General features: G+C 41.3%; 2 protein-coding genes across 3 annotated transcripts; both read left to right on the plus strand.

Moving 5' to 3' along the window:
- The first annotated feature begins 30,950 nt into the window (after positions 1 to 30,950).
- On the plus strand, positions 30,951 to 106,696 carry TRPM8 (transient receptor potential cation channel subfamily M member 8). The gene is made up of 25 exons (XM_089693152.1): positions 30,951 to 31,071; positions 31,154 to 31,227; positions 32,547 to 32,703; positions 33,755 to 33,932; positions 38,097 to 38,269; positions 38,549 to 38,723; positions 40,074 to 40,141; positions 44,580 to 44,780; positions 49,239 to 49,341; positions 54,556 to 54,674; positions 55,279 to 55,560; positions 56,375 to 56,470; positions 66,520 to 66,649; positions 72,071 to 72,216; positions 76,086 to 76,198; positions 77,595 to 77,811; positions 81,963 to 82,054; positions 83,032 to 83,173; positions 91,988 to 92,159; positions 93,377 to 93,554; positions 95,578 to 95,768; positions 98,201 to 98,297; positions 103,095 to 103,128; positions 103,227 to 103,301; positions 105,872 to 106,696. The coding sequence occupies exons 1-24, from the start codon at positions 30,982 to 30,984 to the stop codon at positions 103,275 to 103,277; spliced, it is 3,279 nt and encodes a 1,092-aa protein (XP_089549278.1). The 5' UTR covers positions 30,951 to 30,981; the 3' UTR covers positions 103,278 to 103,301; positions 105,872 to 106,696.
- A 7,590-nt stretch (positions 106,697 to 114,286) lies between these two features.
- Positions 114,287 to 136,610, plus strand: SPP2 (secreted phosphoprotein 2). 2 transcript variants are annotated; one of them, XM_089693154.1, is made up of 6 exons: positions 114,287 to 114,433; positions 126,784 to 126,926; positions 127,044 to 127,172; positions 127,867 to 127,977; positions 134,525 to 134,579; positions 135,720 to 136,610. In XM_089693154.1, the coding sequence occupies exons 1-6, from the start codon at positions 114,382 to 114,384 to the stop codon at positions 135,821 to 135,823; spliced, it is 594 nt and encodes a 197-aa protein (XP_089549280.1). In that variant the 5' UTR covers positions 114,287 to 114,381; the 3' UTR covers positions 135,824 to 136,610. The 2 variants fall into 2 exon arrangements, with proteins under 2 accessions (XP_089549280.1, XP_089549279.1); XM_089693153.1 differs by lacking the exon at positions 114,287 to 114,433 and adding an exon at positions 124,512 to 124,643.
- Positions 136,611 to 144,179: the final 7,569 nt, after the last annotated feature.

The following is a 144,179-nucleotide window of genomic DNA, read 5'->3' on the forward strand; positions in this document are numbered from 1 at the left end:
GAGAGTGCAGTGTTTATTGGATCCCAGAACAGGTGACAAGTCCTAGAGAATGTACAAAATAATACAATAATCAGAAGGCTCCGGAGTCCGGTTGTTCTGATAAACATATAGACACTCCACCCATCCATCATATATGTCCAGTCTATATAAACACCCAGGTGGCTTTCATGCATGCAGTAGTGTATACTGTACTCATTCCTTTCATAATACTGTCCCAGCAATCAAAATCTTTTCTTGATATACAGTTTCTTTCCTTACTTTCCTCATTTACTAAGGTATAACAATAGCTGATTGGTTGATCAAACACCTTGGAGTGATTATGACCCTTGGACAGTAAACAATTGCCTGTTTGACCAATTAACATAATGCTAGAAAGTGGGGAAAGCACTTACTAGTGCTCCCAGAGGCGGGCTGGGGCTGTTACCTAACACAAATGGCCTTTTAGGTTCACATCTGTGTGGGTGGCGCCGCTGCGAATCCACATGAAAATCCATGCAGCCGCACCACCCATACAGAGGAATGTGGACCCGCGGGCGGGTGCCATTAGTTCTAATGGCACGCCGCCAGCACTGGAAAACGCAACTGTACTGGGAACCGAGGTTCCCATGCGGGCTGTGTTTTCAGAAGAAGAGTAGAGACTTCTTCCCTGTGTGTCCTGGGGCACGGGAGTCCATTCAAATGAATGGGCTCTCGTGCCCGTGCAAAACACGGCCCGCATATATGTGAACCGGGGGTAAGGCAATACTTCATCTTAAAAGCTGCACTTCTCCATACAGACATAATGAACTCCTTGTAATCCATGGGCTAACTTCTGTAACACTTTAGCCCTCATGCACACGGGACGTTTTTACAGCGGCTGTTTTTGGCCTTTGACGTTTTTTTCTACAGTTAGTAAACCCCCCAGCATGTTATCCTATGTGTCCATGCACACCTAGACTGTAATCAACGTTTTTGGCAGGGACATTTTTTGGCTGGAAAAAACCCCAGGACTAGTGGTTTTCTAGAGGAGTTTTTTAGCTGTAAAAATGCTCTAACGCTGATAAACGCAGTAAAATGTGGTAAACCATGGTAAAACGGCGCAAACCGGAATTTTTTGATTTTTTTGACCCAAAAATATTTTTTTTATCAAAAAACGCAAATGCGGAAAAATGTCGCTAAACGCGACCAAATGCAGCTAAACGCTACCAAATGCCGCTAAACGCTAATGCAAAAACACTAAAAAGAACTTGCATGTTTAATGTGACTTTACACAGCTACCATTGCCAGCGTTATCAAAACACCCAGTGTGCATGGAGCCTTATGTTGTATCTATCCACGTTTACACACTATCACCTTCACAAATGTCCTCTTGCACAACAATGCAGCACTCCCAGCATTCCTGCCACTGCTAGGATGTGTCCTGGAAATCTTCTTTTCGAAGCATGTCAAGCACCTTCTGCTGTTCCCACTGGATCTCCTCAATGTTGCCAAAACAGTGTTCTTTGAGCTGGACCCTCATCTTCGGGAAGAAGGAGAAGTCCACAGGAGCCAAATCTGGCAAGTAGGTTGGATGCAGCCTGGGGACGAACATGATGATTGCCTGGACTGTTCCGTACAGGGGCGGACTGACAACTCATGGGGCCCCTGGGCAATAGGGGATCATGGGGCCCCTGTGTCCTTGCCCATACTCAAAAACGCCTATGAAAAAGGTACCAGGGGCATCTCATGGGGCCCCCTACTGACCCCGGGCCCTCGGGCAGTGCCCGAGTTTCCAAATGGTCAGTCCGCCCCTGGTTCCGTATGACACACCGACAATGGCAGCAATGTCATGGATTGTTCTCCGACAATCATCATGCACAATTTGACGAATGGTTGCAACATTTTTTGGGGTTGAGCTCGTTGAAGGTCTTCCTGATCTCTGGTCATGTTCCAGTGATATTCTTCCACTCTTCAATCACGTGTGCCACTCAGAACACCTTGAACAACTCATTGCAGCATCGCCATAAACTGCAGAATCATGTCAAAGATCCCTGTGGCAGATTTGCCCAGTTTCACGTAGAATTTCACATTTGTTTTTTGTGTTAACCTGCTGTCTATGATGAAATAGGAGACATGGTAACGCATGTGGTCAGAATAGCAGCAGTTGCACAGCTTTCGATGTGCACAGGACGATTTCTTTTGGCACACTGACTTATGAAGGTTGGTGTATTACAAAACTAGTCTTGAAACGTTTTGACACCACCTCATACACTACGGATAACAGTTCCTCATTACACTTCATAACTCTTCTCTCTCTTTTTAATTGTTCAGAATTTCTTGAATAATAGGAAGCTCACTTTGTACATAACCCAAACTTTAGCCAGTGCTCTGCTAACACTGATAGACATCACATGACTGCTATTTACTGCTGATGAGAAAAGGTATTTAACAGTTTATATTTACTAAAATAATTTATAGGTAAAGTTGATCCAGGGAATATCCAATTGCCTCCTGGGGGGGTCAGGAAGGAATTTTTTTCCCAGCGGAAGCAAATTGGATCATGCTTTGCTGGGTTTTTTTGCCTTCCTCTGGATCAACTGTGGGTATAGGATTATAACTTTTTTCTTTTTTTATGGTTGAACTGGATGGACTTTTGTCTTTTTCAGCCAGACTATGTAATTGCATTTCTGCATCTTCTGTGTACCGTGGGAGGTCAGATATAGTGAATGCAGGGTCCTTGGTTGACCGGACCCTGCTTGTCGGAGGAGCTTTTATTCTTCCCTGATTGTTATATGAGGCTGCAGGACTCCTGAGCCTCTGTCTGATCACATGCATTCTCCCAAGAAAAAAAAAACTGTCTAGCAATACACACCAAACTGAGCATGTACAGCTTGCCCCCAAGGCTTTGCTTTATTAGCAGATGGATTGGGAACTGTTAAAGAAGGGGAGGATCAGAGAAGACAGGATCAAGCATCCTTTTTACAGAGTGCAGAGGATTAACCCCTTAGGATCCACAGTGAGTATAACAAGAATGCTTTACTGCATATACAGACTGATTTTACTGTTGTGGGCTCAGTAAAACTTTAAGGCTCATCATTTTTTAAATGTCCTACAGGACAACTTCATGTTTCAATTAGTGGAGGCCCCGACTAGAAAGAATGCATTGTTAAACCTATTAATTAGAAATAGCTCAGATGTGACCGCAGATGTGGAAATACAGGACAACGTGGGAACCAGTGATCACAGGATAATTACATTCAGCATTAATCATAGGAAGAGAAGACACATGGGTACTACAAGAACACTTTTCTAAACTGCGCTCAGTACTACAAGATATTAAATGGGACCAAATCCTAGAAACATTGAACCCTGAAGAAAAATGGGAGTACTTTAGGAATATATTAAGAGGTATCATCCAGTGTATCCCAATGGGCAACAAATATAAAAGATTAAACCTGGATGGCTAAACTTTAATGTAAAAAGACATAATAAAGAGAAAAAAATGGCCTTTAAAAAATATAAGGCAGAGGGGTCATTGTAAGCATTCCAACATTACAAGGAATGCAAGAAGAATGTAATCAGGACAGCTAAGATAGACCAAAAAAGATACATAGCAGAGGAGAGTAAAAAAAATAAAAAAATAAATAAATATTAATAGTAAAAAAGCGAGGTCAGAACATGTTGGCCTCATAAAAGATACTGAAGTTTTTAGTTTTTACTAAGGATGAGGAGGGGTATAGTAATCATGACTGTGTCATTAGTAGCGCATTACAGAGTGCATCTTTGTGGCTTACAGAAGCCAGTGTCCGAAAAAGACTTAAAAAAGATTAACACAAATAAATGTCCAGGACCAGATGGCTTACACCTGAGAGTTCTCAAAGAAATCAGTTTGGTTATAGCTAGATCGCTATTCCTAATTTTTAAGGACAAGATACTGACAGGAAGGGTACCAGCTGATTGTCGAAGGGCCAACGTGGCACCAATATTTAAAAGAGAGCAGAGATATATTCCTGGAGACTATAGGCCAGTCAGTCTATATCAGTATGTAAACTATTGAAGGGGATAATAAGGCAATATATCCAAGATTTTGGTGATGAAAAAAGTATCTTTAGTAGTAATCATCATGGCTTTATGAAAGGTCGTTCTTGCCAAACCAACCTATTAACATTCCATGAAGGTGTGAGCTGCCATCTAGATAAAGGAAGGCCTGTGTATGTGGTGTACCTGGATTTTACTAAAGCATTCAATACAGTTCCCCATAAACGCTTAATTTACAAACTCAGGGCTGTAGGCATTGACCATAGGGTTTGTTCATGGATAGAATATTGGTTACAGGGGCGCATCCAAATGGTGGTGGTAAATAGCGTGTATTCAGACTGGTCTGGAGTGGTAAGTGTCCTGTCCTGGGACCAATTCTATTTAATTTTATTTACTCTAATTCTATTCTATTTAAAGTGTTACTAAACACAGGACCCTGTATTCACTATATCTGGTCTCCCACAGTACACACAGCATGGAAATGCAATTATTTTAGTAAATATAAACTGCTAAATACCTTTTCTCATCAGCAGTTAGAGCAGTCTTGTGAGTTCAGCAGAGCACTGGTTAAAGCTTGTAGCAGGAGTTTTCTTTCTGCTCTAGGAGGATGCAAAACCCCTGACCCTCTGTCTGCACAGTGCTGATTGGCCCTGTGCTGATCACATGCACTCTCCCATGAAAGAAAAAAACATCTCTAGCAATACACACTAAACTGAGCATGTGCATGTGACTATAGTTTAGTTGTCTTATCAGGTGGACATTTGAACAAGGGGAGGGACAGAGAAAACAGGACCAAACAGCCTTTTTACACAATGCAGAGGATTAACCCCTTAGGTTCCACAGTGAGTATAACAAGCATATTTTACTGCATATACAGACTGATTTTACTGTTGTGGGTTTGGTAACACTTTAATTCTATTCTATTTAATTTATTCATAAATTATATAGAGGTTGGTATAAATAGCTCAATCTCAGTTTTGCTGATGATACAAAGCTAAGTAGGGCAATATCTTCACAGCAGGATATAGAAACTTTACAAGAAGACTTCAATAAAATAAAGGAGTGGGAAATACATTGCAAATGAGGTTTAAAATTGAAAAATGTAAAGTAATGCTAAAAATACAAACACAAGGTACTCACTAGGGGAAGAACCTCTGGGGGAATCCAAGATGGAAAAAGATCTGGGGGTCCTAGTGGATGACAGGCTCAGCAGTGGCATGCAATGCCAAGCTGGAGCAAGCAAAGCTAGTAGAATGTTAGCATGCATAAAAAAGGGTATTTTCTCAAGAGATAAAACGATAATCCTGCCACTTTACAAAACTCTGGTTCGGCCACATCTGGAGTATGCTGTCCAGTTCAGGTCACCAGTTCTCAGAAAAAGATGTGCTAGAACTGGTGTCCAGAAGGGCAACAAAGTTAATAAGGGACCTGGGGGACCACAGTTATGAGGAACAACTACAAACATTAAACTTATTCTCCCTGGAGAAGAGACGCTTGAGCAGAGATATGATACCAATATACAAATACCTCAGTGGTGATTCTAGCATAAGGAATAAACTATCCTGTCTTGGGGTGTTTAAGAAGACACTGAGCCACTCAATGAATCTGGAGGAAAAATGGTTTAGCCTTTTTTCACTGTTAGGGCAGTAAGGATGTAGAACTCACTTCCACAATCAGTGGTGTCAGCGGGGAGTATTGATAGTTTAAAAAAAAAAAACTCTTGGATGGGAATCTTAGTGAACACAATATACAGAGATATGGGGTATGGGTTTTTGACATGAGCACACACTCCCACCCACACAGGTTGACCTGGATGGAATTGTGTCTTTATTCAACCCTTTCTAACAGTTTTTTTCTTTTCATGTACTGTAAAAACGTTAATAAAACTCTAATGCTCCTAAATGCTTCTAATTGGTACTAAACTGCTACTACAAGCCGGCACAAAAGTGCTATTTTCAGCATATTTAATCCAGCGTTTTTTGAGCATGGAGCCTTAACAATGACTATACCTGAAATCACAGGATGGTACCCTAAGAAAATATTCTTATATGTTTTAACTAAAGACCTATTTAACAAAAGTAACCCACACAGTGGACAAATTAAGTAAATATGACAGTGAAACCGCTTTTCCTGCATAAAGCTCTTTATGGGCTGTGGCTTTCCCGACAAAAGGGAAATGCAGCGGGGCAGTGGATGAAACACAACCTCAATATCATCCATGTATCAATTAAGGACACTTTAAAAAACAAATTTGATCTGTGACCACAATTTAACTTGCTGCATGATATCATTCTTGGCTTTAAACATCTTACTAAAGTAAGCAATGGTTTGCATGAGCTACATTTGTATGTTCAGTGTCAGATTTGGGAGGTAATTATATTTTAGACCTTAAGACTGGATGTGGTTGACATCTTTATAGAGGCCCCTGATAATAGTAACTTGTTAAGGTTTTCTGTATCTATGTATTACAAGTTTCAGATGGATCCAGTGTTTAAATGGTGCCTCTTAATATGTTATGCCATTTGACCATACGTCATAATTTCATTATGTTTATGATAAAGCCACCATTTTGTAAGATACACTAATGCTAAAAGCCAACTTCAATAGTGGATAAAAAAAGAAAAGTGTTAGAACCTTTGTCAGCTTGTAATTGCTGACTGTATACCTGTTGGAAGACTTTCTCCCTCTTTTCTATTTCTTGCCATTGTTAGTAACCTCATAGGATGTAAAGGAAATTTGCACATCAAGGACAGGCAGCATAAAACAATACTCTACAAAACAAATGTGCTTTTTACTGTTGTTTATGATGGAGATTCCCTTCGCTTTCTGCCTCATAGGAAGTGAGATCTCCCCCAGCATTGTCACAAACAACAACAAAGACCTGATGGAAAGAATTTGTAACCTGGAGCAACCACACTTACCTGGTTCAGCAGTAGAAATGTGCTTATAATAAATGTATTGCCCAGATTGTTATACCTTCTACAAATCATACCAGTGCACTTCCTCTAATACTTCCTTATAGTTGAAAGACATTCTGTTACTTCCTAAAACTAAAGGCAGGATTGGCTTTCCAGATCTGGTCTTGTACCATAATGTTGCCACTTAATACACATAGATGACTGGTATTGTTATCAAGAGAACAAGCTCTGGGTCTCACTAGAACACAGGTGCTTGCCCTTCCCCTCACAGTCGCACTGTGAATGGGAGATGATGTTCACTCCCTTCTTAGAAACCACTCTCTTACTGGATCCACCTTGAAAGAATTTGCCCGTGTCTCTCACAACTGGAATATTTCAGCCTACCCTTCCCCTATGTTCCTTTTTATTGGACATCCTAAATTCACACCAAGTTAGTTTTCCAGTCATGGATACAGCACCATAGGTTCCAAGAAAACAGGCTGCTGGATTTCTGATCCTCAATAACCAGACAAAGGGATTCGTGATTTGGGCATCTGGAGAGGTATACAACAATCACATTTCCTATGCTCTCTACAAGATCCCAAGACTTTCTGTAGACCTGTGCCCTTTAATACGGAAATTTGCATCAAACACAAACCCTTAAATGACACCCTATCAGAGATACACCTACTGCTTCTTTCTAACCTCCAGTTACCCCTTTTCTACAGAAACGGCAGAAGGCATTCTATTTTTTTCTCATAAAGCCGCTGTCTGCAACCAATATCAGGGACTTGATCACACCTCACACCAATTCCTAAATTGAGCTTCCTTACTTATCCATCTCCTCAGCGCAGCCAAGGTCTGTATCCTATGTAACTGCAAACAATCCCAGCCCCTGTCCATAGCTCAATGGTACTCTAAGGGCAATGACATTATGCTAATGAAGATCTGACTGCCTCCCTTAAAGACAAGACAGAAACCTTTAAGAAAACATGGTTTTATTAGGTACAATACAAATTATCTGTGGAATACACAAATCTCTTTCAAAACACCAATGAAACCCTCCCTTCACAAAATAATGAAAAGGAAATGTTTTTTTAACTCCCTCCCAGCAAAGCAAACTAGTCCACACATCACTTTGAACCTTCTGGTAGCAACATCAATCCCCTACCTCCATTTTCCCCTGTTACCCCCCCCCCCCCTTGAATTAAATACAGCTTTCCCATAACCGGAGCAAGTCACTCTCCCCAGCTCACATGACCAACCCTGCCTTCCCTGCCTCTTTTCTTCACATCCATCTTTTCTGCACTATAATATCACCAACCTATACAGTCATGGCCAAAAATATTGGCATCCCTGCATTTCTGTCAGATAATGCACCACTTCACCCAGAAAATTGTTGCAATTACAAATGTTCAGGCATTCTCATGTTTATTCCTTTTGTGTGTATTGGTATGACACAAAAAAGTGGAGAAACAAAAAGCCAAATCTGACACACGTCATGCAAAACTCCAAAAATGGACTGGACAAAACTATGGGCACCTTGGCAAATTCTAAGAAAAAATTGCATTCCAAGTTTGTGATGCTCCTGTAATTTGTAATTAAACACACCTGTATCAATTAACAGAATCCTAATGTTCCTGTGTCCACTGTGCACAACATTGTCAAGAAGTTTACAGCCCATGACACTGTAGCCAGTAATCTCCCAAGACGTGGATGAAAAAGAAAACTTGATCAAAGATTGCAACTAAGGATTGTTCAAATGGTGGCTAAAGAACCGATCAACTTCCTGATAAATTCCAGCTGACCTTCTGGCACAGGGTCCAACTGTGTCAGCTTTGCACTATACGTAGCCATCTGAATGAAAAGGGATGCTATGGTAGGGTCTCCGTCAGAGGTCATGGGTCTTACAGCCAGACAATGACCCAAAGCACACATCAGAAAGCACCCAGAATTTGTTTAAGACAAAGCACGGGAGAGCACTGAACTGACCAGCAACAAGTCCAAATCTCAATCCCATAGAGCACCTGTGGATAGATCTCAAAACAGCAGTTGGGAAAAGTAACCCTTACCTGGAGCAGATGGCAAAAGAAGAGTGGTCCAAAATTCCAGTAGAGAGGTGTAAGAAACTAATTTGTGGTTACAGAATGTGACTGAGTTCAGTTATTTTTTTCAAGGGGTGTGCTACCAAATATTAAATTGAGGGTGCCAATAATTTTGTCCAGTCCATTTTTGGGTTTTGAATGGAAATTGGCCTTCCCCTCCAGCCCTGCACCATCTGTCCGGAAGAAGTCAGCCAGTGAGGACAGCCATTCCTCAAGTGAACCAGAGGACAGTCTCAGTGGTTTGGAGGTGGATTGGGGGTCACCTAGGACTCTTGCCAGATTCGGGCACTTAGAGATGGAAGAGCAGGAGGACTGGTCCTCAGAGGAGTCTGAAGTGAAGTGGGACAGGGGGGATACTTGGAAGGACTATGAGTCCTTGGCAGGGCCGCCAGGGAGCTTGCAAACCTCAGAACCAGCTGGACCTTCTAAAGGGGCTGAACCGGTCTGCATACCTCCATGGCCAGGGCCTTAATTCCCTGTCCCCCGGCCCAGAACCAAGAACTGGGAACTTCAAATGCTGGTTCGCAGGGCTCCTAACCCTGGTGTCTATCCAGGACTGGGGAACAAGGACAAGTTGCCTCGGTTCTTGAGGTTTCAGAGGCTAATACAGCAGTGAGAGGCTCTGGAGTGGGGATGGAACTACCCCTATATTCCCCAGAGGGTTATGGACATCATTGAGGATTCCAGGCAAGCACAGGAGGACAATCTTGTTTGGGACTATTTGCATGTCCACAAGCTTTTCAGGTGTCCTTACATCACTGCTGGGTGGGATCGGTTTCAGGAAATTAAGGAGGAATAGAGCAGAGGTTGGGCCATATATACGGAGGTAGAATGGTGGTTGTGAAAGCAGGAAGGCCTAAGGTGACCTACTCTATCTCAGCTCATAGGCCTGATAAGCTACCCAACCCCAAGCACTAATTTTAAAAGAGGAGTCCTATTGCTGTTGTTTTCATTGCAATTTATCAAATGGACTGAGCCGGACTTTATGGGTGTTAACCCCAGATGGGCTGGTCTGTTTTGAGAAACCACTCAGTCCGTGGTGACTTTTGGGAGCGGCTCCTCCTTAACTAATGTTGCTATATGATGTAGTTAGCCAGCTAGTGCTAGGACTGCATTTCTTTACCCTCATCTACTGTTCTGCAGGTTCCAGGATAGCTGTTTCCCGGATACAGGACACAGAAGAAGATTTCTGCGCACCATGATGCATTTCCCTCGAGGGGGAGGTACTGTTTGCTACCATTTTGGGTATATATTGGTGTACATATATTAATTGTTCATTTCTATGCTAACGGTCAGCTAGGATTAGTCAGGGTGTATATATGTTCCTCATTGAAAATTGTACATATGCAATACATTTATTTTTGATACAAATATATATTTGTATAGGTAGCTAGGGGGAGCTAGACTCCACTGGTTAGATAGGGGCTGAGCAGCAGCCCAGGTGTAATAGCCACAGTAGGGTCGAATTGTGGTCGGGGCTTAGAGGCTCTGCAGGCCAGCCCCTGTGGAATTTCCCCCTGCTCTAGAGCTTTAGAGGAAGGCCTAGAGGCAGTGGGTGGATCTAATGAGTGGTTGGCCTGTACTCTTGAGGGAACCTGGACAATCCTCAACAGGAGGTTGGAAAGGGGCCAGGACAACTCTTAAATGTAAGAGAGCCTGCTCAGTGGCAGGAGACTGCAGGTGGAAGATGGAGAAGTGAGGCAGAGATGCAGGAGCCCAGGCTGAAAGGGGCTCACCTCCAGGAAGACAGACCTTGAAGGGAAGAAAGCTGTGGACTTCACTGCCCCCCCTGGAGGAGGACAACCTATCAGCATGGAAGGAGCAGCCCAGCTGATAGGCCTGGTAGCAGCAACCTACCCAACAGCAGCACAGGGGAAGGACTCAGTGAGTACTCCTACACCCCCTGGGTCAGAGAAGGGAGAGAGCATTTGGGAGGGGAACCTGACTAGCTCTACATCTGGGACTGTTACATTTCAGGTGGCAGCTTTGGACTCCCTTGCCCAGGGATTCCTCCAGATAGCTGGGTAAAGAAGAGGATTTATCTGGGGTCTGGGGTGGTGCACCGGCAGAGGCTGGAGAGCTCTCCTAGAGGAACATTTCTGACTTTGGGTGGGACTTGTAATATAGTTCAGGAAGTTTGTCCTCAGTTTCCATTCCTTTGGGCATCCCATACTACACCCCTTACCCCATCCAAGTTTTACATCCCTAATAAAACTTCAAAACAAAGCTCACGTACTGGTTTTCTATCTCCTGATGCAAGTCTGAATGGAAAATGTGTGATTCCTGGTTGTGCAGTACTATATGGGGACCCAATTCTTCAGCAACTCCTAATGAATTAGTGCTACATATATCATATCTAGATAGATATATCACCAGTGTAGATGAGGTATCGTGACACTGTTAAATAATACAAGAGAAAATGTAATGTTCTGTTGCTGTTTTTTGCTTTCAGTCCACCTACAACACTTTGGGTTTCCTTTGGAAGGGTAAGTCTCTATTTTTATTTTGGGTAGGTACCAGCAAGTTGAATCACGCTCAAAAACACCATAGCTGAGGTTTCTACTCTAGAGTTCCTAGGTACATAGCTATTATGACACAATTACACTATTTCTGTTGAAATTTTTGCTCAATGAGCATTACACAGAAGGCAATGGGGTGAATAAGTAAACTTCAAAATTTAAATTAACTACATCCCTGGCGGGAAAATACATTCACTTACAAAAATATTGCAGGTATATGAAATGCAACTAGGCCTAGGATGGCAAATTTGGATGGAGACAAAAGAGCAAGTTGTCAAAAGTGAAGACTAGCATTAGAAGGGTTGGAGGCCCTCCTTCATCCCGGAAGCTAGTCAATGAAAGAGTGCATGATCAAGATACATAATAATTAGATAGCAGGGCTTTTTCCATCACTCAGGCCTGTAGGCATAAAACCTTTGCACCAAAAGTCACACCACTCTGCTATGATCACCTCCATTATACAGAGCATTTTATTGGTCTTAACCTGGTTAATAATATGGTGACAGTGTGTTATAGGACATGATTGAAGATTTAGAAAAATGTGTTGGCAATAACTGTACAGAGAAAAGCCTCCTTGATGCCTTTGCACAGTACAGAAAAACCTACTGTGACCAATAATAATGTTCAGGGAGGAAATAGTAACATCTATAAGTACTCAGTGTGGTAAAGATGCTGAATCATCAAGGTTAGCTATTTCTGTATTCTCTCCCATAATCCTCGCCCATTATGACTTGTGATGATGATGATTATGTAACTGGTCTGGCAATAATGTGGACCAAAGGAAAAAAACAGAGAAAGTCCCCTGCGCTCAAGAGTTGTAGGATGATGTGAACAGTACAGGTATTTAAGCGTCCATCTCCCGCACAGGCCTTGCTACCTTCTAAGGGTCCTAAGGGTCGGGGTGGGGGACCCAAATGTAAACTGCAAAAACAATGGAAGAAAGCGTTCACCAGCCTAGTGCATTACCTGAGAATAAAACTTTAACAGAAACACTAAAATATATATACTCACAAACAATTATGTATCAAAAGCATCATAATCTCAAAAACGACCAGGTCAACTCCCAAACCTTGAAGACCCTCCGATTGCTGATGCGTTTCTCAGCTGGCACTGAGGAAGAGGGAACTGTCCCTTGACAGTCATCTGAGGGTCTTCTTGAAGTTTGGGAGTTGACCCGGTGACCTGGTCGCTTTGAGATTATGATACTTTTGATACATAATTGTATATATATTTTGGTGTTTCTATTAAAGTTTTATTCTCAGGTAATGCACTAGGTTGGTGTGCCCTTTCCTCCATTGTTTTTGCAGAAATATGGACCACTCAGATTTAAACTGCCCCTGGACCCCATGCATTCATAATTGACAATGAGTTTATAAAGTGTTATAAGCATAAATCTGAAAGAGAAATGCATTAATAATTGACATTTTTCTTTTTAAATGTGTTTATTTGCTGTTTTCTTTACATTGCTTCCAGAAACTGCATTCTGTGTGTATCACAGGGTATTGTGCCTGAGGCAGTGCCAACACTGTCTATCTGCCAACGAGAGAGATGGGGCCATAGGGAGTATAAGGAGCCAGGAAGGAAGGAAGGAAGGAAGAAGTGCAGAGTGATATAGGGAAGCTGGTTGGATCACATCAGTAAAGCTTTGATGGAACAGGTTCCCTGAGTTTACAGCAAGGCTGGATTGATCATAATTGAAGAAAAGTTCATCATGATTCAGTGACGGTTGCTGCTATGGGGTTGCATTACTGCTGATTAAAGGGTGAGTGTCCTTTTTTTATTACTTTAAAGACCACTGTAACATATTATATGATTTTCAATCTGTTTTCTATGGCTTTCATGGCAGGTGTTCACAATGTTTACCTAAAAACAGAATATTTCCTGTCAGCAAACAAAATGTTACGCTTCATTTCTAGGAATAGAATTTAATTATATTGCTGGAAGAGTGATGAATACATGGTTTATCCTTAGAAGAAAGGTGATTACAGTTACATGATGTGGCTGAAGGTTTTCCATGTCACATGGCAGGGGATCTATGGATATACAGTATATTTCTGAAACTTACAGGTTTTGCTGTCCTCACTGACATTTCGTAAAATGATAAAAGGGTTAATTAATTAGAAGTGTTAAGATGTAAGAAGCAATATTAAGTGTTGTATTAGCTTTTTATGCCTAACAATAAGATGCTAAAAACATTTAAATCCCCTTTAGCCATTTTTTCCAGAGCCCTCACATAATGTCCATCTTTCATTGGTTTTTCTTAGGCTACACTATTTTATTTGCCTTCAGCTTTGTAATGACCGTCAGGCCAAGCACTAGAAGATGGAGTCGGGAGTTTGTGCCACATACAGAGGTCCGGTCTGGTTCCAGCTCCCGGGAGAGGTCTCACTCCAGGGAAAGACCCAGGCAAAGGCAAGTATTCCCTGTTCCTATGTGGTCTAGAGGGACCATATAATGTACTAGACATTTGCATAAATGATTTGGTTTAAAGTTTTTCAGATGCAATTGCTGATTTATCTGTTAAGCAAATGTTGCACTAGACATTGTGATTTCCAAAAAATGCTTAAATGTTAATGTTAAATGAAATAGGATTATGAAGACTTGTGGTGCGATACAGTACATGTTTAGGAGTACACAGATATAACAGGAGAAATAGTAGCTGTTTACAGACTTCACTTTGTTATTGTTTCTGTATTTTATGTATGTTAATTGCACAATGCAGAAATCCCAATGTGAATTTTATTGGCTTAGCAGTATGCAGTTAATTCAAATACATTCATAGTAAATAAAACGTAGAGGAAGAAGCAGACACCAACATTTTTAAGTAGCGCTGTGACACAAGAGTCCATCTGTTAAAATGTAAACTAAAGTCCACAGAAATTCTATATAGTCCAAAAACTGTGATGCAAAAAACTCTTGGTTACCGTGCACCAACAAAATAATAATTGTGTTGTTACCATGTGGGTACATCCCTCCCCACAGACTCACCAAAACTCATATGTCTCAATCACATGATCAAGCATATAGCGCTTGTAACTACAGGCGTACCTCGGTTTACAAACACCTCTGTTAACGTAATTTTTGGTTTACAAATGAAAATCATTAGAAAATAATGCCTCAGTTTACAATTTTTTTTCGCAATAGGAAGCATTTATAGCGCCGGCCCTGTGCCTTTAAAGTGCACTTCATAAAGAGTTTTGAACAGATAACACTTTTTTCTGATTTTCTGACCTCCGGAACAGATTAATTGGTTTTCATTGCATTTACGAATTCATTTTTAATCATGTCCCTGTACAGTATTTATGCCTTTAAAGTGCACTTTAAAAGAGTTTTGAACAGATTAAAGACTTTATTTTTTTACTTTTTTCTGACCTCCGGAACGGATTAATTGGTTTTCAATGTATTCCTATGGGATGATTACGAATTTTTCGCAATATGAAACGTCCCTCAGAACGCATTAAATTTGTAAACCGTCAATCCATCATCTTTTCCTTTACACCACAGGCTCACCCAAACCAAATACAAGGAAGAAAAGCTCAGATAGTGTAATTCCATAAAACTACCTCTTTATAAAACTACCTCTTTATTAAAAGAATATAAAGCCACTTACAAACAACAAATAATAAACAACCCTTCAGGAATCTACATCCATATAGTAATGGTGTGGTCAGACCTCCAGTAATGAGCTTACACCACAAGGCTTACACCTTCTCACCCACTCTATTGGATCATCTGCTTCTGATGTGTCACTTCCAGTTCCAGCTTTGGCCTCACATCCACTTGTCGCATAGCCATGTTCTGACGCATTTTGTCCTTCTGACATCAACCCCCTGTGTTTTTTGCATTTAGACACAATTGGGTTAATATCCTCTGAAGCTTCTTGGAGGTCCCACATGTAAAGATGCACCCATATTAATTAAAATTAATATGTGTGTGTATAATATATTTATATATATATAGTTATTTTGTGAAGGGGACAGGCTCAACTGATAGTGACAGTGGCACTGATAGTAGTAAGCCATGCACAAGACAGGGACACCCAGGAACATTCTAAGCAGGTCTGTCCTACACTTTTATTCAGCGGGCAGTAAACACGTCCATAGCATAAAACAAATGAAACATCTGTTCATCTAAGCAGCTAATGAAAATAACTAAAATAAGGTCAGTTCCTATAAGCTAGGATGCCCTCTAACGGGTTCTGTCAGAAGTCAGCGTTTGCACCCAGCAGCAGGCTCCCACAGCAGAGAGCATGAGAGAGAGCCCTGACTGTGGACATAATAACGAGGTATGGCTACCAGATATGAACCTAGGATTGGAGGCTTTATCAAACTCAAAGCTCTATAAAGCCTTCAGTCTCCAGGACCTAAGAGCAGAACTTAAGATTCTGAGAAAAACGTTTTGGTGGTATCAACCCACACCAGCCAGGAGGGGTGCTTTAGGAGGGTTACTCCTCTCAAAGCAGTAGTGTCCAGTGCTAAAATTCACCAGAATATTTAACAAACCTAGTCCCCAGTAGGGGGTAGCTTCATTTAGATGCAACCTACCTGCATCTCCAGCACAGGAAAGAAATGGCTGCCAACCTCTCCCAGGTAACGTGTGTCCCAGTATGTAAGAGTAGGTAAGAACTGTATAGAGGGCAGGATTACCAATTAGGTTGACAAGTTTTTAAATGTCAACCTAAAATAAGTGATATTAAAAGGCTGGTGCTTGTAGAGATAATCATTAATGAAGGGGTTAACTTAAGTACTCTGTAGCAGCAGCATGAGATGTTGTGGGCTTGCAAATTGAATACATATGAGCTAATGGGCTTAAGTTAGGTTCAGCTTTCAATGCTTTTTGTAGTCCTATGTACTGCATTTTGCGGGGCCAGTGCTAGACTATTTTACGCCCTAGGCAAGACTAGCTACTTGCGACCCCCCCCCAAAAAAAAAACAGAAAATATCAAAATAAGTGCCATAAGATGCCACCAGCACCAATATTAAGGACAAAATCAGTGTCATGGATGGACTGTATCTGTGGCTGGCAGTGGCAGGATGACAGTTGCAGTGAGTGAAAAAGATGATGGATCCATACTCTGACAGATCCCAGGCTGGAATTCCCCAGGCAATGGGCGGAGATAAAAAGCTGTGACAGTTGACAGCTACATTGAGTGATCCCACACAGTGACAGATCCGACACAACACACCACCACCAACACTGACACAGATCAGCAGGCCCAGCAGGCACTAGAAGAGCAGGCTGTGAGATTGTGATGATATCATCACTCACTGATACACTGCACATGTAATGATGTGCTGCTGGCCAGGTCACACTCAAACAGATATGAGACATTAGAGTCAGACATTACCTTTCTCCACAGGTGTAGCTCTACCTCTGCTGATGAATGGGAAGAGAAGGGCTGGAACTCCACAGTGATTAGCCCTCCCTGGACCACAATGACCCAAACAACCTCAGACCCATCTCCCTGCTCCCATTTACATCTAAACTCCTCGAGCGCCTAGTCTACACCCGCCTATGCTCTCACCTCAATGACAACAACCTCCTCGATCCCCTACAGTCCGTCTTCTGTCCCCTACACTCCACCGAAACTGCCTTACTCAAACTCTCCATCGACCTGCTAACCGCCAAAGCTAATGGCCACTATTCAGTGCTCCTACTCCTTGACCTCTCTGCGGCCTTCGAAACAGTGGACCACCCCCTCCTCCTCAAAAAACGACACTCCTTCGGCCTCAGAGATTCTGCTCTCTCCTGGCTCTCATCCTACCTGTCACAACGCTCTTTCAGCGTTACCTATAATGCTACCACCTCCCTCTCACTCCCCCTCTCTGTTGGGGTCCCTCAAGGCTCTGTCCTCGGCCCCTTTTCTTCTCCATCTACACCTCCTCCCTTGGCCAACTCATACACTCTCACGGTTACAACTACCACCTCTATGCCGACGACACACAAATTTATCTCTCAACCCCCCACCTCACCCCCTCGGTCTCCGCCCGAATCACACACCTGCTGAGCGACATATCAGACTGGATGTCGCTCCACTTCCTTAAACTGAACCTCTCCAAAACCGAGTTTCTTGTCTTCCCCCCAGCCAGGACAACCCCCATTGACTTCTCTATCACATCGAACAACGCTACCATCAAACCCGCCCCGCAGGCCAGAGTACTTGGTGTCATTCTGGACTCCAACCTATCCTTCCTTCCTTCGAAAGAGCAGGGCCCTCGATCCCCTCATGTTTTGCATTGTATTGGTATTGTTCTGTCACATGTTCTGTCCCCCTTTGTAATGTACAGCGCTGAGCGAACTATTGGCGCTTTATAAATACTGTATAATAATAATAATAATTAGCAGCCGCCAGCCAGCTTGCGGTAAGGGACTGAGTCTGAGAGGAACACTGGAAGGAGCAGCAGCTCAGCTGCTAGACTGGCCCCAGACACCCGGCATCTTCTTCCTCTCTGCCGCGTCTCCTCTCAGCTGAAGGTTCATTCATGACGTGGTGGCACCCCACACAGAGAGAGTGCCAGCCTGTGCTGCACCCAGGCACCCCGAGTGGAAGTGCTCCCTAGGCAGCCGCCTACTTTGCCTAGTGGAAACAAAGTCACCTAATAGCTGACTTTCTTCAGTTCTGACTGGTTTGCAGGTTTTTCTCCCATAAGGCACCACCTTAAGGTACAAAGGAATATAACAGAAACAAATACTGCACACATCTACCAGTAGAGGGAGCATATTTGCTGATTGTGCACATCCTCAGAAGCTAGTGGTTGCTGGTCTTTTAAATCGCACAGTAGCTTACTTCCTGATATCGAACATTTTACAGGTATTTTTCTAATATATATATATAAATATAATGTTATCATGAAGAGGAATACATTTCTCCAAGCTGTTAGGTTTCAAGGAATAAAAGATACATTCAATAACATAACAAAATTACTTTCAGCAATCAGTAGGCCAAGAAGAAGTCACTGCACATTCTGTACATGCAAAACATCAAGTAAAGGAACATTCCCAACCCTGTAGAAGTCAATAGAGTCACAAGCCCAGGGCTTGAATTGTTGAATTGTTGTTTTGCACCCATGTCTCATTGCCGGTCAGATGAGTTGTTGGAGCTGCCCATACTGTGGTTATCAACCAATCCCCTGGAACCTCATTGCACTTGGTGTTTGCATATCTTTCTAGTTTGCACATACGTAAAGGAAACTCCATGCACTTCAAAACCTTTGGGAACAAGGTTTGGGTCCACTTCCACCTCTCCTTTTACAGGGACTGAGAGGAAGAGCAAATTACATCAGTTGGGAATGTGTGGTGAATCCAGGCCTTGCTATCAATAAGGTTTTTGAACTGCATAGAGATTTCTGGATGTGCGATGATGATCATGGTATCAGATGGTCCATAAAAATTGGCTTTATTTCTTTTAGATATATAGCCTTATTCATCTACATGTGTGTATTTTAATATTTTGTAGGATTTGTGGAAGCAACTAATATAGTTGTTTCCCATATTAGTGTAATGTTTAGCTGTAAATTAGTCTAGAAATTGTATATTTTTGTGGTAATGAGTAGTTAAAGCAGAAATCCAGGGGAAAAATGTTTGGCCCCTGCAGTGGGGCTGTGCTGGCACTGCACGGGTCAAATGCTTGTTTTGTTCTAAGGAAGAGAACATCGAATATATACTCACCTGACCCGCCGATTCACATTGCACAAGACCGGTCCTTTCGGCTCCTGACCCCTTTTTTTTAGCAAAGACATGTAGCAGAATACATTTTTGCCTAAATTTATGATGAGGTTTGATTTTTTAAATTTTTTTTGACTGCACATGTTTAATAGCAAAGAGTCAAAAATATTGTGTTTTTCTCAAAATTGTTGGTCTTATTTTTTTATTATAGCGCAAAAAATAAAAACATACAGGCAATTAAATACCACAGAAAGAAAGCTTCATTCGTGGGAAAAAAAGGCCATAAATTTCATTTGGGAGCAGTGTAGCATGACCGCACAATTGTCAGTTAAAGTAATTCAGCGCCATACCGCAAAAATTGGCCTGGTCAGGGGGGGGGGGGGGTTGGGGGTAAATCCTCTGGAGGGCAAGTGGTTGAACCAATCACTTTCTATAACCATCAATGAGTTTCTTACACCTCTCTACTGGAATTTTGGACCACTCTTCTTTTGCCAACTGCTCCAGGTCTCTCAGATTGGAAGGGTTCCTTTTCCAAACTACTGTTTTGAGATTCATCCACAGGTGCTCTATGGGATTGAGATCTGGACTCATTGCTTGCCAGTTCAGTACTCTCCAGCGCTTTGGCTGAAACCGTTTCTGGGTGCTTTTTGACGCGTGTTTTAGGTGTGCATTGTCCTGCTGTAAGACCCATGATCTCTGACGGAGACCCAACTTTCTGACACTGGGCATTACATCGCACCCCAGAGGTAGTCTTCAGATTTCATAATGCCATGCACACAGTCAAGACATCAAGTGCCTGAAGCAGCAAAGCAAGCCAAAACATCAGTGAACCTCCACCATGTTTGACTGTAGGGACTGTGTTCATTTCTTTAACGGCCTCATTGCTTTTTCTGAAAACAGTAGAATGATGGGCTTTACCAAAAGCTTTAATTTTGCTTTGTCTGCCCACAGCACGTTTTCCCAAAAGGGATTGGCTTCCTCAGGTAAGTTTTGGCAAACTCCAATCTGGATTTTGTAAGTTTTTTGGTCAGCAGTGGGGTCCTCCTGGGTCTTCTATCATTCAGATGCGACATATAGTATCAGCTGGCACAATTGTACCCTGTGTATGAAGGTCAGCTTGAGTTTGTGTGGAAGTTCATCGAGGTTCTTTAGCCACCATTCGAACATCCCTTTGTTGTAATCTTTGAGCAATTTTTCACTTTTGTCCACGTCCAGGGAGATTAGCTTCAGTACCATGGACTGTAAACCTCTTGACAATGTTGCGCACAGTGGACACAGGAACATTAAGATCATTAAGAGATGGACTTGTAACCTTGAGATTGTCCATGCTTTTCCACAATTTTTGTTCTCAAATCCTCAGACAATTCTTAGCTGCTCCTTCTTTTCTCCATGCTCCAAGCTCCCCCTTGCTACTGTACAGCGCTGAGCATACCCTTTGGCGCTATATAAATACTGTATAATAATAATAATGTGGCACACAGAGACACACAACAGAAAGGTTGAGTCAATTTTTTCACCATTTTAACTGGTTGGCGGTGTGATTTCTATATTGTCAGCACCTGGTAATTTATACAGGTGAGTTTAATTACAAATGATAGGAGCATCACAAACTTGGAATGCAATTATTTCTTACAATTTGGAGAAGGTGCCAATAATTTTGTCCAGTCCATTTTTGGAGTTTTATGTGGAATGTGTCGGAATTTGTAATTTCTCCACTTTTTTGTGCTATACCGATACAAACAAAAGAAAAAAACACGAGAATGCCTAAAACCCTTTAATTGCAACAATTTTCTGGGCGAAGTGGTGCATTATCAATATGTTTGGCCATTACAATAAAGTTACTGAAACAGCACAATAATCAAATTGTTCTTCAGTTAGTTATATTGGCCATATAGCAATACATTTAATGCAAGTTTTTACACAAGCTAACCCTTCTGACTGTATAGCCAGTTCTGAGACTACTACTCTGCTGACCAACACAGCAATTAATGCATTTGGAAAATTAATTCACAAGAGTTACTTTAATGACCCTGCATGTGCTGTGATTCCTGCCTACCAAAAGAAGGTCTTCAGTGGGTGCTGTTCTATCTCACAAAACAAACTAGGGGAGGACTGGACCATCGCCAGAGGGAAATTTGCTCCTTGGGTTTTTTTTAACTGGTGGCCCTGAGTGAAGACATGTCAACATTCAGATATTGATCAGAATGAGATCCACAGTCATTGACACATAGTGGACATCATATTACTACCTGCTCCCCATTCAGACCTGTGATCATAGCATCTGGAAAAAGGAAGTCTCCTAGTTCCAACAGCTCTGAGTTGTCATGTGACCAATTGCAGAGAGCACAAAGAAAGCTAGTACTGGTAGATATGGAATAAACCATGTCCTTTTAAGAACACCTATCTTTCCCATGTTCACCAGTCACCATGGCACTCTGGAAACCAAATATGCAAAACGAACTCTTCTGTAACTTCTTCCAACGTCACAACTCAAAAGGGCCCATTTTACAATCTTGTTGGTTCTGAGCATATCTACCAGCAAGCTGCTGAGAATCCCAATAAATTTCTCTGTTGCAAATGTAGCAAAAGTTCCTAGTTTACAGTATAAAGGGGAAAAGTTTTAGTGTAAAATAAACTATGGGAAGAGTTCATGGCTCTAGCAGGTTCATGGCTTTACCAGGTTCTTAGTGATGTCTGTGACTCTAGGAAATTTCTTGAGCGGCCACTAGGCTAGAAATAAAGGAAAACTAAAAACTAAGAGGCTATTTTTCTTGATATTTGTTTTTTTTCAAAATGGCAATTCAGATCCTGCAGAACTGCAAGAATGATTATTATCCCCACACTCATCATTTATTGCTGTCGAAATTAGATGTCGTTTTTATTTTGAACATTGCTCAAAACAAGGCCAGATTTATACTTTCTGATGCGTAGGCAAACTTCCATTATACCCCAGTTGACTGGAAAGCCTTATTATTATAATAAGATCAGACATTGTACTCTGAGGCTGTGCTGGAAGCAGAGATGTTGAAAGTGCCCACAAGCTGTTACCAGGTGATAAGATCAGCAAAGGTACAAACTGTGCAGGGGTTGAAACAAAGAGGACTCAACTGGATTGCCCTAACAAGTAGGGCAGACTTCTAGAACCTCTCATTATACAAGAGAAATTGTTCCTGATAGTGTGATTTGTAAGAAATTGAGCCCTGTGTCCCCAGTTACCATGTCTACCTGCCTTAATCTCTAACTATGAACTAACTGTCCTCAAACATAGCTTTTTGGTGTACAATATAATTTCTGTTTGCAAATATTTTGTTGAATCACCTTTTAAAAAGTAGCTTGTGTGTTTGTGTCTGAGCATCATTTTATTTCTGAGCACGTTCACTTTCTCACAGTCTTTAGCTTCAAAGTGGAACTTCACTCTCTCAATCGTCATTTACTATTTTTAATCTTTATGCTGCTAGCATTAGTAAACAGATAGGAAAGAATATCATATTTACTTGTGTTAAACTTTTTTTTTTTTACATTTCTTCAGTTACTTACTGATTTCCATGGCTAAGCAAATTATGTCATATATCCCAGGTGTCTTCAGGAGAGGAGGGAGGGTTCACAGCTCAGCCAAAGCCTGAGCGAAGGGCAGATGGATTCCAGGAAGTAAATGCTACATGAATCATTTGGTCACTGCCAGAAATACCAGGGGGTGTTTTTAAAAATGATTTCTTAGCAAAATAAAGCATGGAGACATGGATGGATGGGGGAGTTTGCTTTGAATAATAACAATGAAATAAATAGCATTTTTGGTTTGTGATGCTGAGATACAGTGCAGTTCCACTTTAAGTTTCAGCTCATACAGATTTGTGTCTTATGTATTTGCATTATATATTGATATACAGTGTGGTTAACCGCTTCTGCACTGCCCCATAGTAGAAATACTGCTACAGGGTGGCACGGGTGCGCAAAATCACATATATATATATATATATATATATATATATATATATACGTGATTTTGCATCTCCGGGTAGGGGGTGCGCGTGTGCCGCGCACAGCCCTACCCGCACCGCCATTCGCGGCCGCGGCTCTCAATCATCGGGTCCCAGCCGCTGATTACCCACCAGCACCCAGTGATTAACGACAATCACCAACGGGGAGGAGGGCTGCTTTGTTAACTAACAGTCCTTCTCCCTGTCAGTTTGGGCACACTGCTCGGGATGGCTGTGTTGTACAGATTTTTTGCTGATCACTGTATTAGTGTTGCTGGCGACTTCAGATAGCGTTAGCGTCAGTTAGCATCAGTTAGCGCCCCTCCCAGATAGCGTCAGATTGCCTGTCATTACACCAGTAATCACAATTAACTCCTTGATTGCCAGGGACATGCTCACATACACAATAAACCTCCATTGCTAGTATAGTGTCTGAACGGATCAACATCTTTGATCAGATCAGCATCATACCAGCGTTCACATTAATATAGTGTCCCCAAAAACGTAGCGTTAGCGGCATCAACCCCGGCACCTGCCAGCACCTGCTTTTAGCCCCTATGCTTACCCCCTCCTTCTCCCTCAGCAAGTGCAGCGTCAGTAGATCACTTGATACACACAAAACTGCAGTGTTCGCAGAATCAGGCCTGATCTCTGTTAGCACTTGTCGGTAAAGCCTGACAGATAGCTCAGAGGATGGAGAAGAGGTCCCTGCTAAGATCCAGAGTATCCGACCCCGTTCCCAGGTTGCTGAGATGTTACAATCCAGTGTTTCTCTTCTCCCTCAGTTTTCTCCATCACTGAGATAATGTGACTCCAGCACTGATGGAGAGGGGCAGGGGACGGGCAAATTAGGATGTTGTGCAGGCAGCTAATATCCTCCTTATCAACTGATGATATCAATGGTTGTCAGCATGCAAGTGGCTAGAAGTTCGTAATGATGCACAATGAAAACCTGTGGCTTGTGTGACTAAAAGGCAGGTGTGCTCCACCCACTGGCTTGTATACACGTTTTGGGCAATTTTTAGACATTTTGCCAAGGCACCCCTGAAGAAACCTCAAGGCACCCCAGGGTGCTGGGCATCCTGGTTGAGAAAGTCTGCTGTAGACAAGCAGCCAAAAAGGTTTCATGTTGAGAAGGGGCCAGCAATAGTAGGCACCATGTTTCTCCCATGACATGCTTGATAGTAGGGGATTTTCACTTGCTTCTACTCACTCACTCACTCATTGACTAGATCTGCTGCTGAGGCTGGTACAAATCTTGGTACTTTCAAATATTGGGAGAACACATGACACTCAGCCATCCTTGCTTCCCATAATGTAATCTTCCAATAGCCATGCTCAAGTGCTATCTGAATGGTGACGGGGTAACATAAAGAGCAGAGAGTGGTTATCTAAGTCAAAACTTGCCCATTAACCTTTGTGGGCTGCAGAAACAGATCTAAAAGGCAATGAAGCTTGAGAAAGGTAAGTTAGAACTCTCTGTGGAGCGTGCTAGGAAAGGAACCTAATAGAGGCAAAGTACACACTCATTTTACGCTAAATATGACCCTAACTGAGCTGCAAATATGCACAACCATTTTCCCTGTGCCTTTTATACTAAGTGATCCCATTGCAGTCATTCATAGTGATGCAGCCAGTGAATAATTAGAGGTTTCTGGAGCTAATATCTTTCTGTGGGTTTTATATGGTGATGTACATCTGTAGGTCTCTCTCCATCATACCACACTATCTAATGAGTGGAGGCTGGGCTGGAGGTGGAGATTGTACTCAAGTTATAACTTCCTACCTGAGCACACAGCACAGAACTTATACACATACAGAAAAGAGACCACTTGCATTTCTCAGGTAACTGCTGTGACAGTGTTTTGTAACCTTTGGGTTTTGCATGCACAATGCAATGTTCCTTTACAAAGTTATGTCTTAGCTTACATAGGTGTTGGCATGTTTGTGATAAAATGTATAGTATTTGTTATTGTAGGTATATTCCCAGGGTTTAGGAATATGTGCTTACTCTGATAATATTAAAAAACTACATATAAAAAAGCACTATATTATTCCTGGTACAGAACTAGGGTTTTGTTGTATTTTAGTGATATGTTTAATTAATTTTATATATTTTTAAATTGTTTAATTAAAATTCAATTAATCTTTATTCTTCCAGTGACTGATCTTTCCCTTGCCTGTGTTGTTGAGAAATAAAAGGCCATTAACTTGTCTTTGGAACAATAGCCCAGAGACAATAAGCTGTCTGGAACCATATATAAAGTACTTTCTATAGTGAAAATTAGTTTCATAACTAAAGTGGCATATTATATTGTATAGGCAGGTATATTTATAACAGAAATAGAGCACAACAATGATATTATTACTACTAAATATTATGTAAGCTGTATTACCTGTTTGTTATATAGATGCACTTTACATTGTTTGTTAATAAAACAAAACAATCAAATTTTTTTTACATAAAATTGACATTCCCAAGATATTCTGTTATTGTAGTGAAGGAACTTAGTATCACTACAGCTTTCTGCCAGCAGTATTCAGTGCAGTTACTGATCTTATCCTAGGTCTATATTGAAGACACAGTATGGGGTTTATTTACTAAAGTTGGAGAGTGCAAAATCATGTTCACTTCTGCATAGAAACCAATTAGCTTCCAGGTTTTATTGCCAAAGCTTAATTGAACAAGCTGAGGTTAGTAGCTGAATGGATTCTAGTGAGCCTGATTTTGCACTTTCCGGCTTAAACCCCCAATAACATCAACAAAAGTGCAGTGCTAAATAATAAAGTCTGAAAAATGTCCACTATAAGTCTAATTCATAAAAACGTGCCAGATGACAAGTAACAATCAATGGTGGTGATCCATGAAGAAAAGCAGAAATGCGCACTCACCAGAAGACAGATATAAGTAAGCGGTATGCATCAAAGCCCATGGATCCTCAATCAAGGAGAAAACTGGTCTGGTCAAAATGGGTTGATCTTCCCTCAAGGATGCAGAGCTTATCCAAAACAGATCCAGGTAGCCAGAGGTCTCCTACAGCTGGATGGACGGAAGGGGTCACCTGCTTACAGGGGGTCTTCCTCCTCCTGGTAAATGCCTGAATTCTTAGTAAAGGACTCTGCAAAAAGGTACTCCTATTTTTAATCCACTCCAGTCACGTGATCCTGCAGCTCCAGCTCCCCTATGTCAGTGACTGCCTGCTGCAGGAGAGAAGGCAGGACCAACAACCCCCAATAACATTGCACAAACAAAATGTAACATTGAAACTGCTAAACTGTCATAAATATCACTATAGTATTACCAAGTTTTAGTTATTAAAAATTGAACTCCATTCATGACTTCTGTCACTGTTGTCTGTGTTCCCCTTTGCGATTTTCCTACACATCCCATCCTTGTGACATGATGTCAGAGAGTAATGGGAAATCTTTATAATCGAGACAGGGTGTTTTTTTTTTTTTTTTTTTTTTTAAATTGAGAAGGGTTAGAAACTCTGTCAGGTTTTTATTGCTGTCTGGGCCTTCCTGTTTCAATTACCTATGTTCCCCTTTCTACATGTCCTATTGTCAAAAGAATAAACGTAAGGGAAGATTTACCCAGTGGGGTCCCACAATGCCAAGAAAACCTGAAAGTAGTTGTAACCTTTCCCTTTTATTCTATATTTTAAAAAAAACAACACTTGGCTGCAGCTGTGCTTTGACACGTTTTAAAATTTTACTTTGTTCAAGTTTTTTTCTTCTGCATTTTTATTTTTTTCAGGCTTGTGAGGGTATGAGAAGAATCTGACTATAGTAACCTTCATAATTTATAGGACAGGAATTCAGCAATGTATAAAATGACTTAAATCAAGGAATGCGCTAAAACCACAAACTATTCCTAATTTAGTGTAGAAACATTAGTGCAAAAGATATATATATCTATTATCAATTAATATCAAAAAATATCAAAATTATGTGCAAAACATAAGTAATTTAAATAATTAAATTTGTGAATATAAAAAAAAAAACAAAAATGTCCAATTCTGAATTTCTTCAAATGTCCAAATAAATCCTTTCCAAATTCAGGTGCTCTCAAAGAAATTGTGCCAAAATCCACCACCAAAAGTAAAGTTGGGTAACTCACCAGAGCTCCATGCTGATCAATCTCTAGATCAGCAAAAAACGCTTTTTGCTCTGGGAGCAGATGCAATGAATCAACTTCTCAGGTGTGATGATCAATAGCTACACATTCATCCATAAGGTAGGTATCCACCACTCAATATAATGGTTCCAGGAGCATTATATCACTCTCTCTTTTTATATCTCTCCACCGAGGTCATGTTTGGGAATGAAAGAGAAAAATCATGGTGCAGCCAGTTTTTTTATAAAAGTATCCAACAATTTAATAAAGATTTACACTCACAAAAAGGGTGTCTTCACCGACACCAGTATAACAGCATAAAACAGCAAATGGTATAACAGTCTCCTGTTCCCCGTACACTCACTACAGCGCTCGTGACTTAATTTTCTCCACAAACGTCAGCATCCAGTAAGCCCTGTTGTATAAAATGAAGCAGTTAATATTCATATATCTTAATTTCTTCTTTGTTGCTTATGTTTTAGCTTCCTATTAATCAAATCAGCCAAGTTCTGAATCTGCCTGCTTGATTTGACTGTTTAAAATTGGGGCTTCAAAGAGAGTCTGTGAGGTTGGAAACAATACATTCACTGATATATTATTATATATTAAAGTGGTATTGAACCAAAAATTTAATATATTGCAGCTTATCAATCATTAGATGTGCTGGCTGCATTAGCTCCCTTTTTTTTCCCTTTTCCCCTTTGTTTTCTCCTGGTGATCTGGCCATTAACACACCCCACTCTGGATGAAGGAGCACATGTGAACAGCTTGGGGGAGTGTTAGATGTACTGGCAGATTTAGATACGCTAACAAATTGAGGCTGAACTCCAGCTGAGACTGAATAAATAAACACTGACCATTGTAAGTACCCTTTGTTCTTTGGAAAAATAACAGTCCTATTGGCTGGATCAACAGATGAAATTAGATGAAAGAAAGCCTTAAAAAGAAAACTAATGCAGCCAACATATCTAACTATTGGTAGGCTGCAATATAATAAATATTTGCTTTTGGGTTTAATACTGCTTTAAAGATTAAAAAAAAATACTTCTTTTAACAAAGTGAACATCCCTTAACCATAAAGTCACTTAAAAAAACACAAAAATTTCAGAATATCACAAATTCAGAAGTATATCTAGATAGCACATAATCTCAATATGAGATCCAGTAATAACCAAATGTGAAAATATGGGTATATTGCAACTCTCTACTTAGTTTAACAATTAATAAGCATTGAGAGAAAGCATATAACAACCAGAGATTCTATAAGCATGTGCTAGTGGAAAAGAAAGACTCACTGCAGATGAAATATATAGCCTTGTCTAGGACACACCTGAGGCTGTTACCTGAAAAGCACAGAGCACGCTGGTGAAGTCATCTCATTCTGTCAGTGGCTTTTAGCTAAAGGCAAATACAGGCGTACCTCGGTTTACGACCGCCTCCGTTAACGTAATTTTTGGTTTATGAATGAAAATCCATTGAAAATAATGACTCGGTTTACAAATTTCTTTTTCAATACGAATGGATTAATTGGTTTTCAATGCATTTACAAATTTATTTTTAATCATGTCCCTGTACAGTACTATGACTTTAAAGTGCACTTTATAAAGAGTTTTGAACAGATAAGACTTTTTTTTTACTTTTTTCTGATCTCCAAAATGGAATAATTGGGTTTCAATGCATTTACAAATTACTTTTTAATCATGTCCCTGTACAATATTTATGCCTTTAAAGTGCAATTTATAAAGAGTTTTGAACAGATAAAAGACTTTAAAACTTTTTTCTGACCTCTGGAATGGAATAATTGGTTTTCAATGCATTCCTATGGGAAACCACGTTTCGGTTTACGATTTTTTTGCAATACGAAAAGTCACACAGAACGAATTAAATTCGTAAACCGGGGTACACCTGTAGGCTGTTCACTTTGAAAGGAAATTTTAACTTTTGCATATTTAATGAGATGATGTTCTGTTGAATTCCATCATCCAATCATGTACAAGAAAAAATACTTTTCTTTTTTACTTTCCATGCACATGATTGGGTAATCTTTTATAAGTAAAGTTTTTCCTTATTCACTAAGCTTAGGAAAAAATTATAATGTGAAGTGAAAATTCCCTTGCAAAGTAAAGAGCTTATTTGCCTAATCAACCCCAGTATGTTCCTTGTCAGAATGATGCAGGGTAGCAGAGTGAAAGCACTGACCCTTCTTCTCCCAGTCTGCTTTCTGCTGTACATTGGGTTACAGAAACCTAATATCCAGACAGATTCAGGTACATATGAAATCTGTTTGTAGAAACATTATTTTAAATGAACTGATAACTAAATTGAACTGTGTTTTTAATATCTGTCTGCTCAGCTTTAAAGGAAATCTATGGTCACATCACACACTTTCATTTTAAACCATCAGCACTGTAATACCAATACAAACAATAGTTGTATTTGAAAATCCAATATAAGCTTACTTATATTCAGGGGCGTCCCTAGGGTTGGTGTCACCTGCTGCGGTAACACTTGGTGTCACCCCTCCGACGATCCACACAGGATGGATCAGATCTGCAGATTGAGCATAATGGATTGGAGTCCGATCCATTATTCTCCCCAATCCACAGATCCGATCCATCCTGCGGGAATTGTCGGCTTGCAACCTATACGGGGTTAACTGATCTCTCCACGAGCTGTACGAATAGGGAAGTTTTAAAGCAAGTCGACTATCCCTGCAAGATGTATCGGATCTGCAGATTGGGGAGAATAATGGATCAGACTCTGATCCATTATGCTCAATCCACAGATCCGATCCATCTTGCAGGGATCGTCGGCTTGCTTTAAACTTACCTTTTTGTGGAGCGGGTCCGGTGTCACCCCGTGTGATAGGTGTCATCCGGTGCAGCGCGCACCCCCCACACCTGCCTAGGGACACCACTGCTTATATTACTCCTTTCATTTTGTAAGATCTGCCTGTCTGCTGTACTTCTCTTTCCACAACATTTTGGATTCCATGCGATAGGTGTCATCCGGTGCAGCGTGCACCCCCCGCACCTGCCTAGGGACACCACTGCTTATATTAGTCCTTTCATTTTGTAAGATCTGCCTGTCTGCTGTACTTCTCTTTCCACAACATTCTGGATTCCGTGCGATAGGTGTCATCCGGTGCAGCGTGCACCCCCCGCACCTGCCTAGGGACACCACTGCTTATATTACTCCTTTCATTTTGTAAGATCTGCCTGTCTGCTGTACTTCTCTTTCCACAACATTCTGGATTCCCTGTTTGCTTTGTAGCTTTTCCTGAAACCCCTCATCTGAGCACCTCTGTAGTTCAGAAAGCAGGCTCTGTGAAATGTGTGACCCGGCAGTGCCTATCAACAGGGCATAATGAATGGTGTCAAAGAATTCAAGAATGTAATTGTGTGTGAATCTTCACAAACGTTTACCATGTTCAAGATCATTCAAATTAATAATCATATGCTAGAAATAATTGGAATAAAATGTGGAATTGAATATATCATTTCACATACTGACTCACAGATATGCTTTAGAGATAAACTTTGTTTTTGTTTTATAGGCACTTTGCACATTTAGTACATTGTTGCTCTTTGTACTGGTTATATGAAAAACCCTGAATACACTAAAAAAAGAGAAAAAAAAATCTGTTCTAAATTTCTGTTTTTTTCTCTCCCTAGATTAGTGGAAAATTCCACAGATTTGGCCAGGATGAAGAGTCGGAGGAGCGGGCTGCTAGAGAGCTCCCGCACGTTGTACTCCAGCATGTCCCGCAGTATTGAGTTGTCACTGGATGAGTTAGTAAGTTCACTCCTGAACACCTACCTGTTAGCCTAAAAAAGGGTTCCTTTCGTTGATGCTACATTTGATTTTCTCTTTACAGGATGCTGTCAAATTTATTCAGGAGAACTTCAAGAAGAGGGAGTGCATAACATACACCAAGGATTCAAAATCACAGTAAGTACTCGAGAAAACAACATGCTGACATGCTGATACATTGTGTTCCTTAATGTCCTCCAGGGGTACTTCATATCCCCCCAACTCCTGTGTCCCACGTAGTGCTAAATCCAACTCCAAAATTCAGAAATCTTGCAATCTTCTGTGGGCACTACTGTATACTAAAGCTGCACCGATACCTGTATCCATATCAGTGCCAATACTAAGCCTTTGCACAAGTACTTGTATTCATGCAAATTTCTGTTACTAAAAGCAATACTTTTCTGTGCGGTGCAGTTTGAGCCTATACAAAATGAATGGGCTCAAATGGCACTGCAAAGAATTGCATGTCAACTGTGAACAAAAACCAAAATATATAAAGTCAGCACTCCCTACTAGTGTAAAAATAAGCTTGCAAATACAGGTATTATTATTATTATTATTATTATACAGGATTTATATAGCGCCAACAGTTTGTGCAGCACTTTACAAAATGAAGGTAGACATTACAGTTACAATACAAATTGGTACAAGTGGAAATAAAGGACCCTAAAATATGCACCACCCTTAACGTGAATACTAAATAAAAATGCAGCGCTATATGGTCACAATAACAGTCCAAGAATGACAGTCCCATCAACTTGACATATCAAAATTCAATATATGTTGCCCTGATATAAAGTGCAGCATCAGCGTATTAAATAATCATCATAAGACCATCCATCTGCTCATGTGCCTCTGGGGGGGTCTGCTCCACTCCTTCCTCCTGTGCAGTATAAAACTTGTGTCGATGTGACACCAAAAACATATAAAAATATATAGGGGTTTATTTACTAAAGCTGGTTCACTCAGAATCTCATGCAACTAATCAGCTTCCAAGTGTTATTGCTAAAGCTGAATTGAAAAGGCTGAGGTTAGAAGCTGATTGGCTACCATGCACAGCTGCACCATATTCTGAGTGAACCAGCTTTAGTAAATCTCCCCCATAGTGTAGTACTCCTATGTATAATAGAATTCAACACCCGTGCTTAGGTGACATTCCATGATACAGTGTGGGTGGCAGAGTTTTGTACACACGCTGTATCATGGAGTGTCACCTATGCATGGTTTCGCTGCGACATTCAGATGTTTGGTCAGAGTTTAGCGGAAACAATATGAAAGCATTGATCCATCCAATGGTTCAGGCTGGTGGTGGTGGTGTAATGGTGTGTGGGATATTTTTCTTGGCACTAGCAAGGTTTACCTAATAAAGTGGCAGATGAGTGTATGTGCTGACAACTTTTATACTTTAAAATTTCACACCTTGAATGAGTATAGCAAAATGTATTTCCTTTTTGTAGAGATGGCATATGTAAATGTGGGTACTCCAAGATACAACATATTGAAGGGACTCAAACCAACCAGAATGATAAGTGGCTTTATAAGAAGCACACAAAAGAGCTGCCTACAGATGCATATGGAGATATTCAGTTTGAGGCATTTGGAAGAAGAGGAAAGGTATGTTTATGAATATACATCTCAGTTGTAGAGACACAATTTTAAAATCAACCTCCTTTACTGATTCTACACATGAACAAAAAGCCATTGCCAAATGGTTCAAAACACACATAAAAAGTTTGATTTGCACTGTGTTTTGCCCTTACTGTAATGTCACTCTAATCATTTAATATGTTTGTTTAAAAAAAATAATTTGAGGCCGGTGCCAGCTATGGCATTGGCTTGTGCTAATGACTGAGCTGTCATCTTAAGATTTTCCTGGGGGAGCTAACTTGTTTAGAAGAATGACATAGTATGGGGAAGTGTATTCAATTCAGCATGTAAAATAATTTTTACTGCCTTCATTTTGGATTTTTTGATGTAATAGCTAGCCAGATAAAAAAGATATTTTGGTTGTAAAACAGTAGAGGACAGCTGTAAAAAAGTACAGGACATTTTTATTTCAGCTCATATTTTCTTAAATGTGCAGTATGGGTCTCTACTGAATAAAATGTATGTAAAAAACAGCCCTATTTGAATATTTACTGGTGGCTAAATGTAGTCTAGCTGTCTACTGTAATTATGGGCAATCAATGTCCAATTTATAACAAAACCGAGATTATTGTCTGCACGCTAAATGGTCATACTAGATTTTCCAAATGTGATTTGACAAATATTACTGCACAAAGCAGTCTGCTTCGTAACATATTTTTAAAAAATAAACCTAATTTCCTGAGCAAATGTGTACATGAAAGGATACATAAACCCCATATGTAGATAATCATCCTTTTGTTCTGTGCATCTCCAACAGAATGGACCTGTTGAGATTTGTTTTTCTGATTTCGATTTGTAATTCATGTTTTTCTTGTATTCTATACCACTACAATCAAAACACTGCATTATGAAATAAATATTTTTAGAAGAAGTTATTTTGAATTATAAGGTATCTCTGTTACATTGTATTACTGAAACAAATTATGTTATTATTCTTATTGATTATTTACAGATATCAGATATTTGCAAGTACTGTTTTATCAGGCATAGTTATTCACTGTGAATCTTCTCATTTTAGTATATTCGCTTGTCCCGGGACACAACACCAGAGACATTGTATGAGCTCATGACAAAATACTGGCAGCTTAAAACACCAAACCTCATCATCTCTGTGACGGGAGGTGCCAAGAACTTTTCTCTGAAACCAAGAATGCGAAAGATCTTTAGCCGTCTAATCTACATCGCACAGACCAAAGGTAATTTAGGAGATCCCAATAGCATTTGTGTGTGATTACGAATGACCATAAGCAAAATATGATTGCAACCTTTGTGCAGAATAAAATAAAGTGTGACTGTATTAATAAGTGAGACTATTGGCAAACAAGACATTTAACTGATTAGACAACACATTCCACCATGAAAAAGAAATAATCTTTTTTTTTTAATTTTTTTTATTTTTAGACCTGTTCTTGGGGTTATTTGGGGTGCTGATTCAGAAAATTGTATCAGCTAGACTGCATCAGCTCTAGTTTCCTATATATGGTTGAATATATATAATTGTGTAGTAAGTTTTTGAAAAGATCTTGCTTATCAACTTGTTCTTCTGTTACTTAGTTTGTGTTTTTGTGTACAAATTAACAGATTATGGTGTCCATTTATGAACCAGTGATAAATGATCGCTGCTCAGTTCTCCGGCATTCTCGGAGAACACAGTTCTCCTGTGAATGCCTTTTATGAAGCAGTTCTCCGAACGAAGGGAGAACAGTCTACCAACGCTGGAGAACGGCTGATTGTACTATAATCTTGCGAGATTACAGTAAAAGATCAGTTTACTAAATTATCTCTGCTTAGTTTGCGGTCCCTCCAATTCTCCAGCTCTGGGCTGGAGAATCTGGAGGGAGAACACAGATCTCCAGTGAAGGGCTGAACATGTTCTCCGCAGATCTCCTGAGTGTCATAAACTGTGAATGACCAGAGAATAGCTGCGATCCTCTGAATCTCAGCTATTCTCTGTGTCATAAACAGACACCATAGTGAAAGTGTTTATGTTCTTCCAACTGTAATTTTACTTTGGAAACATTGGATTCTGAAGTGTAAGCTATTAAATGTAATATAGTTCTGACTGTATAGAAGATGTGTGTATATTGCCACTCATATTGTTTTATTTTTGCAGATTGAGGACCATAGGGGTTATGGCTACTTTTGTATTGTGTTTCTTTCATGCTACAAGAAGATTAACCACTTCCTGTCCGCCTTATAGCAGAAATACTGCTACAGGGCAGCATGGGTGCGCAAAATAATGTGTATATATATATGTGATTTTGCATTTCCATGTAGGGGGCACGTACACGCTGAGCGTGCGCCCTACCCACCCCGCCATTCGCGGCCGTGGCTGTCAATCACCGGGTCCCAGCTGGTGATTACTCACCGGCACCCAGTGATTTCCGATGATCTCCGACGGGGAGGAGAACTGTTTTGTTTACTAAAAGCTCTCCTCCCTGTCAGCTCGGGCACACTGCTTGGAATCGCTGTGCGCAGCACAGCCATCCAAAGTAGTGTGCTTACAGTGAAGCACACTGACACGGCCCCCTATGTAAAACACTCCCAGCACACAGTTAACCCTTTGATCGCCCCTCATGTTAACCCCTTCCTGCCCAGTGCCATTAGTACAGTGTCAGTGGGTTTTTTTTAGCACTGATCACTGTATTGGTATAAGTCAGTTCCCCCCAGTGTCAGAATGTAGCCGCAGTGCCGCTATAAGTCGCTGATTGCCGCCATTACTAGTAAAACAAAAAAAAAATTCCAGTGTATCTATACCGCCATTTGTAAACGCTATAACTTTCACGTAAACCATTTCATTTACACGTATTGGGATTTTTTTTAGCAGAATACATTTTGGCCTAAATTTTTGACGAAATTTAATTTTTAAAATTTTTTTACTAGACATGTTTAATAGCAAAATGTCAAAAATATAGTTTTTTTCTTAAAATTGTCGGTCTTTTTTTTTATAGTGCAAAAAAATAAAAAACACACAGGCGATCAAATACCACGAAAGAATGCTCAATTCATGGGAAAAAAGGATGTAAATTTCATTTGGATGCAGCATTGCATGACCACACAATTGTCAGTTAAAGTAACGCACCGCCATAACGCAAAAAATGGCCTGGTCAGGAAGGGGGGTAAATCCTCAGGAAGGCAAGTGGTTAAATAAAACCCAACATTAAAATATCCTGATTTTTGACAGGCGATCAGATTGAAGAGTGGTATATGGTTTTTATACTGTATCTCAAAAACTAAGGGGTCATTTTTTGAATCAGCGGGTCAAATATACCCAGAAACAGGTCTAACATTCAAGGCATCAAAATGTGTGTTGGCCTGTGCAATCCATTGAATGATTAGACAGGGAGCAATTAACTTGCAGGTTACTGAAGAGGTACAAAGTTAGAAAAATGATGGTAAATAGGTTCATGATGGCAATACATTGCAGATGAATGAAAGCTGCACAAACATGGACTCTTAACAGTTATGTCTCTGTGACTCAGTCAGGGTAACATTGCTGCACAACATTCCCCTCAGTGAAGTCCAAGTAAAGCAGGTGAACAGCTGGAGGTATCCAAGGCCCAAGGACAATGGGCTATGCCTTTGGAACTGCAGTACTCTGGTAACAATCAGGGAGGGGTTACCCACAGTAGAGTCTTCTGGGAAAGCTGCTTGCAATTAAGCTCAACTGCCTGCACGCTGGTTCTGACGGTGGAGGCCTTTCACCTGGCTGCAGATCACTTGCTTGACTACTTCTGCTGGTGTAGCCTCTCTGTGCTGCTGAGGGAGAGACTTCTGGTATTCCTGATGAAGCTGAGTAAGATATGCCCATCAGCAAAACGCATTGACATCACACGTCAGTGGCCACACACATCGGCTTCACGCACTGAGTCCCGGTGGAGACATGGAGCACCACGCCATTTCCCGGTGCAGACCAACCATCATATGTACTCAAAAGGAAGTGGAGCCTGGTCATTGGAGGTCCTGACATGGCGGCTGCCTATAGGACTCTGAGCACGGAACCGAGCAACTAAGGGAAGGTCATACTAAGACGGAGTAGGTGGTGAGTGGCACATTTACTCACACCTGGTGGATGCGCTGGACAAACATGAAAGCAGGGCTCTGCCAATAGAAGTCCTTACACAGCCATTGCCTCACGGACTTCCTATAAGTCATTCATTATTCCAGGATAGTGACTTTATATTTGCATCCAATTGGCAGTAAGCTGCAAATTCCCTCCTTATCTGATGATACTGCACTCATCTTCAATTACGGTACTTTATTGCATATATCTGCTGCCCTATGTGGGCCTACAATTTTGCCACCACATGCTACACTTTGAGGCTGTGTCTCTTGGTCTCAGGAATCGGCCTCTGGCTATATACTACCTGGATTGCATTTAGTGCCTTACTCACCGCTACTTTGATATAGGCATCTATATATGGAATGTATCCAGTTATATGGGCATTAAGTCTATTTTCTTACTGTGTATCTTCCCCAGCTGGGCTTCTATTTTCATTTCAGTAGAGGTTATACCTGTACAATTTTGATAATTGGTCTAAGCATTGATATTGCAATTTTTTTATGATACATTTATCCCCACCACGGCGGTGCTCCTTGATGTTTTTTGCTATATGAGCAAAACCCTCAAGTCGTTGTCTCTACAGCATATTACAGCATATGGCCTATCCCTAATGTTTCTGTTTTTTATTTTTATTTTCTGGTTTTAGGTTGTTTTTTGTACTGTCTTATATTGAGGTGATGGCTACCAGCAGTCTTTCCTCAATTGTCTCATACTGCAATTTTGCTAATAAAAGCATATTTTGAATACAATTTTGAGTATCACATTGTCCTTTATGTAACCGCTTTTTCTCTTGTGAATTCTCTGTTCACATTGTTTTTTGTAGGCTTTTTTGGTTATTGGGCAACACTTCATATTTTTAGTGATACCTATTACTTTTAATGCCTCCATCTTTGTGGTTATTAAAGACTTCTGGTATTCTCCCTGAGTGTCAAGGAACCGTTGGAACCAGAGTTTTGGTAAAAGGAGTTAAATGGGCCTGCTACTGTATCTAAGCATCATGAGTAAATGAGCACTCCATTACAGACATTTTCCAACCAAAATGCTTGAACTGGCTTAAATATGCATATATATCTATTATATGTGTGATGGGGAGAAGTCTCTGTGTTGTTTGTAGCTGCCAGTCAGATTCCACTTTGGCTAAGTGGAGTAAAAAAAGTGAAAAGAGAAGTATGATTAGTTGGAAGACAATTTCTGGGAGTCCTTTATATTGTGTTTAATTATTGTGTTAATGCGTTGGTAGAGGAGGTTTACTTTAAGATGCAGGACTTTATTTTAAATTTCCTTTTCCCACACTCAGGGGCCTGGATATTTACAGGTGGAACTCACTATGGTCTTATGAAGTACATAGGAGAAGTGGTTAGAGATAACACCATAAGCCGGAGCTCAGAAGAAAAAGTAGTGGCTATTGGTATCGCAGCCTGGGGCATGATCTCTAACCGGGACAAACTGATCCGGACTTCCTCAATGGAGGTGTGTGAATTTAATTCTCTATATTCTAAATTATTTTGGAGCTGGGGTGTTAACATATCAACCATTCACTTTCTGTACAGAATTCAGCTGCTGTGCATGTAGTCAACAACATTTTTCTGTTTTAAATTTAGAAATGTCTGTGTAGTAATGTGCAACTTTGACATGAATTGAAAACTCTGTGTATCTCCATTAAATTAATGACAGAATGATGTGTTGTTATTATTATGCTTAACTGTATTTGTATTAAATGCTTCGAATAACCTGTATCCTCTGTGACAGGGAAATTATGTGGCTCACTACATCATAGAGGAGCAGAAACGAGATCCTCTCTACTGCTTAGACAACAATCACACACATCTGATTCTGGTGGATAATGGCACCAATGGACATACAACTGTTGAGGCTGATCTTAGAGCTTCGTTGGAGAAGTATATCTCTGAGTTAAATGTGCCTGGTACAGAATTAATCTGCCTAAGAGTCAATTCACTAAAGTATATTGCATGTAGTGTTGTTTATTAAAATGGTTATAAAGATATTTTTTTTCATTAAAATAATAAACATTTCATAGTTACCTGCTCTGTGCAATGGTTTTGCACAGAGCAGCCCTGATTCCCCCTCTTCTCAGGTCCCCTGTTGGTGCTTATGGCCCCTCCCCATTACCAAGTGCACACAGAGCAAGCTGCTGCTCTGGGGGCACCTGTGTGTGTTCTCGCTCCCAAGCAGCCTCTGTGTGGCTATTGGACACACAGAGCATGACTCAGTCCCACCCCCTGCTCCCTTGCTGTGATTGACAGCAGGGGGAGCAAATGGCTCTTGCTGCCGTGTCTCAGCCAATGAGGAGAGAGAGACCCAGGAGAGCTTCTGCTCTTGTGCACATTGCTGAATTGAGATCGGGCTCATAAGTATTAGGGGGCTGAGGGGGAGCTGCACACTGAAGGCATTTTACCTTCATCCTTTGGAACCACTTTAAGGCTGCCTTCCATGTCTAGATTTTCTCTTGTTCAGCCCATGGGCTTAACATGAGAAGAGTAATTGCTTTCCTCATCTTCGCTAACAGTGTGGATGGAGTAATCTCCACTGCCAGCTATTGTATTTAGACTGCAAGCACCACCTGCAGCTGCCGGAATACAGTGGTGCTGCCAAACAGTGACTGCATCTGATAAGTGATGATTAATATTAGCAAATATAGGTTATGATATTAATTTTTTGAAGAATGCTAAACTTGATCTGTGTCCACTATTGGGTATAGATGTGATTGATTATCTTGGCCATTTGATAATGACTTGACAAATCACCTCAATTCATAGGCAATTTGATTGTTTATAAAAGTGCTGAACTAGCTTACATTGAACTATTTAGTGCTACAGACTTCAGAACTATTCAGACTTTCCATAGTAAAATCAAGCTTTTAACATGGCGAGACCCTTACATAATTTTCAGGTCTCAGGGAACTCCTGCCAATATTTACTAAATAAACAACTCCTAGAACATTAGTGTGGTGGTCAGAAGGAAGAATGCTTTTTTCATTAGTGGTCATTGGGAAGACCACCCTCATTACACATAGTTGAAAGGATAATTGGTGTCAATCATATATGAGAGGCAGAAATAGCTAATTGCTCAAGGAGCCCCCATCAACCTTTGGAGGAATCCTGGTGGAAAAAGGCTGAGTTAAATTATCTAACTAGCCAGAATACAATTAGTAATACACACACAGTTGTACTGTGTTTAAGATTTGCTAAATGCAAAATACTATATATCCTTTCAATATGTCATATAACATTTTTTTGTGCTTGGTCCTCTGCAGATTCCAATTATGGTGGAAAAGTCCCCATTGTATGCTTTGCTCAGGGAGGTGGAAAGGATACACTGAGGGTGAGTTGAAATTGTATAAACATTGCAATTAATGTTTACATGTTTGAACTATAAGAAAGTTTAGTGATTTATCACAGGTCTCAATTGACCTGTGGTTGGTTGTTATTTCATTTGTCTACAAAGTAATTTCCTTAATATACAGTGTTTAAAACACTCTTGTCTCAATTGTCTATATTTGGAAGGGACAGTCTCAAGTTTGGACGGTCAAAAGAGACAGAGCCTCAGGACCGCTTTGGAGCACTATTTGCATGGGTTGGGTTTACAAGCAAATTTGTTTGGAGTTGTGCTCCAAAGATTTTGTAAAATATGCATATACTATGCAAACAGGTGTAACTACACTGCTCAAACAAATAAAGGAACACTTTGAAAACACATCAGATCTCAATAGGGAAAAATCTCATACTGGATATCTGTACAGATATGGACTGGGTAATGTGTTAGGAAGGTAAGGATGCCCCATCATTTGATGGAAATGAAAATTATCAACCTACAGAGGACTGAATTCAAAGACAACCCGAAAATCAAAGTGAAAAAATGATGCAGCAGGCTAGTCCATTTTGCTGAAATTTCATTGCATCAACTCAAAATGGTACTCAGTAGTTTGTATGGCCCCCACGTGCTTGTATGTATGCCTGACAACGTCAGGGCATGCTCCTAATGAGACGACGGATGGTGTCCTGGGGTATTTCCTCCCAGGTCTGGACCAGGGCATCATTGATCTCCTGGTCAGTCTGAGGTGCAACCTGGCGGCGTCACATGGACTGAAACATGATATCCCGAGGTATTCTATTGGATTTAAGTCAGGCGAGAGTGGGGGCCATTCAATGGTATAAATTCTTTCATCCTCCAGGAACTGACTGCATACTCTCATCACATGAGTCCGGCAATTGTCGTACACCAGAAGGAACCCAGGGCCTGCTGCAGTGGATCTGACAATGGATCCAAGAATTTCATCACAATACCTAGTGGCAGTCAGGGTGCCATTGTCTAGCCTTTAGAGGTCTGTGCGTTCCTCCATGGATATGCCTCCCCAGACTATCACTGACCCACCACCATAACGGTCATGCTGAATGATGTTACAGACAGCATAACATTCTCCATGGCTTCTCCAGACCCTTTCACATCTCTCACACATGCTTGGGGTGAACCTACTCTCATCTGTGAAAAACATAGGGCGCCAGTGGTTGACCTGTCAATTCTGGTGTTCAGTGGCAAATGCCAATCAAACTGTATGGTGCTGGGCAGTGAGCACAGGGCCCACTAGAGGACATCAGGCTCTCAGATCACCCTCATGAAGTCTGTTTCTGATTGTTTGGTCAGAGACATTCACACCAGTGGCCTGCTGGAGGTCATTTTGTAGGGCTCTGGCAGTGTTCTTTTCCTCCTTGAACAAAGGAGCAGATACCAGTCCTCCTGATGGGTTATGGACCTTCTACGGCTCTGTCCAGCTCTCCTAGAGTAACTGCCTATCTCTTGGAATCTCCTCCATGCTCTTGAGACTGTGCTGGGAGGCACAGCAAACCTTATGGCAAAGGCACCTATTGATGTGCCATTCTGGAGGAGTTGGACTGCCTGTAAAACCTCTGTAGGGTTCAGGTATCGCCTCATGCTACTAGTAGTGACACTGACCCTAATCAAAGCAAAACTAATGAAAACAGTCAGAAAAGATGAGTAGGAACAAAAATGTCAGTGGCTTCCATCTGTAAAACCATTCCTGTTTTGAGGGTTGTCTCATTGTTGCCCATCTAGTGCACCTACTGTTAATTTATTAGTATCCCAGGAGTTTAATTGACTTGATGCCATACTCTGATTTAAAAGTGTTTCTTTATTTTTTTTTGAGCAGTGTAAATATAGCTGTAGCAAACCATGCAGCTGCTATGAGGTCCAGCAGCAGAGAGGTCCAGCACTGTCTGGTTGCATACTGATTTTGCAAGACAGCATGCATGTACAACTTAGGCATCTTCAGAGAGAGATGTTTCTTTCAAAGGAAATCTGTTATGAAAAAATCATGGATACTGTAGTTGCTGACTTCTTCTGAAAGTGCTTGTTTCCTTACTGTTATATTGAACCTTTGACTTCTTGAGTAAAAGAGTCTGCACTATGTAAAGAAGAACTTTCAGCAGACTGTTGGCATCAGTAGTTAAAAGAGAAGTGTTGACTTATTTATTTATTTCAGGTAGGTATAGCACCATGAATTTACGCAGTGCTTTACATATATATTGTAAATTCACATCAGTCCCTAACCTTCAAGGTCTGTGTAATCTAAGGTCCCTAACTTACATTCATATGTACACATACTATGGCCAATTTAGACAGGAACCAATTAACCTACTAACATGTCTTTGGCATGTGGGAGGAAACCCATGCAGGCACAGGGAGAACATGCCAACTCCAGGCAGGTGGTGTCATGGTTGGGATTCGAACCAACGACCCTAGTACTGCCAGGTGGAAGTGCTAACCATTTAGCCACTGTGCTGCCCCCTTTTTTTTCCCCCAATTATACTTACCTAGGGGGATGCAGCATCTTTGCGCTGCTGCATCTATACCCCTCCGGCTCTAAGTGTGAGAACTCAGCAATCACACGATTGCTGAATTCTCACAGTGTTTCTGAGCAGAGAGCTGTGACTATCAGTCACCGCTGTCTGCTCTGCCATCCTCCCCCCAGCGCTCACTGGAATGCTGGGCTGTGGAGGCAGAAGGAGTGGCTGGCTCAGGCTCTCTGTGGCTCACCAGGTGCCGCTCCAGACTCTGAGGTGGATCCCAACTTTGAAGTCAGGATCTTTCCCAGCCTGGGACAGCTGAGTGATGTTTCCCCAGCCTGGGCTGGCTGAAAACTGGTCACAGGAGTGCAGAACAAACTGCACTCCTGTGATGCACAAGAGAAGTACAGCCAAAAGAGCGTTGGCTGTACTTCTCCTTTAATATAAATAATAATAAGGCATAATGTTAATACCCAACTGAATTTTCAGCATACCGTATAGAAGGGTTCTTGTTCTTTATGGGGAAACAGTGGTCTCTCCAAAAAGGTCCAACATGTCTTCCTGTTAAGGTTAGAGCCAAAGCTCACCAATCAACATGGGGAATTAAACCTTGCTGATTGAAGAGTCTTAGGTCTGACCAGGGGTGGACTGACAACTCATGGGGCCCCCAGGCAATAGAGGATCATGGGGCCCCTGTGTCCTTGCCCAAACTCAAAAAAGCCTATGAAAAAGGTACCAGGGGCATCTCATGGGGCCCCCAACTGACCCCGGGCCCTCAGGCAGTGCCCGAGTTTCCAAATGGTCAGTCCGCCCCTGGGTCTGACTCAGTGGGGAACATGACCTCTTCAGAGAGACCACTGCCTCCACACAGAGAGCAAGGGTCTTCTCTAAAGCATGCTGACAAAGAACAGGCGTTTGTGTTTAGGTTGAGGCAGCTGTCTAAAGAACTTAAACTGCAAGATTTTGCACAGCTTGTTTTGCTACACCTACAATATATTCAGATGATTTAAACTGAAAGTGCAGGTGGGCATTAAATGCAGCATATACAACAAATTAAAATTAAAAACTTCCATTATTGATCTCTGGTTTTTAAAATGCAAGATGTCTGGTTGTCATGCTGGTCCTCTTACTTCAAAACTTTGAGTCTTTATCCAGAAATGGGTATGCCAAAAAAGGCTTTTAACTGACTTTCCTGATATTCTTACTTCTGATTTTGTGATGAAAGTTTCGAAGTATGTCAGCATGACAGGCAGGCAACTAGAATGAGCAGAAAGGTCAACGTTAGCAACTCCCATACCCCACTTTTCACAGGTTTTCTTTAAATGGCTCTACCTAAAGCCACTGGGGGAGATTTACTAAAACCGGTGTACACAGACTCTAGTGCAGTTGTGAATAGTAACCAATCAGCTTTTAATTGCAGCTTGTTCAATTAAGCATTTACAATAAAACCTACAATCTGGTCTAGCTACCATTTGCAATCTATGGCTGAGACAGCCTTCCAACTTGGCCGAGGGCAACCCAGGATTCTAAACATCCCCCCAAAAAAATATAACAGCTGAAACAGGGGTCTAGAACCACAGCTAAAACCATTCTATACCAGCATTTTCGTAAGCAATGTTGTAGGCTATTTAAGCCACTATGTACAGATACTTATCTTTACTGTCTTTATACGGTTTTGCATTTGTACTGTTCAAAACCTTAATAAAAATGATTGGAAAAGAAAAGAAAACCTATAATCTGACTGGTTACTCTGCAGGGCTGCAGCGGATTCGATGTGCACCAGTTTTAGTAAATCCCCCTCCCCCCATGCACTTTGTTGCTTTTTAATGCTGCACCACAGGCACTGTCTTTGTGATTCATATATCTTTCATTCTCAAAGGACTTTAACATATTTGCTAATAGAACTCCACTGAGAGCTGGCTCGTCTCTACACCTAATTCCTTCTTGCTTTCAAACAGGCAATAAATACAGCAATCAAGAGTAAAATCCCATGTGTAGTGGTGGAGGGATCCGGGCAGACTGCTGATGTCATTGCCAGCTTAGTGGAAACTGAGGGCACTTCTCTAGCATCATCTGTCATTAAAGAGAGGCTAGTCCGATTCTTGCCTCGCACTGTATCTCGATTGGCAGAAGAGGAGATAGAGTTGTGGATACGATGGGTACAGTATTCTACAATTTATTTTTAGTAATTATAAAAATCTGATTTTAAGTTGTATCTGTTCAGATGCTTTGTGATTCAATGATGCTCTGTGCTCCAATGAGGGTTTGGTATGCAGTTTTTTCAGTACATACTTTCAAATATTTTTAAAGCAAACCTTGCTTAATCCAAAATGTAGAAATAATGTTGTTCTTTAAGTCGATCCTTATGAAGATCCTTAAATGCTAAGACCAGGGTGCATCTGGGCCTCACTGGGCTTCAAGGGCATATGTCCATGTTATATTTTCTAAAACAGATAAGTAATTTCTTTGCACTAGGTAATATTTTGTGAGGTTGGGATATTATTCTACTTCCAAATTAATTAGAGATAATGTGCTAATTATACATCTATTAACTGTCTACAGTTCAATTTACGTATTATTTGCTAAAGCAGAACTCCACCCAAAAGGGGAAGTTCCGCTTTAAAGACTGGTCCCCCGATCCCCATTAAGGATTGGCACCTTTGGGGGGCGGGGGGGAGCGGGTACCCGAATTTGACAGGTACCCACTCCCACTTCCACTCCGATCGCCTAGGAGATCGGAAGTGGAAGGTGTCCTCCCTTCCTCCCTCCCCCGTAGTCTTTTGGGACACATGACAGGTCCCAGAAGACTACAGGACCATTCAGGAAGCACAGTGCTACTTGCGCATGCTCAGTGGGTACCCACACTGAAGATGCCGGCACCCAGGGAGAGAAGACGGCCGGTAAAACGGGCTGCAGGGGACACACCGTGGGACCGCGGACAGGTGAGTGTGTGTTTTTTAAAAGTTAGCAGCTACAGTTTTTGTAGCTGCTGACTTTTAATTTTTGACAGCGTGAGTGGAACTCCGCTTTAAGTATAGAATGTATGTTAAGCAATATATGTAGACCTTGACCATAGCTCATTGGGTACTTCCTCAAATTTGTCAAAGTCTATCCAGTTTTAAAATGTACCAATACTAATTCATCGAATGAAATATACATAAAACTAAGGGGCGTATTTATAAAGCAGTGAATGTGACATTCAGCAAACATTCACATTTATTTAATTATGCCCTGTAATTTAAAACTCATGCACCAGCAAGGTTCACCTGAATTAAATATATGGTGAATGTCACATTCACTACCTTACACTACCAAAATAAACCTACATTTTATTCACAAACATTCAAATATTTTCTGAAAGATGATGGTTACACAATCAGTTCCAGACTTTCCAAGATGACCCACTCCATAAGATACCCATACAACCTCTCAGATTCTGAACATTTCTCAATGGACCTACAAAAGGTCTGTTCAACTGTATGTAATGTATTGTAATTTTAAATAAGAAAGGTTTAGAGAAGTCTAGCCTGAAGTATTCTGTACCTTATAGACTAGATTGTTTACTTTTTTCTCTGACTCATGGAACTATTTTCAATGCATTCATATAGAAAGGAGTATTTCTTTATTCCAGAAAAAAGGAAACATTATTATCTTGTCTCAGACATTAAACAGCATGCTCAAGGATCCATTTACATGTGTGTGATGTGTTAATACATGTAATGCATGTTATGTTGCACGTTAACATGTGTTGCATGTCTGAATGTGTGTTGTCATGTGTTACAGTAAGTGATGTTTTCCCAGTGCAACAGTGTGAATCTAACCTAAGGGCCAGTTCACACTATAGAAACGCAGTCCAGATGCGTTCCAGATGCATTTTTGCCTGTGCTTTTTTTATGCATTTTTGGCGCATTCCGGTGTGTTTTTTATGCATTTTAGTGCGTTTTTATGCATTCCAGTTCATTTTTCCCCTCTCTTTTTCTTCAATGTAATTATTATGCAGGATTTATATAGCGCCAACAGTTTGCTAAGCACTTTACATTATAAAAAGAGACAATACAGCAACAATACAGTTCAATACAAGAGGGTTAGGAGGGCCCTGCTCCTTGGAGCTTACACTCTAAGAGGGAGGGGCTGGTGGCACAAAAGGTAATAACTGTAGGGGATGGACTGGTAGGAGGAATAGAAGATTCCGTTATTAGCTGAAGGCAGGATAGGCTTCCCTGAAGAGATAGGGTTTCAGAGATCGCCTAAAAGTGGGCAGAGTAGGCGATAGTCTGATAAATTGGGGTAGAGAGTTCCAGAGGATGGGGGAGGCTCTGGAGAAGCCCTGGAGACAAGCATGGGAGGAGGAGACAAGGGATCTAGAGAGCGGGAGGTCGTGGGAGAAGCGGAGAGAGGACAGTTTGGGTGATATTTGTAGACAAGATTGGTGATGTAATTTGGGGCAGAGTTATAAATGGTTTTATATGTTATTGTTAATGTCTTGAATTTTATTCGTTGGGCAATGGGAAGCCGGGGGAGGGATTGGCAGAGAGGGGTGGTAGATATGGAACGGTTAGTAAGGTGGGTGAGTCTAGCAGCAGCATTCATGATAGACTGAATAGGGGATAGCCTGCAATTATGTAGGCCAATGAGGAGGGAGTTACAATAGTCAAGGCGAGAGATAACCAGGGAGTGAATAAGTTGCTTTGTAGTTTTGTTTTAAGTAGGGTCATGTGTGTTCCGGTGTGTTTTTAATGCATTTTATTGCTTTCCAGTACAGTTCTGTAATGTACTCTTTTTTTCTGCAACTGGAATGCACTGGAACTGCAAGCACTGATGTGAACTATGACATTTACAACCATATAGCCTACTTTCTGTGCATTTTGAATGCAGAAAAACAACTGAAACGCATGTAGTGTGAACTGGCCCTAAAGCTGACCAAACACTGATAGGTTATTGTTGGTTAACCTGCTGGTTGAATGAAGAAAACAAACCAATTCCTACTTTCACGCTATACAGCATGGATGGACCAATCACCCACTTCAGCTGTCTCTCTGTACCCATACAGCGGCTGCATCTGATTTAATGCACCTGCTGTCTGGACAACAATTATCCACCTGGCTCATTCAAGTTTTCAATCAAGGGAAGTTGGGTGAAAGGTGATATTTCCCTAAAAGCAGAATCATATGTATTGTTTCAAGTAGAGATTGGTGGAGAATCTGAAGTTCAGACTAGAAATACTAATTAACACTGATATCTGACCAGAGTTTAACCTGTTCATTATAATATCTGTCTTCTCCTATTGCTTTTGAAAAACATGATGGAATGGTCATTTTAGAGAAATATGTGATAGGTCAGATGTATCTCCCAATATTATCTCCCAATATCCTCAGCTGTGTCTCTTTTTTCTCCTGAACTGGCTAAAAGCTGTAATGCAGCTTTCACAAACATCTGTGTACATGGAGTTCTTTTAATAATCACTGTTATATAAATGGATGAATTTGTAATGAAGGTTTTAATGTTCAGAGAGAAGCTGCTTGTGTTCTTGTTATAGTACACATACTTCCTCTATTAAGATGGTACATGATGCTTTTAAAAGACAGACACAACACTCTGTGTGCCTAATAAGTGTCCAAAATTCCATTTTACTATGTATAGTACTCAAAGCATTACCCAATTCCTGCAATGATCATCTGTTTTTATTATTCCCATGCTATTAGTGTAGAACTAAATAGCCATTACTAAGAATATATTTCTTTAGCATGTATTTAGTTGTTGGCTGCTTTTATCATCAAGTATATCATTAGTGCTTATTGAACTGGAGCTGCACACAGTTAAAGAATAGTCAACTGCTGGTATGTTCCTAGCCACTATGCTTCTCAATGGACCATTAGTCCATGCCCATAGTTCAGCCCAATGGCTAATATCATTGACAGATCCCTTTTTAGAAACAATTACGTTTAAAAGGAAAAAAGATATACATTGCTTCAGAGACTGCCACGTACCAACAAAAATACCAAATGAAAAGAAAAAACCCAAAGGTATTACAAAAATGGCAGGACTACATCCCTCTAAAAGTAACTTTATTACAGACAATGAAATGTACCCCCGATAAAAACATACCCCACCACTGTACTCTATCCATTTGTCAGATGAAAATATTGCCTGACACTTGTTCAGTTTGTACATCACTTAAACATGTTAACCTCTCAAATGTACTGCCCATACGCCTTAGGAGTACCAGGGAGGACAGAACAATTGTGCTTCCATTAATTTAAAATGTCAACAGAGGAATCATGAAGGAAGGCAGAATAGATTTTTTTAAATGGCAGGTTAACTGATATCCAACATTTCCAGGCAAATACAGTGCAATTAACAACTTTGCACATAGTAATTGCCCCGCAATGTATTTTTATTCGTTTTTATTAGATTACTACTGTACACTGAATTGCTGAAAACTAATATGCTTATAATTATACTTTGCATTATGCCATTCAAACAAAGTAATCATTTAACGTGGAAATCTGAAAATGACTTTCTGAATGCAGTAGAAGTAAACAGTCAAGCAATTTACCCATTACTGCGTGATTCCAAATTAAAGAAATGTGGTATGGATTAATGTTCTACCTTTCCAGATTAAAGAAATAATGGAACACATCCATCTCCTGACTGTAATTAAGATTGAGCAGGCTGGCGATGAAATAGTAAGCAATGCTATTTCTTATGCTCTGTACAAAGGTAAGTGGGCAACACCATGACATACAGTATGCTATTGGTACTCTATGGGCTACCACTTTACTTAAAATAGGAGACTACATGCTCAGTTTGGTGTGTATTGCTAGAGAGGTTTTTTTTTTCTTGGGAGAGTGCATGTGATCAGCACAGGGCCAATCACCAATGTGCAGACAGACGGTCAGGGGTTTTGCATCCTCCTAGAGCAGAATCCTACAAGCTTTAACCAGTGCTCTGCTGAACACTGATAGAAGTCACAAGACTGCTCCAACTTCTGATGGGTAAAGGTATTTAGCAGTTTATATTTACTAAATCAATTGCATTTCCATGTTCTGTGTACTGTGGGAGACCAGAGAGAGTGAATGCAGGTTCCTGGGTTTAGTAACAATTAGTTATAAGTGCACCTGTACCTACAGGTTTCTCTTAGTTCCCATGCAAAGTCCCACAAATACAGTACATTTTTCCTGCCAATATAGTGTACCTAATGCAACTTCCTATGATAGTGTGTCAATCTCATGTGTATTGTGCCTGCTCACACTACAGTGAATAAAAAATGTTGCAAGGGTTTTGGTTTGTTATATATATATATATATATATATATATATATATATATATATATATATATATATATTGAAGATATTGAAACACATACTACATGGTTATCAGTCTATAGCCTGTCGTCCTTCCCACTGCTTTCTGGATCAACAACACAGCCTCTGCTGATGAAATCTTCCCACTGTGAGCTGTAGGGTATGGCTCGGTCAGGAAAGGTAAAGAAAGTTTTTAAATTTACTTTGAGTCTTGCGCATTAGATAGTAACTGGACTTGATACAGGAAGCTTTAGTTGTACTTTAAGATGACTTCAATATGTCACATTCCTATTAGAAAATTAGGTCTGACTGTAGAATATCTAATCTACTAATGATGCTGGAATGTTTATGACTCCGTTTTAGGTTCCACAAGCTCTTTGCTATGGTTTTACTAGAAAGGAACTATTTATATGGCTAATTTTGGACAACAGTTAAAAACAATTACAGAGTTTAACATACTAGTTAGGCAAATGCTGCAAATTAGAAATTTGCTCAATTTACAGTAATGGAAGTTCTCTGTAATACACCGCAGCAAAAAGCTGTTCCTTCTGCTTTCTGTATATCAAATCAGTGTTTTTCAACCTTTTCTCAGTCAAGGCACCCTTTAAAATTATGGACAGTCTTGAGGCACCCTTTAAAATTATGGACAGTCTTGAGGCACCACATTCTAAAATGGGGTACCCCAAGACTGTCTATACTATTAAAAGGACACCACATTCTAAAATGAGAAAAAACTATTCTAATAGTTTTATATAATGCAGCAACATCCACATACTGTATGTAGGACACCCAACATTTGAGATGATTTATTCTTCCAAAGCAAATACACTTCTGCACACTGGTACTGACTAGTATTCCAGTGTTTCTCTTCTCCCTCAGTTTTTCTCCATCACTGAGCTAATGTGACCCCAGTACTGATGGAGAGAGGCAGGGGATGATCAAACCAGGATGTTGTGCAGGCAACAGCCATCCTCCTTATCAACTGATGATGTCATTGGTTGTCAGGACTCCGGCGGCTAGAAGGTCATAATGGTGAACAATGAAAACCTGTGGCTTTACAAGTTTTGGGCAATTTTTAGACATTTTGCCAAGGAACCCTTGAAGAAACCTTAAGGCACCCCAGGGTTCCTGGGCACCCTGGTTTAGAAAGGCTGCCTCAAATTATATTGTTACATACACATGCATGCTTGTGAGATAAGGGCAAGTTTGTGTATAATAGTGCCCCTCAGATACAAGATATTTCAGATACAAGGATATTCTTTAATATTAGCCGTCATTTTATGCCTTTTGGCCATTTATAGGGCTTCCAGATGTGCTTCAAATAGCTGCTATTTGCTATAGGAATGTGTGCTCAATATACATGGAATTCTTATACAGCCTTGTTCACATGAGCGCACTTAAAGCGGAGTTCCACTCACTCTGTAAAAAAATAAAAGTCTGCAGCTACAAAAACTGTAGCTGCTGACTTTTAAAAAACAGCCACTCACCTGTCCCACGATCCCACGGTGCCCCCGCCACAGCCCGTTTCACAGGCCGTCCTGTATTCCAGGCTCCGCCGTCTTCAGTGTGGGCACCCGGCTTTGACAGTCTGCAGCTTCACAGTCGGGTGCCCACTGCGCATGTGCGAGAAGTGCTGCTCTTCCTGAATGGCCCCGTCATCTTCTGGGACCTGTCACGTGTCCCACAAGACTTTGGGGAGGGAGGGTAGGATGACAACTTGCGTTTCCGATCGCCTATGCAATCGCAGTGGGAGCGGATACCTGTCAAATTCGGGTACCAGCTCCCCAAAGATGCCAATCCTTAATGGGGAGTGGGGGACCAATCTTTAAAGCGGAACTTCCCCTTTTGGGTGGAACTCCGCTTTAAGCTTTCACCAATATGAGGGCCGTATTTTGCCTGCACAGGATACACAGGTGTTCCATGCATCCCTTCTGCAGACAGTCTCATTCATGTCAATTGTGACGCAGCAGCTGAACGGACACAGCCGGTCTCCCTATTTGAGATCTGTGAGGGTGCAGGTGCATGTTCCTGAACTCACACTGTCTACATTCAGGGACACACACCCACATAGGTGTCAAATTGGGAGCAGAGACTGTGAGACTGCCTGCACACAGGTGCACAGAATACCTGTACATCTCATACAGTCCAAAACACGGCCCCCACATTGATGTGCACATAACTACACCCATGTGAATGAGGCCTAACTGTTTCAGTGAAGAAATTGACCTTTGTAGATATGCAGATTTAAAAACACTTTTTCATATATACAATAATCCACGCGAAGATTAACATTTGTTGGCTGTAAAAACTTATGATTAACACATAATGCTGCTGGTTATAAAGATGTTTTCCTATGTGTCAATGAATTAGAAATTGTAATGCATGTAGTAGTTTACAAATTTGTGGAGCTGCATTAGCCAAGAGACTAAGGCAGGCCATACATGATTCATTTTCTTTAATTCCACCAGCGGGTTGAACGAAAGAAAATGAATCAATTCCCCCATCCACACGTTTGAGGTGGATGGGGGAATCCTACCCATGGAGCTATTGTATTCTAGCATTGGGGAGGCTTCTCTGCTGTCAGAACACACTTAGCAGTACCACTGGCTGTAGCCGGTGTCACTGATTGAATAAAACATTTCCAGCAGGCTGGTTGTATAGAAGTCAATCAAGAGATCGATTTCTGTACAACCAGTTTGCCCATAGATGGATTGAAAGCCATCCAGTCCCTGAACTGGATGAATTTCAGTCAGTCTATTGCCAGCTTGAAGGCCTGCTGGGTTACCATCTACAGTGGATATAAAAAGTCTACACACCCCTATTAAAATGTCAGGTTTCTATGATGTAAAAAAATGAGACAAAGATAAATAATTTCAGAAGTTTTTTCACCTTTGATGTGTATTATTATAAACTGTACAACTCAACTGAACAACAAACTGAAATCTTTTAGGTGGAGTGAAGTAAAAATAAAAAAAATAAAATAATATGGTTGCATAAGTGTGCACACCCTTAAACTAATACATTGTTGAAGCACCTTTTGATTTTATTGCAGCACTCACTCTTTTTGGGTATCAGTCTATCAGCATGGCACATCTTGACTTGACAATATGTGCCCGCTCTTCCTTGCAAAAACACTCCAAATCTGTCAGATTGCGAGGGCATCTCCTGTGCACAGCCCTCTTCAGATCACCCCACAGATTTTCAATTGGATTCAGGTCTGGGCTCTGGCTGGGCCATTCCAAAACTTTAATCTTCTTCTGGTGAAGCCATTCCTTTGTTGATTTGGATGTATGCTTTGGGTCATTGTCATGCTGAAAGATGAAGTTCCTCTTCACGTTCAGCTCCCTAGCAGAAGCCTGAATGTTTTGTGCCAATATTGACTGGTATTTGGAACTGTTCATAATTCCCTCTACCTTGACTAAGGCCCCAGTTCCAGCTGAAGAAAAACAGCCCCAAAGCATGATGCGGTCACCACCATGCTTCACTGTGGGTATGGTGTTCTTCTTAAAAAGTGCAGCGCTAAATAAAATTGATGAATAAAAAATGATAGTGATAATATATGAAATAATAAAATGTCCCATACATGTTAAGCATGCATAATTAAGCAGTTCATAAAATAAATAACAGGTGTCTACTAGATGTAGCCGTATATCAGGAGAAGCTGTGTCAGGAACAAGTGATAAAAATGTGCACTCACCAGACGCGCTATAATCAAGCACATGTAATCAATATCCACTCGGATCTCTTAGGAAGGTGGAGAAGGTGAGCATCCATCTAGAGGTAAGTAATCCTGGTATTCTGTCTCAGTGGTATACGGTGAAGGCTTCCAGGCCCAGAGATCCCCTTAAGGCTGAATGGGTGCATGTACTGGATACAGAGCTCCCTCCCTCTGGTGGTGGTGGTTAATGGTGAGATGTCCTGGAAATCAATTAGCTTGCAGAGATGCATCAGCTTAGTTCACACACTGCCGTACCAGAGGCACAGATCAAATGCCGCGTGTGTGTGGAAGATCGGTTGATTAGTGCAGAGGTGGGTGTAGGGAATGTTCACCTGTGGTACCCAGCTGGAGACACGTGTATGGCCAGCAATCACAAGTTGTGGGGGATTAGGTATGTGAGATGAGAAGATTCTGCTCTGCACTAATCAACCGATCTTCCACACACACGCGGCATTTGATCTGTGCCTCTGTAGGAGATGCTCGTCAATGACTGGGCGCCGGCAAGTAATCACTGGCCGGGACCTGGTGATTGACAGCCACGGCTGTGAATGGTGGCATGGGTAGGACGTGCGCCCCCTACCCGGAAATGCAAAATCAAGTATATATACGTGTGAATTTGCACACCCATGCTGCCCTGTAGCAGTACTTCTGCTATAGGGCGGACGGGAAGCTGTTAAAGGTGGAAAAAGTTCTGAAATTATTTATCTTTGTCTCATTTTTTTACATCACAGAAACCTGACATTTTAACAGGGTTGTGTAGACTTTTTATATCCACTGTATATCTAAAAGAATGTTGATGCAACAATGGCTCAAACTGTTTACCCTTTTGTTTCATTCACAAAGGCAACTGTACATTTACTCACCAAGGATTTTAGGATCATTTTTTTATAAAGTCATTGCTTTTGATTACAGCTTTCAGCACTAATGAGCAGGATAAGGACAATTGGAATGCACAGCTGAAATTGTTGCTAGAGTGGAACCAGTTGGATCTTGCTAGTGAAGAAATCTTCACAAATGATCGGCGATGGGAGGTATGCCACATGCTGTCATTGTGAGCAACATATGTTTGTGGTATTTTCTGATTAGAAATATTCTTTAATTGGACCATTTAAATATGAATAATAGTGTTGCTCAGTAGTTATGTGCAACAACAGGCCTTGATTGCTTGCAGGCTGGCATGTCATAAAAGCAAAGTGGGATGATTCAGCTTCTATATCAGCCTCATTATTTTAGATTCTCCTTTGTCACTGATGACAGTTGCTAAATGCAATGGGCATTGCACCTTAACTAGTGAATGAAGAAGACTACGGAGATGATAGTATATACTCTGAGCTTTATGTGGTCACAGATTTGGGCTGATGCTTTTAATTTCAGTTTAGAAACTATTTTTGTGTTCAGTCTCAAGTTATAACTAGGGCTAGACCTATGGTATACATACCGTCAAAAAATACGTCACCCTTATTAGGTTGCCCAACTCACTTAAAGCCATAAACATTACCAAAAACTACAAAACATTTGCCTTTATTGTAGAAACTTCTGCTTTGGACCTCATTGTTCAAATGACCTCATACCTACAGATTTAGTCTCCTGACTGTATAATTGTACTCAGCTGTGCTGTTCTTTTGTTTTTATTAGTCAGCTGACCTAGAAGATGCCATGTTTGCTGCACTAGTGAAGGACCGACCAAAGTTTGTGCGTCTTTTGCTGGAGAATGGTCTAAATCTACACACGTTTCTGAGCAATGAAATCCTTAGTGAACTTTTTTCTCAGAATTTTAGTACCCTAGTATTTCGTAATTTACAAATTGCCAAAAACTCTTACAATGACTCCTTACTCACCTTTGTCTGGAAAATGGTATTGAACTATCAAAGAAACCGCAAAGAGGAGAGGAACAGCTGTGATGACTCAGATATCCACGTAAGAACACATCTAACTGATAAATGCATGCATGCATTCTCTTTTAAATGATCTGCAAAGAAAAATGGTTGGACAAATCCATAGTAAGCAATCAGAAATTAGATTTTTCAGATATAGTGTTAAAGCCTAAAGTTACCTTTTGCAAATGTATGTTACATGGTACACCCATATTTAAGGTGTAACATGGTGCACATTGGGCCTCTTGTAAATATACTTACATTGGAATCACTAATGACTGACTCATCTCTAATCACAGTGTCTCACAGTTTGGCCACAAAACTCTGCCTTATGTTTTTTTGTATAATAATTGTATAATCAGTATGAAAAACAGATTTGCTTTATTACCAGAAATGGAAATCCATTTGTCACTGTGGATTACTTAAGTGTTATGTGCCCAAATTTATTACATAAAAATGTAGCTGTATATTTACAATTGCAGCATTTTGGTTATGTAAATATAACAAAATACAATTATAAAAATGTGATAGATAAGTTATAAAGCTAAAAATATGAACATTTTGCTTACCTTAATTTTAGTCAGTGCTTTACGTTGATCTACATTTCAAAATCTGGTAAGAGAAAATTGGCTCTGTGTGCCATTCATTGCTGTCATAATTTGGGTGCTTTTATTCATGTTTGCTGATTGTTTACAAATTCCCACCCTGGTCATTGTCTGTGAACAGCTACTACCAATCAATGATGTTTAAATAGAAAAAAAGGCATAACTTAATAACTCACAGGCATTTTTGCCATAAAATGATGTATGACAGTATTGTATTAGATCAATAATTTTACGTATTTTTTCTTTAATCAGGATCTCACACTAATAATTAAACATCCAGTCCAGGTTTTGTTCATATGGGCCATCCTGCAGAACAAGAGGGAGTTGTCCAAAGTTATATGGGAGCAGGTAACATAGCATCTTTCCATAGCACAGATTTCCTTGTGTACCTAAAATTGGTATTCTAGTTACTGGCATACACGGAAAGGCCTAGTTCTCCATGAATATTGGGACCTCCGTTGGTGACCATTCTCTGCTACAGTTCCTAGGTATTTTTTGCTCTGTCAAGTCTTACTCTTAAGACTTTGTACTACAGTCACATTAAAGAGGATCTGTTGGGGGAAAAGAATGCTGCAGATATGAAATACAGACACGTAAAAGTATACATATCTGCAGCCACCTCTCAAACCTCTATGTCACAGCTGAAACTCAGGCCATTCAGACAGGCAAGGCTTCAGCACAGTCTGCTGACACATGCCTACCACTTTCTATTTCGTGCAGATTACTGTTAGTCACTAAGACTGTCCATTATAGTGATGGTAATGTATAGGGGTGGTTCTTATCAGTATACTCTGACACTACTCAGAAATGTCAGAAAGATACCTGTAATTTGGCTATAACAGAAGAGCTTGGTAAGTTGCAGTTAGAATGTAGGTGTCTGCATGTCATACTTATAACAATCTTCCCTCCTCCCTTGACAGAATTTCTTTAATACCATCACCTATAGCAATATGCCTAAAACAAGCTTCTAGCGTCTAAATTGACCTCTAGATGCCCAGCCCCACATGTCCTTAAAATCAGGAAATCTGATGGCTCAAAAGTTGTACTTGGGCATAACTGCCTCTGATCAATGTGACTTTGATCAATTTTCTGCCCATTTCCCAATCCCAGCCTTACTGGAGGAACATCGACAGCTTATGGAAAATTATGTTTCAGCAGATGAAGTTCCACTGGCGAACAAGCATGCCTCAGTAGATACAGCGCCACGATGGCTTCACGGCCCTTTATTACAAAACATTGTGGCTCTCCTGGCTCCCCTTTTAGTGCAGTATTTTAATGCTATCCAGAAGGGAGGACCAATAGTTACTGACTCCAATAGGGCGTTCATCATGCTTATCTCCAAGCCCCACAAAGACCCAAACGATGTAGTATATTATAGATCAATTTAGGTAATTTATAATGACTTGAAGTTTTTCACTCAAATACTAGTGAATTGACTGTTGGTCGTTTTGTCTTTTGACATACATACAGATCATTTGGAGTTTCTGCCTTATAGGCAAGTGGCAGATTAAGTGCAACGGGCAATAGATTTAAACACCCTCATGCACCTCATACAGACCCAAGTACTATTTCCTCAGGAACCAGACAAGGTTGCCCACATTCCCCCCTCCATTTTATAATAGCTATAGAGATTCTCGCAAAAGCATTCTGCCAGGAGGCCGATATATTGGGCATAGCGAGTGGGGGCAAAACTCATAAATGTGTGCGCTTTATGAGTTATTGTTGTTCATTACATCCCCTCATATGACCCCACCAAACTAGCTTTCGCTTCTAGGCCTCTTTGGCAACATTTCTGGTTTATTAGTTAACTGGGATAAGACGGAAGCCCTTAATATTAATCTGCCAGCTACAACAATCCAGAGTCTACAATCACAGTATTCATTCTCTTGGCAACATGGGTCATTATCCTTTCTTGGGGTCAAGTTGACTCCCCACATTTCATCCCTTTATAAGACCAACAACCCAACCTTGTTCAATAAACTGTTGAAGGATGTGAGGACGTGCTCTGACACGACTCTCTCATGGATGGGAAGAATTGCGTCTGTCAAGATGACAGTATTGCTTAAACTGTTATATTACTTCAAAACTTTACCAGTGCCATTAGCAGCAATTCGGCAGTTTCAAGCAAAAATATTTAACTATATTTTGAGATCTAAGGGCAGTAGGCTGGTCCAAGCTACCATATATGCTCCCAAAGATTGGGGGGGTTGGGGGTCCCAGACTTTAAAAAATACTATGTAGCAGCGCAACAAACACAATTGCGTCAGATGCATTTTAGCCATTACAGGCCTGATTGAGTATTTCCCCCACTCCATATAGATTTCCACAAGATCTACAGTCCCTTTAATTTGGATAGTGGCAGAATAAAGGCCTTTATCATATAGGACATTTCCTCAACTGGAAGGGTATACGTCCCCCCACATACAGTGGGGAAAATAATTATTTGATCCCCTGCAGATTTTGTAAGTTCACCCACGTACAAAGAAATGAAGAGTCTATAATTTTTATCATAGGTGTATTTTAAATAATAGAGACAGAATATCAACCAAAAATCCAGAAAAAACACATGATACAAATGTTACTAATTGAGTTGCAGTTCGGTGAGCAAAATAAGTAATTGATCCTCTACCAAGCAACAATAAATCTGGCTCCCACAGACTGGCTATGTGCTCATGTGGTACACAGATTAGTCCTGTCAATTTAAGAAGGTGCTCCTAATAGTTCATTATGTGTACAAAAGACACCTGTCCACAGAATCTTTTTCTTGGGCACCACCATGGACAAGACCAAAGAGCTGTCAAAGGATATCAGGGACAAGATTGTAGAACTGCAAAAGGCTGGAATGGGCTACAAGACCATCAGCAAGAAGCTTTGTGAGAAGGAAAAAACTGTTGGAGCTATTATTCGCAAAAGGAAGAAATACAACATAACTATCAATCACCTTTGGTTTGGAGTCCCATGCAAGATTTCGCCTCATGGGGTAAGGATGATTATGAGAAAAGTGAGTGATCAGCCCAGAACTACATGGGAGGAGCTTTTGAATGATCTTAAGGCAGTTGGGACAACAGTCGCCAAATAAACCATTGGTAACACAATACGCCAACATGGATAGAAATCCTGCAGTGCCCACAAGGTCCCTGTCCTCAAAAAGGCACATGTACGGGCCTATCTGAAAGTTTGCCTATGAACATCTAATTGATTCACAGGAGGATTTGGAGATAGTGCTGTGAGCAGATGAGACCGAAATGTATCTCTTTGTCATTAACTCAGCTCGCCATGTTTAAAGAAAGAAAAATACTGACTATTACCCTAAGAACACTATCCCTACAGTCAAGCTTGGAGGTGGAAACATTATGCTTTTGGTGCTGTTTCTCTGCTAAAGGTACATGCTGACTTTGCCGCATTGAGGGAACAATGGACGTGGCCATGTATTGTAAAATCTTGGATGAGAACCTTCTTCCCTCAGCCAGAACACTGAAGATGGGTCATCAATGGGTCTTCCAACATGACAATGACCCAAAACATGCAACTAAGGCAACAAAGGAGTGGCTCAAGAAGAAGCACATTAAGGTCATGGAGTGGCCTAGCCAGTCTCCTGACCTTAATCCTACAGAAAATTTATGGAGGGAGCTTAAACTTTGAGTTGCCAAGCGACAGCCAAGAAACCTTTAGAGATGACCAAATACATCCTGAGATGTGTGCAAACCTGCTAACCAACTACAAGAAACATCTTACCTCTGTGCTTGCCAACAAAGATTTCTCCACCAAGTACTAAGTCATGTTTTGCTTGGGGATCAAATACTTATTTTACTTATTGAACTGCAAATCAATTTATAACATTTGTATCATGTTTTTTTTCTGGATTTTTGGTTGATATTCTGTCTCTACCATTTACAGTTGTGGCCAAAATTATTCAACCCCCAATGCTGTAAAGGGGTTTAGGGACTATAGTGTACATTTGGAATTGTATTCAGAATCAAATCCTACAAGGACGTTGTAACTACCCAAATGCAACTAAAATGACATCAATTGTTTATGTAATACAGTAGTAAATGGTTCTTATGTGGTTTCTTCATTGCCACAATTATTCAACCCCTTAAAGACTACCACTCTGAAGAACAGAGGTTCATACAGGTGCTTTCCATCAGGTATTGAAAACACCTGTGGATGTCACCGAGCAGCAATCAAGCATAATAAGCACCAATTAGGCAGCTTTAAAATGACTGTGATACTCAGCTCCTTCTAGACATTTACTGGTGTGGTTACAAACATGGTGAAGGCAAGAGAATGGTCCAGGAAGACAAGAGAAGAGGTGATTTCTCTTCACAGGAAGGGCAATGGCTATAAGAAGATTGCAAAGATGTTAAACATACCAAGAGACACCTTAGGAAGCATCATTCGCAAATTCAAGGCAAAGGGCACTGTTGAAACGCTACCTGGTCGTGGCAGAAAGAAGATGCTGACTTCGACTGCTGTGCGCTACCTGAAGCGTAGAGTGGAGAGAAGTCCCCGTGTGACTGCTGAGGAACTGAGAAAAGATTTGTCAGATGTGGGTACAGAAGTTTCAGCCCAGACAATAAGACGCACACTGCGTAATGAAGGCCTCCGTGCCAGAACTCCCAGGCGTACCCCCTTGCTGTCTCCAAAGAATAAGAAGAGTCGACTGCAGTATGCCAAAAGCCATGTGGACAAACCACAAAAGTTGTGGGATAGTGTTCTGTGGACTGATGAAACAAAATTAGAACTGTTTGGGCCCATGGATCAACGCTATGTTTGGAGGAGGAAGAACAAGGCCTATGATGAAAAGAACACCTTGCCTACTGTGAAGCATGGTGGAGGGTCAATCATGCTTTGGGGCTGTTTTGCTTCTGCAGGTACAGGGAAGCTTCAGCGTGTGCAAGGTACCATGAATTCTCTTCAGTACCAGGAGATATTGGATGGAAACGTGATGCAGTCCGTCACACACCTGAGGCTTGGGAGACGTTGGACCTTTCAACAGGACAATGATCCCAAGCATACCTCCAAGTCCACTAGAGCATGGTTGCAGAGGAAAGGCTGGAACATTTTGGAGTGGCCATCGCAGTCACCAGACTTAAATCCGATTGAGAACCTCTGGTGGGACTTAAAGAAAGCAGTTGCAGTGCGCAAGCCTAAGAATGTGACTGAACTGGAGGCCTTTGCCCATGAAGAATGGGCGAAGATACCCGTAGATCGCTGCAAGACACTTGTGTCAAGCTATGCTTCACGTTTAAAAGCTGTTATAACTGTAAAAGGATGCTGTACTAAGTACTAAGATTGAATGTCACTTGGGGGTTGAATAAAACTGATAATGCTGTGAGCACAGAAAAGACATTTGTGGTTATTTCATTATAACTGTTATGTTATATTTGTCTGACCTACAAGTGCCTCTTTAATGTAAATGTAAGCAAGATGACTGAATGATCAAAAGCAATGTCAAACTGGCCAAAACACTCAATTTCAGTGGGGGTTGAATAATTTTGGCCACAACTGTAAAATACACCTATAATAAAATAGACCCTTAATTTCTTTGTACGTGGGCAAACTTACAAAATTTGCAGGGGATCAAATAATTATTTTCCCCACAATATTTTGTGCAGAATCTAGAGATACCTCCATCTCAGAGCTTCTACTTGCAGCAAATCCAGAACTATCCACGTTTGCTACAGAAAATGAGCTCTAACTGAGCGCTCAAATTTGAAAATAGATGTATACAAGAGACTCTCCAGCGTGGATGCATTTTGATGTTGTACAGAGCATTTGTCACCCCCTCGTGAAAACTTCCTTACCAGATTGCGTGGGAAAGGGACCTGAGCATAGCCCCTGAGCCAAAGGATTGGTGGGCTTAGAAGGCCCATATATACAAGGGCATTTTCATTATAGCCTTGGTGGAAGCAGAGTACAAAGTATACTGTTGATGGTACCTAGTACTCAAGCGACTAGCAAAAATGTACCGCACTTCTTCCTCCTAAAAGTGCTTCTGTAAAGATGCTTGGATAGCATTGTTGAACAAACCAGTTGAAAATATCCCTAGACACACACAAACTTTGTTCTATCTTATCTTTTTGGAGGCCAAAATCATGATAGCCACTGCATGGAAAAGTCCAGTGGTGGATCTCGCTTTGCTGATGCATAAGCTGACTGGGATTATGCTTCATGAAAATATGGAGAGTGTCCTATGGGATAAACAATCACAATTTGAAAAAATACGGAACCCCTGGTTGTCCTATCTACAGGTATTGCATACCTAAAGGTAATCTCCTTGACGAGATGACACTGGACTAATGGATCCCTGAACGGACACTTACTGGCTCTCCTATTCCACTTCTCTTTTTTTTTCTTTTCCTGCTGTTGCTCTTTTGAGACTTTCTTTCCAAATTGCTCTCTATAATAATGCCAGGTCCTCTATCCCGACTTGGTTTCATCAATTGTTTATCATATGTGTTACATAACAGTACGGAATCTGTCATACTGATGGGAATACTTTGGGTTCATACCCCTGGGTTAGTCCTTTGCTCCTATATGAATCCTGGAAAAGGGTCATACTCGTGGGATTGTCCAGTGGAAGTTGTAGGCCGGCCTGTTTCTTCTGCATAGCGCCCCAGATGGCCCTCCATGTAGTACATTAGTTTTTTTACCTTTTTATATACATGTCCCCATTTCCTTTTGAGTCCAGATTGGTTGATATTGCAACTGTGGACTGTTCCTGGGTGGCTCAATGGTTGTAAGTGTTATTAGATGGAGATGTGGGACTATATTGGTATCCTTTGATATTACTGTTTTGCTTGTACTATTCTTGACAGTCTCAACAATGTAAAAATGCATACAATGTTATATAACAAACCAAAAACAGTGTTCTGCAAATTCAGTGACACTCACATTCTGCAGAGCAGCCCCATGGACCTTGTATGCTGAATTGCAGGGCTTTGCTGGGGAGCAGTGTATAAGAGGACTACTTTTCCCAAAAGTGCTGGCAAGTGGGTGGATGAAGATATATACAGAAGCTCTGGAGACAGGGCAGGAAGTGAGAGGGGAGAGAGCTGGAGGAAATAAAGAGAGAGAGTGGTGTCGACTGCCAGAGAACCGGACCAGGCCGCAGAGTTGGAGAGAGGAGGAGCCGCTGACTGCTGACCTTGCCATCTTGTTCAGCAAGACGGTCTGCCAGCAGGTGACTCGGACACAGTGACTGGACAAAACGCTGCACATGAGGCTATAGAACTTGCTACTGTACCTGCACACAGTTGTGGACATTATATTCAGTTAATATGTGTTGCGGCCTAGTTCCCATAGCCGCTACTATTGAGCAAATTTGCAGCACAGTCAAATCATCAGTGCACGCCTTCTGCAGGACAGATCACATTAGTGCTCCCTTAACCATTGGCTTACCCTCCTACAGGAACTTCTACCACCATTGCCATTGGTTACTGCATCCCAGAGTGGAGTTGCCCTTTTGCCAAGAAGCCCATTTGCCTGTTTGACACTTTCTTTGCCTAAAGTTGCCCTTTTCCTTATGCATTAAAGGAGAAAACAACCAAGTCAAGTGTCACGTACGGGAAAAGTCCTTGTCCTTTCTTCTACCTCCCCTTTGGTCCAGATATATTGTAATACAGGGAGACTGGGTAGGTATTTTGGAAAATCACAGACAGTTCATTGGGAAGCACATATAATTTATGAAAGCCCCCACTGTGTATGAAGAAAATGAATCTGTATTTGCAATGGAACAATCATAGTAGACTCCAGTATCAGTTACATTTGTAAGACTTTTATTTTAATGCCATCTGTATTTAATATATATAAAAGATTTCTGAAAAATATCAGAGTGAGTTCTGCATATGGGGCACCATAATCATACCTACATTCAGAACTTTCAGGTTTGAGCATTGCTATGTGAATCCCACACATGGTCTGTCACTACCACAACTAAGATTTGTTAATGTAGAAGTGGAAAAACCCAGATACTTCTGCGCTTGGGGATGGACTTTATATCATTGGGACCACATAACAAAATTCTTGGGATATGCATGACTAGCTGCCCTCAAAGAACCGGGGAGTCCAAAAGTACTGAATAGAGAAAAACAAACAGAGGGTGCACCAGCATTGTGCATTACCTTAAAAGTATGTTTATCAAATATTAAAAATATATATTCTACTCACAATAGTCAATAAATATAAGACACATCATGAAGGAGCCGCTCTGTCCAATTCGCACATCTAGGTTGTTGGCTCTGAGGAAGAGGCTAGTTCTCAAAACGCGTCAGACTTTTGGATGTCCATAATTCTCATCATAAGACAGAAACGCAGTGCGAATTGGACAGAGTGGTTCCTTCATGATGTGCCTTATATTTATTGACTATTGTGAGTAGAATATATTTTTTTAACATTTAATAAACATACTTTTAAGGTAATTCACAAGGCCGGTGCGTCCTCTGTTTGTTTTTCTCTATTAAGATTTGTTAATGTGACACTAACATATAACTTATTGGTCGAATCAGGTGAAAGCTCCATCCATAGAGCCTGGAGGCACACAACCCTAAAGCAACACCCAAACCAACACTCTCTGCCTGCATTATCTATTTTACTTAGAACATTTTCTTTTTTGACTTATCTTAACCTGGCTAAGAAAACGTAGACAATGTGTACATAGATACTGCAATATTATTGATGTTGGGTAAAGGCCACATCTTTGAGTTGTCTTCCTTTGGCAGGAACATATATGTATTTTAATTATGCTTTAGCTGTTTCCTAAATGTATACCTTAAATGAATACAACTCTTAGGTTTTATATAATAAATAAAATGTACAGTGTGTTTTCCCCATTGTAGGTGACAATGACGTCAAAGGAAACAAGGTTTCTCTATGGTTTCTTGGGTCTTGGAAGCAGTGTTCCGGTTGGCTATGCTGCATCCAGGTGACCCCTAGCGGCCATCTGGGGTCTGCAGAGCCTTTATAAGTCCCTGCTCCCAGATTTTTACGTGCACTTGTGAAGTAGTTAGAGTAAGGAGAGATATCCCACCAATCAGGAAAAGTCAGGGAAAGAATCCAGACAAGAAGGGACAGGTTAGGGATTTGCCATACTGTAAGGAAGCCTCTCCTTTGGGACTGGACCAGCCAAGCCGCACTCCACCCTCTGAACAGATGCCATTGGTGTATCTCCACCCGCTGTATCTTTGCATTTGAACTGAACTCTGTTACCCTAGCAGTGTTCTCCCGCTTAGGGTGCTTGTAGTTTGGCATTCTCTTCAATACAAGTTCCACGTTTTTTGCAACCAGACCTTGTGTATTTACTGTGGACGCACCATGCTGCACCTTTCCACAAACATGCACAGTGCATCCTTGTTCCTAACTGGAATACCTTCATAACTCCAGATAACCTTCATAACTTTTGAAAATGTTATATTTTTTTCTGGCTTTGCACCCTAGGGGGCATTTCCTTTTTCCTGATCTGTCTGGCATCTGCCAAATAGATATGAAGCACTCGATTTACTAAAATCAGAGTGTGCAAAATATGGTGCAGCTCTGCAAAGAAGCCAATCAGCTTCCAGGTTTTATTGTCAAAGCTGAATTCAACAAGCTGAAGTTAGAAGCTGATTGGCTGCAATGCCTAGCTACACCAGATTTTGGACTGTCCAGTTTTAATAAATCACCCCCGAAGTCTGTTAATATTCCTTCAATTCCTGTCATGTCTAACACCTATCAAACAGAGAGAAAGTAAGAAGGTATCTTTTAAAAAGCAAATCACAGCCAAAAAGGTGGCAGAGTTTCTAACCCCTATTTGCTCTTTCCAAAACTTAAAAAAATAGTATTGTAATTAAGGGATATAGCTGGAGCTGTAATTATGGTCTGGTTTAGATATGTATTTTTTTAAAAAAAATTAAAACTCCTAGTGCTTTATTTTTTTTTTTTTTGCAGTCTTCTATTACAGAAGAAACAATCTTGGGACACATAAAATGTGATAATAAGAAAAATGATACTAAATTTTGTGTGGTCCTGTGGGATCTTAGAAATTGCATCAAAAAGAGCTTAGGGAACCACACTTGACCCATGAATGGTCCTGAAAATATGCGGTCTGCTGATCCTTTATAGTAGCCATTTACTCATCCAATAATGGATTTTTCTACCATTTGCACCAATTGCAAATGAGTAAGCACACCTCTAGGGAATGTATCAGCACAAATGTTCTTGTAAATGTTCATAAATCAGCTCTTCAGGCTAATCAAAGATTACTGTATATTGTACTGTACAATTTTATCATTTTATAGTCCTATAATTGTGTTCCTTACATCACATGAAAAGCTTTATATCATTATTCATCTGCTAACACTGTTTAGTTTAAATTATCTTTAAATATCTAAAATGTGTTACCGGTTATTTTTCCCAAGACAAGAGGATGCACCTTGGCTGCTCTGGGCGCCAGCAAACTGCTTAAGAGTCTGGCTAAAGTAAAGAATGACATCAGTGCTGCAGGGGAGTCAGAGGAGATTGCAAATGAATATGAAACCAAAGCAGTAGGTAAGAGGCAATTTAAGCTGTCATTTCTGATAAGTTAAAGCGGGCAGTTGTGACCTGACAGTTGCCAGTGGTGCTAGTGATAATTGGACTATGCCAAAGGTTAACAAGAATGCATTTAACAAGCATGCAAGGAGCACAGAGGGCTTTGAGTTATTGTGTATTTATTGATGATCAGACTGATAGCTTTGTAAAAATTAAACATTGATCACAACCTCATCAAAATTTATAAAGACCTTTACAATACCAAACTCATAGTCAATCAGGAGAAGATGATAGGTTGGTTAAATGATAGTTTATTGTGTGGTTGGTATCTCTTAAACCATTGACTACAAGTCTCAGTATTTGGGGTTGTCCCATACAAGTCTTTGGGGTGTTCTCCAACTTCCAGAGAGGTATAGAAGCTGAAAGTTGCACCAGAACTGAAACCACTTGCATAAGGAATATAGGATGCAATCCACTTCTCTTCTCTGATCTTCTCTGTTTCAGAAAATTAAGGTTTTCTTTAAAATCCAAATGAGATTGACCTAATTTGATTTTTTCAATGTGCTATGTGCATTACTGACCAACAAGATAGGTAAGAGGCTGTGCAGAACAATGACACAGTGGTTAGCCCATTCCAAAGCATTACCAACAGTTTTCTAGTGCTACGGTCCTTTAAAATGTCCTGCACCAGATTCAGATATTCCCTACCACCCGTTTCGGTAGCGTTACAGAAGTGGCAGATTCAGGTAGTTTCCTTTTACAAAGTGGTGCTATTAATGCACCAAATTAAAAATGAATTGCCTCCAGTTCATAGATGTTGAAGCTAGAAATAATTAAGACCTAATCTAAGTTGGTGTATAGAGACAGACAGATTTCCTGTCCCTGTACACAGTAGATCAGAGTGACATATTTACCACCGCTACCCTCTCCCTGTCTCTGATTGTTAAGGATGCTGTCAGTTTCACAGCCAGCAGTGTCTATCAACCAAGGACACTGTAGTGGACAGAGCCTGATGGGAAAGCTGAGGCCCTGGTTCCTCACCAGGTCCTCTCTCACCTTGTCATTGACAGCAGACAGTAGGCGGATTATATAGCCCATAACCAACTGTCTATTGGGTCCGCCCATTGTGTGCTGTCAATATCAAAGGAAGTGACCTGATGGGCAACTAGTGTCTGTGAATCCCCATCAGATGAATCCTCACCGGTACAAAACTCCCTGCCGCTGTACTGCCTGTGAGGTGCAGCGGTGGGGATGAAGCACGGATGGATGGAGGGCAGATTGTCCATGTGGGCACACTGGTCTTAGTGTACTTCCACCCATGAATCTGTTGCCCACACTGACATTTGTTGTGTGACAGTACATCAAAATTCTAAAGGGTGTCTTAGACACTCTTTATGAATTCCCCTGTGTAGTGTATTTTTTTTCAAGGTTTGCCTGGGTTTTATCTGGTTTCTTCACTGAAAACATACTGGTAAAAGGACTTTTTGTTTTACACCTAAAGACCTCAGTTTGTATGACTGCTTTAGGCTTTGGCCTTACCATTGATCTGGTTCTGTCAATAATCATTTAGAAATGTATTCTCTAAGTAAATAAAACTTATCTTGTATGTATAACCACATAGAAGCTTGCATTTAATCATGGCTATTATACCTGAGGCCCCAAGGATCACTTTAGCTCTGTCTATACAGAGTTCGTAAAATTGCTCCCTCGCCAGATAAGTGTTTATGTGTAATGGATTCAGATTAATATTTTATGCCAGTTGTTATGAATAAAGGGACTTTATAGACTGAACATGTCAGAAGAATCAGCTGCTTATATTTTAGTAATAACATTTCTTATACCTAGATTGATTGCTATTTTTAATATAGTTCATATATAGACTTGTAAAGTTATAATGAAAATAAATTCAGGAATTTGATGCAGTGGACCTATCAATAACTTTTATAGTTCATATAAATAAATCGGATGTCAGCACTGCCAAATCACAATATTTCGACTTAAAAAGTACCTCTTTCTGTGAACTGGGAAATGCATGCCCATTATGAATAGATAATTTGGTATTGTAATATTAATACAAAACGTATGCCCTGGACAAATTGAGATGGTCCTATACAGAGGCAATAAGCACAACAGTGGGGGAAGTTTTTGTCATTTCTGCACATGCATGAAATGTTAACAAATGTGTAGCTTTTCATAAATAGTGTAATTGTAGACAACTTTAATGCACCCCTGTCCTTTAAAAAATTACAAATCAGACATAGAGTACACTACGTTGCCAAAAGTATTGGGACGCCTGCCTTTACACGCACATGAACTTTAATGGCATCCCAGTCTTAGTCCGTAGGTTTCAATATTGAGTTGGCCCACCCTTTGCAGCTATAATAGCTTCAACTCTTCTGGTAAGACTGTCCACAAGGTTTAGGAGGGTGTCTATGGGAATGTTTGACCATTCTTCCAGAAGCGCATTTGTGAGGTCAGGCACTGATGTTGGATGAGAAGGCCTGGCTCGTAGTCTCTGCTCTAATTCATCCCAGAGGTGTTCTTTTGAGTTGAGGTGAGGATTCTGTGCAGGCCAGTCATTTCTCTACCCAATAATCACTCATCCATGTCTTTATGGACTTTGCTTTGTGCACTGGTGTGCAGTCATTTTGAAACAAGAAGGGGCCATCTCCAAACTGTTCCCACAAAGTTAGGAGCATGGAATTGTCCAAAATGTTTTGGTATGCTGATACCTTAAGAGTTCCCTTCGCTGGAACTAAGGGGCTAAGCCCAACTCCTGAAAAACAACCCCACACTATAATCCCCCCTCCACCAAACTTTACACTTGGCACATTGCAGTCAGGCAAGTACTGTTCTCCTGGCAACTGCCAAATCCAGACATGTCCATTGGATTGCCAGAGAAGCATGATTCGTCACTCCAGAGAACACGTATCCACTGTTTTAGAGTCCAGTGGCAGCGTGCTTTACACCATTGCATTGTACTTGATGATGTAAGGCTTGGATACAGCTGCTCGGCCATGGAAACGCATTCCATGAAGCTCTCTACACACTGTTATTGTGCTAATCTGAAGGCCATTCAAAGTTTGGAGGTCTTTAGCTATTGACTCTGCAGACAGTTGGCGACTTCTACACACTGTGTGTGCTTTAGCATGTGCTGACCCCGCTCTGTCATTTTACATGGCCTACTACTTCATTGTTGCTGTTTTTCCCAGTTGCATCGACTCTGTTATAATACCAGTAACAGTTGACTGGAATATTTAGTAGCCAGGAAATTTATGGATGGACTTAATGCACATGTGGCAACGTATCACGGTACCAAGCTTGCATTCACTGAGCTCCTGAGAGTGACTCATTCTTTCACAAATGTTTGTAGAAGCAGTCTGCATGCCTAGGTGCTTGATTTTATACACCTGTGGCTATGGAGGTGATTGGAACACCTGAATTTAATGATTTGGGTGTCCCAATACTTTTGGCAATATAGTGTATCTACAATAGGAAAAAGATTAACTGAAAACCTTCCTTTCTCACTGTCCACACAGCAGGAAGCCAGGTCATTCAAGAGAAATCATACACTGATCTGGTAAACCGATGCTTTTGGGAGTGTTGATCTAGTTGGTCCCTCACAGAACTCACTGGTTCTTTCCACTGAGCTTCACATCATTATTGTGTCCTGTAATGACATGAGGTTGGAACCTCTAGGTACTGCTGGGTACCAATCAATACTCCTGGAAGTGTTGGTTATCCCAGAGGACCTCAGCAGAGGATTTCTCTTGAATAGAGTGATGTTTTCGCAACCAACGCAGTCCCTTTTTTTCCTTTGCAGGTAAGCCTGTTTATTAATTAATAATTTATTTTTAAATGACAGGGCCACTTTAATCCCTATTTGGACATAGATACACTGAACAGACCACAGAAATATGAAGAAGAGGAAAGTGCATTAGAAGACGGGGCTGCAGGCATCGTGTTTAGTAGACTAATTCTAAAAGTCACAAAGCCAGTTTTATAGCTAACAGATTTATTTATTTAGCAAATACAGCTATACCATAATTTTGTCATCCTCAAACATCATGCTCCATTGCCATTTCTTTGTGGTCTCTACTTTCCACCTCTCTAACATGGTCTGTATATGTCCACTCATGTGTAGTGGAGGCTAATAATAAACAGAAGTTTGCAAGTATGAAAAATACAATGAAGTGAGTGATACATATGGCAAGTGTTAAATAATAATAAGATTAAACACCTTATTTATTAACATGTTGTCAACACATGTCCTATCTGATTGTGTGGAGAAGGATCTGGGAGTTCTGGTAGATCACAAGCTTAATAATGGCATGCAATGCCAAGCTGCGGTTTGTAAAGTGAGCAAAATCCTCTCTTGTATTAAAAGCGGTATAGACTCCAGAGAGTGAGATATCATTCTACCCCGGTACAAATCATTAGTAACACCTCATCTGGAATATGCAGTTCAGTATTGGGCACCAATTCAAAAAAAGAACATTGGGGAACTTCTGAGAAAGTACAGAGAAGGGCAACCAAACTGATAAGAGGCATGGAGGAGCTCAGCTATGAGGAAAGATTAGAGGAACTGAATTAATATTCTCTTGAGAAGAGGAGATTAAGGGGGATATGATCAACATGTATAATACATCAGTGGTTCATATAGTGAATTCGGTGTAGAGTTATTTACCTTTAGGTCATCACAGAGGACAAGGGGGCACTCTTTACATCTGTAGGAAAGGAAATTTAATCTCCAAATACGGAAAGGTTTCTTCACAGTAATAGCTGTGAAAATGTGGAATAGACTCCCTCAAGAGTTGGTTCTGGCCAGCTCAGTGGATTGCTTTAAAAAAGGCCTGGATTCTTTCCTAGATACACACAATATAACTGGAAACTAATATTTACAGGTAAAGTTTATCCAGGGAATATCCAATTGCCTCTCGGGGGACAAGAAGGATCCCCTGCAGGAACAAATTGGATCATGCTTTGCTGTTTTTTTTTGCCTTCCTCTGGATCAATGGTAGGTATAGGATTGTAGGACTGTAAGGTTTTTTTTGTTTTTTTTTTTTTGGTTGAACTGGATGGGCTTTTGTCTTTTTTCAGCCAGGCTAACTATGTAACTATGTGTTACATAAAACAATTTAAGTAAAACACAACCAGACGTATTTATAAGGCACTTCAAAGCACATCTGTAACATGCAATGTGCAGTAACCTGTAGCAGCATCTCAGATGTTGTGTTTAATTGGTTTAGTTAGAGCAATGAATAATGATCACACTGTTACCAAGGGTCATTGTATTGTGAACATTGTTCTTTGTTTTATTAAATATACCTGAATACTTTGTGTTGACTAGCTACATATCTTATTACTGTGCTTGGTTAATAAATAAAGCCATTTGTGTGAAGCATTTTATACATATCCATAATCTTGTTAATGGTCTAGAGCTATTCTCAGAGTGCTACAGCAATGATGAGGATTTGGCAGAGATGCTGCTTGTGTATTCCTGTGAGGCCTGGGGAGACTGTAGTTGCCTTGAGATGGCTGTAGAGGCAAAAGACCAGCAGTTTATAGCACAGCCAGGAGTGCAGGTAAGAAGCAAGTGTATGATATATATATATTTATAAAAATTAAACAAGTCTTCATCCTGTAATTTATCACGTGTAGAAAACTGCCTAGCTCTCTGAGTTCCTATGGCTGCCAAAATCCTTAATTTCTGAAAAGGCCTAAACATAAATAGGCTCCTGATTTAATCATTGGCAACATTTTGTCAAGTGTAAACTTCTTAATTTTTGCTCACTGAGCTGCTTGAAAATGTTCTTGAAATATAATTTACCTGTCAACACAGGCCTTTATTCAGAGGGTGTGGTTTTTTGTGTTGGGGGTCTTTTAGCATAGTTTCATTTGTTTTACGTAGTTATGTTTCTTCGCCTGTTTTATTTGGTCATTATTTGTGTACTATTGCTTTTTTTCATTTGTTTTATTTTTTTCATTGTACCTTTTTCACAGTGATTTTTTTCTTGTGTAAAAAATGTAAAATAATGAGGCTAGTGGGAGTTTGTATTTTGGCAATGAACAATTTGAGGTATGCCATGTAAAGGCCCTTTACACTCTTGAAAAATACTTTTGTTTTGTCTTTCCCATTGGAAACACATTTGGCCTTTATGGAGGTAAAGCAGAGGATCATGGTTCATGAAAAACACACTTGTATTCTAACTGACACCCATTTAACATTTTTGAAACAAAATGTTCCTTCATTGGAATACAATAGAAATCTTGACCTTGACCACTCTATACTCTTCCTTTGCCCTCATTAAATGGACACACCTAATTGCGCCCACACTACCTCTTTCCTTAGTAAAACATTATCCCTTCCCATCCCTTTTGTACTCTCCTCTTTCTCCCTGTTTTTTTTTTTTCAATATCTCTTTCTATTTAATTTACTGTCTCATGATTCTCTATGTACATTGCTCAAAAAAAATAAAGGAACACATTGAAAACACATCAGATATCAATGGGGAAAAATATCATGCTAGATATCTATACCGATATGGACTGGGTAATGTGTTAGGAAGGTAAGGATGCCCCATCGTTTGATGGAAATGAAAATGATCAACTTACAGAGGACTGAATTCAAAGTGACACCCCGAAAATCAAAGTGAAAAAATTATGCAGCACGCTAGTCCATTTCATTTCAGCAACTCAAAATGGTACTCAATAGTTTGTATGGCCCTCAAGTGCTTGTATGCATACCTGACAATGTCGGGGCATGCTCCTAAAGAGACGACGGATGGTGTCCTTGAGTATTTCTTTCTAGATCTTGACCAGGGCATCACTGAGATCCTGAACAGTCTGAGGTGCAACCTGGCGGTGTCAAATGGACCGAAACATGATATCCCAGAGGTGTTCTATTAGACTTAGGTCAGGTGAGTGTGGGGGCCATTCATTGGTAACAATTCCATCATGCTCGAGGAACTGCCTGCATACTCTCACCACATCAGACTGGGCATTGTCGTACACCAGAAGAAACCCAGGACCTACTGCCCCAGCATAGGGTCTGAAAATGGGTCCAAGGATTTCATTCCGATACCTAATGGCAGTCAGGGTGCGATTGTCTAGCCTGTAGAGGTCTGTGCATCCCTCCATGGATATGTTTTCTCACACCATCACTAACTTACCACCAAAACGGTCATGCTAATTGATGTTATGTTCTCCATGGATTCTCCAGACCCTTTCACCTCTGTCACGTGTGCTAAGGGTGAGCCTGCGCTCATCTGTGAAAAGCACAGGTGGTGCCTGGCAGTGTGCACCGGGCTCAGAAGATGTCATTGGTCAGAGACATTCACACCAGTGGCCTGCTGGAGGTCATTTTGTAGGGCTCTGGCAGTGCTCATCCTGTTCCTCCTTGCATAAAGGAGCAGATGCTGGTATTGCTAGTTGGTTAAGGACCTTTTACGGTCTTGTCCAGCTCTCCTAGAGCAACTGCTTGTCTCCTGGAATCTCCTCCATGCTTTTGAGACTGTGCTGGGAGATGCAGCAAACCTTCTGGCAATGGCACCTATCGATGTGCCATCCTGGAGGAGTTGGACTGCCTGTTCAACCTCTGTAGGGTCCAGGTATCATCTCCTGTTACCAGTAGGGACACTGACCCTAGCCAAATGCAAAAGTAGTGAAACAGCAAAACAGTCAGAAAAGATGAGTAGGAGAAAAAACCGTCAGTGCATTGGGCAGAAAAATACATGACGACTAATTTTCAAACAGTCCTGTTCACTGATGAGTGCTGTGCAACCCTGGATGGTCCAGATGGATGGAGTAGTGGATGGTTGGTGGACGGCCGCCCTAGTCCAACAAGGCTGCGACATCAGCAAGGCAGTGGTGGAGTCATGTTTTGGGCCGAAATCATGGGAACAGAGCTGGTCGGCCCCCTTTAGGGTCCCTGAAGGTGTAAAGATGACCTCTGCAAAGTATGTGGAGTTTATGACTGACCACTTTCTTCCCTGGTACAGAAGGAAGAACTATGCTTTCCGTAATAAAATCATCTTCATGCATGACAATGCACCATCTCATGCTGCAAAGAATACCTCTGCATCAATGGCTGCTATGGGGATAAAAGGAGAGAAAGTCATGGGGTGGTCTCCATCCTCCCCTGACCTCAATCCTATTGAGAACCTTTGGAGCATCCTCAAGCAAAAGATCTATGAGGGTGGGAGGCAGTTTACATCCAAACAGCAGCTCTGGGAGGCTATTCTGACATCTTGCAAACAAATTCAAGCAGAAACTGTCCAAAAACTCACAAGTTCAATGGATGCAAGAGACTTGTGAAACTGCTATCAAATAAGGGGTCCTATGTTAAAATGTAACGTGACCTGTTAAAATGTTTAAAAAGTTAAAATGTTGTTAAAAGTTTGATTGACATAGCTTTTGATTTCAGTAAATATGCTGCAAACACAACAAATGACAATTTTCAGTTCTTTACAACCTATAAAGTGTTTTGAAACTTACTGTGCGTAATAATTTGGAACAGTGCATTGTAAGTTTTTTATGTTTAAAAAAATACTGTTATCATTAGGAGGTTTGTTCAATAAAATTTGAATTGTACTCTTAATAGTTGATAACATGAGAATTATGCTGACTGTTCTTTACATCAGTTATTTAGGTAAATGAGAAAAATATCATTTGCATAATAATTTGGAACAGGGTGTATAACACTAATGTAAACTTGCAGTTTATGCATTGCATATCTTGAGTACTACTCACCTGCACCTCTGTTTTTGAAAATGTAATAAAATCTTTGTGAGAGAAAATAGATTTGGCCAAGATAGCAAAATATCACTGAAATCTCCCAATTTCTGCAGAAAATTAGGGTTATGAAAACTTTCAACTTCACTCTACTTGTGTTCCCTACGTTCCATCACCTTCCACGTGATGATGTTGAACAGAAAGAGAATAAGAGAGACTAACAGTCCTACCTAGAAGTACAGTGAAAATGACGCTTCTGTCTGCAGCTGAATCTATAAAAAGTAAAATTATTTAGGTTCAGAATTGCTGTAATCTTCCCCAGATACCATTAGCTGTTTACTGACTGATGTTACCTCTTCCATGAAGTTGCTATTACGAATAAATCCAAGTTTTAGTAACTTTTTATCTGGTCTTTTTAAGCATTTTGTTCCACCAAGCACCAGCTTATTAGTTTTTGACTTATTAATTCTTTTATCTAATCACTATATACCTAAGTCTGTACTTCATATCATATTTGTCCTTTTCCTGATTTATTGTATGCTTCCTGTTTCTTAAGAATCCTTCTATTTTTCTCATAGCATTACCTTTGTATTGGTTTACAGTCTATGTATTAACATGCCTAACAGTTTCCATCCTCCAATTCCCTTTTAACCTAAACCATCTCCCAAATTACATCTGGCTTCTCCTTGCAGATAATCTTCTCTTTTTAATTCTACCACAGAACTTCCTTTCTAAGCAATGGTATGGGGATATTTCCAGAGATACCAAAAACTGGAAGGTTATTATGTCTCTGTTCCTGTTTCCTCTTATCGCCTGCGGCTTTATATCATTCAGGTAATTATCTTTAAAATGAATCAAAAATAAACACTTTTCTCTAGCTTCAAACCAAATTGGGGAAGAAGTAGAACAATTGGTAGGTTTTAAATCATTTCTTACATTCATATTGAGTAATTGAGTATTGTGTCCCTGTTGAGGAGATTTCCCCTTTGCTTTCAATCCTGACTGACTCCCATCAAGTAGGACGTGAGAGGAAATCACCCCAAGGGAGACACTGATGTCAATAAAACCTAAATCTTCCCCACTCTATCCCAAACTAGGAAAACATGTTTGCTGTTGTTGGGATTCAAGTTGAACTGCTTCAGATGTACTTTACACATAGAAAAAAGGGTAGCTAAGGGCTAGTCTACACAGGTATTTGAAATGTGTTTGTCTTGTGTTCACCATATGTTGCAATTGTCATGCATCTACAGTACTTGCATTTAACATACATTCACATTGACTTTTATTGTGGTTTAAAGCAATACTATACTCAATTCCACTCTATCAGTGCAGTGTCCATGAGTTCACTTGCTGGTGCCAGTACCTTCACCTTGACTTGTCCCTGATTCAGGATTTTTGGCCATCTAGATTGGTCACTTTGGGAAGGCATAACTCCCATGCTTGCATAGGAGTTCATTCGTGCAGATGCCGTGATTGTACACTAAGGTGTCCTTTTATGACACAGAGAATAGCTGTGATTCAGAGGATCGCAGCTATTCTCTGGTCATTCACAGTTTATGACACTCAGGAGAACATGTTCAGCCCTTCACTGGAGATCTTTGTTCTCCCTCCAGATTCTCCAGCCCAGAGCTGGAGAATCGGAGGGACCGCAAACTAAGCAGAGATAATTTACCTCTGTTTAGTAAACTGATCTTTTACTATAATCTCGAGAGATTATAGTAAAATCAGCCGATTTCCAGAGTTTGTAGACCGTTCTCCCTTCGTTTGGAGAACTGATCTACATATGCTTCATAAACGGCATTCACAGGAGAACTGTGTTCTCCGAGAATGCCGGAGAACTGAGCAGCGATCTATTGCTGTTGGTTCATAAACGGACACCTAAATTGCGTATGCTGAAGAGACATAGGGGTTGACTTGCTGTAGGTAAATAGGCTGTTCACTTTGCAAGGTCAGCTGTGCTGACTTCTAGCATCCAATCATGTGCAAGCAAAGATACTATTTTTTATTTTCCTTGCATATAACTGGGTATTCTTTCCAAATGAATTTTCACCACACTCACTCAGCTAAGGAAAAATTCCCTTGCAAAGTGAAGAGCCTATTTAGTTTTAGTAAATCAACCCATAGTATACCTCTTCTGCAATAAAATGTCTGCCTGATCACTAACCCTAATACAGTCTACAGGGAAACAATAGTATGGTATATTTATCTTTTCATTTTTTGGTTCTTGCAGGAAAAAAACAACAGATCCAAAAAGACCCATCTTTTTGAATTACTTGGCTTTCTTCACCTCACCTTTTGTTGTCTTCTCCTGGACAGTCATTTTCTACATTGGATTCCTACTTCTTTTTGCTTATGTCCTTCTTATGGATTTTCAGATATACCCTACAGGACTTGAGATTGCTGTCTATATACTGGTTTTTATCTTACTATGTGATGAGATCAGGCAGGTATGATGCCAACAGGTATGACACCAAAACCAATGATACATAATTAATTTATTCACTCAATGGTCTTCAATAAAAAAAAAATCTTAAATAAAACCTTGCTATGTTAACCATAGCCACCGATTAGAATACATTGTAATACTCTAATGTTGCAACTGGTATAAAGAGAATATGATTGGTGAATGGCAATACAGGTAGTTGTGTTAAGCAGTGCAGCATCTTTCATGATTAAGACCAGTGTTTCTCAACCTTTTTACAATCAGGGCGCCCTTGAAAAGTATTTTCAGCCTTGAGGCACCCCAGTTTAAGGCTTGGTTCAAATTACTGCTTATAAAAATCGTACGTGTTCCCGACACACAGACAAACATGCTGCTCCTTAGCAGATACACAGGGGCTGTCCTTAATTCTTAACGGTACCCCCACACAATGGCAAATGCAGTGTATTGTCGGGCAGCACAATTTTTTAAAAAAATGATTGGGGACTTCTTGCTCTGTGTTTCTGCAGGTAGGGAAGACCACTGAAATGACTGGACTGGCCTGCATGCAGCAGCACAGATGTACCTCCATTTTGGGGTGCTCACCTCCACACTCCAAACCCCCTCTCTGCTCATCTCCACATCCCAAACCCCCTCTTTGCTCACCTCCACATCCCAAACCACCCTCTCTGCTCACCTCTGCACCCCACACCCTCTGTATCCCAAAACCCCCTCTCTGTTCAACTCTATACCATAACTCACCTCTGCTCACCTCTGTACCCCAAACTCCCTGCTCCCTGCTCATCTCTAGCCCAAACCCCCACTCTCTGCTCACTGCTGAACCCCTAATGCCCCACTCACCTCTATACCACAAATCCCTGCTCTCTGCTCACCTCTGTACCCCAAAACCCCCTCTCTGCACACTTCTGAACCCCTAATACCCCACTCACTTCTGTACCACAAAATCCCAAACCCCCCTCTCTGCTTACCTCTAAACCCCTAATATCCCGCACACCTTTCTACCACAAAACCCCTAACCCCCCTTTCTGCTTACCTATGTACACCTAACCCCCCGCTCTCTGCTCACCTCTGTAACCCAAACACCCCACTCTTTGCTCACCTCTGCAACCCAAACCTCACTCTCTGCTCACCTTTGTACCAAACGTCCTCTCTCTACTCAACTCTGTACCCTAAACCCCTCTCTCTGCTCACCTCTGTTTCCTTAACCTCCCCACTCAAATCTGTACCCAAAAACCCCTTCTATGCTGACCTTTGTACCACAAACCCCCTGTCTGCTCACCTCTGTACCCCGAACGCCCCTCTCTGTTCACCTCTGTACCCCCAAACCCCTCTTTGCTAACCTCTATGCCCCAAACCCCCTCACTGCTCACCTTTGTACCTCACTCCCTTTGCAAGCAAATCCCCACCCTCCCTTTTGATCCTCTCCGCTCCCTGCTTTCCTCTCACCAGAACTACAGGGCAAGACCATTATTCCACTATAAACCACAAGGCTGGCTGAGTAAGAAGTGTGGCAAGGCTAGTGAACTTCAAAGGCATATGGCTGGCTGTAGGCTTTGCATCAGCTGAAGAATTTGCATATACCTCTGCTGCTTCTTGCCTCCTTACCCAGTCCTGCGAGCTCCTGCTGTGCCGACGTGTAACACAGTTTGGTGGTGTGTGCTGCCCCAGCTGTTGACAGAAGAGTGCCTTCTACCATCGCATAGGGCAGACCACTAGCCACGCATGCCGCCCAGAAAGTCACGTGGGATGGCCCCTAGCAACCGATGATGGCATCAGTTGACAGGACGCAGGCGGGTTGCCCGTGAGGCTTCCTGAGTTCCTGTGACATCTGCATGCGCATTTAACCTAGTGGACTGACACCACTGAAAAGAAAATACGATAACTGGTGGTGAGAACAATGTATTTTGGATGGATTGGGGAATTTTTTGGCCATTTTGCAGTGGCACCCTGGTTGAGAAATGCTGATTTAGACACAGAAACATGGTTTCTTAACACATTTAATAGTGTTACAACACTATTTAATAGTGATTTGTATTTTTTATATACATTGTACCATACATTACTGAGCACTGTTTTACAAAGTAGCCATGTGAGTTAGCAAAACACCACTCATTGAAGATTCAAGACCCAAGTTGTGTGGTCCAACACTTGTCCTTTCTAGTTGTGAGTGGCTGATTTGTAGCAGATTTAGTTACAAGCAAATCATCAAATGATCATCTGGCCCTCATATGACCACATTATTTTTTTAGGCTGTTTCATATTTGAGAGGGAGCTGTTGGTGCTCAACGATCTGTATTAGTTGTTGATAGTTCTTTCAGCATTGAAACTATGTTATGTGGTGTTCTGGACAGGGTCCTTTGTGGCCAGAATATTGTTTTCTCTCAGAGAAGTACCCAAAGGCCTAACAATGGTTACAGCTGTTCTTGTTAGTTATACGTAAAGTAGCAGCACAAACACCGCAGGATAAATATATGAATATACCTTAAATGCTCTTTCTTTCTGACTTTATCATGACTTTCTTAGGTAGCAAAAATATGTGGCAAGTAAAAAGCATGGGATAAATATATCAAGAGTTCAGTTAAAGAACCTGTGCCATATTGTTATGCGACTTGAATAAAAGAGTTGTCTAGGAAAGAATTAGAGTCCCATTACCCAACCCGCAGCCCTTGTTGTGCCGACCCTCAACCCAAGCAGTTTGTAGTGGAAGTGGGGATATTGATATATAATAGCAGTGGTCTCTACTAGCCTCCTGTAACATGTCGCTAATCTCTCACTATCTTTTGCAACATTTCCCCAATTTCCAAACATTTCTGTAGTATGTCCATAGTCTCTGACCATCATTTATGGTAGTATGTCCACAGTCTCAGACCATCCTCCCTAGTATTAGATATGCAGAACATTTTGTGTCACCCTTTGGGGATGTCAGAGGCACTATTGAGGCCTTCTTGTTAGTTAACTAATAAGTTAGAATATCTTTAGCAGTTTTTTTTCTAGTTTTGTATAGAGTAAGAAATGATTAAAACTACTTATTTATTTACTTATTTTCTGCATGTATCCAGTTGGGGAGCTGTCCCCTCACTTCCTGTTCTGGAGTGACACAACAAAAAAGGACAAGATATCACTCCAAAATCAGAAGAATACACTTGTCACAGTTTTCGATCACCAGGTGTACCTATTTGAGGATTTGCCCTGAGTTTCCGGGATAATTGTAAAATATTCACCAGGAATGAATTTTCCAAGTGGGGGCATAGATGGCCAAGTTCCAACCATCCCCCACTTTATTCAAAATTAGAAAGAGAAACGTTTTGCTAAAGATAAATGTAAAATGATTTACACTTATAAAGGGAACTGTTGCATGATTTACAACCTTTAGCTCCATAACTTCTATGAAAGAGTTGCATGCTGTGTGAAGTCTTTGACTAGCTCTGAAATCATCAATACCTAGGTGGACTGTAAGTTAGAAGTGCTGCTGGCATATATTCATCTATTTCAATCCTGTTGACAGCTCTTTCAGAATTTGTGGTGATTTAAGCATCGTTGACTGGTTACTGAGCTTTTGACTCTACAGTACACTGGAAGTAAATCATGAACAACCCTTTTCATCAGTAAGCTAAACTTATTTCCACCAAAACACATGCTGACATGCATTGCCTTGTATTTGTGAAATTTGAAATGACTTGAGTGTTAAGCTTTAGCTCAGTGCACTCAAAATGCTGCATGTAGGACTTTTTTAAATGCTCTTCAAAGCAATGCATCAATGGAAACAGAATGTACTAAAATCAATGGATTTTCTACCTCGGTAAATGTAGCAACATGCAGGAGAAAACCAATGGTAGAAATAAACTTTTTAAGAGTTTAGATGATTCTGGTATAAAATACGCCCAGTTTAATTTCCTGTAATATTTACTATTTTCATAAGGATAAGAATATTGATATTTAGTGATTTATTCTAATTAAAAAATGCTATCACTAAATCTTTAGCTATATAATTTCTGGAATTTACATAGGTAAATATCAGTTTCTACATAGTATGTGATTGGTTGCTAATGGGTGCAACGCTCTCCCTTCCTCAACTTTTTATACATCAGGTATATGTATGCTTTTTTAGTCTTAAATGTATTTTACATAGTGTATGCTAATGCTTGTTTATCTGCATAGATGTACATGAGTGGAATCAAGTATTTTACTGATCTGTGGAACATTATGGATATCTTGGCCATCTTATATTTCATAGCAGGAATCGTATTCAGGTGAGTCTCTTTCCTAAATGTATGGATGAATAAATAAATAATTGGATTTCTATTATTAGAACCAACAGATCCTTAAAGGTTAAGTCCACATTTTGAAAAAAAAACGCACATGTTTTTGCCTGGCCTGTCTGAGGCCATTTCACACACATACTTATCCTTCAGTTGGGCTGGGAGCAGGGGCGGACTGACAACTCATGGGGCCCCTGGGCAATAGAGGATCATGGGGCCCCTGTATCACTGCCCAAACTAAAAAAAGCCTATGAAAAAGGTACCAGGGGCATCTCATGGGGCCCCCAACTGACCCCGGGCCCTCGGGCAGTGCCCGAGTTTCCAAATGGTCAGTCCGCCCCTGGCTGGGAGTGCGACTTTCTCTTCATTATGGATTAATCACTGCTGGATGAATGCATGATGGGCCCGGCATTCCTATCTCTGAAGACAAAAGGGATCAGTTTCTCCTCAACTTTAAAGCCTAGTACACACTACTAGTTTTTTTTTGTCCAACCCAGTAGGCTAAATGAACAGCGATCTCCCCTTCTGTGCTATTGTATTTTAATAGGGCGGACAGCCCGCCACCAGAACATTCTGGTCAGCGTTCTCAGCCATTGGCTGAGATCGCTGATCAGGAGCTGATCGGCAGACAGAATGGCTCGCTTCTGTCAGACCGGCTGCCATACACCCGGGCCAAATGTCGGACAGTTTCTACTGAACCGGCCAATGCCAGCCAACAGTTAGCCCATGTGTACTAGGCTTTAGTGGTGCTCCTAGCTTGTTTACAGGTCACAATGTGCAATGTAGTCAAATTCTAGGTCAGGTGACATTCGATAAATAAGACATTTTTGGGTGATAGAACTCTCACACAACTGCCAGAAAGTAAAATAGCAGTTTGGATGGACTGACCCTGTAATACGAAAATAAGCATTTGGCTATTAATGTAAAATGTTCCCCTGCAGAAACTAAGTTTTTTCTTTCATTCTTAGATTGCACAGGAACAACTCCAGCTCACTGTACACCGGACGGGTTATTTTCTGCCTGGATTATATCATTTTCACTGTCCGCCTCATCCACATCTTCACCGTAAGCCGGAATCTAGGACCAAAGATCATTATGCTGCAGAGGATGGTGAGGGAAATATTTTGTGGTGCAATTTGTCCATAGGCATGATCATTTGTTTTATTAGACTGCATAGTGTATAGGCTGCAAGCAATGTGGATGCAGGGATCTCTATTGTATTTTGACAGAGGGAACTCCTCCACCCCCGTCAGAATACAATGATCAGCACTGGTTTTCCAGCAGGACCATTTGACAGAAGATGGTCTAACGACTGGCTTCTGCTGAACAGGCAGGGCTACACACAGATTGAAATATGGCCAGTTCCTGTTGAACCAAAGGAATTTCGATATATGTATACCCAGCTTTAGATTTGCATTGATTTCTTCCCTATATTCACTTTACGATGCCTTCCCTTGTTGTCTCTTAGCCTCTTATTCAAAATATACAGTATATACCAGCTTTCCCTCTGCACACTGACCACAGGGAGTTGCTCGTTCAATAATGCCACCATTCACAGAATACCTTGTTTTTTTTAATTTATACAAGGTGTTCTCCGATTGAACAAGGTGAAGGTGAGAGACAGTGCAATCTTGATCATCCAGTCAAGGAAAGCCTTATTTTTTTTGTTTTTGTTTTTTTGTTTTTTTTATACATAGTGAAGTAATGGGTACAGTAATGGGTCGACCTCAAAAAAGAAGAGCCTCAATCCCAGAACCACCCAAGGCGCAAGGTTCCAGATGCTTTATATTCATTCAAAAAAATAGAAGGTGTTCTCTGAGTGGTGGCAATGCTAAGTGAGTGAATCCCTCTGTTCAGTGAGCAGAAGGGAAGCTGCATGTCACAGGACCAGGAAGATCATGGCTATCACTGTAGTAGCGCTGAAGACTACAGTGATTGTCAGCTTCCCCTGCGACCTCAGATATGAGATCTGCATACTTACATTGGTCCAAGCTTTACCAATGTAAGTATGCAATAAAGATTATACTTGGAGTTCAGTTTAAATCACTTACTAGTACTGCAGCATGAGGATTCTACGTTAAGTAACCTAAACTACATATACATTTGCATAAAAGAAAGCTAGATTGTAGTTTTTTTATTGAATGTGTAGACATTATAATGCATATCCACAAACAGTTTAATCTCCACAAAGATTTATAATTCTGTTTTTTGACAAAGACCTCTATGGTTGAAACGTGTTATCATTTCTATAACAATTACTGCCTGGATTATATCATATATATATATATATATATATATATATACAGTATCTCACAGAAGTGAGTACACCCGTCACATTTTTGTAAATATTTTATTATTTCTTTTCATGTGACAACACTGAAGAAATGACACTTTGCTACAGTAAAGTAGTGAGTGTACAGCTTGTATAACAGTGTAAATTTGCAGTCCTCTCAAAATGCCTTAACACACAGCCATTAATGTCTAAACCGCTGGCAAAAAAAGTGAGTACACCCCTAAGTGAAAATGTCCAAATTGGGCCCAAAGTGTCAATATTTGTGTGACCACCATTATTTTCCAGCACTGCCGTAACTCTCTTGGGCATGGAGTTCACCAGAGCTTCACAGGTTGCCACTGGAGTCCTCTTCCACTCCTCCATGACGACATCACAGAGTTGGATGTTAGAGACCTTGAGCTCCTCCACCTTCTGTTTGAGGATGCCCCACAGATGCTCAATAGGGTTTAGGTCTAGAGACATGCTTGGCCAGTCCATCACCTTTGCCCTCAGCTTCTTTAGCAAAGCAGTGGTTGTCTTGGAGGTGTGTTTGGTGTTGCTATCATGTTGGAATACTGCTCTGCGGCCCAGTCTCTGAAGGGAGGGGATCATGCTCTGCTTCAGCATGTCACAGTACATGTTGGCCTTCATGGTTCCCTCAGTGAACTGTAGCTTCCCAGTGCCGGTACTCCTCACCTGGTTGCCACCTCACACGCTTGACACCATTTGAACCAAATAAGTTTATCTTGGTCTCATCAGACCACTGGACATGGTTTCAGTAATCCATGTCCTTAGTCTGCTTGTCTTCAGCAAACTGTTTGCGGGCTTTCTTTTGCATCATATTTAGAAGAGGCTTCCTTCTGGGACGACAGCCATGCAGACCAATTTGATGCAGTATGCGGCATATGGTCTGAGCACTAACAGGCTGACTCCCCATCCCTTCAACCTCTGCAGCAATGCTGGCAGCACTCATATGTCTTTTTCGCAAAGACAACCTCTGGATATGACACTGAACACGTGCACCCAACCTCTTTGGTCAACTATGGCGAGGCCTGTCTTGAGTGGAATCTGTTCTGTTAAACCGCTGTATGGTCTTGCCACCGTACTGCAGCTCACTTTCAGGGTCTTGGCAATCTTCTTATAGCCTAGGCCAGGGCTTAAAATTTCAAGTCCTGACCTACTAGCCAGGCCTTAGAGTTACTCGCCACCAACAAACACACACAAACAGAGACACCTGTACACACACACAGACATGTACATACACACACACACACACAGAAACATGTACACATGCACATAGACACATGTACACACACATACAGACACATGTATACACACACAGGCACGTACAGACATGCATACACACACACAGATACATGTACATACACAGAAATACACACGCACAGACACATGTACATACATACACAGACACATATACACACAGACACATGTACGTACATACACACAAACACACACACACATGTACACACACACATACATGTACATACATGCAGACACATGTACAGATACACACATGTACAACTGTACATGCATACACAGACACGCACAAACACACACACATGTACACGTGCACACACACCATAAAAAGTTGCAGTACTTCGTTGTACACTCACAGAGCTGGGTACTGCACTCTAGGGGGAGGCAGAGCACACAGCACACACTCCTTGCTTTGCTTTCACTGCGCTCAGCTATTGAGCAGTCTGATGGCTCCCAGTGCCAATGACAGATCCGGCCTGAGCTCCAAGCCTGCTCAGCAAGACGGCCCTGAGGGACACACTCGCCCCCACCATAATTTCCACTCGCCATTGGCGACCAGGCGAGTGGAAATTTCAAGCCCTGGCCTAGGTCATCTTTATGTAGAGCAACAATTCTTTTTTTCAGATCTTCAGAGAGTACTTTGCCATGAGGTGCCATTTTGAACTTCCAGTGACCAGTATCAGAAAGTGAGAGCGATAACACCAAATTTAACACACCTGCTCCCCATTCACACCTGAGACCTTGTAACACTAACGAGTCACATGACACCGGTGAGGGAAAATGACTAATTGGGCCCAATTTGGACTTTTTCACTTAGGGGTGTACTCACTTTTGTTGCCAGCAGTTTAGACATTAATGGCTGTGTGTTGAGTTATTTTGAGGGGACAGCAAATTTACACTGTTATACAAGCTGTACACTCACTACTTTACATTGTAGCAAAGTGTCATTTCTACAGTGTTGTCACACGAAAAGATATAATAAAATATTTACAAAAATGTGAGGGGGTGTACTCACTTCTGTGAGATACTGTATATATATTATATTTATGTTAGGCTCTTTTTGTGATCTTTGACAGGGACAAATGTACCCCTGCCACAGTATTTGACAAAGACCTCTGTGGTCAAAACGTGTTATCCTTTCTAAACAGATTGTGGATTGACTTTGCTATGCTTTAAATGGAACAATAAAAGATTCATTTTACTTTGTAGGTGTGCTGTTCTACTTTGGAAGGACTGACTCTGTAAAATACAATGAGCATTTGAATATTGGGCCTCGTTCCCATTGGTGTACTACAGTGTACACCTGTGTGGGGGCCGTGTTTACCCGTATGGGGATGCACAGCTTTTCTGTGCACCCCTATGCAAGCAGTCCCATTCATGTCAATTGGGATGCAGCAGCTGCACAGACACAGCCACTGCTTCCAATTTGACAGCAGTGCGGGTTCACGGCCCCGAATGCATGCTGTGGTACGCTTATGTGAACGAAAACTAAATAGTAAAATGTTGTCCTACAGAAATCCTCTAAGCTCCGACATTTCTGCCTAGACTGCCCAGGGACAACTCCAGCTCACTATACACAAGACAGGTTAATTACTGCCTCTATTATATCATTTTCACTCTCCCCCTCATCTGTAGTTTATATATATGCCTGTTCTGTTAGTCGATCCTGCTCAGATGCTCACACACTGTAGTTAACAGGAGACATTTTATTAGGTGCTTCTAGCTGCCATTATACATGTGTCTGCCCTAGAACTACAACCAAAGAGAGGCAATAACACAGTTGTACCAGTATCTAAGTAGTGAGACCCCTAGAGGCCATACACAGCATATAACATATTGCTACATCCTTTCTCTTTTAAATAAAAGAACAATGAAATATAACAAACACAAAATGGTGAAGTAGAACATAGCTATAAATTAGATATAATCCTTGAGGTGAGCCGGCTTTCTGATTGTTCTGCCAGCTCGCGTAACATATGAGGTTTCTTCTGATTCTGGCAGTCTATTTTCTGGGACTGTCTCTCTCTGCCTAGAGACCTCCCTATGCTCCTCAGCAGTTCCTGTTTCTTTGTTGCTGGTATTCATAGTCTCATCGCTTTGAGTGTCCATATACTGTTCCCAGGGCCCTGTATCATCTCCTTCTTGTGTTTTTCTCAGATGTCTCCGATTTCTCCTCCATCTTCTTCCTTCCTCTGTTATAATTTCATAGGACCGTGGTCCCAATTTCTGTACAACCTTCGCTTTTTTCCAGTGTTTGTCATATTTCCCTATTGGCTGAATCCGTACATTGTCATTGCTCTGGAGAACAGGCAGATCTTTTGCAGATTTATTATAATAGAAAGCTTGCCTATCTTGATTCTTCGTTAGTTTGGCTTTAACATTGCCCACAAGCTTTGGCTTTAGTAGTTGACCTGCAGTTGGTAGGAGAGTCCTTGTACGTCTACTCATAAGCCGCTGTGCTGGACTGGTGTCTAGGCCTTGTGTGGGTGTGTTTCTGTGGTCCAGTATAGACAGGTATATCTCTGTACCTGCCTGTTTTGCCTTTTGCATGAGTCTTTTGGCTGTTTTTACTGCTGACTCGGCTTTACCATTACTCTGCGGATATCCAGGAGATGATGTCTGGTGCTCAAATTCCCACCTCTCCCTGAATTTTTTGAATTCTTCCGATGTAAATTGAGCGGCGTTGTCAGAGAACACAATATCCGGAATGCCATATCTGGCAAAATGGGCCTTGAGTTTTTTAATTACTGTTTTGGCCCTTGTGTCCTGTAAGTAGTCTATCTCCCAGAAGTTGGAAAAATAGTCCACAGTTACCAGATATTCCTTGTCGTTCCACGTGAACAGATCTGTTCCTACTTTTGATGGTCTGTTTGGAATTGTATGTGGTTGCAATGTCTCTTTCGGTTGCTTATCATTGCACGATGCACATATTTCACACTGTGCTATAAAGTCTTTTATGTGGTCATTCATTCCAGGCCAATAAACATATTCTCGTGCACGACGTAGACATCCTTCTACACCTAAGTGAGTCGAGTGCAATCTTTCTATAATGTCTCTTCTAAGTGATTGTGGTATGACAGCTCTTTCTCCTTTAAAGATGATTCCATGCTGCACAGAGAGTTCATCTCTTATGTGAAAAAATGGAGAAACCTCCATTGGAGCATGCTGCTTGTGTTTTGGCCATCCCTTCAAGATGACAGTCGATAGGATCTGTAGAGTTTTATCTTCCGCTGTGCAGGTCTGTATTTGTTTCAGTCTGTCTTTTGAGACAGACAGATATTCACACATATTGATGCTTTCAATGTCTTTTTCTTCTTCATTTGTGATGGGTAAGTAAGCTCTGCTTAGGGCATCTGCAATCAGTAAATCCTTCCCTGGACAGTAACAAATGTTAAAATCATATTTCTGAAGCCTTAACAGCATACTCTGCAGTCTTTTTGGGGCATTCAGTAGTGGCTTCTTTGTAATACTTTCTAAAGGCTTGTGATCTGAATGCACCACCACTTGTCGACCGTAGGTGTACTGGTGAAATTTCTCTAACCCAAATACTACCGCTAGTAGTTCCTTCTCGATTTGAGCATATCCTTGCTCTGTTAGAGTTAACGCTCTGCTTGCATATGTGATTGGCTGTTTATCCTGCATTAGTGTGGCTCCAAAGCCGGTTTCTGAGGCATCACATTGTACTACCACTGCTTGATCTGGATCAAAATATTTTAGCGTTGCTGCATCTGCAATAGCATTTTTCACTGACTGAAAAGCAGTTTCATGGCTTTCTGTCCATTCCCAGAGTACGTCTTTGTGAGTTAGCTGTCTCAGTGGCTCACACATGTCTGATAAATGCTTGCAAAATTTGGAAAGATAATTCACCATGCCCAGGAATCGTTGTACTCCACGTATATCTGTAGGTGTCGGCATGTCCTGTATCGCCCTCACCTTCTCTGGATCGACTTTAACACCATTTGAGGTAAGAAGATGTCCAATATATGGTACTTCTGTCCTTTTTAGTTTGAATTTTTCCAGGTTCAGTTTGATTTGTTTTTTTCTACATCTGTCTAAGAATTGTATCATCTTTTTATCGTGATCCTTTGTTGCGGATTCTAGATCATCACCTTCCCCAACTATTAGTATATCGTCTGCTATTATTTTTACTCCAGACAGTCCTTCCAAAGCTTGCATCAATTTTTGTTGGAACACTTCTGGAGCTGGGCTTACTCCCATTGGCATTCTAAGCCACTTATAGCGTCCAAATGGGGAAGAAAATGCTGTTAATAAACTTGATTCTTTATCCAGTTCCACATGCCAGAACCCATTTTTCACATCACATACCGAAAATATTTTAGCCTTTGATAGATCTGGTAGAATATCTTCTATTGTTGGCATTGGATAGTGATTTCTTTTAAGGGCCTTGTTCAGTGGCTTAGGATCAATGCATATTCTTAACTTGCCTGATGGTTTTTTCACTATCACCAAACTGCTTATCCAGTCTGTGCTTTCCTGTACTGGTGCTATCATACCTCTGCTGTGCAAATCCTGCAGTTCCTCTTTAAGCGGTTGCATTAAGGCTACAGGTACTCTTCTTGTAGGCAGTCTGGTAGGCTGTATTGTGTGATCAATTTCTAGTTTGTATTTAACTTCCAGGCACCCATCACCTTCAAATAAATCAGCATACTCTGTTTTTATGTGGTGAAAATCCAAAATGTATTCTGCCTTTTGTGTAGGATTTTGAGTATTGTCAGAAACTTCCAGAGCCATGATGTTATGGGACTGCACCTTTATTAAGTCCATAGCCTGAACTGCTTTAACTCCCAGCAAAGGAATGTGATCGTCCTCCTGCAACACAGTAAACTCCACTCTGTAGCTCTTTCTGTTACGTGGATTTCTTAATTTTAGCTTGCATGTTCCCATGGGTTTCAGAACACTTTTGTTGTACATGACCAGTACCTTATCAGTGGGCTCAATGGGAACCTGTTTGTTAAGCAGAGTAAATGGAATGACATTGCAACTTGCTCCACAATCCAGCTGAAATCTTATGGGCTGTTCATCCACCATAAATATGGCAAAGAGCTGCTTTGCATCATTGGCTACTGGCTGTTTGACTACATTGACGTTCTCTGTTGCAGACTGCAGCTGCAGCCATGTGATGCCCTCTGTGCTGTCCTCGTCTGTGTCCTGGGTCACTGTGTGGACTTGTCTGTACTGTTTGCTGGTTTTGAATCTGCACACAGCTGAAAAATGGTCCATCTTGCCACAAGTCCTGGAGGACTCCCCATACGCTGGACATTTCTCTTTGTCTCTTTCATGTCTTTTGCCACAGTATTTACACTGGACTGAGCTCACAGGGAGCCTGGACCTTGCTCTGCCTTTCACAGATACTGCATGTACTGAGGCATCACTGGTGCCCTCCATCATCTTCAGCCTGTCTTTAGTCAGCTCTGCAGCCCTGCAGATTTGTATACATTTCTCCAGCGCCAGCTCTTCCTCCCTCAGTAATCTTTCTCTGAGGTGAGAGTCTCTGATGCCACACACTATCCTGTCTCGGATAAGGGAGTCCCTGATGTCCCCAAATCCACAGGTTGCAGCCAGTCTCTTTAGCTCTGTCACATATCTGTCCACACTGTCCCCAATCTCCTGATTCCTTGAGAAGAACTTGTATCTCTCCACCGTCTCATTCTTTTTGGGGTCACAGTGCTTATCAAATGCTTGCAGTATGTCTGTCAGTGCCATGCTGTCTGTGAGCAGGGTCTCGGCTAGTTCTCTGCCTTTTTCCCCAATCAAGTAATAAAACAGCTTTACTTCCCTCTGCTCATCTCTGGGTGCCACTGTCAGGTCCACATACAGAGTAAACTCTTCCTTCCAGTGTCTCCATGTCTGTGAGAGATTGGAAGAAGTGACATCCAGTCTCTGAGGGGGTTTCAGGCCACTCTCCATAGTGCAGTCTGATAGGGACTCTGTACTTACAGTTGCTGATTCTCTGTACAGTTCCAGTGTCACACAATCTGTATTTGTAGACAGAAGACTTGCTATTCAGAGGTTCAGTGCCCAGCTGCCACCATGTTCTGTTAGTCGATCCTGCTCAGATGCTCACACACTGTAGTTAACGGAGACATTTTATTAGGTGCTTCTAGCTGCCATTATACATGTGTCTGCCCTAGAACTACAACCAAGGAGAGGCAATAACACAGTTGTACCAGTATCTAAGTAGTGAGACCCCTAGAGGCCATACACAGCATATAACATATTGCTACAATGCCCACAGTCAAATCTGCAACAGGATTTGTAATTATATTTGGATCGTTTTGTGATCCCTGTGAGTTTCAAATGTATGGAAAAATGATTGAAATGGTGTTTATAATCATTCTGTCCTCTTTCTACAGCTCATTGATGTCTTCTTTTTCCTCTTCCTGTTTGCTGTTTGGGTGATTGCGTTTGGAGTGGCTCGCCAGGGAATCCTGAGATGGAATGAGCATCGCTGGGAATGGATTTTCCGCTCTGTTATATATGAGCCATATCTGGCTGTTTTTGGGCAATACATTGCAGATGTAGATGGTAACCATCTTCTATCACTTTAAGTACAAATGATATAAGTACAGTAGCTAAATGTCTGAACAAGGAGATCTGCTGCAATCAATATATCACTGTGGTCTATATAGAAGGATGTTTTGTACTTACTGTGTTTAATATATTGTATATGGCTGATATAAAAGGTGGAGAAGAGAAAAACTTTATGGGTGCACCTTGTCATTACGATATAAACTACCTATTTTGTACAGTTCTACTGCTGTTAAAAGCTGCTGCAACTTAAAGCAGAACTACACTGTATCTGAGCACACTCACCCATACACCCATGTCTCCATGCTTTATTTTGCTGAGAAATCACTTTGAAAACACCCCTTAACATTTCTGGCCATGGTCATCATGAGTAAGGGCAAATGATTCATGCAGCAATTATTTACTGGAATCCATCTGCCCTTAGCTCAGGTAAGCTGTCAGGAGGGTGTGCTTAGTTGAGAAACCCCTCCTCTCCTCCTGAAAACACTGGGATGCATGACATCACTGGGATGTATGCCATCATTTTTGGACAACAAACACGTACCTAAAGAAATGTACAAAGCAGTTTAAAACAAGTAAATTTGATATACTTTCCAATATATTTACTAATGCTAGCAGCATAAGGATTCAGAATAGTCAATGTTGATTGGGAGAGTGAAGTTCTACTTTAGTCACGTGTGTGTCATGGCACTAAACCTGTTTGATTGACACTTATAGCCCACCTGTACTAAACAAAAACCCCAAACCCCTCCCCCACTGTACACCTTGCATTCTTTAGTGTTTATAGTCCTGTCCATCAGTCAAAGTGTACAGGTGCCCTAGTGAAAATCCTAGTACTTCCAGGTATGAGCACACATACACACTCCGCTGCCCTCCCACAATGAAGTACACTGTGTCCTAGCAGCCAAATGCTTGGTTTGAGTGCTGCCATAGGGGGTCAGGGTTCATATAGCAGAGTGGATTGACTTCAGGTAAAGTCAACTTTTGATTAGATCTTTGCAGAGAAATTGGCAACAACTGAAACTGTGGATGCGGGTAGAGCTGGCCGATATGGGCACAAGAGGGTAGGTTGTACAACAGTGATGAGGGTTTCAGAGGGATTGTTTTAGGAAAGGTTCACGTTAAAGAATATTATCCATTTGGTGCTTTAAGCTAGTTTTACTACTCATAATTGACATGTTATTATCTTTTAATAATATATATTTTGCTCCTAGGGACAACTATTGATTTTAGTCATTGTACTGTTACTGGGAACGAGTCAAAGCAGCTGTGTGTGGAAATGGACAGTGATAACAATCCCAGATTCCCAGAGTGGATCACAATCCCACTGGTCTGTATCTACATGCTGTCCACTAACATCCTGCTTGTAAACTTACTCATTGCCATGTTTGGGTGAGTTAACAAAAAGGAAAGTCTTCTATAAATGTGTTGCCCATAAGAACTAATATTGTTAAATGATTCTTTTGCTACACTTTCTGGATCTGAAATGTACCCTTCATCCAATTATAGGTTATATTAAGTAAACATATGGTGAGTGGGTTAAGATTTAGATGGAGTTTTCATAGTCAGTAAAAATACACAAACTCTAGAAGGCAGTCAGTGGTGGGATCAAGTGGCAGGAATTGAATCATAAATTATAGGTGAAGTAATCCCATAACAAATTGTCAAAATCACTGTGGGAGCACCATCAACAAATAGCAGCAACTCAGGATGCAATATATTCCCATGATGCTGATTGGCTGACCATGTTCTCATGAGCCATCATGTCAGCAGGTGTTTCCTGCCAATCAAAATTCCTTATAGTCTTTCAGTAATGAAGTATGTCCCATGTCCTGCAGGCAGCTAGATCCTGGAGAAATCTTCACTGCAGAGATGCCCCGTCCTCTTCCCGTCTCTAAATTTCCAGTGTTGCAAGGGCTATTAAATTTGTGCTACGGGCTAAGCTGCTGTGAAAACGTTGCACTGGGGACTAGGGATGCACTGATACCAATACTGGTATTGGTATCGGTACCGATATCAAGTATTTTCATGAATACTCGTGAAAATGCCCCGATAGCAGAAACCGATACTTTGTGATTTGATTTGCGTCAATACAAAATGCAAATTGCACCGCAAAGAATACCATGTAATTTGAACAGGGATGCAATTCCTGTCCAAATTGCATGTGGTTTCTCCACTGCTCCTGTGTGAACCCAAACTTGTCATAGTTCACATAGGAGCGGTGTAGGAAACCTCTCTGCATCGATCTCATGCTGAGCAGAGAGTGGGGGTGGGATGATGTGTACCATGGAGGCAGATGCTCCGTATTCTCAGCTGTAGGAGAGGAGAGAAAGCGGCAGGGATTTCAAATCCCCAGACCTGTGAAGGAGCTTTCTCTCCTCTCCTTGCAGGATGACAGTACGGGCTAGACAGCTTCTGATTGGTCAGCACTGTCCATGTGACGGTGCTGAACAGTCAAAAGCCCTCTAGCCCGAACTGTAATTCCTGCAAGGAGAGCAGACAAAGTCGCAGGGATTTCAAATCACAGTCACTTTCACTCCTCTCCTACAGCTGAGGATATGGAGCATCTGCCTCCATTTGCCATCAGGTGTACATCCCCATACGCCCTTCTCTCCCACTCTCTGCTGAGAGAAACCACCCTGCACCGCTCCTGTGTGAACTCGGGCTATGACAACCCTGGGTTCACACAGGAGCAGTGTGGAAATAACATGTGATTTGGACTTGAATCGCATTCCTGTTCAAATTGCATGCTATTCTTTGCAGCGAAATTTGCATCCATACATTTTGTATTGACACCAATCGCACCAGAAAGTTTAGGTACTCAGTATCAGCAAGTACTTGAAAGTGTCAATACTCATATTCGCCAATCAAAAAAGGGTATTGCCGTTTTTTCATTGCTTTCGGTGCATGTAACATGATCTCTGAATGGGGGAGAGAATCCTGTGACTCATCAAACTGTCTCCCAATTACAGATAGTGTTATAGGTAAACAATCAACAAACTTTTCTTATTGGAAGCGGAGGGAGGAGGGGGTGGGCCCCCGGGGCAACTTTTTCACAGCAGCTCAGCCTGGAGCCCAAAATTATTATATTAAGAGACTGAAAGAAGACAGTGCATCCTGGAAGTGAAGATGTAGATAGGAATACAATAGGAGTAGCTTTGTAAGCCTCAGAACCATGTACCAAGCATATTATTTTGCTGCCCAAATGCATCCAATCAAAAGTCATGTTTGTTAGCAAGCATGACAACTATGTGTCAGAAGATATGCAATCCCAAATTTGTATATTATTCTCTCTGGACAGTGAAAAACATGAAAAGTTGAACAGTGCAGATTAGTAAATTTTCGGTTACTACTTTTACTATTTTTAGTTAGTATTGGAGTTTTCTTTTATTTTTGTATTATTTCTCTTCATTAGATACACAGTGGGCACGGTGCAGGAAAACAATGATCAAGTATGGAAGTTTCAACGCTACTTTCTGGTCCAGGAATATTGTAGTAGATTGACTATTCCCTTCCCATTTGTCATCTTTGCTTACTTCTTTATGGTACTGCGGAAGATATTTAGTTGCTGCTGCAAAAAACAGGAGCCTCCACCTACACCTTGCTGTAAGTGACTCTGTTAAGCTACTTATGCTACTTGTAACAATTACTGTATAGTAATTTATTCACTTTTAGCGATTAAATATTTATCATTAGATATACTAGCAATGTATCTGAAAACATGACCCTTAAAGTGCTCTGAGTTGTCCTATGTGTATGTCATCACCAAAGGAGCCACTGCATTGTTATGCTTTAGTGACTACTTCCCCAGAACTGACCCAAGACTCACTTACACACCTTGTGGGTTTCAATGAGCTTTAATAAATTTTCAAAGAAAGCCCTTGAAGAAAGACATTAGTTCAAACAATCACAGCAGTAACACAACCCTATAATAGAGAGACCCAAAATGTACACAACTACATTATAGACAGTCAAAAGGACCACAAGGTCTCAAAAAGGGTTATCAAATTCCCTGACCACCCTACTGGCTAGTGGTGTTAAACCCAGTCCCGCCAGCACTGGGGACCTTAATCTTTGGGGTAAAGAGCTCCTTAACTGCATTTGTTGTATTCCTAAATGGAGCTTGGGTTTCTTCCAAAGAAATGTCAATGGCTAAGAAGGCTCTTACCACTGTCATTGATTTCTGAGTCTCGCAAAATCCCATGAAGGCCAGTTAAAAGTCTCCCATTCGAGTCTGCATTCTACAGAAATTCAAGGCGGTTATCCCCTTGGGTACTGTTTTAGCCGCCGATTCTCACTGCAACACAGCCTCAGTCTCTCCCCAGATCAGCTGCAGTCACTCACTAGATCAGCCACTGTCTGTTTCTGTATCTAACACATTACACACAGGTCTCCAGCATGGGCTCTCAGAAGTCAAGGTCACACACAGGCAGCCCAGCAAGGGTCACCCCCGGAGCAGCAGTTCCTCAGCAGCCTTAGCACAGGCTCCCAGCACTCAGCCTCATGGCTCTTCTGGTCTCCCTGTAGCGCACAGTAGCAACTTCTCACTCTCCATAGCTCCCCTGTGTCTTCTCCCACTGGATAGAAACACAGAAAAGCTACAGAGAGGTAGAGGTGGCCACTGTGAGCTATAACATAACAGTAACACAACCCAATATCCAGGACAGTAAAAACAAATGCTATATATATATATATATATATATATATATATACACACATAGCACTCAACTAGAAATATATAGGTGCCCCCATTTGCTCAAAGGCTGCCAGCCCCAGTTTCAGTCCCAGTACCACACCAATGATCTCAGGCTCAGTCTAGGGGTGTCTTATTTGAAGTTTTATTGTAGATCTTGAACATAGGCAAAAAGGAGGGAAGAGTGTGCAGGATACTCAAAATCTTTTTGGAGGTCTTGGTGGACAGACTCTCAAACAAACAATAAAATGTTTGATTTCCAATCTCCTGTCTCAATGGCAGAGGTTATCATCACAAATAAAGAGGGTGAATCTACTCAGCGAGAATAGCAATAAAAACTTGACAGGGGTTCTATTTCTTCCCTATCCTTTCCTACTCAATTCCTCAATTCCTATTCAAAACTCAACCCCCCCTCCGAAAAAAAAAAAAATTACAGAGTGGCTGTAGGGGAATATTTTGGGGATACATTATAGTTTACAGATGGTAGAAAACTTCAGAAAACTTATCCTAGCCTTTTTAATGTGCTTGACATAACAGTCAAAAGGCATAACAATTTACAATTTTAGCTTACAAGATAGCACTTTTTGCCTCTCACAGCCATTAGGTTACAACATTTGGAGCAAGAATTCACTTTTGCTCTGTAAATCACAAAAGGGCAGACAAATTTCATAACTGAATTTAATATTTCTCATAACTGCTTGCCAAATCAGCCATGATATGAATAACCTAATTGGACATCTTAAATGCATAGGCACAATTTCAATCCAAGGGCATTTAAATGAATATGCCCCTCTACCACATCTCTCAACATTCTGAGATAAGAAAGAGGGAACCCTTTTAGCCAAAGTGTGCAAGCAAAGGATATACCCCTGCCATACCCTCAGTTATAGACCACAAAGAATTTACATGCAAAGTTTTGTTTGGTTAAACCAGAGGTAGGCAATCTGCGGCTCTCTAGCTGTTGTGGAACTACATTTCCCATGAGGCATTGCAACATTACAAAACTGACATTTACAGCTATGACTTGCAGAGGCATGATGAAACTTGTAGTCCTGCAACAGCTGAAGAGCCACAGGTTGCCTACCCCTAGGTTAAACCAACAAATGCTTTTCCCTTACCACTCTTTTTGCTCTTTACTGGCTTTTTGGAAGAACAGGTACAATTATTTAGAAGCTGGATGAAAAGTCTGGTGTAGTCAAACACGTTTGGTACAACATGTAATGTAATTGTAAATTTTTTTTATCATATGAAAGATCCCTTATTACCGGTATTAACTTTGCTTTGAATGATTTTGGAAAAGGAATGAATCTACTTTAACTAATAAAAAAATGATTTGCCTCTGCAGGTTACAAGAAAGAAGACATTGAAACCTTGGCCTGGGAAGCTGTGATGAAAGAGAATTATCTGGTGAAACTAATTAGCCAGACGCACAAGCATTCAGAGTGAGTGTACTCTAGTGGTCAGTGATGGAACAGGACTGTGGAAAGAAACTGAAGGAAAATTTTTAAACAACATAGCAAATCCATGTAAAACTGGCCATTACAAATGTCAAAATATTATTATTAATCTGCAATTCAAACTGAGTATATTTACATTTTAATATTAATTTGCAGAGAATCACAGTTCAATTTTTCTCAGTATATGAATGGAATGTTCTCCTGTCTGTGGAAAACAATACAATTATTCTGGGCAATGAGGATTCCCGAGTTGCATGATTAGTGGATAAGGGGAATTAACGTGCACATTTGTGGGAGTGAACCACGATTTGCCCAAGTATACTACATCTTTCTATTGGTAATAAGTGTAAAGATTGGGTAACAGTACTTCACTAAATCCTGAAAGCGTGTTGTCCATTCAATTTTACAATATATACAAATGACCACTTCTTCAGCAGCTCTGTTGAGTGGATCACTTGATTGGGAAAGCAAAATGATGAAAATATCTCACATATGTGCAAATTATGGTTAAGGTTTAGATGGTGCTTTTAAAGTCAGTAAACAAACTCAAACTCTAGAAGGCAATCAATGGTTGGATCCAGGGGCAGGATTTTAAGCATAACATCTAGGTGAAATAAATGACTAAACTCAATTACAAATTGTCAAAATTACTGTGAAGGCAGCATTTTTTAATAGCATCAACTCAGGATGTAGTTTAATCTCATGCTGTTTGACTGAGTCCTCAGAAGCCATCTTGTCAGCAGGTGTTGCACATATTTTTACCATATTTTCCATCCTATTCATAAACTGATCAAGGTAGTAATTTATTTTCCATGCATATTTTATTAGGCGTAACATGATTTATATATGATAATCAGTTGTCTGTGGGGGCTTCATTTTAAAGAATATTAAAAAAATAAAATAAGAATGAAAAGGAGCATTTTAATAATGTGCGTTTTGCAATTTCATACTTTTTAAATAGATTTGACCAGCACTTTCTATAAAACTAGTATATATTTAAAAAATATATAAATTCCTTAATAACTAATGGCCCTCCAACTGAAATCCCACTTCCAACCCACAATTCATTTCCATGTTCACACACTGCAATTTTCTGGGGTGAGGCCTCCCCTCCTTCCCTCATATGCTGACAAATTCAAACCCGACCCAAATAATATTTAATGTGCAATGTTTAACGTTCAGCACTGGACTCACTAGTGTCACAAGTTTGATTTCACACTATACTTTTAAAGTGACTATTATTCTGTGTTCCCTCACTGGCCAAATATTAATTCTTGTATGTGCTCAGTGCATGCAAGTTAAACTATTTTATGTTTTGTTGTATCTACTGGGACTTGTTGGTGTGACTTCTAAGCTCTCAGACTTGCACATGAGAGCAATCTTTATGTCAGGGTCTCCTACTTCCTAATTTATTTACAGTATAATATTTATATTAAACACTACCAATAAAGGTGGTAGCATTCCCAAGTGAGTGAACACCCAAATCTTCAAGGTGAGCTTGGAATTATGACAGGAATATCTCACAAATGAAGATTCCAAGGAACACAAGAAGCCAATAGGGGTATACAGTGAAGGAAATAAGTATTTGATCCCCTGCTGATTTTGAATGTTTGCCCACTCACAAAGAAATGATCAGTCTAAAAATCGAATGGTAGGTGTATTGCAACACTGAGAGACCGAATAGCAACAAAAAATTCAAAAGAAATGCATGTCTAAAAAATTATGCATTGATTTGCATTTTCAAGAGGGAAACAAGTATTTGATCCCCTATCATTCAGCAACATTTATGGCTACAAGGTATATTTTATACAGGTAACAAGCTGAGATTAGAAGCAGTCTCTTAAATGGAGTGCTGCTAATCTCATTTTGTTACCTGTATAAAAGACACCTGTCCACAGGAACAATAAAACAGATTCCAAACTTTCCACCATGGTAAAGACTAAAGAGCTGTCCAAGGATGTCAGGGATAAGATTGTAGACCTACACAAGGCTGGATTGGGCTACCAAACTATTGCCAAGCAGCTTGGTGAGAAGGTGACAACAGTTGGTGCAATCATTCGCAAATGGAAGAAACACAAAACAACTGTCAGTCTCCCTAGGTCTGGTGCACCATGCAAGATCTCACCTCGTGGAGTGTCAATGATCATGAGAAGAGAGAGGAATCATCCCAGAACTACATGCGAGGATCTTGTCAATGATTTCCAGGCAGCTGGGACCACAGTCATCAAGAAAACAATTGGTAACACACTATGCCGACAAGGATTGAAATCCTGCAGTGCCCGCAAGGTCCCTCTTCTCAAGAAAGCACATGTCCAGGCCTGTCTTAAGTTTGCCACTGAACATCTGAATGATGAAGAGGAGGACTGGTTGAAATTGTTGTGGTCAACTGAGACCAAAATCGAGCTCTTTGGCATCAACTCAACTCGCCGTGTTTGGAGGAGGAGGAATGCTGCCTATATCCAAGAACACCATCCCAACTGTCAAACATAGTGGTGAAACATTCTGCTTTGGGGGTGTTTTTCTGCTAAAGGGACAGGACAACTGCATCGCATCAAAGGGACAATGGATGGGGTAATGTACCATCAAATCTTGGGTGAGAACCTTCTTCCCTCAGCCAGAGCATTGAAAATGGGTCGTGGATGGGTGTTCCAGCATGACAATGACCCAAAACACATGGCCAAGGCAACAAAGGAGTGGCTCAAGAAGAAGCACATTAAGATCCTGGAGTGGCCTAGCCAGTCTCCAGACCTTAATCCGATTGAGAATCTGTGGAGTGAGCTGAAAGTTCGAGTTGCCAAACATCAGCCACCAAACCTTAATGACTTGGAGAGGATCTGCCAAGAGGAGTGGGCCAAAATCCCTCCTGAGATGTGTGCAAACCTGGTAGCCAACTACAGGAAACATCTGACCTCTGTGATTGCCAACAAGGGATTTGCCACCAAGTACTAAGTCATGTTTTGTGAAGAGGATCAAATACTTATTTCCCTCATGAACATACAAATCAGTGCATAATTTGTTAGACATGCATTTCTTTTGAATTTTTTGTTGCTATTCTGTCTCTCAGTGTTACAATACACCTACCATTCCATTTTTAGACTGATCATTTCTTTGTGAGTGGGCAAACATTCAAAATCAGCAGGGGATCAAATATTTATTTCCTACTAATCGGAAAAAAGTTAACAAAATGTGTTTTCTAAAAGAAAAAGGTGGTAAGGCTATTCATAGACCTAAATGTATTGAATAAATAATTTAAAGGAAATGTCTACTTGCAAGGGTGTGGTGGAAACATCATATTGATCAAAAATAGTTTCACATTCTGTTGAGAAGATGTAGGCCTTTGTGTCACCCTTGTTTTGTTATCCTCAGATCTTCTAGGGCCCAATGTTGACCTTACATAAAATTCACAATACTATCACATCTGCCAATGGCTCTTTATTATATAATGGTTTTATGGAAGCATGGAAGAAAAACTTTCAGCTCCAGAAATATGACAATCCTTGTTGGTCAGACAGTACTTTCTGAATCTGTTGTTGAGAACAGTATGAATAGAAAGTCATAGCATCTCATGTTGTGAAGAACTAATAAATGTCTTCCTAATATAAGATGTGATTTGTTATCCTCAGATCTTCTAGGGCCCAATGTTGACCTTACATAAAATTCACAATACTATCACATCTGCCAATGGCTCTTTATTATATAATGGTTTTATGGAAGCATGGAAGAAAAACTTTCAGCTCCAGAAATATGACAATCCTTGTTGGTCAGACAGTACTTTCTGAATCTGTTGTTGAGAACAGTATGAATAGAAAGTCATAGCATCTCATGTTGTGAAGAACTAATAAATGTCTTCCTAATATCAACGCATCAAATTTAAACTCCTTACCCTGACCTACAAAGCCGTTCACAACACTGCCCCTGACTACCTCACCAATCTGATCACCAGGTACCACCCTACCCGAACCCTTCGCTCCTCACAGGACCTCCTTCTATCCTGCTCCCTGGTCTCCTCCTCCCATGCACGACTGCAGGACTTCTCCAGGTCCTCCCCCATCCTCTGGAACTCACTGCCCCAATCCATCAGACTGTCGCCTTCTCTATTCACATTCAGGCGCTCCCTCAAAACCCATCTCTTCAGGGAAGCCTACCCCACCCTCACCTAACGGCCATCCTCCCTCATTCCTCCTACCACTTCATCCCCCCCAGCCACTTCCTACTGTACCTTTACCCCCTCCCTCCTAGATTGTAAGCTCGTAAGAGTAGGGCCCTCTTACCCCTCGTACGCTGTCTGTCTTTGTTGTACTGTGCCATGTATTGTCCCCCCCTATTGTACAGCGCTGAGCAAACCCTTTGGCGCTATATAAACTCGTAGTAATAATAATAATAATAATAATATAAGATGTGATTTCTTCACATCACATTTTTTGAATTGAAAGATATCAGAGACATTTTTCTGCAGCACGTTTATTAATGATATTCACATATATATTTATTATATTATTTTATCACTTTCACAAATAGGGTTTGATTTATTTAATTATTTATTATGTGATTATTATTGATTTAAATAAGCGCTACCTTTTTTGATTTATATGGATACCTTTTTTTAGAGGGTGAGGTTTAGCAGCTTATCACTATAATTTAGTTCTTTTGGCGCTGTATTCCCTCATATGTTATTTAATAATATAAGAGTACGTCTTTTAGTCAAATCCACTTAAATAAAAGGTACATGAAAGCAGTACAGTCAGATGTGTCAGGACCTAAACTGCTTTTGTTTCCTTATAGGACAGAACAGAGATTTAAGCAAATGGAGGCAAAGGTAAGATTAGCATCTTTCTTCTTGCTGAATGAACATATAAAGTGTCATATTTTTTATCAGTTTTTCAGTTCATCAATCTATATTACATCTTTTCACAGCTAAATGACTTGAAAGGGTTAATCAAAGATCTTAGCAGCAAGATAAAGTGATATCCTATACACAAGAGTAAAATGGTAATGTACTGTACAACTTCAGTTAAAGCTTGCTTATTTTATCTTTTCCCAGTTTTATTTCTTTAAAGTGCATGTAAAGGCAACAATTTCTTTTTTTATTAGTTTGGATAGAGTTAGGTAAAATTAGACCTTCTTCAAAGTTTCTATCGCTGTCTGTGTCCCCCACTGGGGAAATTTACCTCTTTGTCCTGGTAACCATAATACTTGAGACAGAGTGCAAGTGGAGCTTCAAAATTTTAGAGGTGTCATGAGAACAAGCAGTGAGGGGGAATCTTTCAATTGGCACAAATGTTCTGGTGACAACTACTGTATCCAAAAAGGGAATTAGCCTCACTTTTGGGGGGATTTTCTCTCACTTCCTGTTGTCCTAAAGTGAGTGAAAATCTCTCCAGCAGGACATAAACAGCAAAAACATAACTTGATATAGGTTTGAACCCTTCCCCACTCTAAGAGCTAGTAGGGAGTAGCAGTAGGTCGTAAAATGTAAAACTAAGAACACAAGTTTTGTCCATACAAATACTTTAAAGTTTCACTTTCACTTTTGCAGCCAACTTGGGATAACACCTGCTCTATATTTGTTACATGTTCTCATTCACACAGTATGACTTACTGTAAAAATTGCTGCTTACATTTTTCTTGCTCATTTGCAATAACATCTGCTATGTTGAAAGTGCTAGGGAGTTAATGGTAACCATATTTAAAGTGATTCTAAAGGCTCAGTTTTTTTACCTAAAATAAAAAAGAGCTTTATACTTACATGCTCTGTGCACTGGTATTGTACAGAACAGCCCCGAACCTCCTCTCTCCTCACTGGATTTGACTGACAGCTGCAGGAGCAAATGCTCCTGCTGCTATCAATCTGCCCTGTGAGACCAGGAGAAAGAGCAGAGTTTCTGTAGATGAGCACAGCACTGGATTGAGAAAGGATTCAGGTAAGTGTTAGGGAGATAGGAGTAGCAAACAACTACTGAAAGGTTTTTTACCTTAATGCAAGTAGTTCATAAAGGTAAAAAAACTTGTAACTTTAGAACCACTTTATGCCTGTCTGTACTGTGTTGGTAGACCTCATTATCAGTTGTAAACTAGAATTAAAAAATGTCTGTGCTACCAAAGGGTTAAAGTTCTAGAAGCTAGGCATCTGCATTCTGTGTGAATGAGGGGAAACTCTGTGTGTCCTTCTTTGTCAGGGGAACAGATTGAGTTTCCCCTCATTTCAAATTGTTCAGTCTGTTTGAGGTCTGCTTCAAACAAACAATTGGAAAGGTAAGAATTATTTTTAAAATTATTTTTTAGGTATGCTATGTGAAAATAGTGTATATAGTGGGGTGTTCTCAAATTTGACTGAAAAAGTGGAAATACACTTTAATCTTTCAAACAATAAAGATCCAGATGGCTGCACTCCCAAAAGAAGATCCAAAAGATAGCCTTTATGGATAATCACATGTAAAAGCAGCAACTTTAACACTTTAATCTTTGCTTGCCTGCAAATTAGTCAGTAGCACTTTCCAGGGAACCTTTTTTTAAAATTCTTTATTTTGATCAGATAGCACATGTCAACATAAAGTATAGGTAACACAAAACAGTTGCATTAGTACATATTGAAAATAAATAAATAAATAAATAGTGAGCGAGAGAGAGAGAGAGAGAGAGAGAGAGAGAGAGAGAGAGAGAGATAACATGGGCAAGTTCCTTAGGGACCTTTTCACTTTTATACAGGACCTGTGCATTCCCCTGCAGTGTAGGTAGTGTACTGTGGTACCATGCCATCTGGTTCCTGTGGCGTGTTTGCACTCTGCAAAGGCAGTGCACTTTGAACGTGGTGTGAGAAATGAGCACAGAACATGCCTTTCTGGCAGCTTGTTCTGGTGTGAACTGGCTCTATGTGAAGTGTAATCGGGACCTGCTTCTGGAAATCACAGTAGTACCCAGTGTACTATAGTTACAATTAAAGTATACCTGTCACCATAGTTGACAGGCAGAAATTAGCTCATAACTGAATATTAGGCACTGCCAGTTTTGGATTAGTATGATTTACTAGAAAATCAGTCTTGGAAGACACCCCAAAATCCCCAAACCTTGGCTCAGGCAGCATTCAAATTTTGAATTTTACAAACTAAATAAAGAAAATGACAAAGTAATAACAGTCCACCCATTGGGACATGGTTTTAGAAATTGCATAGTGCAGGCAACCCTGTGCACACTACTATGGTGGATTTTCTAGTAATTCATTCATACAGCCCCCTGGTAATACATTCCAGCTTATCGTTACTCTCAATCTGTAGTGACAAATGATAGCCTTTGCATGTACTATTTTAACCCAATTTATGTAGTATGTGGAATGTAATGCATACAATTTCTGATATTTTAGATTTTATAAAATGTTCTATCTGGAATCCTAAATGTATGGATACTCACCTATTGTTTTATTGACTAATTATGTCCTATTGCTGCGGTTAGTATTTACAGTATTTACAATGCATTCAGCAGTTTAAAAATGGAATTACTCACTGTTTTAACCATTAACATGTCACCCTTCTACCCTTACTTTTCCACTGACCTCCTTTATCCAGATACCCCAAGTGTTCCACTTTTTGCAGGTTTCATTCTCTACAGAAAATATAAGAAGAGAGTTTTCAGAATGTCACACCATCAATGGATGCTCTCATAGTTTTGCCCTTTGCTGAAAATTCAAATAGAATTCCATCCTATACCTCTCTTTTATTAAATAGATTAAATGCTCTACTAATGCTATGGAATAGGTGACTAATAAATAGGTAGTAGCATCCTAAATGCACATATAACCTATTACTCGTTGAATCATGAAGAATGTCCAGAAGAACAATAGCAGGGCTGTTAAAGCAGGTTTACCGCCAACGATTTGTGGAATAATATGGCAAGTGTACACAAGTACATACTATGGAAGATTGCAATGACTGTAAAAGAGATTTAAACATAGACTATAGGCCTAGAGGTAGCAAAGTGTTAATAGTGGTTAGAGTAGAATAGTGCTATTCGAACGTTTTCAAAGCATGGAATGCAATTCTTGTGTATTGTATATGCTTATTATCATTCAACACAGTCTCCTCCAACAATAAAGATATCTCATGCATTCTCATCCAATGTGGTCTAAAGAATTTTCAAATAATCGCTACAATAAAATCTTCACCTGGTCATTGGTTTGACAGCTCTGGTCAGATCTTCATACCAGAATCTGTTCCTGACCAGCCTACTGCTAAGACTCCAGTAGATACTTAGTTTTGTATCTCCAGTAAGAGTTCATAATCACATGAAACATCAGTTTGGCTTTGCTCTTTTTGAGATGAGCCAGTATATGTTTGTGATGTCGTGTTTGGTACTTGTGTACATATTAAAAAAATAAACTTCCTGAAGACATGCTTCTTTGTTTCTTGTGCCTACTTGTTTAATGTTGTAGTAGAAATGGTGGTTGTTAAAGAAGAAATTGTTATAGCATTTATAACTTCATACTATGCCTCTTATACAATTGTCATATATATCAGTTTTAACTGTTGTCCATGACTTATGGGTGACCCTTTCAAGTGTCCTATAACTAGACAGTCAATAAATGTCTGCTTAACTGCTGGGTCATTGAACTACATTATGAAACAAATGTAACCCTACAGTAAGAAAGTCAGCATGATGTCTGATGTCTGGTTTATGTAGACATTACATCTTTTTTTTCTTTTTTTACTCTATTTATCTTTTAGTCTATTATCAAGAAAACTATTTGATTGATCAGATGATCACCATTATAGAAATGTTAGTTTATAATGAGGCTCTGTTCACACCTATGCAGGTGCAACAGTGTGCATGTGTTTTTACATGACTTTGCATGTTGTGTTTAGGGCAGCCCATTCATTTCAATGGGTTGCCCTATGCTGGAAAATCACACAAAAGAAGTGCTTGACCTTTTTTTGTAAAATCACTCTGCATCAAAACTACTTTGTTACCATGCGTTTTGGCATGCGCCAAAGTGTGCACATTACAAAGGATTGCCAAGAATTGTTAGCACTGTCACACACCTACAAAAGGGATGCATGCGGGAACTTGCGCACATATGCGAACCTAGCCTAAAAATAATGTTAGAAACAAACTCAAGTATTAAAAAAATGATTGACCCATTTGTCAAAGTCTTTTGAAAACAATTAAATTCAAACTTTAATTTCTCATTGCCCTTTTTTGGTGTCTGCTTTATTGTGATGGATATCTGAGGTCACACAGGCAGTTTTTATTATACAGTATATACTTTTATAAATAGGCTTAGTAACTATTGTGGCTGATAGGAGTGTTCCTATTCCGATATGGAAAATAGGACGTAAAATCAAAATGGTTAAGGTGAGAGAGAACTAAAGTATTTAAAAAGCCCTTACTCTAAAGAGTTCATAACACAGTAAAGCCCTCTTAAAAGAGAAAGTATTCACATCTCTCATTCCATCATATATCCCAAAAATAAGAGGATTATTCTTCATTTCAGGACAGTGGATGAAGCCATACAAATCATTGATCCACATCCCACTGGCCAGATGCACATCTAGAACCACTGCTGTATTATACAAATATAGTCTAATATTATAGCACCATTTTTATTCCAAACTGCATAACGCTGTTTCAAGCTTTTTGGCCATCATCAGTGCAGTTTTTGCAGATTGCGTTAGTCCCTGTTCACCATAACACCATGACAGGTACACTGCCCTATTGGGTCCCAAGCCCTACTCTATAGAAGCCATGGTCATCAGCACAATGTATAGAAATCATGGCTTCGATCTGTGAATGGGGAAGAGTCTGATCAGTCAGAGGGTTCTCTTCTCAATTCACAGATCGATTTACAGGCAGTGTAATCAGTGAAAAAAAATTTCTCAATGGAGGAGAAGGCTGGAGGGGATTGTGTCCTTGTTGCATCATCTTTAGTGCAGTTGAAGCCGGAGACAGGAAGCTGTTGATCCCCACGGCACTGGAAATTCTGCAGCAAGAAGAGGACAGGGCAGCCCTTTAGTGAAGATTTCTACAGAATCCAGCAGCCTGCATGTTGTGAGCCATACTTCACTACAGGTAAGTAATGTAACTAAAGCTGTAGAGAAAAAAAATGTTTTTTAGCTACACTTCAACTTTACATTATGAACACCTTTCGGTAAATTGTATACTACGTGTATATACATATTATGGAGATACTGGTGTTTTTTTTCAGTGACTTGTTTTAAGATTCCTTTTGAGAAAACATTTGGAAGAAATGTGCACCAAAATCAGAAATATCAGTTTTGGATAGAATTGGTCTGTAATGTACATTCAGTTTCAAAGCATAGTAAGGTTTGCATGTATAGTTGTGAATTACTTCACTTCCGTTTTATAAATTCTACATTCTACATTTCAACAGCTGGGTTACAAAAGTCAGACAAACATGAAACTTCTGAATTGTCTGATTCTGAGAATTCTCAGGACTGAAGGCCACAAATATATAGATATTTATAGACCTGTTAGTTTAACTTCTATAGTTGGGAAGATACTGGAGAGCAGGGGCGGACTGACCATTCGGACATTCGGGCATTGCCTGAGGGCCTGGGGTCATTAGGGGGCCCGTGAGAGGATCACTGTCAAGTGACAGTGTGGGGAGCTGAGGAGGAGGCAGTCTCAGATCCCAACCCAGAAGTAGCTCACCTGTCACTTCACCTGGTGGCAGTTAGTCGGGTGAGGGCTCCGGACACTGTGCTGGTGATGAAGCCAGTGGGAAGGTGAGAGACATATCATTCATGGGTGTGGGATGTTCACTGCACACACCCTGTACACACCCTTCCCCCATGGATGATATGTATCGGGAACAAAGTGAGGTGATCGGTGCAGGGGAGATACAGTGACATCACCGATCTCCCTGAATGGATTTCAATGAAGCAGCTGAAAGCTGCGGGAGGGAGAGACTTCCAGCTGCCTCGTTGAAATCCATGCAGGGAGATCGGTGCTGTCACTGTCCCTCCACTGCACTGATCATCCCTGACTGTGCATCGGATTTCCCTCCTGGGGACCCCCTTTGTGATCCTCAGCCCCCCTCCCCCTCGCAGGTCTCTGATGCCTCATCTTCTCTGACAGTGTCCAGCCCCTCCCCCCATCCTCCACTGCAGAGCAGAGAAGGGAGGATCTGCTCTGCCACTCCTGTCCAGATCAATCGGCAGCTCTGTGATTCTCTCCCTCCCTCTCTCTCTCTTTACCTCTCTTTCCCTCCCTCTCTCTCCCTCTCTCCCCTTCCTTTCCTTCCTTCCTCCTTTCTTCATTCCTTCTTTCCTCCTTCCATTCCTTCCCTCCCTTTTTTTCCTTCCTTCTTTCCTTCCTTCCTTCATCCATTCCCTCCCTCCCTTTTCTTCCTTCTTCCCTTCCTTCCCTCCCCTTCCTTCATTCCTTCCTCCATCCATTTCCTTCCTTCCTCCATCCATTCCCTCCCTCCCTTTTCTTCCTTCCTCCATCCCCTCCCTTCATTCTTTCCTTCCTTCCCTCTCTCCCTTCCTTCCTTTCGCTCTCCCTTCCTCCCCTTCTTTCCTTCCTTCATCTGTTTCATCCCTCTTTTTTCTTCCTTCCTTCCTTCCTTCCTTCCTTCCTCCCCTCCTTTCTTTCCTCCCCTTCCTTCATTCCGTCCTCCATCCATTTTCTTCCTTCATTCCTTCCCTCCCTTTTCTTCCTTACCGTCATTCCTTCCTCTATCAGCTCCCTTCATTTTTTCCTTCTCTTCCTCCTCATCCTTCAATCATTCCTTTCTTTCTCCCTTCCTCCCTCCCTTCATTCCTTCCTTCCTTCATCCATTCCCTCCCTCCCTTTTCTTCCTTCCTTCCTTCCTCCATCCATTTCCTTCCTTCCTCCATCCATTCCCTCCCTTTCTTTTCTTCCTTCCTCCATCCCCTTCCTTCCTCCATTTCCTCCCTCCTTTTTCTTCCTTCCTTCCTCCCTCCCCTTCCTTCATTCCTTCCTCCATCCATTTTCTTCCTTCCTTCCTCCATCCATTTTCTTCCTCCATTTCCTCCCTTCCTTTTTTCATTCCCTCCCTCTTCGTCCTTCAATCATTCCTTCCTTCCTTTCTCCCTTCCTCCCTCCCTTCATTCCTTCCTTCCTCCATCCCCTCCCTTCATTCTTTCCTCCCTCTCCTCCTTTCATTTCCTTCCTTCCTCCCTCCCTCCCCTCCTTCTTTCCCTCCCGTTCCTTCATCCATCCATTTCCTTCCTTCCTCCCTCCATCTAGTCCCTCCCTTTTCTTTCTTCCTTCCTTCCCTCCTTTACCTTCATTACTTCGTCCATCCATTTTCTTTCTTTCTTTCCTTCATTCCTTCCTTCCTCCATCCATTCCCTCCCTCCCTCCCTCCCTCCCTCCCTCCCTCCCGTTTCTTCCTTCCTCCCACCCCTCCTTCCTTCCCTCCCACTCAATCCCCTCCCTTCATTCTTTCCTCACACCCCTCCTTCCTTCCCTCCTCTTTCTTCATTCTCTCTCTCCCTTTTTATTCCTTCCTCCCTCCCTCCCCTTCCTTCCTTTTCCTTCATTCCTTCATCCATTTTCTTTCTTTCCTTCATTCCTTCCTTCCTCCTCCCTCCCTTTTCTTCCTTCCTCCATCCCCTCACTTCATTCTTTCCTCCCACCCCTCCTTCCTTCCCTACCCTTCCTTCCTCCATCCATTCCCTCGCTCCCTCTCTCCCTCCTTTTTCTTTCTTCCTTCCTTCCTTCCCTCCATCCATTCCCTTCCTTTCGATATAAGGGGGTACAGGTTCTGTTTATTCATCCCAATCTAATGACAGCCCAACATATACTAGTGCTCCCTGTTCACTCCCTACTTACACTGTCCACTGCCCCCACAACATCATTGTGAAAAAAATAATACAGAAATAAATTGTAAAAAATAATTTAAAAATTAGATAATAAAAATTAAAAAATTCTGACACCCACACCATTGCTCTACTGACACCATCCATTGGCCACCCAAAAGCATTTTGAAAATAAATGATAAAAATAATAAAACATTAATTTGTAAAAAAAATCATAAAATTGTAAAAAAAAAATCCATCCTACACATACTACCCACCGCCATACACTCCGCACTCCTCTCCCTGTATATACTACCCACTATAATACACTCCACACTGTACATTCCCTATTCACATTACCTCATTCTGCACTATATGTGATCTCAGACACTATTAAACCACACCCCTTTTAAGCCATGTCCAATTTTTAGCGCAATTTAAAAAACATCCCTCCTCCCTCATCCCTTCCTCTCTCTCTCTCTCTCTCTCCTCCTCCTCCTCTTTCTCTCTTATACTCCTCTTTTTCACCCTTTTCACTCCCCTCTATCTTTCACTTCCCCCACATGGCAGCCATCTTTAAACCTGAAAGTGCCCAGTGGCTTCTACGGAAAGAAGCCGGGAACATTCATGCAGTCTTTGCTGCAGTAAATATGTAAATGCACCTTCTATGCAGCTGAACTGCAATATGTAGGTAGGGTGTTGTGTGGGTGTGCTTGAGTGTAGGTGGGGGCACAGGGGGTCCCATTATGTCTTACTGCCCGGGGGCTCCATGAGTTGTCAGTCCGCCCTTGCTGGAGAGTTTAATAAAAGACCACATAGATGAGTTCTTCCTGGAAAAAAATATTTTAAGCAACAGACAGCATGGATTCATGAAAGACAGAAGTTGTAAAACAAACCTGATTTCTTTTTATGAGGAGGTGAGCAAAACCTTGGACAGAGGGGTGGCGGTGGACATGGTATACTTGGATTTTGCAAAAGCGTCTGACACAGTTCCCCATACATGGCTTATGTGTAAGGTAAAGTCTACAGGCTTGGAAAAATCCGTATGTAAATGGATAGAAAACTGGCTAAAAGATTGTATTCAGAGAGTAGTGGTTAATGATTCATACTGTGAAAGGTCTAGAGATGTTAGTGGTGTACCCCAAGGTTCAGTGTTGGGACCCTTACTTTTTAATAAGATTTATAAAAGGTCTGGGCAGGTGGTGGTTAACCACTTCCCGACCGGCCGTTGCATATGAACGGCCGGACGGTGGCAGTACAGGGTCGGGTGGCCGTTTTTGAACGGCCTCCCCGCACCCTGCTTGTGCGTGCTCCCTGGGAGCGCGCAGCACAGCGATCCGGTGCCCGCTGTGTCCTCCGGACACAGTGAAACACCGATCGTCGGACGGGACCTCTGTACGAGGTCTCGATCATGTGATCACTGATTGGCCAATCAGTGATCACATGCAAAGTAGTAAGCAAGATGTCACTTGTGACATCATTGCTTACTACGTGTGAAATCTGTGAATGATCACAGAGGTCACATGGTACAAGGCTATTCACAACAGCCTTGTACCATGTGACAAGCTGTGACCAATCACAGCTCACTCTGTATTTCTCAATGAGTGCAGGAATGCACACAGAGAGAAAGAGAAATGATTGCTTTTACATCCTATATGGGTGTAAAAGCAATCATTGTAAAAAAAAAAAAAAAAAATCTTCATCACCCCCCACAAGTAGTACAGTGTCACCATGGTGACACTGTACTGCTAGGGTGACAGTATGTAAAAAAAAAAATAAATAAAAAATAATAATATAAAAAAAAAATAAAAATGTAAAAAAAAATGTTTAAAAATTATAATTTTTGGTTATAAACTAATTTGTTTTTGTTTTTTTTTTACTAAAAAGATAACGAAATACATTTTGGCAAAGATTTATGATGAAATATTATTTATTTGCAAAATTTTATAAAAAAAACACTTTTGTTCAAAATTTTTGTTTAAAATTCATTTACATAGCAAAAAAAATAAAAATCCCAGCAGTGAATAAATACCACCAAAATAAAGCTTTATCTGTCGCAAAAAAATGGTAAAAAATTAATTTGGGTACAGTGTTGCATGACTGCGCAATTGTCATTCAAAGTGTGATAGCGCTGAAAGCTGAAAATTGCCCTGGTCAGGAAGGGGGTAAAAGTGTCCGGTCTGGAAGTGGTTAAAGGATGTCTCTAACTTACAAGCCAACCTCAATGCACTGTTTAATTGGGCAACTATGTGGCAAATGAAGTTTAATGTTGATCAGTGTAAGGTTATGCACTTGGGGGCTACGAATATGCATGCATCATACTAGGGGGGTACAACTGGGGGAATCAATGGTGGAGAAGGATCTGGGAGTTCTGGTAGATCATAAGCTTAATAATGGCATGCAATGCCAAGCTGCAGGTTCTAAAGTGAGCAAAATCCTCTTTTGTATTAAAAGAGGGAGATATATAATTCTACTCCTGTACAAATCATTAGTAAGACCTCATCTGAAATATGTAGTTCAATTTTGGGCACCAATTCACAAAAAGAACATTGGGGAACTGGAGAAAGTACAGAGAAGGGCAACCAAACTGCTAAAAGGCATGGAGGAGCACAGCTATGAGGAAAGATTAGAGGAACTGAATTTCTTCTCTCTTGAGAAGAGGAGATTAAGGGGGGATATGATCAACATGTATAATACATCAGTGGTTCATATAGTGAACTCGGTGTAGAGCTATTCAGCTTGAGGTCATCACAGAGGACAAGGGGGCACTCTTTATGTCTGGAGGGGGCATGCTTTACATCTGAAGAAAAGAAATTTCATCTCCAAACACGGAAAGGTTTCTTCACAATAAGAACTGTGAAAATGTGGAATAGACTCCCTCAAGAGTTGGTTCTGGCCAGCTCAGTGGATTGTTTTAAAAAAGGCCTGGGTTATTTCTTAGCTACACTGAATGTAACTGGATACTAACATTTATAGGTAAAGTTGATCCAGGGAATATCCGATTGCCTCTCGGGGGATCAGGAAGGAATTTTTTTCCTGCAGGAGCAAATTGAATCATTCTTTTGCTGGGTTTTTTGTCTTCCTCTGGATCAACTGTGGGTGTAGGATTATAACTTTCTTTTTTTTTTTTTTTGTGGTTGAACTGGATGAACTTTTGTCTTTTTTCACCCAGACTAACTATGTAACTATGTAAATAGATTAGTTTAATAATTTACCTATAATAACCCCAGACCGTGAAGGAACGTATATGTGCTGCTGTACAGTGCAGCGACCCCACTCAGTCTCCTGTTAAGATGAAGCTGATCCAGTTTGCCATTATCCTTGGAATTTTTCCCTTCTGTTTAGGTAAAGTTTTAAGATAACATTTTTTTCACAATATGATATTTAATGCAGTTTCCATAGCAGCTGGTGTTTTCAAGAGTTGTGTATATACAGTATGTATGGTTTATTGTTACTCCAAGTTAATTTTTCATGCATGCAGAAAAACTGACCCCATCTTTTTTAGTAGAAGATAAGTACATAGGCATGTCTTCTTGCATGCTAAGAGAATGCATTATTACTTGTTGTGTAGGACACCTGAGGCACATGGAGATGGTCTACTTGTACCTACTGGAAGCCAGTAGGCTTTACCATCAAAGTTCAAAGGCCAGACGTTTGTGCTGTCTGAGAGCACATCCACATCTTCACCCAATCCTAAGGAAACAATAATTTACTATCTAGTATAAGTTGTTTAACAAATCACCATCTTTTTTTTTACTTAGCATCCTGTGAGCATCTGACAGGGTTCTCTATCAGGTGTCATTTCTTCTTTGCTGGTATGATCCTCCTGTGGACAGCCACACCCTCCCTGCCCCACACAATGTAGCATATAGGAATACAGCAAAAATCATACTGCAAGTCTGCCACTGACATCACCTAGAACACAAGGCCTGTGGGTCCTCCCCCGGGTTCTTCCCAGCAGCAGCACAAGGTAAGGGGGGTGCACTGTGATGTATGGGAGGGTGGGGGACTCTTGAATTCTAATAGTGGGGGGATCTTGACATCTGATGTAAGGGTGAGGGTTGGGATCCTCTGGACATCTTCTCATAATTATTATGAGAATAATACAAGCTTGTGCCAGTTGAAAAAGAGGGTTGCACACCACTGGTATCATTCACAAGCAACTTTATTGGAGACTGCCCAGACAGAACATGGTTCTGTTATGGTGTTCTGTCTGAGAGATCTCCAATAAAGTTTCTTGGGGTGTCGCCAGCGGTGTGCGACCCTCCTTTTCAACTGCCACAGGATTGTAGTATTCTCATAATTATTATGAGCTCTTTTTCAGACTTGAATCATCTGCTACAGGAGTGTGAGTGGGCTCCATGCCAGTCACCTGCTCTACACAATTCAGGTAGTTACCAAACCCAGTAATAATTGAATTCAGAAGCAATTATTTAATATGATACGGAATAGATATATTTATATAGTCTTACACATACCACCGGTCCTTTAAGCGCAACCATAATGCTAATACACCCCTGACTTAGAACCAAATAAATGTTTTTCCCAGACATAATGCTTGAGGAGTGCATAGCTCATTTTTACTCAAATACAGTATTACTAGGATGGAAACCAAACTCCTAGAGCGGCTCATTTCTCTTCATATATAATCTGAGTGGTGTAAGCCTTTAAATTAGTACAAATAGACAATAGTTGGTTGATTAAATGGAACCTGTCAGTAAATTCAGAAGTCTACCAAAACTAATTCCTGACATATCACAGTATACAGCAAGAGTTTAATATTTAAAAAAAAATCTCTGCATTATTTGTTGCTAAGCGAAGGTAACTGCCTTAGGCAGGCCATAGATGATGCAAATTTCTTTCCTGTAACCACGGGTTCAATTCGCCCATCAATACAGTGTTGACAGGGGAATCCCTCCTGTGGAGCTTTGGTGGGAGGAGGGGAAAGCCAACCCTTCAGTTAGTGCAGGCCTTGATATTTCCACTCGCCAGCTTGCACTGGCGAGTGGAAATTATGATGGGGGTGAGTGTGTCCCCAGGGCCGTCTTGCTGAGCAGGCTCGGAACTCGGAGCCGGATCTGTCACTCACACTGGGAGCCGTCAGACTGCTCAATAGTTGAGCAAAGTGAAAGCAAAGGAAGGAGTGTGTGCTGTGCTCTCTGCCTCCCCCTAGAGTGCAGTACCCGGCTCTGTCAGTGAAGGTAACAAAGTACTACAACTTTTTATAGGGTGTGTGTGTGTGTATATTTGTATGTGTGTGTATTTGTGTGTGTGTATTTGTATCTGTGTGTGTGTGTGTATTTGTATGTGTGTGTATGTACATGTATCTGTGTGTGTCTGTGTATGCGTGTATGTACATGTGTGTATCTGTACATGTGTCTGCGTGTATGTACATGTGCCTGTGCATGTACATGTGTGTGTGTGTATGTACGTACATGTATCTGTGTATGTATATACTGTGGGAACTCGCTTCAAAGTGGTAGAGCTTTTAAATGCACACAGCTACTCGCTTTCTTTTTCAGGGCCTTTTTAGCCCACTTTTATTTAAATGAAAGTTCACAACAGAAGTTTCCCACACAGGGGTATCAATCATCCACAAAACAACAGTTCAGCCTCCTGGCTTATACTCAGCTTGCTGTCTGTCTCCTGCAGACTTCTTCAAGACTTATGGCTCTCGCACACAGCTGGAAACTAGCACACAGCTAGACTCTAGCAGCCCCTTGCTGCTTTTGGCTTCCACCTCTCCTAGGTGGAGCCCACCTGACTTCCAGGCAGTGACCTCCCGTCTTCCAAGCGGAGCCCTCCTGACTCCTATCTGCCGGGGTGGAGGCCTCCTGACTCCTATCTGCCGGGGTGGAGCCCAGAACCCTGGTCCTGACTCTCTCTAAAGGCCTGCACACACCTGTGCAATCAGTCTCCTGGCCATTCCCAAAACCTGGTCCCAGGATTGGAGATTTCATCCCTCCCAAATCGCTTCGAAATCTCCAGGCTCCAGCTCCCAAAAAGGACCTTACAAACAAAGGAGGAAAGTGAAAAGCCACTTTCCTCCATATCAAACCTTTACCCTGGAGCCCCTCAACCTGCCTTGTTGAGAATCCAGGGTGACAGATCGTCACACTGTCACATATCCCCCCCCCTTTGTTTTGATCCCGTAGGGGGCAGAACACATGACTTACAGCTTCTGGCACCTCTGTGCCAGCTCTCACTTACAGGGGTCCAATCTGGTCTAACCATACCTTTCCTAAAGGGGAACTCTACCCAATGACTCCTTTGGTGTCTCTCCCCAAGCCCCATTGTCACTCTGCTATGGGCTCTACTCAGACCTTCCCTATTCTTTTTCCGGGTGCATTTCCATAACCACTTTCTCTCCTGAGATCTTCACGGGGTCCCCCTGGCCTTTCTTTCGACCTTTCTGCCCTTTTGCTTCAGGTGATCAGGTTTTCTAATACCTCTCTCAGTATTCCTGTCCCAAGGCTGTAGGGGAACTATTTCTACTGTATTTGTACTGGGACCACCCCCCTGATTTCTTGTACCTTTAGCTATCAAACCTGCATGACTCATTACCACAGCATTCAGTTTACCATGAACGGTTATATTCCAGTCAATATTACACCTTTCAATATCTTTTCCAGCATTTGTTAGGACAGTGTCTGTAGAGGGCACACACACCATAGGGCAGCCATCACCCACGTGAACCTCACAAAATGCCACTTCACCTGGTGTCATGCACTCTGCAGGCGGCTGTCCAACCATTTTAACTTTTCCTACACCACGTGGATCTGTATCCAAACCCTGAACAGATGAGCTCTCTTCTGATCCATTTTGCCAGTTTTCACATACCATTTGTCCCTGTATTTCAGGTGTCTTATCAGACCTGCTACATAAATCTCTTTTTGGCCCAATGACCCTGATTTCTTTATGCACATCCGTCTGAGCCCTGGTCAGGATCTCTGCTGTTCTCTGGTCCATGCTCGGCCCTTCCATCTCATGTGGTTTGTCCAATGGTGCAGTAAACACGCCCTTAACTGACAACTGACCAGCACCATCCTGGACCATAGCAGCAGAAATGCTTCCCACCTGGCTGTTAGGAGGTGAAACCTTTGACTCATTTTTCATTTCTCCAAAACTTCTCTCAAATACATTGATAGGTAGTCCAGCGGCATACCCTGATACAACTTTTAACACCATCAACAAATTTCGAAACAAACAACTTTCTTGTTTCCCTTTGATCTGTACAGCCAGCCATTCGGTGCTCCACCTAGTGGTACTCCGCAGTACCAGACCATCTGACTGTGGAGGAGACACCCCAGTATACATTGGTTGTACATTCCAAAGTTCAAGCATCTCCTTTAATACTTGGGTTACAACCCAACTACTTGACTCTAAACCTAAGACCTTCCTGGCCATATTTAGGGCACTGGGAACGCTGAGAGACTCACCTGCTGAGACTTGAGAAGCTGACATTTTTAAAGGGACCTCCTCCAAGCTGGAGATAACCACAGCCTGGTGCTCCACCAGAGCGCTGCCATGTGCTGGGCTCACTCTCAACATCTCAGACTCAGCATCCACAAGCTACGCCCGATCAGTCCCAGTGACAACAACATCATTTTGACACTCCATGCCAACATCACTTTTGTGGGTCACAGACAAAGTCTCTGCTGTATACACGCCCTTATCTATAGGCTGTTCTATAGATCCTCCTGCTGGCACAGCAGAAACAGTGTCCACCTTATTTTTTTGCATAAAAGCCTCATCTATCAACGAGATTAGTCTTTTACCCCAACTATCCCAATCCATTGTATATGTGCTCAATTCGCCAGTGCTCCTCAGCACCGATTCATCTGCCCAAGGAGACACACAAGAATAGACGGGCTTAGTTGTAGATCCCTTGCACAAATCACTCTGGATCACGTCAGACTTAGGTAACACCTGTTTTCCAACTGCAGGTTGCAATACCTCACATCCACCACTTTGTTCTGGTGGTGCTTCCTGAATTACCCACACGCTTGCATTTTTGCCAGGCTGCATTAACCCGTTGTTCACCTGAACACTTTCCGTATTGTTAGACTGCACCAACACACTACTATGACAAGGTGCAGTTCCACTCTGCTGCACCAGAGTGACATCGCAGTTGTCCCGGGCAATCTCCGGCTCCAATACACGGAGACCCCTGGAGATGTCTAAGGACACCTGTGCTGTCTTACCACCAGTTGCTATGGGAAATGACCCATCTTTAATTACAGCTTTTGCACTGCAAGAGCTCAGGGTTTTCCCAACAGCAGTACATTTCACAACAACATCATCAGCATTTGTAGCTCTTGTGGGCTGTACTATCCCACTACCAACCTGTGACTGGCACACATTAGTGACATCACTTGCTTTTTGAGAACCACGCACAGGTTTTACTTTAATTCCTACCTCCCCACTGTACAAGGCACTGCACAGGGAAAAGTCACTCTCAAAAGCACATTCAGTGGCCCAACTAACTGGGGTCACTCCTACATCAGAATGGACAGTCTCATAACCAGTCCTTCTCAACATGACAGTCCCAGACATGGTTTTATCACACACAGTCTTACCCACCACAGTAGTAGGTGTCACCATCTTCATTTGAGTGCGTCGTCTCATAAACGCATCCTCAACTGCACTTTCCTTGGCAACTTTTCCCTTGCCCCAAGGTGAAGTAACAGATGCCCTCATAGGCTCCATGGACTCTCTGGCAACCCCTGCAGGCCCAACAGAAACTTCCTCCCTGTTGCCAGAGGCGGTCGCCAACATTTTCAAACAAGAATCTGGGCTTGATGTTGTAGACATTTGCCCAGTATCAGCGGTATTCCAGAGTCTGGGACAGGAAAAGATCCCATGCCCCCACTGACCACATTCCAGGCATGGCACATTTCCACTCTTATCTTTGTTGGGACACTGAGCCACATCTTCAATGCAGCTCCTCCTTCCAGGCACTACTTTTTCTCCGGTTGCCATGGGAGATTGCACTCTCCAAGCAGAACTTTGCTGGCTCTTTCCAACATGCTGTATTGGCTCCTCTTGATGCCACTTGCCATGATCCTTGTATAACATAGCCCCCCGTACACAGACAGCCCGACTGGCCTCCTCTGTGTTGCTATGGGCCTTCACTCTTGGTCCTGACCTCTGGTCAGCCCCTCTCCTTGCACATAGCATAGGCTTCTCTCTGCTGGACCAACTCTCAAGCTGTGACACATTCACATTTTTCACAACAGCTACTGGTTTAACTGCAGCAGCGTTGCCATGGGTGACAACACCCCTCTCCCAGGTACGGACATCCTGCAGCTCTCTCCTTGCACTGAAGGTTGGCTTGCTTTCCGCTTTAGGTTGGTTCAATGCTGCCAGGTGCCGCTTGCACCAGTCCACAGCAGACTCACCCACATCTAAATTTCCCAGCTTGGCTGGGGCATGCGGTATATAACCCCCTAGCCACAGGGCTCTCTCTCTCGCTTCAGCAAACATTGCTTCCTTTTTTTGTTTTGACCGCCCCATCTTTGCAGTCATGCACACAGCAGTGTGTTACACAGTTCAGCAACACCATGGAACACTGTCTCTTTAAGGCAAAGTCCTTTTCTTTAGCAGGTTCTCCTCACCTGTGCACACAGATAGTGCAGACATATGCACCAAACAGTTCATATAACTGATGAACTTACTTCAAATCGCTGGGATCTCCAATTCTGCCCGCATCCTCCACCATATGTGGGAACTCGCTTCACAGTGGTAGAGCTTTTAAATGCACACAGCTACTCGCTTTCTTTTTCAGGGCCTTTTTAGCCCACTTTTATTTAAATGAAAGTTCACAACAGAAGTTTCCCACACAGGGGTATCAATCATCCACAAAACAACAGTTCAGCCTCCTGGCTTATACTCAGCTTGCTGTCTGTCTCCTGCAGACTTCTTCAAGACTTATGGCTCTCGCACACAGCTGGCCACTAGCACACAGCTAGACTCTAGCAGCCCCTTGCTGCTTTTGGCTTCCACCTCTCCTAGGTGGAGCCCACCTGACTTCCAGGCAGTGACCTCCCGTCTTCCAAGCGGAGCCCTCCTGACTCCTATCTGCCGGGGTGGAGGCCTCCTGACTCCTATCTGCCGGGGTGGAGCCCAGAACCCTGGTCCTGACTCTCTCTAAAGGCCTGCACACACCTGTGCAATCAGTCTCTTGGCCATTCCCAAAACCTGGTCCCAGGATTGGAGATTTCATCCCTCCCAAATCACTTCGAAATCTCCAGGCTCCAGCTCCCAAAAAGGACCTTACAAACAAAGGAGGAAAGTGAAAAGCCACTTTCCTCCATATCAAACCTTTACCCTGGAGCCCCTCAACCTGCCTTGTTGAGAATCCAGGGTGACAGATCGCCACACTGTCACAGTACATATGTCTGTGTATGTATGTACATGTGTCTGTTCGTGTGTATTTCTGTGTATGTACATGTGTCTGTGTATATGTACATGTATGTGTGTCTGTACATGTATCTGTGTGTGTATACATGTGTCTGTATGTGTGTGTGTGTGTACATGTGTCCCTGTGCGTGTGTGTATATGTTTCTGTGTGTGTATGTGTATGTACATGTCTGTGTGTGTGTGTACAGGTGTCTCTGTTTGTGTGTGTGTATGTACATGTGTCTGTATGTAAACCTACATGTATGGGTGGTTTGGTCAGGTTCTGGATTATGAGGTTATTATGGGTGGTAGAGTATGGTGCATTTGAGGTATTGCTGGGTTGGATAGTAGGTAGGATATGCTTGGTAGAGTTATGGTTTTGTGAGTGAAAGATTATGGGGGGTTAGGGTTGTATGAGGTGCATGGTCCAAGTATGATGGAGTGTTTAGGGGAACATTGGCGGCCCTGATGTAATGTGGGGGGACTCTGGGGACCCTGATGTAATGTAGGTAACATTTAACAGTGTCATTTCATGAAATAATTTATGAGAGCGTGTTTAGGGGTGGAATTAGGGGTGTAGCAGGGTAGGGGTTGGGTGGGGCAACTGGTGGCCAGTAACTCTTAAGGCCCGGCTAGTAGCTCAGGACTTGAAATTTTAAGCCCTGAGTTAGTGTGTTCAATACCTTTTCCCTGTGTCATTCCATTTTATTACACATAATGTAATTTCTGAACTTATTTGTTTTGGTTTCTTTGTATGTATGAATCGCATAGGTTGTAGCTGACATGTGGTGAACATTTCATGTCAATAGCACCTTTAGAAATATGTTTACTGAGAAAAATTGTGACGTGTTCAATACTTATTTTACCCACTGTACATAAAAAATCTATAAGCTGTCTCAAGGGTAGCCATGACACTTTAAATTTGAGGTGAATTCCCAGGTGCTCACTCACAAAGAAATCCATACAAATTCGAAACTGGGATAAAGGTACTCACAGGTCTTTCAGAGGAGATGGATCAAGACAGCATGAGTATTATTGTCGATGTTTGATGAAGCTCAGTCCATCTTTCTCAAGTCTTGAAAAAAATGGACTGAGCTTCATCAAAACTTCGACAATAAAAACGCTGCTGTTTTGATCTATCTCATTTGCAAGACCCGTGAATGTCGCTATACCAGTTTTGGATTTATATAAAATCTATATGTAACGTATATATCTATATCAAAAGACTAGCTACGCAAACAAGCCCAACATTTATTAACCCTAGAAGAAAGTAAAAAAGAAAAACATTCAATTAAAAGTCAAAAAAGAAAAAGGAAGCTGCAAAGGGGTGGCACAGAGACTAGCAAGCACACATGCGATCAATACAGAAAAAAAAGAGTCCTAAGAAAGGCAGTTATGTTTATGGAGCTATGAACACAGGGGGGTACATGAGGGTATGTAGTTCAACACACTGCAATCTGCAGTAAAGCACTGTATAGCATAGTATAGCACTTTGTAGCACTGTACCTCTCTATCCAGGTTTGTCAGCTTTCCCTACTCATCTACAACATACTGACAATATGGATGCTGGGAGTCCATTCTTTTATAGTGGGGGGGCTGATTTACCAGTTTTTTCAGATTATTGTCTCTCAGGAACCCATCTGATAGCCATTCAACTATCCTCTGGGTTTTGAAGTGCATTGTGTTCAGGATCAAATTTTTGGCATAAATTTAAGGTTTTGGCTAACTGTGAAACCGTGAGATCAAATCCAAGGTGGCCCTGAGCCTCATCCCTAATGCCTTAGTCTAATGCCCAAAAAAGGTAGTTTGGGAAGCCTGGAAGTTGCAGATAAACTGAAGAGAATTTCTTAAGCAGCAACATTTGCATAAATCAGCATTCTTGCTGTGATGCTTTTAGGCAAAAGAAGAGCCACAGCAGAATTTGGCCTTTGATAAATGATATCTGGCCTAGCAGAGGTCGAAGAGACTTGCTATTCATTGGAGAAATCGTTGATGTTCTTAGCACTGTGGATTCTGGAGTGTGGACTGATGGCTTTACTACTGTTGTACCTAATATGCCATAATCTGAAGCAGGTTCTTTATGCTATACATACCCGGGTAAATGTGCACAATTCCACCAGGACTCCTATCGGGCTCTTTGCTAATATTACCTGTTTGTGCATGGATTGTATGTACTATTATTAATCTTTTCTTATATAAAGCTTGTATTATTTCTATACTGTTGTGCATTCATATGCTCGTGGTTTATGTTATCAGCTGTTTGCAGTAGTTCCTCTTCTTCCAGTTACTTTGATTACATTAGCACATTATGAAAGACTTACCTGTAAAACAGATCCCTCCAATGGTGGGCTGTCGCTGCTGGGCTTCATCTTCACCTAGTCTTACTTCTGGGTTCTCGGCCCAGGCCGTTTGAATGCCTGAGCAGCAATGACATCAGTCCCATGCATGTGAACGGGAGTTATGGTTGTGGAACAGTGCTGTGGGTTGACAGCACATTCAGTGTACCCTGAATTCAGAGTGAATTTCGCAGGTGACGTCAGCTGATGCAAAACATGTGAATATCTCCTAAACGGTGCACATATTGGCAATTTTAATTTTATCTAAGATAAAGCTGACCATAAAGGGTTTGAATCTTTGCCAGTTCAGCAGGGACTGGCTGAAATTCAAACCATGTATGGGCAGGCTGAATGTACCCAAGCTGATTGATTGATCAACATGGGTACAATCAGCCTGTCGGATTTTATATGCAATAGTTGTTAGCGGCTATTATAGCCTCTAGCACAGTGGTTCTTAACCTTTTTGGAGGTACTGAATTCACCAAACCCTTCTTAATTGGAAAAATAAAATATGATTTTTAAAATTCAAAACATAGGTATATATTTATACATAGGTGCACAAAATGAACAAAACCATTAAGAACAAAGAACAAAACCATTAAAACATGATTTTCACACAAAAACAAAATAATGAATATTTACCGCAAATCAGTGTGACTTCTGCTGTTGTCTTTCAGAGGCCAGTTCAGAAATGCGCGGCATTACCTTGGCAAGTGCCACTCTCATGTCATTTTCGCAACAAAGTCTGTTCCTTTTCTTCGTCTTTATGTCCAGCATCCTCGAAAAGGATTGCTTGCAAAGATATGTTGTAACAAACGGTATGAAAATTCATCCCCCATAGTAATTCATCCCCCATATAGTAATTCATCCCCCATATAGTAATTCATCCCCCATAGTAATTCATCCCCCATATAGTAATTCATCCCCCATATGGTAATTCATCCCCCATAGTAATTCATCCCTCATAGTAATTCATCCCCCATATAGTAATTCATCCCCCATATAGTAATTCATCCCGCATAGTAATTCATCCCCCCATATAGTAATTCATCCCCCATATAGTAATTCATCCCCCCATAGTAATTCCTTCCCCATATAGTAATTCATCCCCCATATAGTAATTCATCCCCCATAGTAATTCATCCCCCATATAGTAATTCATCCCCCATAGTAATACATCCCCCATATAGTAATTCATCCCCCATATAGTAATTCATCCCCCATATAGTAATACATCCCCCATATAGTAATACATCCCCCATATAGTAATTCATCCCCCATATAGTAATTCATCCCCCATAGTAATACATCCCCCATATAGTAATTCATCCCCCATATAGTAATACATCCCCCATATAGTAATACATCCCCCATATAGTAATTCATCCCCCATATAATAATTCATCCCCCATATAGTAATTCATCCCCCATATAGTAATTCATCCCCCATATAGTAATACATCCCCCATATAGTAATTCATCCCCCATATAGTAATTCATCCCCCATATAGTAATTCATCCCCCATAGTAATACATCCCCCATATAGTAATTCACCCCCCATATAGAAATTCATCCCCCATATAGTAATACATCCCCCATATAGTAATACATCCCCCATATAGTAATTCATCCCCCATATAGTAATTCATCCCCCCTATAGTAATTCATTCCCCATATTAATTCATCCCCCATATTAAGTCCCCAAGTCCCCCCTGTGTCAATTCACTTACCTTTGCTCCGCGCGTTCCTCTCGCTGTATTCCCGCGCCGTTCCGGTCTTCAGGGCGGACTGTGAGAGGAGCCTAGCTCCTCTCACGTTTGTCACGCTGCCCCGCCTACACACATCCTGACAGCCAATCACTGGCTATCAGGATGTGAGTGGCAGCGAGACTGGCCAATCATTGCAGTTGAGTCCCTGCCGCCTGAGAGGAGGGAGGGGAGCGGGCGCCCGGCACACAAGAGCCGCGGCTTGCCGACCACTGGGCATGTCATCACAAATCATATGAGTCGGGTGTGGGTCACCTCCGCCGAACCCCCGAGACTGACTCACCGAACCCCTGGGGTTCGATCGAACCCAGGTTAAGAACCACTGCTCTAGCAGTAGTCACTGTTTTCACGGGGGGGAGCCTTCCACCCTGGAATAACACAATGGCTCTGCAGGGAGGGAGCCACAGTCTGTGTTGATGGGGGAATTAAGAGATTTTCTTTCCTGCAACCTGTGGAAATATTTCTGTCTATAGGTGACTAAAGATTTATTATAGGCTTACCTTAGGTAAAACTGACAAAGCACAGTTTACTACTGCTATAGGTTCTGCAGGGAAGACATGTCTCTGGAGGCCAGTGACATTTTTGCATGATAGTAGCTATATTCCTTGTGGGCCATCTCCCCTGCGAGTTGGAAGTAAAAGATTGTCACTTCACTTTCAAGGCTGGAATCCTTTTTTAGTTATTGCAGGTACTTATATAGCACCATCAATTTACACAGCGCTTTACATATATATATTGTACATTTACATGAGTCCCTAACCCTCACGGGGCATACAATCTAAGGTCCCAACTTACTTTCATACATACACATACTAGGGCCAATTTAGTCAAGATTCAATTAATCTACCAGCATGTCTTTGGAGTGTGGGAGGAAACCAGAGTACCCAGAGGAAACACATGCCGGCACAGGGAGAACATGCAAACTCCAGGGAGATGGCGCCATGGTTGGGATTTGAACCAATGACCTTAGTACTGTCAGGCAGAAGTGCTAACCACTTAGCCACTGTGCTTTATATGTGCGTTACTGTGCTTTATCCTTTATATTGGAGTTTTCCAATATAAAGGATAATACTTGGCCATAGTATGTGCAAAATGTCACTTGACCTAGTCAACACTCTCATAGGCATAACATTTATGGTATTAAAGGGGGAGTTCCTTTTTATTAACTACAATTTTATGTATTAACCTCAGGATTTCCAACACTTAATGCCAGAAAAGATGCACTTAGCAGAGCACTGGATGCATCTCTTGATCAGCTGAATAGTCAATCCTGGGGGAGAAACCTATTGAAGCTGTCACATACTGGGGAAACAAGCATAAAGCCCTTACTACAGGTGAGTTGAACACAGATTTAAGTACACTGCTTGCATTCTCAGCTATAATGCAACAATAAATAACCCTTTCAAAGGCCTACAAATTTCTATTGAATCCTGACCTTATTTTGATTGCAGAAGAGATATCAAAGAGATGATGAAGAGGTGTTTGAAATAAATTTAAAATTTAGTGTGAGAGAAACCAATTGTGATAAGGATACTACCACTGACCACACAAAGTGTGAATTCAGAGCTGGACCATACACGGTGAGTACAACATGAGCCCTATCTGCCACATAATACAAAGGGATCTATAGTTTGTTTTGAACTTATAAGCATTAATATTAGCCTAATTTTATTAAACATAAAGGTTATATTTACATTATAAATAGGCAATAAGTCCAACACTTACATGTTTGCCCTAACTGTAAATGATCTATAATTGCAAAGAAACCTATTGCATGGTCTTCCATATTTTCCAATAGCAATTTTATGATGTCATATCTCTATTACAAGTTAAAATTGTAAGGATGTTTCATCACATCAGGAGTACACACTCCATAGTTTTTTAAAATAACCTATATTTAAAAAAAATTCTGGAAAAATGTGCTTTTATAAAATTCTGTTGGCAAATGAGTAGTCCAATAATAGTGGCTGATGGCAAAACATCATCGAAAAAGAAGAATGGCTCTGTACCGCTTGTGCTGCATTGAGGTCAATATAATAGACTGTGGGGTGCTTCTTAAGGCTGGAGTCTCCTTGTTTCAGGATCCCCAGAAATATAGTGTACTCTTGTGAATTATATTTGACTTCAACAACTCTGACAGAGAAACAGTACCTCAGAAATACAAAGATCCTGTATTGTTATATAGGCAGCTACCACCAACCATTGCCAAGGGGCTGACACTGTTGGTGCTTACTGACTTTTCCCATTTCTTTAGTTCTGTATTGATTTTTATAGGAAACACCGTGTGAAAGTCAAGTATTGGTATGTCGTAAAAAAGCTTTGGTTGTAAAAGCCCGTTGCAACCTCTACACCACCTCCTCATCTGAATCTCACAGCAGCGAGGATGTAAGTTTTAAAAAACATTTGGATATCTTATTGTTTATGTTTTGAAATGGATCTTTAAAGACACACTAAACAATATCCTTATTTTTCAAAAATAATCCATAAACATGCAGTGCTTAAAGAATATGTTACCAAGCATTTCATATTCCTGATATGTACCATGTACTTGTTAAAAAAAAGTATCCAGTGTTCTTTATAATTTTCTTCTTTTGTGTGAAATACCCAGTGATCCCGCCAATCCCCCTATCGTCTTATTTCAAACTGACAACGCTAGGCATGAGAGCACATCCTTGTCAGCGTGGTCAGTTTTTTGGCTGTGCTGGGAGAATAGCTGCATGTCCTCCAATGACCAGACTTGTGCTGACACCCCCCCCTCCCCCATAGTCATTCACCGGAAAAATCAGTGTATTGCTGTTTCTTCACCCCTAGCTCTCTGAGCACCTTATGCAGCTGAGAACAGAGATTATGTGATCACTTATAAAAAAAGTATTTACAATGTTTTTTTTTTATATATACACAAATGTTTTGCCTTTCACTTCTATTTTAACTACTTCCCGAACGCCCGCCTGCAATGTACTGCGACAGGGCGGCAGCTACAGGCAAAGCGACGTACCCATATGTTGCTCTGGCTGTACTAACACAGGGGGGCAGAGTTCCCCCGCTAATAACTGCTGTGTCCAGCGGAAACAGCAGAATAAAGATCCTGGTGAAAGGGACCTGGTGACCATGTGATTGCAATGCCATCCAATGATCACAATGTAAACAATCTCATTCATAACAGCTCTGCTCCTCTTCCTAGTGAGCTGTGATTGGCATACAGCTGCCAAATGATACATGGGGCCAATCACAGCACCCTGTAACATGTGACTAGCTCCAGCCACAGACAGGTCACTATCTTGAGCTGTCAAAAACCTAACTCATTTAAGACCGTTCATGAATGAGTTAGGTTCATGACAGCAAGCTTTGCATTGCAAGAGAAATGATCTTTATTTTTCCTGCAAAGCAAAGTGTTAAAAAAAAAATCCCTGATCACCGCCCCCCCATGTTACTATGGTAACATTATACTATGCTGATAAAAGTATTAAAAAAATAACAATAAAAAAAAAAAAATTAAAAAAAGTAAAAAATACCATATTGAGAATTTTTTTAAAATTTGTTTTAAGGGTTTTTTTTTTTAACTACTTGCCAACCGCTTACCCGCATTTTGCGGATGAGCAGCAGCTCTTGGCAAAGCGACGTAATCTTGCGTCGCTTCCTATTTTGGGGTGTGAATGCATCTGCATCCCCGCTGCCCCCCCCCCCCCAGTAGGTCAGGGGAGAGAAGAGAGAACACGGCACGGAGTAAAAGCGCTACATTTTACACACACACGTTAGATTAGCACATTTAACCCTTTGATCACCCCTATTAACCCTTTGATCGTCCTGTCACCCAACCAGTGCCATTAGTACAGTGTCAGTATATAGAATTTTTCACTGATCACTGTATTACTGCCACTAGCGACATCAGATAGCATCCGGGTCAGTAAGTGCCCCTCCCATCCAGGGTCAGCTAGCATTGCCCGCACACTATCGATTTCACACTGTAGGTCACTGTTCACCCCCATTACTAGAATAGTGTTTGAACGGATCAAGATATTGATCATGAACAGAACTATACTAGTGCCTGCTTAGTATAGTGTCCCCAAAAACGCAGTGTTAGGAGGATCAGCCCCGTTCGCTGGTAGCACTAGCGTTTAGCCCCTCCACTGTTTTTCACAGAAGATTTGTGCCAATTGATTGCAGGCCAAGCCAATTTATATGCACAACAATACATGGCCGCCCACCCAAATTCAGCTCTTGCCAGACAATTAGCATGGAAACCTATCACGGTTTCTGAATTTAAAACTTTTTTGGGCCTAACCCTCAACATGGGCATTACAAGAAAGAATGAATTGTGGCCATATTGGTCCACATACCTGATTCATCATATGCCTATGTTCTCTGCTGTTACATATATGCTCAACATGGACCAGCAATGTACTGGTACGTCACTGGACTTTGAGTGGTTATACCGGGATGATGCCTGCAGCTACAGGCATCATACTGGTATAATTTTTTTCAGCTGTTGGTCGGCTTTCATGTAAAAGCAATCCTAGTGGCCAATTAGTTGCTGAATTGTTTTTACGAGCAACTGCAAGGGACAACCCCCCATCTCCTGCTGCCTTCCACAGTTTTCTTGGGCTCTGCTGTCCCACAGGGGAATTCGAGAATGCAGCCAGCAGTTCTGCTGGCTTACCATAGAGCTGATCAGAGACCAGAATGGCTCCGATCGTCTCTATAGTCTACGAAATCGGAAGCTACGAGCATTTCATTACTTCAGTTTTGCAGGATATAAACAGCACCATTTGTAATATGGGAAAGCATCTGATCACACTGATCTTGGTGAGATCAGATGATGTAAGGGCAGAGGAGATAGCTAGATTCTAATAGGCCCCAGATTTCTCAAAAAAAGAATACCTTTCAATGCCAATTGCAGTCAGATCGAGGGCAGAAATTCTATCACTAGACCTCCTGTGTATATATAAATTCGTGACCTGTAAAGGCTTTTAAAGCGTTGCCTATTGATAATAAAAATGTATGTACTTTGTTGCCATTGCACGGGCATGCACAATTTTAAAGCATGTCATGTTTGGTATCTATTTACTTGGCGTAATATCTTTTATATGTTATCAAACAATTGGGCAATATATTGTGTTTTTGTGCATTAAAATTCTAAAAAGTGTATTTTTCCCTGAAGATTTCCATTTGAAAAATCGCTGCGCAAATACTGTGTGACGTAAAAAATTTCAACACCCACTGTTTCATTCTCTAAAGCCTCTGCTTTAAAAAAATATATAATGTTTCGGGGTTCAAAGTAATTTTCTAGCAAAAAAACTGTTTTTTCCTGTGAACAAAAAGTGTCAGAAATGACTTGGTCTTCAAGAGTGGGTGTTGTGTGGCATAAGCTTCTAAAGTTGGCCCTGAAATGCCAGGATAGTAGCAGCAACCCCTCCAAATGACCCGTTTTTGGAAAACAGACACTCCAAGGTATTTACTAAGAGGCATGGTGAGTGTTTTGCAGATCTCATTTGTTGCCACATGTTTTTGGAAAATGTATTTTTTGTTTTCTTTTTCAAAACACTGTGACAAACATTATATCTGTAAAATACTCTCCATGCCTCTTATCAAATTCCTTAGGGTGTCTACTTTCCAAAAAAGGGGTCATTTGGGGGGGAGGACGTTTGTACTATCCTGGCATTTTAGAGCCTCCAAAACTGGGGTAGTGGGTAAGTGATATGAGGAAATATGCCCTTTGAAAGCCTGGAGGTGGTCATTGGATTTTGAGGGCCTGAATGTAGCTAGGCTGCTAAAAATTCTCTCACATGTGGTATCCTCATACTCAGAAGTAGAAAAATGTATTTTGGGCTGTTATCCCACATATATCCATGACATGCATGAGCAATATATCATTAAAGTGACAACTTTGTGTGAAAAAAAAAAATTGTTATTTTCAAAAAATTTGTGGCAAAAAATAAAATGTTCCATGGACGCAACATGCCTCTGCAAAATCCTTAAGATATCTACTTTCCAAAAAGGGGTCATTTGGGAAGGAGGGGGGTTGTACTGCCCTGGTATTTTAGCACCTCAAGAAATGTGATAGGCAGCCAGAAAGTAAAAGCTATGTAAACACTACACATCCCATAGTGTAGTCCCTAGTCTATCTCAAGAATAAAAAAGAGAGGGTGGCTACACTCTTACTTACAGTGGGATCATGGCCAAGGATGAACATAGCCACCCTTCAACAAGAAGTTGGTTTACAGCAGAAAAAAAAATTATTTGGGGATTTTGAAGAGACTGAAAGCAATAGAAAATACTCTTTTGAGTTAAGAATGCATACTTGAATAAAATATACAGTATTTTTTTCTAAATCTGAATTTAGAGTCAATTAAAGGAGATATGGGGCAACAGTTGCGTACTGATAATTTTGAGGCTTAGCACATTTATAGATTATTTTAGATTTGAAAATATAGTTGCTGAAGAAAGTTTCTGAGGAGGTTGTCAACTGGACAACATTGTCCATTTTGGAGCTGCTTTTAACTGATCATGCTAAACAATCATTATTTGCTCCTATGAGGGTCGTTGGTGCAAATCCCAACCACGGCACCACCTGCCTGCAGTTTGCATTTTCTCCCTGTGCCTGCGTGGGTTTCCTCCAGGTACTTGGGTTTCCTCCCACATTCCAAAGACATGCTGGTAGGTTAATTGACTCCTGTCTAAATTGGCCCTAGTATGTGTATGTATGAAAATGAGTTGGGGACCTTAGATTGTAAGCTCCTTGAGGATTAGGGACTGATGTGAATGTACTATATATATATATATACAGTTGCAAGAAAAAGTATGTGAACCCCTTGGGATTATGTGGAGTTTTGCATGAATTGGGCATAAAATGTGCTCTGAATGTCATCTAAGTCACAACAATAGAAGAACACAGTCTGCTGAACATAATACTACACAAACATTAGATGTTGCCATGGTTTAATTGCACATAACATGTAAACATTCACAGTGAAGGGAGGAAAAAGTATGTGAACCTTTGGACTTAATAACTGGTTGACCCTCCTTTGGCAGCAATAACCTCAACCAAACGTTTCCTGTAGTTGCAGATCAGACCTGCAAAACGATCTGGAGTAATTTTGGACCACTCCTCTTCACAAAACTATTTCAGTGTAGCAATATTCTTGGGATGTCTGGTGTGAATCGCTCTCTTAAGGTCATGCCACAGCATTTCAATCGGGTTGAGGTTAAGACTCTGACTGGGCCACTCCAGAAGGCGTATTCTGTGCTGTTGCAGCCATTGTTTTGTTGAATTACTTGTATGCTTTGGGTCATTGTCCTGTTGCATCATCCATCCTCTGCGAAGCTTCAGTTGGCAGACAGATGGTCATACGTTTTCCTGCAAAATGTCTTGATACACTCTGGAATTCATTTTCCCATCAATGACAACAATCCGTCCAGGCCCTGAGGCAGCAAAGCAGCCCCAAACCATGATGCTCCCTCCGCCATGTTTTACAGTGGGGATGAGGTTTTGATGTTGGTGTGCTGTGCCTTTTTTTCTCCACACATAGTGTTGTGTGTTCTTCCCAAACAACTCAATCTTGGTTTCATCTGTCCACAGTATATTTTGCCAGTAGTGCTGTGGAACATCCAGGTGCTCTTTTGCAAACTTCAAACGTGCTGCAATATTCTTTTTGGACAGCAATGGCTTCCTCCGTGGTGTCCTCCCATGTACTCCATTCTTGTTTAATGTTTTCCTTATTGTAGATATGTCAACAAAAATGTTAGCATGTGCCAGAGATTTCTGTAGGTCTTTAGCTGACACTCTGGGATTCTTCTTTACCTCATGCAGCGTTCTGAGCTGTGCTCTTGCAGTCATTTTTACAGGACAACCATGCCTAGGGAGAGTAGCAGCAGTACTAAACTTTCTCCATTTGTAGACAGTCTTTCTTACCGTGGACACATGAACATCAAGGCTTTTGGAGATACTTTTGTAACCCTTTCCAGCTTCATGCAAGTCAACAATTCTTGATCATAGGTCTTCTGAGAGCTCTGTTCTGCGAGGCATGGTTCACATCAGACAGTGCTTCTTGAAACCAGTAAACCCTAAACAGGTGTGTGTTTTTTAAGGGCAGGACAGCTGTCAGCAACACCTCCAATATCATCACACTGATTGGAGTCAAGGTTGGCTCACTCCTGGCTCCAATTAGCTCTGGGAGAAGTCATTAAGCTAGGGCCTCACATACTTTTTCCTCCCTGCACTGTGAATGTTTACATGTTATGTGCAATTAAACCATGGCAACATCTAATGTTTGTGTAGTATTATGTTCAGCAGACTGTGTTCTTCTATTGTTGTGACTTAGATGACGTTCAGAGGACATTTTATGCCCAATTCATGCAAAACTTCACGTAATCCCAAGGGGTTCACATACTTTTTCTTGCAACTGTATATATATATATACATACTATGTAAAGCGCTGCATACATTGATGGCACAATATCAGTACCTGTAATAAATAAATATTTATTGGGTTTCATAAATAAATATGAATACATTTATTTGGTGCAGCAAGCAGGTGATCCTTGTAGAGAAACAGTACATGTAGAGGATCTACTTTTACAGACTTTAGGGGTAGTGTTAAAATTTATGTAAGCCCAAATATTTTTTATTTATTTATTTTTGGATTCAGTGGTAGAATGATATTATTGCTGTCTGTGTTCCCTGCTGGAAAAACACCTGAGTGGAGATTTTACCCTTCCATTCTGTATCTATGGGTGACCTTTGAATATAGTTAGCCTTGCCTAATTAATCAATTTGCTGGTCTGAATGCTACGTGGCCCATATAGACAGTATATAAATAAATCGCCCTATAAAATTTAATGAAAAAAGCATGTTATATTGCATTTCTCTTACGCCTGCAACATTTGTGAACTACGTAATTTAGTATATTAAATTGTTCTTTTTCTTTTATGACAGAAGACATTCTTGACAATTCCCAGCTCACCTCAAGGAAGGATAAGGAGCATTTCAGGTGATAAATTGTTAGTGATTTACCCCCTACTGATCACCCCCAGGTCCTGCCAGACATCATCAGTCATCAGTTCTTTTTCTCAGAAGTTCTGAAGCATTTTCCCTTTCAGATCCTAAAAAAAGAACACAAGGATTATTGCTAGCAAGTAGAGCCACTAGCAATAATTACATGTAAAAATCTAAAATACTGGTTTTATCCAGGTCATACAATTGTCTTCGGTACACAATCAGTCTTGCCCATAGATGGTTCAAATCTTGGCTGGTGCCGGCTGAGATTCAAACCATCTATGGCTGGCTCACATTAGGAGTTAACACCACCTCATTATTATTTGCCAATGCAATTACATGGGGCATATCCAGCAGGTCAGCAATGGGAGGCTGACAGCTCCTGCAGTTAATCATGACCATTTGTATGTGCTTGTTCAAGGAGGGATTATCTGTGGTGATTGGCCCTGGACACAGATTGCAAAAAAAGATCTTCTTTTCAATAATTAAATACAAATGTTTTATTTGACCAGAGCTGCTTACACATTAGCATATGACACACAGGCCAGCCGTTTTGTATGTTACTAAACTTTCTCAAGGCGATTAAATACTTTTTTTATGGTGCCCAAGCACTTAATATCAATATTCATTGGCTGTTCTACAGTGATACTTTTATTAACGCAGCCCATAGAAGTCTACTAAAACCGACAGACAGACCAGCCCATCTGGAAAATAATATAGTTACCAGATTGCCAGTCCAGGTCAGAATATTATCAAATGGCCATTACCAATCAAAGCTTTTCAAACAAAACATCAATTGGAGGGAAGTGTTTTCTTTCCTGACAGATATGCAATTAACTTTTGATTAGGTCTAAACCAGCCTGTTCTTTGATGATCAGCTTATATGTAGATGTCTTGAGGCAAATGCCTTTGAGGATTAAGGGATACAATAAAAATGCATTACAAATGCTGAAGAAATAGGAGGAATGTTGGGAGATTCCACAAGGGTTGGGTTAGATAGAATTTATGGACTGTCCCTCTTGTGAGCAAGCTTGTGTCCTTATATTGCTGTATTTATCTTTTGCTGCTATGACAGTAGTCTGTAGTTTTTATACTTATATAATAATACACTGTTTTCTTCTGTCTTGTGCATTAGAGAGGTTTCCATCCCAATGGGATCCTTTTGGAAGGAGGAGTCAAATAATAAACCCACGCTGGGAGGAGGAAGATAGGAATTTAGACCCTTTTTTCCTGGAGTAGATGTGTGTTGTGTATTTTACAGAATAATGTTCTACTGATTCCTAATGAGACCACAGTTCCTTAATGCAATACGTTGTTCATTCATTCAATTACTTTGAGTGGTCTTGACTTGATTACATCAATCATTATATTGTAATGGAATGGTAGGAAGAAGGTTGGAGAATAGCTGCCTTTCCCCACCACTTGCCATATCTCATGGGGAAACAATAGCTAGGACCCCAAAAATAATCAAACCTCACCAACTGTTTGTTTTCCTGTAACTGATTAGCTGTAGGGTGTCTGCTGCTACTTTGACCAGGGGTGGACTGACCATTTGGAAACTTGGACACTGCCCGAGGGCCTGGGGTCAGTAGAGGGCCCCATGAGATGCCCCTGGTACCTTTTTCATAGGCTTTTTTGAGTGTGGGCAAGGACACAGGGGCCCCATGATCCCCTATTGCCCGGGGGCCCCATGAGTTGTCATTCCACCCCTGACTTTGACCTATCAATGATTTCCAATATAGATAGAACTGACAATGGAACTAGTGACCATATTTTCCTCCCTCTGAAAACCTACAGGCAATATCATAAACCTACAGTAAACCCACCCTGTAGAGTCCTTTGGTTAAAACTGGCCAAAGTTCCAATGCAGGAGTTTCCTGATCAGATCTCTTTAGATTTTTAAGTGGAGTGTGTTGCTTTTATATGTGATATCATTTATACCTAGAGCTAACTACAAAACATGAATGCTTGTATAAAAATGACAGTAAATGCAGATATGTGTCATTAAAAGACAATATACACTATACATATGTTTTTTCTTTTTTTATACAAACCTGCATTTGTCTTGATATCAGCCTCCTGCAATCCCCAGTACAGCAGTAATATGAGAGGGTGAAGACAAGCACTATAGTAAGCAGGGCTCTTTTTCAGGGGAAACATGGGGGAATGCAGTTTTGGCACTTCCAGCACTGAATGTATGTTATAGCAAGGGGTGCTGGGCGCTCTATTGATGCTTGCTGCTAGGGGATATATGTCACTGAAGGAATCTATTTTACATGGAAGTCTATTGTTGCTGGGGGATCTATTGTTGCTGGAAGGGATCTACTGTTAAGGGAGGGGTCTGTTGTTGCAGGCTGCTGGAGAGTCTATTGATGCTGACTGCTGGGAAATCTGTTCTTGCTAGGATGGGTCTATTGTTGCTGGGGTTGTATTTTGTTGCGGGGGTCCATTGTTGCTGGGGGAGGTCTATTGCTCTGTTGCAGGGGATTTATTTTACTGCTTTTCTTGGTATCATTAACATATTCCAAACAACTTACTTAGCACCACAAATTGATACATGGCTCTGTATTCTCTAGGAGGTGCGGTACTGGGAGATGGGTAGGGGGTGGAGACAAAGGACGGTGCTTGGAGGTGGGTAGGGAGTGGAGGCAAGGGATGAATCAGAACAGGGGAGTTCCTGCACCTATTCTCAGAGAAAAAAAGCCCTGACTATAAGCCAAGCAGAGTCTGCCACAGAGTGCACAGACTACCTGATGGGTGTGCTGCTGAAGCCTCATTGTCCAATCAGCAGAAGAAGTTGCGATTCTGATCAAGCTGTGTTACTACTCCAATCGAGATCAGGAACCATGCTGCCTTATCTGACAAATGTGCCTGGATCACAAGACTGGCTACTCAAGATTACAAATTCTAGTAAATATCATTGTACAAATATGAACATTCGCGTTGGATAAATGCATGATTGTGTGTTTTTTGTAGAAATCGGAACTCTTTGTTGGACATCTCTAGCACACACTTCTCTTGGGGGAACCAATAATGCCCTTTTGCCCCTTGTGTGCAACCACAAACAATAAAGATTTTTTTTTTTCAGACAGGGTTATTTAATTGGTATTTGAGGAGTGGAGTGTATTTAGCAGTGTATTCCTCAATTTGCAGGTGTTGAACACATTTTTTTATTTCTACCAAAAAGAAAAATATATAGACTTTTAGTCTGATTGTTTTTTAAGTCAGTAGCTACCAATACTGTATCTGACTTTTAGAAAACAGGTACTTAACAGTGCCTGGGGTCCAACTCTGTGTTCCTGCAGCCAGTTCTTCTTACCACTGTGGGTCGCTGGCGCCTCCCTCTTGGATATGGGAGCTGGCTGGGGGTTCCTGAGGACCACAGCCAGGTCACCACTGCTCATGTGCAAGATATGTGCTTTGTAAATGGTCCTGCAGTCTCCTGGGATATGTCTCAGGAGCAGCGCCGGACCAACCATTCGGGATCTCAGGCATTGCACGAGGGCCCGGGGAGAGTAGGAGGCCCCATAAGCAGAGCACTCTGGTTTTACCTACTATACCTCCAATGCACAAACAACTGGAACTCATGCTCTGAGGCCAGCAGTTCTAATTATCATCTGTCTATAGTGTAGCCTTCTCCTTGTTTTCCTCGCAGATAGTAGCAATCAGAAGCTTACTCTGGATGTACAGCACACCTACACACACCACCCTCTGCACTGTGTCCTCTAAACACCAATCTCAGGGACTCCACCCACTCTGTATACATCGCAGGACTCCACCCCCTCTCCTGCCTGTGGACTGTCACTGGTACAGCCATGCTGTGCAGCACATAGCGAAGATCTGGATGGGTGTGTCCTGCATGGCGTCCCGCCTACTAGACAGGTAATCAGGACCAATAAGATGGCTGCTCTTGTATCTACAGTTACTGCACTGCTAGAGGTGAAAGGCGGGGAGTAGGAAGAGTTACAATCCCTGATATGTGCCGATCTACTCCACACGGAATGTCATTCTCTGCACTGATGCTCCTGTTGCCCTCCTTCACTTACTTAGCGCCCCCTTACGCCCGGTTGGTGCCTATTTTGTGTTCACCTTAAGCCCAATTAGTGTCCATCCAACGGCCATTTTATGCCTGCTTTGAGCCTACTTAGAGCCCACTTTACACCCAGTTGGCGCCAATATAGCGCCCGCTTTTTGCCCAGTTGGCAGATATTTTGTGCCCATACTATGCCTTATTTTACGCTCAGTTTCTTCCAGGGGCAGACTGACTATTTGGCACCTGGGCACTCACAGGGAGCCAGGAGTCTCTGTACTGCCTTCATGGCTTGCTAGGACCGCCAGTGTCCTAGCAACAAAAGACATCACTTGTGCACCTCGGTCTCTTCAGCAAGTTTCCCCACCCAGCTCACCACATGCCTGCCTGCCTACAAGGACTTTTCCATCCGCTACACTTTTCTACCAATGTGCAGGTGCACTCTGATGGTTCATAACACTGATTGGGGCACCTGCTCTATAGGAGTTCTCTGACGGGGACACCTGCACTATGGGGGTACTCTGCTGGGGACACCTTCTCTATGGGAAGTGTACAATCCAAATGCACATGTTCCTGCATTAAAAATGGCTGTGTGTTTAAGTGGGTGCTGCAGCGACCGTTGGCTGGAACCGAACAGGATTAGCAAGAGAGAATGTCACCAGCACACTGAGGATCACCAATATGAGTCCAAAAGTTTTAATGGACGATCACATAGTTACAGAAAGGCAACGTTTCGGAGTCTTGCAGGACCCCTTCACCTGCTCTGTGGGGGCACTCTGATGGGGACACCTACTCTATAGGGGTACTCTGATGGGGACACTTACTCTATGGGGGCACTCTGATGGGGACACCTACTCTATAGGGGCACTCTGATGGGGACACTTACTCTATGGGGACACTTACTCTATGGGGGCACTCTGATGGGGACACTTACTCTATGGGGGCACTCTGATGGGGACACTTACTCTATGGGGGTACTCTGATGGGTACACCTGCTCTATGGGGGCAGTCTGAAGGAGATATCTGTGCTGTGGGGGCACTCTGATGGGGACACCTGCTCTCTGATGAGGACAACTGCCTAATGATGACACTCTCATGGGGACACCTGCTCTCTGATGGGGACACCTTCTCTCTGATGGGGACACCTGATCTATTGGGACACTCTGATGGGGACACCTGCTCTATGGGGACACTGATGGAGACACCTGCTCTATGGGGGCACTCTGATGGGGACACCTACTCAGTGGGGGCAATCTGATGGTGGCACTTACTCTATGGGGGCACTGTGATGGGGACACCTGATCTATGGGGGCACTGTGATGGGGACACCTGCTCTATGGGGGCACTGTGATGGGGACACTTACTCTATGGGGGCACTCTGATGGGGACACTTACTCTATGGGGGCACTCTGATGGGGACAGCTGCTCTATGGTGGCACTCTGATGGAGACACCTGCACAATGGGGGGACTCTGATGGAGACACCTGATGTAAAGGGTTACTCTGATGGGAACACACTGATGAGCACTCTGATGGGGGATAATTACTGTTGAAATGCTATGGAAACTGTACATTTCTCATTTTTTAATAGACAAAATTACTACATTCTTTCTGAGTCATACCACAAACATGAGATTCATACCTCGGCTGTAAGAAAATTTTAGTGACTGGACTTCCTTGAGTTTTAATTCAAAACCCCTGATATATTGTATGTATACACAGGAAGAAAAAAACCTTCTGAGCTCACAATGTAATCATGGAAAATCACTGCTCATCCTTCAGGCCCCATTCACACCTACATTTTCTGGGAACATGCACAGAATCTCACAGGAGCTTCTTTGGTGCATTTATTGCCCAAAGGACAGACAGTCAATTCAAGTGAATGGGCTGGCCCATGCTGTTGTACTACAAATGTCCACAAAAATGTGCATAAGTGTGACACACTGAGGTGAATGGGGCCTTAGGTTCATGTTGGAGCAGCTCCAGAAATTCTGTGCCAAACGCATGTAATGTGGGCAATATGTAGGTGTAGTTTTGTCTGGGTGTGGCTTGAGTGGGGGTGGGGACACAGGGGGCCCCATGATCTCCAATTGCCCACAGCCCTCATGAGTTGTCAGTTCACTCCTGCCTAGGATGACAGGTACCCACTCCCACTTCTGGCTCAGTTCAGCATAGCAGAGGTTCTTCCCCCCACTGTTTCCTGAGACACTTCATAGGTCCCATAAGACTACATTACCAATCTCAAGGTGCAACGTGACTCATGTATGCACAGTAGTAAACCGGCTGTGAAGCCGCAAGAGTTTACTTCCCGTTTCCTTTACGTGCAATTCCGGCGCCGGGAACCCGGAAGCTAGTGAAGAATTAGCTCAGGTTACAATGGACAGGTAAGTGTCCTTGTATTAAAAGTCAGCAGCTACACTATTTGTAGCTGCTGACTTTTAATTTTTTGGGGGGGAGCCTGGAACTCCTCTTTAAGCTGGCCGTAGTCGGGTATTTTATTCTCTTGTTTAGCAAGCAGGCTGAATGGCAAAAAAACTAACAGATTCCTCCATCCCCACAAGTAAGGAGGATGGAGGAATCCCCTCTGCTGGGATATTGTATTCTAACAGCAGGAATTACAGCTGTCACAATAGATTGATCAGTGGCTGCAGCCACTGATCCACAAGCATTTTCCAGCCTGTCCCTTCCCGACAGAAGATTATCAAATCACTGACTTCTATGGCGCAGGGACGGTCACACACTGATCAAAATTGAACTGGCAGAATTTTCATCAGTCTATGACCAGCTTTAGTGAATCAGAGGCAGGGCCATTCCAAATATGTGAAAACAGGCAACTTCAGTGATTTAGAAAATGGGACAGAACAAAAAAGAATACCAGGATGAAAATTATGATCGGATGGAAGTCTGTACCACTTTAGTGAGTTTAAATACAAAATAATCATATGTGACTGAAGGCCTTGTTAATGACATACATTTACTATTCTTATTCATCTATCTATCTATCTATCTATCTATCTATCTATCTATCTATCTATCTATCTATCTATATGGGTGCAGTAGTTCAATGGAAATCCCAAAAAGTGCTTGAGCACAAGTCCCTTTGATACCTAAGTCTACCATGGTCCATGAATATGCTTTTGGAAGAAAACAAAACAACATCTATATTAGCAGGTCACGCTAACATGGGTGTTGGAGAAATAGAAATAGTAAATCTCTGAAGCCAAGACAACACTAATCCGTCCAAAACACATTTAAAAAATAGGCTTTAGATGCACTTTAATGTTTTAGTTTCTTTAGCCATATACATCCCCTCATAAAGCACAAATGTACTAATTGTGTGCTTTTCCACAAGAGCATTACGTGTGGGTTTCCTCCGGGTACTCCGGTTTCCTCCCACACTCCAAAGACATGCTGGTAGGTGAATTGAATCCTGTCTAAATTGTCCCTAGTATGTGTATGTATGAATGTAAGCTAGGGGCCTTAGATTGTACACCCCTTGAGGGTTAGGGACTGATGTGAATGTATAATATATATGTAAAGCGCTGTGTAAATTGATGGCGCTATATAAGTACCTGAAATAAATAATAAATAAATAAATTATCTGCCAACATTTTGGTGTTCCATAGGGTTGTGTTATCAGTTCAATGTGTGCTATTAGTCAAATGCCCAGCAGGTGGCAGAGGTGCACAAGAAATGTGTGCTTTGGGAGACCTCTGCGTGAACCTCATCTTTACACAATTCTACATAATTTATGACCAGAGATCCTGTGCTCAGAACATGCATCTCTTTAGATGATCATAATTATCTGCAGAATCAAGCTGTGCTATACTTCTCTTTTTAGAAACATAGTCATAGATCATACAGCCTATGTGCAGTGCTCAGAGAAGCCAGGTTAAAGGTGGTGGATCATTCTGCCCTGTACGTAATGGTCTGTTTTAACCCCTATTAACATTTGTGTGTCAGCGTTTTCTGGTGCTTTTAAATATTTTTATTATAGATGTTTTGGGGCATTTTTTCTCGTGGAAATGCACATTTTGATGCTTTTTTGTGCTTTTTCGATCTTCAGAAGTTTTTGTTTTGGATTATTAAAGAATATGTAAACCCATTTCATACTCCTGATATGTGCATGCTGTACCATGTACTTGTGTGAAAAAGTATCCTGTTCTCCTTGTATTGCTTCTTGTGTGTGAAATCCCTGGTGTTCCTGCCAGCCCCTCTGCTTTCCCATTAAAAACCGACCACACTTAGCAGAATACACTGTGGTCAATTCTCTAGCTACGCTGGAAATTCTTCTCCAATGATCAGACTTGTCCTGACACACTCCTCTATGTACAGCCTTTCACTGAGAAGATCAGTATGCTGCAGTTTCCCCTCCCCTAGCTCTTATGCAGCTGAGAACAGAAGGAATGTGATCACTTATAAAAAAAAAGGTGAAAAAACATATTTACAATGGTTTTTACATGTATACACAAATGTTTTGCATTTCATTTCTATTTTAAACTTATTGGGTTGTTTAACAAGGTGAGGGTTAACAATCACTTCTCTGCCAGTTTCCATGGTTCTTGTAATGGGCATCACTGGGTTTTTTGTGCAACAAGTGGCAGCATGATGCTCAGATGTGAATGGGCAACATTAAATATGCTCGGAATCTTCATGTTAAGTGTTGTTGCACTATGGAAAACACACAACAAATCACTCAAGTGTGACCGAAGACAGTTTCCCATATACCTTACTGAAATCAGTAGGGTAATAGACTTAAAGCAAGCCTGCCCAGTGTTAGTGGTCAGTGAAAGGGAAAGTGTTTCCCAGCTTCAGTCTTCAATGAGATGGCCCAATGGTTTTTTCGGGTCCCCCTATAGTCCTGCACAGACAACACGCATTTTCTTCCACACTTGTACACTGGATACAGTAAACAGTCCTTGAGCTTGTTTTTGTATTTTATTAAGGGGTTCTGAACCTAGATGGGATTTAGGGGTGCATGGGATGCCCAAGGAACTGTAGAAACGCGAGGACAAACTCCTTAGCAACTATGTATAGATGTGGACAAAAAGAATGAAAGTCTCTCTTTGAAAAGCTCTCCAGCCCTTCTGGTGTACCACAGACCCCAGATGAATCCTCATTTTCACCCAGATGCCTGAGGGAATCTCTGGGCAAGGTGACCCAGAAATTGGCTGCCTTCAGGCCTTACATTGGGCTGGCTCCTTCCCTGCTCCACTGGCAGTCCTCTCTCAGGGAACAGTGAGGCTGAGAGATCCCCCTCTCCAGCTCCTACCTGAACGTAGGCCCCCTTCCAGGATCCACACTCCAGCCTTTTCACTCCATCTTCCATCTGACACTGACCACTTTCTGATCAGGCCCTCTCTTACGTAAAGGCTGTCCTGACCCCATGCAAAGCCTCCTGCTTGGGGATTAGTCAAGACACCTAATATGCAGAACTTGTATATTTGGGACCCTGGCATTCTGTTCAATTCTTATTTATTTATTTCAGGTACTTATATAGTGCTGTCCATTTACGCAACACTTTACACATATATATATTGTATATTCACATCAGTTGCTAACCCTC

Source organism: Staurois parvus, unplaced genomic scaffold (genome assembly GCF_062004578.1).
Source record: "Staurois parvus isolate SC_StPar_1 unplaced genomic scaffold, SC_StPar_1.0 ptg000616l, whole genome shotgun sequence".
Taxonomy (NCBI): Eukaryota; Metazoa; Chordata; class Amphibia; order Anura; family Ranidae; genus Staurois; species Staurois parvus.

Excerpts from the sequence above, each read along its gene's own strand:
- TRPM8 (XM_089693152.1), top strand. The coding sequence starts at position 30,982 with ATGAAGAGTCGGAGGAGCGGGCTGCTAGAGAGCTCCCGCACGTTGTAC. Across the intron at positions 66,650-72,070 it reads ATATGAAACCAAAGCAGTAG|AGCTATTCTCAGAGTGCTAC; the intron begins GTAAGAGGCAAT and ends TTAATGGTCTAG. Across the intron at positions 83,174-91,987 it reads TCATTATGCTGCAGAGGATG|CTCATTGATGTCTTCTTTTT; the intron begins GTGAGGGAAATA and ends CTCTTTCTACAG.
- SPP2 (XM_089693153.1), top strand. The coding sequence starts at position 124,517 with ATGCGCGGCATTACCTTGGCAAGTGCCACTCTCATGTCATTTTCGCAA. Across the intron at positions 126,927-127,043 it reads GCATAAAGCCCTTACTACAG|AAGAGATATCAAAGAGATGA; the intron begins GTGAGTTGAACA and ends TTTTGATTGCAG. Across the intron at positions 127,173-127,866 it reads TCAGAGCTGGACCATACACG|GAAACACCGTGTGAAAGTCA; the intron begins GTGAGTACAACA and ends TGATTTTTATAG.